General features: G+C 40.6%; 1 protein-coding gene across 1 annotated transcript; it reads left to right on the top strand.

Moving 5' to 3' along the window:
* The first annotated feature begins 35,644 nt into the window (after positions 1-35,644).
* Positions 35,645-109,498, top strand: LOC128690936 (phosphatidate cytidylyltransferase, mitochondrial). Its single transcript, XM_053779726.2, has 7 exons — positions 35,645-36,030; positions 85,868-86,050; positions 90,030-90,141; positions 91,446-91,580; positions 97,555-97,763; positions 108,158-108,263; positions 109,018-109,498. The coding sequence occupies exons 1-7, from the start codon at positions 35,923-35,925 to the stop codon at positions 109,146-109,148; spliced, it is 984 nt and encodes a 327-aa protein (XP_053635701.1). The 5' UTR covers positions 35,645-35,922; the 3' UTR covers positions 109,149-109,498.
* The last annotated feature ends 14,412 nt before the right edge of the window (positions 109,499-123,910 follow it).

Raw genomic sequence — 123,910 nt, 5'->3', positions numbered from 1 at the left:
TTTTATTTTCTTTCCTTCTTTTTTTTCATAAAAACAAAAAGAAAATGAGTGACCTAACCATGGAGTTCCCAATCCATGAACCTGCTCCCCCCGGGCCCTTTCCTGATACCGCACCCTGTTCTGACCCTGCCTCGTTATTTGACCACTCTTTGGACTTTTCTAATGCCCCTGTACCTCCTTCTGGTGCCGTTTCGACACCTGCTCCAGGTACCAAGGTTTTGACTGACTCCTTCGATACATCTGACCTCTACTCTTCTTTGACTATGCTTCCGGCTTCTCCCTCTATGATGTGGCAATTTTTGGATCGCCCGCTCATCCCACGTCGGACTAACTCTGGTCCCACACCTAAACGCCCAAGACCATTACCTGATGATACTTCTTCACTTCCTTCTCATTCTACTTAGAAAAGACCGGCACATCACGCACTCCCTTTACATGCGATGTTTTGAAATACGCAGTGGACTAAGTTTTATACTCTACAACCGACTTCCTCTACTGCCTATCTGACCATAGTATTGGCAAGGCGCTCCTATGCCATATTGGTAGAGATATATCCTTTCCTGATCTCAAGAGCACCACATGCATCATCACTGTCCAGAATGCTAACCAAGCTCACAATGTTTCTCTCCTTACAACTATCGATACTATTCTTCTAACTATGGAAAAACATCATTCCCTCAATTCTTGCAGTGGCACTGTCATTCTGCCCCATACCATTGTCCAAGAGAATTTCCAGACATGTAGCAATGACATTTTGGAACAGCTAGAACTCCAAGACCTTCCAATCCTCAAAGTAGACACTTATGTTGTCCCTGCCTGCAGGCGGAGGCAATACCTTTGCAATGTAGATTGCTTAACTTTTGACTGCTGTGAGCTTCCATCCTCTGTATATATAGCGGGACACCGTTTACAAGTTCAAAAGGTGATCTCTACACCACAACAGTGTAGAAATTGCTGGCTTTTTGGTCATCCACCAAAATATTGCAAGTCCATCACCAACAACCATACCAACGACCATACCAATACATCTTGTAGTCTACCTCCCTCTTGCCTTGATTGTCATGAGGCTCACCCATCTTACTCTTACCGTTGCCAAGTTTACTTAAATGAGCATGAAATCCGTTGTCTCAAAGAGGCAGAAGGCCTCTCATGTGCTATGGCAGTTTCTCATCTACGCCTCCAAGGGAAACTTCCTCGTATTTCTTATTCTTGAGTTACTAAATGTCCCCCCTCCTCTGTGGTCACCCCTGTCTCTAATTCTTTTGCTGTCCTGGACTGAGAGGTCCCTACCTCAGCACATCATTCTGTTCTCACCTCTTCCTCTTCTCACTCACAAGTTTCTGTGTCTATGAGACCTCATGCAACACCACCTCCCCATTACCCCCTCTCCTCCGAAGTCCAAAACATCCCCATTGTTAAAATCTCCTTTCACCCGTCCTTCCCTTCTGCAACCTGCTCATTTTTCCTTTCCAGTCTTTGTACCCGGTTCTTCACCTCTAACTGGCTCTGTTACCCTTTCATCCCCCCCTACTTTGGTACAGTCCATCGTCTCCCCAATCTTTATTCACCCTCCTTCCATCTCCAGTATTGTACCACACACAATGTCCTTGTCCTCAGAAACGCTTGAAGCTATCTCAGAATATATTGAAGAGACTAGACTACTGATGGACACCGATCCACCTCCTGCTCCTCCTCTTCACTCTTCTCCATCTGCACAACTCCTTTCTTCACAGTGTCCCAATCCTGCGCTGCTTAACAGTCTTCCGCTACCTCCACATGTGGATTCTTCTAACCCTATTAGTCTGTAGATACCTCCACCTTCAGCTTTCTTTTATCTTTCTCTTCGCAAATCATGACCTCTTTACAGTGGAATATATGCGGCCTCAGAGGTTACCAGGGTGAGCTCCAGGTGTTGCTCTCCCAGTTTTCCCCTGTTTGCGTTTGTTTACAGGAACCCAAATTACTCTCTGCTGTTCTCATCCCATCTCAGGCTATGATTTATTATATTCATTGGCTCCTTTTCCCAATGGAACCTTTAATGAAAGTGCACTTCTTAATGCACCAGTATTCCATACTGTCAGCTCTTTGTTCATACTTCACTGGATTACACTGCAGCCTGTATCCACTTGAAGAAGTGGTATACAGTCTGTTCTTTGTATCTCTCTCCTTCTTGGGCCTTATCTATCCCGGATGTTGCATTTCTGGTTTCTTCCCTACCGCCACCACTTGTGTTACTTGGAGATTTTAATGCCCACCATTTCCTCTGGGGGTCTCACTGTGACTCCCGCGGCATTCGGTTGGATACTTTTCTCGCTTCTCTCCCCCTCCATGTTTTAAATACGGGTTCTCCCACCCATTTTGATCCTCATACTCATTCTCTCTCGGTCTGCTCTTCCTCCACTGCACTAGACTCCATCTGGTCTCTCCTCCTGGACTTACATGACAGCGATCATTTTCCAAGCATTCTTACTTCTCCTTCATATTCACCACCACCTCATAGCCCACGCTGGCAATTTGACTGAGTAAATTGAGACCTTTACTCACATCTAACTGCTTTTAGTGAGGTTCCTTCTTTGTCCTCCATTGATGAGCTTTTACACCTCTTCTTGACCTCAGTTTTAACCGCAGCTTCACATTCCATACCCCAAACCTCGGCAGGTATTCTCAGAAGTGCATGCCTTGGTGGTCTCCTGCTTGTGCTCGGGCAGTACATTTGAAACGCACTGCGTGGGGCAGGTACCGGTACAATAGAATCACAGAGAGACTCCCTGGTTTTAAGCAGAAGCAAGCGGTCACTCGCCATGTCATCTGTAACGCTAAATGCACTTGCTGGCAAGATTATGTTTCCACCATCACCTCTGCTTCCTCTATGAGTGCAGTCTGGGAAAAAAGTACAGAAACTGAGTGGTAAATACTCTCCCAACCTGGCTCCTGTTCTTCGGGTTGCAGGTGGTGATATCACAAGCCCTCTTAACATTGTCTGTGGAAATTTGTCTGGACTGCCTCTGTGTGAGTTGTCTACCCTAGCAAGCTCTGTTGACACCGAGCCCTGAGGCTGGTACCCCAGCCTCACAAGTGGCTTATATGACACATTTCCATAAATGACTGAAGTTGCAAGGAATCTTGCCTGCATGCACGAATAAAGGACTAACTTACTTGGTGTTGGAGAATATATCCCAGTCTTCAACCTTCCTAAGCTTTAGCCACTCTGGACTTCCCCTTCAAATCCACATGCAGCCGGGAACCTTAATTCCTGCAATATTCAGTCGGTATTATTGACCTGCCTGCACCTCAGAAATTCCTGTTTCCAAGGAGGTGTGTATCCCCTAGTATAACTATGCAGGAAGTGACACTAGCTTCTTCAACAATGAGGGGACGCCGGTACGTACTGGTCTTCGGCCGTCTGACCGCCAAAGACCCCCAGCTCAACTCGCAATTTCCTCCAGAAACTGGTCAGAATACTGAGAAAGAAAGGGAGGTCTTGTCTTACTATATGGGCCTGACGGAGGAGGTTATCTACGGTACTTCGAGGTGCCTCCACCAGATTTCCCCAGGGCCTAGTATGTGTAGACGTGGGGCGCCACCCTGCTGTTCATGGCGGTGTGCCTCGCTTGGAGTTTCGACAAAGAAGGAGGCACTGGTGTCTCAAAACCCCGTGCCTCAACGTTCATACTTGGGCTGCCAGTTCTCACTAGCTAATATAACCTAGTGTTTGCCTATATAAGACCCTATTCCTATCTACATTAAGGTCTTAGGTCTACATTATTATTATCTACAGTTGCCTCAATAATCTTAATATTAGTGTACTAACAGTATAATCTACTTACCTCTTCCTTGAAGAGTAAATCTATCAATTAAAATGTACCTTCCAACCACCTTCGCCTACCCGGGTGTATGTGTGTGTTTTGGGTAAATGTGAGGGTCCGCAAAACTCAGACAGCCCGTCCGGGAAATGTTAGGTCCTTCATAAGACGTATTTGCCTTGTGGAACTTTAGGACCGAATAGTTTCCACATTGTCACCAAAATTGGTAATCATCTTGTCCGTATCTCTCAGGGGCTTCATCTATGCCCCTTGTTTAGTTCCTCAAAGTCTGCCAGAGTTAGAGCCCTTAAACTTTTCTTTTGTCGGAGAAGAACCTTATAATGTGCCTTTTACACTTCTGGAACTGGAGGCAACACTCTCAGCTTGCCAATGATCGGCAGCTGGGCCTGACGGCATTCACATTTGGATGCTACAGCATTTACATCAGTCAGCCCTTGCAATCCTCTTACGACTCTTTAATCTTATTTGGCCACAAGGAGTTCTTCCCCAGCTGTGGAAATCTGCCATTGTACTCCCTTTCCGCAAACCGGGTACTATGGGACATGATGCCTTCAGCTATCCCATTGCTCTTAACAGTGCAGTTTGCAAGGTGATGGAATGTCTGGCAAATAGACGTTTGATGTGGTATTTCGAAACACACAACAGTCTCTCCACTAGTCAATATGGATTTAGCAAGGGCCGTTCTACCATTGACCCCTTACTACGCTTAGATACATATGTCGGTAATGTCTATGCCATTAACCATTCAGTTATCGCCATCTTTTTTGACCTTGAGAAGGCATATGACATAACTTGGAGGTAGAATATCTTGGCCCAGGCCCACTCCTTAGGCCTTCAGGGCAATCTACCATTTTTCCTTAAGAATTTCTTAACTGAAAGACATTTCCGTGTTTGGGCTAATAATATGTTTTCCCTGGACTTTGTCCAAGCTGAAGGTGTCCCCCAGGGGTGTGTTCTGAGCACCACGCTTTTTCTCCTGGCTATTAATGATCTGGCCTCTATTCTTCCATCCAATATTTGGTCATCGCTCTATGATGATGACTTCACTATAGCTTGTGCAGGTGCTGGCTGTCACCTCATTGCAGTTTCTCTCCAGTATGCAGTCAACCATGCTTCCAATTTGGCCACCGCTTACAGGTTTAAATTTTCTAGTATTAAAACTCACTAAATTACTTTCACTAGACATTCTGTCGTCTCTGATCACCCATTGTACCTATATGGCTTGCGTATCCCTGAACGTGATACGGTCAGGTTTCTCAGCCTTCTGTTTGACCGTCAGTTATCCTGGAAACCTCACATTACCTCTCTGAAGGAAACTTGTCATAGCCGGCTGAACCTCCTTAAAACCCTCGCTCATCTTTCATGGGGGCCTGATTGTAGAACTCTCCTTTGGCTACATTCAGCCCTAATTTTATTGAAGCTCGATTATGGCGACCAGATATATGCAGTGGCCTCTCCTACAACTCTCTCTAACCTTAATCTCATCGATCACCAGGGATTACGTTTATGCTTCAGTGCTTTTCGCTCATCACTGGTTGAGAGCCTCTATGCAGAGGCGAATACAGTGGACCCCCACATAACGATCACCTCCCAATGCGACCAATTATGTAAGTGTATTTATGTAAGTGCATTTGTACGTGTATGTTTGGGGGTCTCAAATGGACTAATCTACTTCTCAATATTCCTTATGGGAACAAATTCGGTCAGTACTGGCACCTGAACATACTTCTGGAATGAAAAAATATCGTTAACCGGGGGTCCACTGTATTCCATCCTTGTCTGATCCTCATGATGCTCAATGCCTTCGCTAGTATGTTTGCTCTCATGACCTCCGCAACCCTTCCATTTATAGGATAGTCACTGATGTTAGTAGACGATATTTATTTGTTCATCACTTCTGTTTACTCTATCCCTTTTCTCTTTGCCTACATTCACTCTTGTCTTCTCTTCAGTTACCGCCTCTCTATGTTCATGTTGCATCTCACTTTTCCCTACCCCCTCGGGAAGTTCCGACGGTTCATGTCTGTTCTTTCCCACTGCCATGCGCGAAAGCCCAACTGCCTACAGTGGCTTCTCACTCTCCTTTTTCTTAACCACTTCCAATCTCATTCTCGTGCCATTGCAGTGTACACCGATCGCAGTGTTTCCAGAAAGCGTCGTATGAGGGCATTTATTATTCTCATCTAACATTTTTATGGCTGAATTGTATGCCGTATTGCATCTATACCTGTATCACCACTTGTGATCATTTTAGACTCCTTTAGTGCTTTACAGGCAATCCAACTTTGGTTACACCGTATCTCTAGCAAGCACAAAGATATTGTGTTTTGTTGGGTCCCTTGTCATGTTGACTTAATGAGCAATGAACAGGCATACACTGCTACACGGTCAGCAGTACATGACCTCCCAGTTTCATATAGAGGTGTTCCATTCATGGACTATTTTGCTGTAATTACTATCCACCTTCACACCCACTGGCAACAACGTTGGTCTGATCTTCTCCATAAACTACATTCTATTAAACCGTGTATAGGTTTCTGGCCGTCTTCTTGTCATCAGTGTCGAGGTTGGGAGACTACTCTCTCCTGTCTTCACATTGGCCACACTCGTTTTACTCATGGATATCTCATGAAGAGGCACCCTGTTCCTCTCTGTGAGAATTGTCAGGTTCCAGTTTCTGTTAGCCACATTCTGTTGGACTGCCCCCACTATCAACGAGCCCGCAGAATTTACCTTCAACGTCATCTCCACTCTATTGCCCTTAGTTTACCTTCCCTTTTTGCTGGTGGACCCTCCTTTAACCCAGATTCTCTCATTGACTTTTTGACAACAACTGATTTACTACACAAACTCTGATGATGATACCTCTCGCACTCCACTCAGCCCTTTCTACCTCAATTTCTTGCTATCCCCGCACTATCTACTGCACTGCTGCACTCCATAACCTACTAATCATCCCTCACCCTCTTGCTACCCAATACCCCTGCATCCTTCCCTGCCCTGCTGCGCTGTATGACCCTTGTGGTTTAGCACTTCTTTTTTATTATAATAATGTAAAGCGAAGCACTGTATAGTGGGGCCTGCCTGTACTTTGCTGCATCTTGCATTGACCACTTATTAAATCATGTATGACAATGGTCACACTATTCTCTATATCTTTTTCATTTACGATACCTCTGGATTTATTTCATGCACCTTAAAAGAATAGCATGGATTATACCTGCCATTTCTTAACTCATTTTTTTATTAATAGAAGTCTTTAGACACTTGTATTTTATGTGTTGTACAGTAAAATATACAACTATATCTTCCCATTATCAATAAATAATATTTCAGCACGTTACATATGGTCAATAATGAATCTAAGTTAACCCACTAGTGTCAGCTTAAGCAGTCAATGATGTTCAAAGCCTAAACATTAACTATTGATATTTGGGAAGCAGTTAATTATCGCAAATCTTTGACATGGTCTTTGAGGAACAGCTGTATATGTGTAGAAAAAGAAGTGTGTACCAGGAATCTGGTCCAACCAAATCACTCGGGTTTGTTGCCAGAGTGATGCCAGTTGGAAATTTTGGATTCCTGAATCCTGTTCCATATTTTTGAGATGTAACAAGTTCTGTGTCTAGCTTGAGTACCAGCAGGCTATCAGCAGGATCACATCGTGTCTTGGAATGTTCTGTATTTCTGAAGAGTGCAAGTCAAGTAGCAGGGATGAAGCTGAAATGTGTAAATCACACTCCTGGAGACCCGTTTGTTAATGGCATTATGTTAAACTTAGGTTATGCAAAGGGGCATCAACATCAGAATTGCAGGTCATCCAACAGGTACTATAGATAAGGGTTGCAGTGGTCACCTGTGGTCATACCTGTCCTAAGCTCTCTGGGAGTTAGCGTGGGGTGTTACCAAGCACCATGGCTTGTTGTAGTGTTTTAGAATCTCAGGTTCAGGTGTTGAAGAAGGAGGTTCTACTTCAGGAGGAAAATAGGAGGCTGAAGTTTTGCCTAGATGAGTTTGGGAGTGAGTGTGAGAAGGATCTAGCTGGTAAGGAGGAAATGGTCACCAGCAGTGATAGTGGCAGCTGCTTTAAGTGGCAAGTGGTTCACAGTTCAGGAAGAAGGAAGATAAGGAGGGTTAACAGAAAAGATGTGAAGGTAGGAAATTGATTCTCTGTTCTCCAGGACGAGTGCACTTCAGTGGTTAGTGAGGTTGAAGGTACCACTGATTCCCCGTCTAATCAAGGTAAGAACATTTTAATTGTAGGAGATTCTCAGGTAAGATATATGGATCGTGCTTTTTGTAACAGAGACAGAAAGGTCAGACAGAGGATGTGCCTTCCAGGAGCTGGTGTTGGTGACAGTCAGCAGGTTGGATAATACTATGTCAGGTAATGGGAACAAGCCCATTATCTGTCTTAGTGCTGGGGTAATGACATTGGGAAGGGCAGGAGACAGGAGCTGCTGGATAAGTACAGGTCAGCCATAAAAGTAGTCAGGTCTAAGGGAGGGATCCCAGTCATATGTAGCATCTTGCCTGGAAATGGGGTGGGCAATGAATGGATGTCTAAGGCAATTGGTATAAATTGCTGGCTAGACAGGTACTGCAAGGAACTTGCAATTCCATTCATTGATAACTGGGACCTATTCTATGGCCAACGTGATATGTATGCAAGGGATGGGGTTCATCTCTCTGGGGATGGAGTGGTTGCATTAGCCAATTCGATTGAGAGGGTAATTGATGACTTGTCTAGGAATTTAAACTGATAGATTATAGAGGTATGGGTGTTTGTGGGAAACAATCAGGCTGCAGTAGTTAGTTTAATATGTTTATTATGCACCCCATACCCATCCTGTGGGCGGTAGTCAAACAATTACAGAGGTACATAATGGGTCCAGGGACTGGACCCCAAAGTTATGTAGCTGAACTAGTTACAAAGGTTGTGAACTCCAGGTAGATCTGGTCACAATCATGACAAGTTACAAAGGTAATGAATCAGCCTCACTCCTATACATGGTTACAGTCATGAACAAATTACAAAGTACTGAGCCACTGATACGTCCACACCTGGTCACAATTATAATGAGTTATAAATGCAAATATTAAATGGGTTGTGAAAATTTGTCTGGACTGCCTCCATGTGAGTTGCCTACCCTGGCAAGCTCTGTTGACACCAAGCCCTGAGGCCGGTACCTCAGCCTCAGAAGTGGCTTATAGGACAGATTTCCATAAATGACTGATGTTGCAAGAAATCTCGCCTGCATGCACGTATAAAGGACTAACTTACTTGGTGTTGGAGAATATGTCCCAGTTTTCAACCTCCCTAAGCTTTAACCCCTCTGGACTTCCCCTCAGAACCACGTGCAACCGGGAGCTTTAATTCCTGCAATATTCAGTCGACATTAGTGACCTGCCTGCACCTCAGAAATTCCTGTTTCCAAGGGGGTGTGTATCCCCTAGTATAACTATGCAGAGAGTGACACTAGCTTCTAAGCTGACAAGAGACGCCGGTACATACTGGTCATGAACTGCTGCCTGCACAAAGGCCCACAGCTCAACTCATTCGCAATTTTCCCCAGACACTGGCCAGAATCTTGCAGAAAAAAGGGAAGTCTCTTCTTACTGTATGGGCCTGATGGAGGAGGTCATCTACAGTACATCGAGGTGCCTCCACCAGATTTCCCCAGGTCTAGTATGTGAAGACACGTGAGGGCGCCGCCTGCTGATCACGGCACTTGTTGCTCAGATGGTGTCTGGTCTTAGAAGAAGGGGCACTGCGGTCTCAAACCTGTACCCCAGCATTCAAACTTGGGCTGCCAGTTCTCCCTGGCTAACATAACCTAGTGTTCGACTGGCCTACAGAATTCTCCAAGGCCAATGGTATTGATGACTGCACAGACATTTTTCTTAACAAATTACTTAGACTATACAACAAACATTGTCCTATAAAAACGAAACAGATCACAAACAAACGGCTTGGTTGCCCATGGCTAACCAGTACCATTCTGAAATCCATTGACAAGAAACACCAATATGAAAAGCAATATAGACAGGGCTTAATACACAAAGATATTCTTAAACACTATTCATCAGTTATCACCAAAGAAATAAAGAAAGCCAAACAACTATACTACTCCAGTAGATTCACAGACACTAGAGGAGATATAAAAAAGACCTGGAAAACACTCTCTCAGATTCTAGGGACCCACAAACTGAAAAAAAACAAGAATATTGTCCTAACTAAACCTAATGAAACACCACTACATCCCACTGACACAGCTAACAAGATAAACGACTTCTTCTCAACCATAGGATCTAATCTCGCCAATAAAATCCCACATACAAATGCCCATGCCGGGGACTACCTAGATGGGAATTTCCCAAATTCCTTCTATCTTGCACCAACTGAGCCCTCGGAAGTCACCGAGATTATAAAGTCACTTAAAAACAACTCAGATAATCTGTCTAATGTCCCACCATTACTGTACAAGCGAGCGGCCCATATCCTTTCGCATGTTATTTCATTACTTTTTAACAAGTCACTAGAAACTAGCACCTTCCCGAAACTACTCAAGATGGCAAGGGTTACACCAATACATAAAGGTGGTGACCCTACAGACTTAAACAACTATAGGCCAATATCAAACTTACCATTACTATCCAAAATCTTTGAGAAACTCGTGCACAGGACACTATATTCATTTATAACAACACAAAACATACTCAACCCCTGCCAATTTGGATTCAGGAAAAATAAAAGCACTAATGATGCAATCATAAAAATGCTAGATCTGCTTTACACAGCATTGGAAAATAAGGAATATCCACTAGGAATTTTTATTGACTTAAGAAAAGCTTTTGACACAGTAGACCACGACATCCTACTCCACAAACTTGACCATTACGGTATAAGAGGCCATGCGCTTGCTTATTTCAAATCTTACCTTACTAATAGGTATCAGTATGTCACCATTAAAGACACAGCATCAACAACACGGCCACTTGATACTGGAGTTCCGCAGGGAAGTGTCCTTGGTCCCCTGCTCTTCCTCATATACATCACTGATCTTCCAAACGTATCCCAACACCTGAAACCCATTCTCTTTGCTGACAACACGACTTATGTCATCTCTCACCCTAATCTTGCCACCCTCAACACCATTGTTAACGAGGAGCTGATCAAAATATCGACTTGGATGACAGCCAATAAACTTACGCTTAACACTGACAAAACCTACTATATTATGTTTGGTAGCAGAGCAGGAGATGCACAAATGAACATTAAGATCGACAACACTCTAATTACCAGACATAATGAGGGCAAATTCCTAGGCCTATACCTTGACAACAACCTGAATTTCAGCACCCATATCCAACACATAACCAAAAAAGTATCCAAAACGGTTGGGATCCTCTCCAAGATACGATACTACGTGCCGCAAACTGCCCTTATCACACTATGCCATTCACTTATACAGTGGACCCCCGGTTAACGATTTTAATCCGTGCAAGAGGGATAATTGTTATGCGAAATAATCGTTATGCGAATGAATTTTCCCCATAAGAAATAATGGAAATAAAATTAATCCGTGCAAGACGCCCAAAAGTATGAAAAAATTTTTTTTTTACCACATGAAATGTTAATTTTAATACACACAAACTGAAAAAGGCATGCACAATTACATGACACTTACTTTTATTGAAGATCTGGTGATGATTGATGGGATGGGAGGAGGGGAGAGCATTATCTTCTTACTGTTTAGAAGGGGAATCCCCTTCCATTACGACTTGAGGTAGCAAGTCCTTTTCCGGGGTTACTTCCCTTCTTCTTTTAATGCCACTAGGACCAGCTTGAGAGTCACTGGACCTCTGTCGCACAACAAATCTGTCCATAGAGCTCTGTACCTCCCGTTCCTTTACGATTTGTCTAAAATGGGCCACAACATTGTCATTGAAATAGTCACCAGCACGGCTTGCAACAGCTGTGTCAGGGTGATTTTCATCTATAAAGGTTTGCAGTTCAACCCACTGTGCACACATTTCCTTAATCTTTGAAGTAGGCACAATGGATTCCACAACTGGCATAGGCTTCTCAGGGTTAGCCCCAAACCCTTCAAAATCTTTCTTAATTTCCATACTAATTCTCACCCTTTTTACCACAGGGTTGGCACTAGAAGCTTTCTTGGGGCCCATGGTCACTTATTTTCCAGAAACAGCACCGAAAACACTGTAATAATACGAAATATTCCGAGTGTATGCTTGGATGTTACCGCGGAGGCTGGCTGGTAAACAATGGGACGGCCGGCACATGTGAGGCTGGCTGAGGGCACATTGGACGCGTCTCGGACGAAAATCGGTAAGCGGGTTTTTAATCGGTATGCGCGGCAAAAATTTTGCGATAAAAGTAATCGGTATGCGGAAAAATCGCTATGTGATGCCATCGTTATGCGGGGGTCCACTGTATATCCATACCTCACCTATGCTATTTGTGCTTGGGGATCAACTGCAGCAACACACCTAAAGCCAATAATAACCCAACAAAAAGCTGCAGTAAGAATAATCACTAAATCCCATCCCTGGCAACCCCCCCCCCCCCACTCTTCACAGATCTAAACTTACTCCCTGTTCAGTACATCCACACTTACTACTGTGCAATCTACATCTACAGGACCTTAAACTCCAATATCAACCTTGACCTAAAACGCTTTCTTGATAGTTGTGACAGAACGCACAGGCATAACACCAGACACAAACATCTTTACGACATTCCCCGTGTCCGACTAAACCTTTACAAAAATTCAATGTATGTCAAAGGCCCTAAAATCTGGAACACCCTACCTGAGAACTCTAGAACTGCAGACACATTCATCACCTTCAAAACTACCATTAGAAAACATCTTATCTCCCTGATACACCCCATCAACTAACTACACGAATACCACCTGGTGGTTCACACTTACACTCACTCACCCATTTGACCATAAACAGAAATATTAATCTCAATCTTAAAATAATGAATCCTATGATACTCCAATACTGGAGTTTACCTGGAGAGAGTTCCGGGGGTCAATGCCCCCGCGGCCCGGTCTGTGACCAGGCCTCCTGGTGGATCAGAGCCTGATCAACCAGGCTGTTGCTGCTGGCTGCACGCAAACCAACGTACGAGCCACAGCCCGGCTGATCAGGAACTGACTTTAGGTGCTTGTCCAGTGCCAGCTTGAAGACTGCCAGGGGTCTGTTGGTAATCCCCCTTATGTGTGCTGGGAGGCAGTTGAACAGTCTCGGGCCCCTGACACTTATTGTATGGTCTCTTAACGTGCTAGTGACACCCCTGCTTTTCATTGGGGGGATGGTGCATCATCTGCCAAGTCTTTTGCTTTCGTAGTGAGTGATTTTCGTGTGCAAGTTCGGTACTAGTCCCTCTAGGATTTTCCAGGTGTATATAATCATGTATCTCTCCCTCCTGCATTCCAGGGAATACAGGTTTAGGAACCTCAAGCGCTCCCAGTAATTGAGGTGTTTTATCTCCGTTATGCGCGCCGTGAAAGTTCTCTATACATTTTCTAGGTCGGCAATTTCACCTGCCTTGAAAGGTGCTGTTAGTGTGCAGCAATATTCCAGCCTAGACAGAACAAGTGACCTGAAGAGTGTCATCATGGGCTTGGCCTCCCTAGTTTTGAAGGTTCTCATTATCCATCCTGTCATTTTTCTAGCAGATGCGATTGATACAATGTTATGGTCCTTGAAGGTGAGATCCTCCGACATGATCACTCCCAGGTCTTTGACGTTGGTGTTTCGCTCTATTTTGTGGCCAGAATTTGTTTTGTACTCTGATGAAGATTTAATTTCCTCATGTTTACCATATCTGAGTAATTGAAATTTCTCATCGTTGAACTTCATATTGTTTTCTGCAGCCCACTGAAAGATTTGGTTCATGTCCGCCTGGAGCCTTGCAGTGTCTGCAATGGAAGACACTGTCATGCAGATTTGGGTGTCATCTGCAAAGGAAGACACGGTGCTGTGGCTGACATCCTTGTCTATGTCGGATATGAGGATGAGGAACAAGATGGGAGTGAGTACTGTGCCTTGTGGAACAGAGCTTTTCACCGTAGCTGCCTCGGACTTTACTCTGTTGACGACTACTCTCTGTGCTCTGTTAGTGAGGAAATTATAGATCCATCGACCGACTTTTCCTGTTATTCCTTTAGCACGCATTTTGTGCGCTATTACGCCATGGTCACACTTGTCGAAGGCTTTTGCAAAGTCTGTATATATTACATCTGCATTCTTTTTGTCTTCTAGTGCATTTAGGACCTTGTCGTAGTGATCTAATAGTTGAGACAGACAGGAGCGACCTGTTCTAAACCCATGTTGCCCTGGGTTGTGTAACTGATGGGTTTCTAGATGGGTGGTGATCTTGCTTCTTAGGACCCTTTCAAAGATTTTTATGATATGGGATGTTAGTGCTATTGGTCTGTAGTTCTTTGCTGTTGCTTTACTGCCCCCTTTGTGGAGTGGGGCTATGTCTGTTGTTTTTAGTAACTGTGGGACGACCCCCGTGTCCATGCTCCCTCTCCATATGATGGAAAAGGCTCGTGATAGGGGCTTCTTGCAGTTCTTGATGAACACAGAGTTCCACGAGTCTGGCCCTGGGGCAGAGTGCATGGGCATGTCATTTATCGCCTGTTCGAAGTCATTTGGCGTCAGGATAACATCGGATAGGCTTGTGTTAATCAAATTTTGTGGCTCTCTCATAAAAAATTCATTTTGATCTTCGATTCTCAGTCTGGTTAGCGGCTTGCTAAAAACTGAGTCATACTGGGACTTGAGTAGCTCACTCATTTCCTTGCTGTCATCTGTGTAGGACCCATCTTGTTTAAGTAGGGGCCCAATACTGGACGTTGTTCTCGATTTTGATTTGGCATAGGAGAAGAAATACGTTAGGTTTCTTTCAATTTCATTTATGGCTTTTAGTTCTTCACGCGATTCCTGACTCCTAAAGGATTCTTTTAGCTTAAGTTCAATGCTTGCTATTTCTCTGACCAGTGTCTCCCTACGCATTTCAGATATATTGACCTCTTTTAGCCGCTCTGTTATTCTTTTCCGTCGCCTGTAAAGGGAGCGCCTGTCTCTTTCTATTTTACATCTACTCCTCCTTTTTCTTAGAGGACTAAGCCTTGTGCAAACATCGAGTGCCACCGAGTTAATCTGTTCTAGGCATAAGTTGGGGTCTGTGTTGCTTAGTATATCCTCCCAGCTTATATCGGTTAGGAATTGGTTTACTTGGTCCCACTTTATGTTTTTGTTATTGAAGTTGAATTTGGTGAATACTCCCTCGTGACTAGTCTCATTATGTCGGTCTGGGGCTCCAAGCATACATGTCTGAACCTCAATTATGTTGTGATCTGAGTATACTGTTTTTGATATGGTGACATTTCTTATCAGATCATCATTGTTAGTGAAGATGAGGTCTAGTGTATTCTCCAGTCTAGTAGGCTCTATTATTTGCTGGTTTATATCGAATTTTGTGCAGAGATTTAAAAGCTCGTGTGAGTGTGAGTTTTCATCAGAGCTGCCTCCTAGTGTTATTACTGCAACAATATTATTTGCTATATTCCTCCATTTTAGGTGCCTTAAGTTGAAATCCCCCAGGAGCAAGATGTTGGGTGCAGGAGCTGGAAGATTTTCCAGACAGTGGTCAATTTTTAACAGCTGTTCCTGGAATTGCTGGGATGTTGCATCCGGAGGCTTGTAGACTACCACAATGACTAGGTTTTGGTTCTCGACCTTTACTGCTAAAACTTCCACTACATCATTTGAGGCATTAAGCAGTTCTGTGCAAACAAGTGACTCTGCAATGTACAAGCCAACCCCCCCCTTTTGCCTGTTCACTCTGTCACATCTGTATAGGTTGTAACCTGGGATCCATATTTCGTTGTCCAAGTGATCCTTTATGTGGGTCTCAGTGAAAGCCGCGAACATTGCCTTTGCCTCTGCAAGCAGTCCACGGATGAAAGGTATTTTGTTGTTTGTTGCTGGCTTTAGACCCTGTATATTTGCAAAGAAGAATGTCATCGGACTGGTGGTATTGGTGGTACTGGGGGGGGATTTTTTTTCCGGCATTAGTATCTGTATCTATTGGTTTGGAGTGGAGGCCATCGACTGTGGTTCCACTCCAGGAATGACTGGATTTGGTGTACGATTTCTGCCATTTCCTGCCAGTTTTTTTTCCTTCCTGGCACTAAAAAACCTCTCCCTCTTGAGTGGCTGTGGCTACCCAGGTTTTCCCATGGCCTGGATGTTTTGTATCTTTTTGTCCCCTTTAGATGGTATGCCTGGCAATTTAAGTTATAGCACAGTCTTTCCTGTACTGAAGAGGTACACAGTTTATTTATTTATTTATTTATTTATTATAAATTTGTGCACACATACAGAGGTACAAAAAAATACAGATAAGAGCAGTATGCCAAAGCCACTTATACTATGCATAGCATTACGGGCTGGCTTAAAATTAACTTAAGATTAACTAAGCAATGATGAAGTCAGTGATAAAACATTAATGTAAACAGATTACTATAAAGCACAAGTGAGTATTACAAAGACAGGTCATATGAAGGATTCTGTTAGGTAGTGTATTTAAAAAATAATAAAGTTAGATTGGGTTTTAGGTTTAACATTTATGTGATATAATTGTGAGAAACATTTAAGATATACAATTTATAAGGTTCAGTTATTCAGTATTTATTTGGTTTTGGGTGAGTAAGTGATCTTTGAGTAGAGACTTGAATTTATAAACAGGTAGTGTTTCTTTTATATTTACAGGTAATGAATTCCAGATTTTAGGGCCTTTTATGTGCATTGAGTTTTTGCATAGTGTGAGATGAACACGAGGAACATCAAAGAGTGATCTGTGCCTTGTGTTATGGTCATGTGTTCTGTTGAGGTTGGCAAGGAGATGTTTGAGGGGAGGGTTAATATCAGAGTTAAGTGTTCTATGTATGTAATAGGTGCAGTAATAAGTATGGATGTTTTGTATGGTGAGTAGGTTTAGTGTATTGAATATTGGTGGAGTGTGCTGCCTGTAGTGAGAATTTGTTATCATTCTAACTGCAGCCTTTTGTTGGGTAATTAGTGGTCTGAGATGGTTAACTGTTGTTGAGCCCCATGCACAAATTCCATAGGTGAGATAGGGGTAAATAAGAGAGTGATATAGGGCCAGGAGGGCTGACTGTGGAACATAGTACCGTATCTTCGATAGTATGCCTACAGTCTTGGAAATTTTCTTAGAAATTTGTTGTATATGTGTATGAAATTTGAGTCTATTATCAAGGTGGATTCCTAAGAATTTTCCCTCTGTTAGCTTTGTGATAGGTGATCCGTTTATCATTATGTTAAGAGGGACATCTGTAGCTCTGTTACCAAACTGAATGAAGTAGGTTTTGTCAATGTTTAGTGTAAGTTTGTTAGTCCTCATCCAGGTAGATATTTTCTGTAATTCGGTATTTACAGTATTGGCTAGTGTGACTGGGCTCGGGTGAGAGAAGACGTATGTAGTGTCATCTGCAAATAGTGTGGGTTTGAGTAATTGCGAAGCATTTGGAAGGTCATTTATGTATAGGAGAAAGAGAAGAGGGCCAAGGACACTTCCCTGTGGGACACCAACTGTAATTGGTTGCGCAGAAGAGTTTGCCCCATTTGCGTACACATATTGGCTTCTGTTGCTGAGGTATGACTTGAGGTAATTGAGGGAGTGCCCTCTTATACCATAGTGTGACAATTTTACGTGGAGCAAGTCATGGTCAACTGTATCAAAAGCTTTACGTAAGTCAATGAAGATCCCCAGTGGGACTTCTTTTTTCTCTATTGCAGTGTATATATGTTCTAGCATGTGTATAATAGCATCATTAGTATTTTTATTAGGCCTGAATCCAAATTGGCAGGGGTTGAGTATGTTTTGGGAGATAAGGTAGGAGTAGATTCGTTTATGAATTAGTTTTTCAAAGATTTTTGAGAGAGGGTGTAAGTTGGATATTGGCCTATAGTTATTCAACTCTGTTTGGTCTCCTCCTTTGTGGATCGGGGTGACCCTTGCTATTTTGAGTACTGTAGGGAAGGTGGAGGATTCAATGGATTTGTTAAAGAGTGTTGCAATGATTGGAGATAGCACTTGTGACACTTTTTTATATATAAAGGGTGGTAAGGTACTTAAATCTCCTGCCTTGTTTTTTAGTGCATTGATAATAAGGGAGACTTCGTATGGGTTAGTCGGAGCTAGGAACAGTGTGTTCGGGTAGTTGCCGGTGAGGTAGTTATTTGGTGGGGTATCTGAGCTTGGGATTTTATGGGCAAGGTTTTGTCCTATAGTGGAGAAGAAATCATTGAGTCTGTTTGCTGTTTCTGTTGGTGGGAGTTGGGGTTCATCTGATTTTGCTAATTTTATTTCGCTATTTCGTGATATCTTTTTTGTTCCCAGAATTTCAGATAGTGTTTTCCAGGTCTTTTTTATATCACCTCGTAAGTTGGATAATCTGTTCTCATAATACAATTTTTTTGCCCTTCTTATCAGGCTGGTTAGGATTGACGAGTAACGTTTTGTTTGGTCTCTGGTTATGTGACCCATTCTGTACTGTTTTTCATATTGGTGTTTTGTATTTATGGATTTGAGAATGCTGGGTGTTAGCCAGGGACTGTTCAGTCTCTTTGCTGTCATCTGTTTAGTTTTTTTAGGGCAGTGCTTGTTATAGAGGTATTGGGTCTTTTTTAGAAAATTATTAATACATTCGTTAATATCTGTATAGATTTCTAGCTCAGTGTGCCAATCAATGTTTGCTAATGCTGTTGCGAAGTTATTAATGGCTGCCTCATTGTGAAGTCTGAAGGTGACTTTAGTAGTGTCTTGGGGTAGTTTACCAAGAGTTGTTATGAGGAAAGTAGGGTAGTGGTCTGTGGTATTATCTGTAATTATGCCTGATTTTAAAGGGGATATGGTGTTGGTCCAGATGTGGTCAAGTAGGGAAACACTAGTCTCTGTAACTCTTGTAGGTTTTGTTACTGTTGGTAGTAACATACAGTTACTCATTGTGTTTGTGAATTCAGTAACGTGTGGGTCCTGGTCTTGCAGGAGATTTATATTGAAGTCACCTGAGAGTAGTAAGTGATCTTTGTTCATGCGTGCATCAGTTATCATACTTCCTAGATTTTGACTAAATTGGCTAATGTTTGACTGTGGAACTCTGTAGATGTTTATCAATGTGAGAGGTTTTTGTAGGTATTTGGATTTGAATTTAGCTATTATATATTCCCCATGTTCATCCCTTGTGCAAGTATTAGTGATACATTCTAGTTGGTCTGAGTAGTATATGGCTGTGCCACCCCCTTGTTGGTCTGGCCTACAGTTGTGTATGGCTGTGTAACCAGGAATGGCATAGACATCTGTACTATCAGGCTTTAGCCAGGTTTCAGTTAGTGTAATGATGGACATATTGGCATGTAAGGAATTTAGTAATGCTATGAGGTCATCGTAATGCTTGCTTAAAGATCTGATATTGTAGTTAAAGATAGTTATGTTGTTGTTGGCACTGAGAAGTGCCTTTGATTGTTCTGCAGTGTAGTAATTACAGTAACTGTTTGATTCATTTAAGTCATTAAATAAGAGGTTGGTATCAGGATCAATGCTTGTAATCATAAGATTTGTAGTGAATCTATAGTTAGAATTAAGTATAAAACAAAGTAAATAGTCTTAAGCTAAAAAATAGCACCTGAATTATTTAACAAATGTAAAATAATGAGCTAAGGGACTAATACAAATAAAGTGATGATCATATAATAGTGCTTGGGAATATGATAGTAGGTAGTACTATAAAGGTAATTTTTTAAAGTTATAATTATAGTTTAAAATTATAATAAAAAGGGACTAATATAGGTTGTGAATAAGTGAGCTTTGGAATATAATGGCAAGATTGTGAGCTTATTCTACTTTAGCACCTGAGAATAGCACCTTGATTATTTTAACAGTTGTGGATATATAAACTAGGATAGTTATATAAAGCTAAAATAAAGGAGAAAATATAAAAGGGACTAAAATTAAGTAATGGTAAGCAAAGTTAAATGGACAGATGGTAGGAATTATAATATAAACTTATAATATAAAAATACAATTTGAAATGGTACTTGCAATTGCACTAGAGTCTGGTATGGGTTGTTGACAAGATCAAGGTTATAACTATAGATTTAAATTGACAAAATAAAATTCACAATTAAAGTACCAAAAGAATAATAGTAAAAAATCACAATGGTAATGTCTTGGTTATAATATGATAGTAAGATGGTAGACAGGTACCCAGGTACACAGGTACAAAGGATAATACAAGGTTGGGGTTGAATATAAAAACTTGAAAATTTGGCAACAAAATGTTATGGGAAGTATAAAATAATGTTTAATGTACAAAAGTAAAATTGACTGGTAGTAAATATGGTATTTAATAAAATTTAAGTAAGTAATAATGATTACAAAAAAGTGAAATAGTAATGTTTATTTCATTCAATATTGCACTGGTAGTTATACTTGAGGTTATATGGCAGTACAAGGTAATTAAGAGTAATCTAGGATAGTAAATGTGGTATTAAAACAGGTAAAGGTAATTAGTCAAGTAATGGTTATTAAATGTCAAAAATGTTAAGAGTAAATTGAAATTTTAGTAAAAATGATATTTATTAATTTTAGTAAGTAGTATCAATTGATAGTATTTAAAAAAATATGAGGTAGTAATATGGACAGAGAAAGTATCAATTCAGCTAATGTTCAAGCGAACAATAGTAAATAAGAAAATCACATAAGGTGATTTATGCTTACTAGTAAAATCACAAAATGAGGTAGTTGATTATTTAAATACTAAGAGATTGTACAATGAAATTTGAACAATAATGGAGCAAAACATACACTACACTACGTAGACTTTTAAGTTGGACATTGTTTAGTTATTCTCTGTAAGATTAGTATCCCTGAGAAATCGTGATAGATCATTCTCGTTCGTGATTGTGTACAGTTGACCTACATTTGTTTTCCTAACTAGAATTTTCCCATCCCGTGTGAAGCATTGGTGTATTGTGTCATTATTCTCCCGCTTAAGTTTTCTGACTCTATACAGGAGGTTCTGACGTTTTTTGGTAAGACACTCGTTTATGTATACCTCTTTCTTTACTTTAATAGATGCAATAATTAAGTCTTTTTTCCTATCATGTGAGTTGAATCTAAGCATAACACTTTTTCTACCATGGGATCCTAGTAATCTGGCTTCTTTTATTTCAGACTCTGGTACAATAACACTTGTTTGGTCCTTTATGATCTGCAGAGTAATTTCTTTACTGTTTGTTTGGTTCATATCACTGGGAAAAAGTGGACTGTTAACTATTACTGCGTCCGATAGTTTTTCTTGCTCAGTTTTATCTTCTTGGAGAGCAAAGTTCAGGGTGAAAAAGCTTACAGGAAGGGAGTTTGCATTTTCCTGTTGTCATATGGGCATGGCATTTTCTAGGGTGGTCATAGTTGCACATCCCATCTGTTTTTCCAGATTTCCCATGCCAGCAGATACCAAGTGCATAGTATGTGCACAGGCTTGGTTTCCGTTTGTCTTGGGTTTCTGTGACTGTATTCCCTGTTGGTGCATGTTTCCCTGTCTTACTTCTATCCTCCCTAGCACCAACAATGGAGCTCCCACCAGTTGTTTTTGGTAAATATATCCTCACTATTGCTAGTGGAGTCCTCTTGTTTGCTATTTCCTGCGGTATTTCTAGTTTGCAATATTGGTTTTATCTTATCTTTGACTACACTTGTTTCCCTACTATGGCTCCTGTCCCCTATGAGGTCACTTATATGTATTCCTTCGTGCGTATAATTCCCGACTACCTGGACAAAATCTCCAGCTTCACCATTACTGTCTCCCAGGACAGCATCTCCAGCTTCATCATTACTGTCTCCCAGGACAGCACCTCCAGCTTCACCATTACTGTCTCCCAGGACAGCACCTCCAGCTTCACCATTACTGTCTCCCAGGACAGCACTATCAGCCCCACATTTACTGACTACCAGGACATCACCTCCAGCCTTACAGTTTGTGACTACATGGCCAGTATCAAGGGCAGTACCATTCAGCCCAGACTTTTTATGTTCCCATCTGTTGTAGAAAGCTTCCAGGTTTTCTATGAAAGCAGCTTTGATGTTGTCCTCTTTTAATACCCTTGTGATTTTAGTCCACAGATTTATCTCATTTGGGCATACCCAAAAACATTTCCCTGTTTTAACACTGCTTGTAGCTAGTTCTTGGATATCTGCACAAGGGGCGTGACACCAATTTCCACACAAATGATAATTTACCCAAGTGGAAGCCCGTTTGTTTGACTGACCACAGACTACACACAGCTTCATAATGATTTGAATGGTTGATTTACTGCAATTCTACTAGCAACCTCTTGAATATTCTATTAATAACCTCCTTAAATGAAGCTCTAGCTATTTGTATTTCTGTTTCTAATTGTTTTCGTATATTGGACAGCTTACCGTGCACGTTCCTGATATATTTTTAATGTTTGTGTTTATAAGGGCGCCTACAACCCCATCCGTTTACAGTCTGCTTTATTGTTCAACGAAACCGTTTGAAACCAGTCAAGGGTTCGGACCAGTCAAGGGTTCGGACCAGTCGATCTGATCTGATCAGTGGGTCGCTTATTTAAAACATACTGGTCGGTGATTTGGGCTAACACATGAAGGATCTACTGGAAATTATCTACCCGAGTAATATGTGATTTGATTGATACAAAAGTATAACTTGCGTGTTGAAGAAACCGGTGATTTCTGGCAGCTCCTACAATGACGAACGGTCGACCTCAACCCTTGTTTATCAGTCGCTGTATCTAGCTTTTCTATTTTTTTTTCCGTTTCCACCACGATAAAAGCTATATTATCACTATAGTTGACTGGTGGAAATTTTGGAGGAAGGACGCTTTTTCTGTAGTAATATTTGCTTCTGGTTGTGTATATTGCGACCGCTGGTAACTACAGGTTATATGAAATTCACAGTATACGTCTGGTATTTCAAGAAAAAAGAAACTAATGAAAGTCACTCCACTCCACTAAGTACCATTATAATACTGGTTAGTTGCTACTACAACACTGTATTCTGCTATTCACTGGTATCACTAGATTATATGCGAGTACACTAGCAAGCCAGGAAGATTATTAAAAACAGCTGACCTGACCTTGTGGGAAAGTTTATGGAATCAATAATTGCCGAAGCAATTCGCAGCCATCTTGAAAGGCATAGTGTGATTAATGAATTTCAACACGGTTTTACAAAGAGGCATTCCTGTCTTACATAAGAACATAAGAATGGAGGAACACTGCAGAAGGCCTACTGGCCCATGCAAGGCAAGTCCTTATCAAAACGACCTCTACCCAAAGCTACTCATACCCAATGACATCAACCAAACCCAGCCCCTCCCACTCATATATTTGTTCAATCTCTTTTTAAAGCTACCCAAGGTCCTAGCCTCAATCACCCTACTGGGAAGATTGTTCCACACATCCACAACTCTGTTAGAAAACCAGTACTTACCTATGTCTTTTCTAAGTCTAAATTTTTCCAACTTGAATCCATTATTTCTTGTTCTAACCTGGTTCGACACTCTCAGTAGTTTATTAATATCTCCTCTGTTTATGCCCTTCACCCACTTATACACTTCAATGATATCTCCCCTCATTCTACGTCTTTCCAGAGAGTGGATATTTAAGGCTTTAAGTCTATCTTCATACGGGAGATTCCTTACACAGTAAATCATTTTAGTCATTCTTCTCTGTATGTTCTCCAATGAGTCTATAGCCATCCTGTAATAAGGAGACCAAAACTGAGCAGCATAATCCAAATGAGGCCTCACTAGTACCTGGAGTTTACCTGGAGAGAGTTCCGGGGGTCAACGCCCCCGCGGCCCGGTCTGTGATCAGGCCTCCTGGTGGATCAGAGCCTGATCAACCAGGCTGTTGCTGCTGGCTGCACGCAAACCAACGTACGAGCCACAGCCCGGCTGGTCAGGAACCGACTTTAGGTGCTTGTCCAGTGCCAGCTTGAAGACTGCCAGGGGTCTGTTGGTAATCCCCCTTATGTATGCTGGGAGGCAGTTGAACAGTCTCGGGCCCCTGACACTTATTGTATGGTCTCTTAACGTGCTAGTGACACCCCTGCTTTTCATTGGGGGGATGTTGCATCGTCTGCCAAGTCTTTTGCTTTCGTAGTGAGTGATTTTCGTGTGCAAGTTCGGTACTAGTCCCTCTAGGGACTAGTACTAGTACTAGGGCTGTAAAATAACTTTTGGACTTTCTGTTACTTATACGAGCACCAAGGAAGCATTAGCAGACGTGAGTGAGACATCCCTAGAAACCCCAACGAAGACCATCGAGAACGTCTTGACGAATTCCACAAGTCAAGGTGTAGTGCTACCTAACGAATGTGAGTCGACTACTGGGAACATCACGACGGACGTCGCCAAGGAAGGTAAAAACATTGTTATTGGGGATAGCCAGATTAGGTACATGGATAGGGCATTCTGCTTGAAGGATAGGAGTAGGAGGCAGAGAGTGCGTTTTCCTGGGGCTGGGATGAAGGATATTGTTAGCTGTCTGGATGACATTATGAGAGGTAATGGGAGCAATCCTATTATTTATCTCAGTGCTGGAGGCAACGATGTTGGCAGACGTAGGAGTGAGGACCTGATTAGCAGGTATAGGTCAGCAATAGAGATAATTAGGAGGAAGGGTGGGAACCCTGTCATATGTGGTATTTTGTCAAGGAGAGGAGTTGGAAATGAATGGTTGTCCAGGGCAATTGGTGTCAATTGCTGGCTGGACAAATACTGTAAGGAAAATGCGGTAACATTCATTGACAACTGGGACCTCTTCTATGGTAGAAATGACATGTATGCCAGGGATGGGGTTCACTTATCTAGGTTTGGGGTGGGAGCACTGGCCAACGCAGTGGAGGAAGCTGTTAAGTCTTTAAGTTAGGAACAGTTGGTGGTATGGGTTTTGGCGGGAAATCAGTGAAGTCCCAGTGTAGTAATATGAGCACTAGGAGAACCAGTAATAGGCAAAATGAGGTGGATATTGAAAAGCCAGTGGCACTAGGTGACAAGGACAGTAATAGGTTTAGTGGAATAACAGAAAGGAGCAGGAAGGGTAAAGAGAAAGGAGGGTCCTTAAATATATATTACACAAATAGTCGTAGTGCTAGGAATAAGATGGATGAGTTGAGATTAGTTGCTAGTGCAGGTAACATTGATGTATTTGCCTTAACTGAGATGTGGTTCAATACGAAAAATCGTGACATGCCTGCTGAATGTCACATACAGGGTTTTAAATTGTTCCAAGTAGACAGAAGTATCGGGAAGGGGGGTGGAGTGGCACTGTATGTCCGAGATCGCTTGAACTGTTGCATAAAAACGGGTATTAAGTCTGAAGTAACACATACAGAGTCTGGATAGAATTTTCAGAGGGACATGAAAAATTGATTTTAGGTGTGATATACCCTCACCCAAACTTAGATAGGGACCAAGGGAGACTACTATGGGAGGAAATTGTTAAGGCCACAAGGCACGATAACGTAGTAATTCTAGGAGACTAACTTTAGTCATATTCATTGGAATTTCTTGACTGGGAATTTAGAATCAAACGACTTCTTAGAAGTAGTTCAGGACTGTTTTTGAAGCAGTTTGTGACAGAGCCTACAAGGGGAATAACCTGCTTGACTTGGTTTTGGCAAACAAGGAAACCCTTGTTAATAAATTAGAAATTACAGAGGAACTCGGCACAAGCGATCACAAATCAATTACCTTTAGCATTGAATGGAAGTATGATAGTAGGGATAATTCAGTACTGGTCCCAGATTTTCGCTTAGCAGATTACAATGAGCTTAGAGAACACTTATCTGTGGACTGGGGTAACGAAGAGAGCTATCAGTATGACAGCTTTCTTAACACAATGCTTGCTGCCCAAAGGACATTTGTCCCATATAAGGAAATTAGATCGAATAGAAATAACCCCAAATGGATGAATAATAGGCTCAGATATCTTTTAGGACAGAAATAAAGGAGTTTATAGGCGCATCAAAAGAGGTGAGGGTCATCTTATGAATCGGTATATTGACATTAAGAGGGACGTTAAAAAGGGGATAAGAAAAGCTAAACGGGACTATGAAATTAAAGTTGCTAGGGATTCGAAAACTAACCCAAAAAGTTTTTTCCAGGTTTATAGAACAAAAGTTAGAGATAAGATAGGTCCCCTTAAAAATAACTCGGGGCATCTCACTGACAAGGATAATGAAATGTGCTCTATTCTTAATAATTATTTTCTCTCGGTTTTCGCTCAGGAAGACACTAACAATATCCCAGTAATTAATTTTTATAGTGGGCCTGATGATAAATTATGCACAGTCATGTGCACAGTCACTACCGAATTGGTTATCAAAGAGATAGACCGGTTAAAGCAAAATAAATCACCGGGCCCTGATGAACTTTTTTCAAGGGTTCTTAAAGAGTGTAAAATGGAACTTTGTGAACCATTGACTAATATTTTTAATATTTATCTTCAAACAGGTGTAGTGTCTGATATGTGGAAGATGGCTTATGTAATTCCTATTTTTAAAGAGGGACAAGTCGTTACCGTCAAATTACCGCCCAATAAGCCTAACCTCAATTGTAGGCAAATTACTAGAGTCAATTATAGCTGATAATATAAGCCATCTCGACAAGCACAGCTTGATTAATGATACTCAGCATGGATTCACGAGGGGCCATTCCTGCCTAAGTAATTTATTAACCCTCTTCAGTAATGCTTTTGAGGCCGTTGATCATGGTAAAGAATTCGATATTGTTTATTTAGATTTTGGTAAGGCTTTTGATAGGGTACCGCACCAGAGACTATTAAAAAAAGTGGCAGCTCATGGCATTGGGGAAAAAGTGCTGTCATGGATCGAGTCATGGCTCACTAATAGGAAGCAAAGAGTATGCTTAAATGGGGTTAAATCCGAGTGGGGATTTGTAACAAGTGGCGTACCACAGGGATCAGTCTTGGGCTCGTTGTTGTTTATAATATGTATCAATGACCTTGATGAGGGTATAACTAGTGATATGAGCAAATTCGCCGATGACACAAAGATAGGTAGGATAATTGATTCAAACTGTCAGACACTGCAGCATCATGGGATCTTGTTACAAAGAATTCTTCAACACTTGTCCAACCTTAGGACGAAGACCTACTTCGACTAGTGGATGGTACCGCTATGACCCCGCCTCCTCCTGCTTTGCCTCACCTGACTACAGTATATAAGCCACGTCTATGGCCCTGTGCTGTACATTCTACAAGATTGATAGACTGAACACATCGACTCCAGGCTGAGGGACTGATTACCTCAAACTCCTCCTCTCCTTACACCTTTCTACTTTGTACTGGACTGATGAAGCCACTGTCTGGCGAAACGTTTCCTGAATAAAGATTCCCATATGTTGCACAAGTGTCTCAATCTTCAATATTGCTGTCTTGGTTTAAGGTTGCTGCTCACCATAACCCCCAAGTCCTTTTCGCAATCTGTATGGCTAAGTTCTACATTATTTAACTTATAAGTGCTAGGGTTATGGACACTCCCGAGCTTCAGAACCTTGCATTTATCTACATTGAACTGCATCTGCCACTTTTCTGACCAAGAATGGAGTTTGTCTAAATCCTCCTGAAGTTCCCTGATATCTACGTTTGAATCAATTATCCTACCTATCTTTGTGTCATCGGCGAATTTGCTCATTTCACTAGTAATTTCCCCATCAAGATCATTGATATATATTATAAACAGCAACGGGCCCAAGACTGATCCCTGTGGAACGCCATTTGTTACAGATCCCCACTCGGATTTAACCCCATTTATGGACACTCTTAGCTTCCTGTCTGTGAGCCATGACTCGATCCACGAGAGCACTTTTCCCCCAATGCCATGAGCTGCCACTTTCTTTAACAGTCTTTGGTGCGGAACTCTATCAAAAGCCTTACTAAAATCTAAGTAAATAATATCAAATTCTTTATCGTGATCAACAGCCTCAAAAGCTTTACTGAAGAAAGTTAATAAAATAGTTAGACAAGAATGGCCTCTCGTGAATCCATGCTGAGTATCATTAATCAAGCTATGCTTATCGAGATGGCTTCTTATAATCTCAGCTATAACTGACTCTAGTAATTTGCCTACAATTGAGGTCAGGCTTACTGGGCAGTAATTTGATGGTAACGACTTGTCCCCTGCTTTAAAAATAGGAATTACATTAGCCATCTTCCACATATCATAGTGCATAGTATGTGCACAGGCTTGGTTTCCGTTTGCCTTGGGTTTATGTGACTGTATTCCCTGTTTCCATGCACCAACAGGGAATACAGTCACAGAAACCCAAGGCAAACGGAAACCAAGCCTATGCACATACTATGCACTTGGTATCTGTAGGCATGGGAAATCTGGAAAAACAGATAGGATGAGCAACTTTGACCACACTAGAAAATGCCGTGCCCATATGACAACAGGAAAATGCAAACTCCCTTCCTGTAAGCTTTTTCACCCTGAAATGTGTACCTCTTCAGTACAGGAAAGACTGTGCTATAACTTAAATTGCCAGGCACACCATCTAAAGGGGACAAAGAGATACCATGGGAAAACCTGGGTAGCCACAGCCACTCAAGAGGGAGAGGTTTTTTCGTGCCAGGAAGGAAAAAAAGCTGGCAGGAAATGGTAGAAATTGTACACCAAATCCAGTCATTCCTGGAGTGAAACCACAGTCGATGGCCTCCACTCCAAACCAACAGATACAGATACTAATGCCAGAAAAAAAAGTGACCCCCAGTACCACCAGTCTGATGACATTCTTCTTTGCAAATACACAGGGTCTAAAGCCAGCAACGAACAACAAAATACCTTTCATCCGTGGACTGCTTGCAGAGGCAAATGCAATGTTCGCGGCTTTCACAGAGACCCACATAAAGGATCACTTGGACAACGAAATATGGATCCCAGGTTACAACCTATACAGATGTGACAGAGTGAACAGACAAAAGGGGGGGGGGTTGGCCTGTACATTGCAGAGTCACTTGTTTGCACAGAACTGCTAAATGCCTCAAATGATGTAGTGGAAGTTTTAGCAGTAAAGGTCGAGAACCAAAACCTAGTCATTGTGGTAGTCTACAAGCCTCCGGATGCAACATCCCAGCAATTCCAGGAACAGCTGTTAAAAATTGACCACTGTCTGGAAAATCTTCCAGCTCCTGCACCCAACATCTTGCTCCTGAGGGATTTCAACTTAAGGCACCTAAAATGGAGGAATATAGCAAATAATATTGTTGCAGTAATAACACCAGGAGGCAGCTCTGATGAAAACTCACACTCACACGAGCTTTTAAATCTCTGCACAAAATTCAATTTAAACCAGCAAATAATAGAGCCTACTAGACTGGAGAATACACTAGACCTCATCTTCACTAACAATGATGATCTGATAAGAAATGTCACCATATCAAAAACAATATACTCAGATCACAACATAATTGAGGTTCAGACATGTATGCGTGGAGCCCCAGCCCGACATAATGAGATTAGTCACGAGGGAGCATTCACCAAATTCAACTTTAATAACAAAAACATAAAGTGGGACCAAGTAAACCAAGTCCTAACCGATATAAGCTGGGAAGATATACTAAGCAACACAGACCCCAACTTATGCCTAGAACAGATTAACTTGGTGCCACTCGATGTATGCACAAGGCTTATTCCTCTAAGAAAAAGGAGGAGTAGATGTAAAATAGAAAGAGACAGGCGCTCCCTTTACAGTTTAGTTTAATATGTTTATTATGCACCCCATACCCATCCTGTGGGCGGTAGTCAAAAGATTACAGAGGTACATAATTGGTCCAGGGACTGGACTCCAAAGTTTTGATAGCTGAGCAAGTTACAGAGGTAATGAATTCACAATTTACAAAGGTAATGAACTCACAAATTACAAAGGTAATGAACTCCAGATAGGTCTAGTCACAATCATGACAAGTTACAAAGGTATTTACAGATTACAGAGGTACGTAATGGATCCAGGGACTGGGCCCCAAAGTTTGGATGGCTGAACTAGGTACAAGGTAATGAACTCACAAGTTACAAAGGTAATGAATACTGTAAGAATGGTTACTTACGTTTATACATGGCTTTACAGGCGACGGAAAAGAATAACAGAGCGGCTAAAAGAGGTCAATATATCTGAAATGCGTAGGGAGACACTGGTCAGAGAAATAGCAAGCATCGAACTCAAGCTAAAGGAATCTTATAGGAGTCAGGAATCGCGGGAAGAACTAAAAGCCATAAATGAAATCGAAAGAAACCCAAAGTATTTCTTCTCCTATGCCAAATCAAAGTCGAGAACAACGTCCAGTATTGGGCCCCTACTTAAACAAGATGGGTCCTACACAGATGACAGCAAGAAAATGAGTGAGCTACTCAAGTCCCAGTATGACTCAGTTTTTAGCAAGCCGCTAACCAGACTGAGAGTCGAAGATCAAAATGAATTTTTTATGAGCCACAAAATTTGGTTAACACAAGCCTATCCGATGTTATCCTGACGCCAAATGACTTCGAACAGGCGATAAATGACATGCCCATGCACTCTGCCCCAGGGCCAGACTCATGGAACTCCGTGTTCATCAAGAAGTGCAAGAAGCCCCTATCACGAGCCTTTTCCATCCTATGGAGAGGGAGCATGGACACGGGGTCGTCCCACAGTTACTAAAAACAACAGACATAGCCCCACTCCACAAAGGGGGCAGTAAAGCAACAGCAAAGAACTACAGACCGATAGCACTAACATCCCATATCATAAAAATCTTTGAAAGGGTCCTAAGAAGCAAGATCACCACCCATCTAGTTTACCTGGCGTTTACCTGGAGAGAGTTTCGGGGGTCAACGCCCCCGCGGCCCGGTCTGTGACCAGGCCTCATGGTGGATCAGCGCCTGATCAACCAGGCTGTTGCTGCTGGCTGCACGCAAACCAACGTACGAGCCACAGCCCGGCTGATCAGGAACTGACTTTAGGTGCTTGTCCAGTGCCAGCTTGAAGACTGCCAGGGGTCTGTTGGTAATCCCCCTTATGTGTGCTGGGAGGCAGTTGAACAGTCTCGGGCCCCTGACACTTATTGTATGGTCTCTTAACGTGCTAGTGACACCCCTGGTTTTCATTGGGGGGATGGTGCATCGTCTGCCAAGTCTTTTGCTTTCGTAGTGAGTGATTTTCGTGTGCAAGTTCGGTACTAGTCCCTCTAGGATTTTCCAGGTGTATATAATCATGTATCTCTCCCTCCTGCGTTCCAGGGAATACAGGTTTAGAAACCTCAAGTGCTCCCAGTAATTGAGGTGTTTTATCTCCGTTATGCGCGCTGTGAAAGTTCTCTGTACATTTTCTAGGTCGGCAATTTCACCTGTCTTGAAAGGTGCTGTTAGAGTGCAGCAATATTCCAGCCTAGATAGAACAAGTGACCTGAAGAGTGTCATCATGGGCTTGGCCTCCCTAGTTTTGAAGGTTCTCATTATCCATCCTGTCATTTTTCTAGCAGATGCGATTGATACAATGTTATGGTCCTTGAAGGTGAGATCCTCCGACATAATCACTCCCAGGTCTTTGACGTTGGTGTTTCGCTCTATTTTGTGGCCAGAATTTGTTTTGTACTCTGATGAAGATTTAATTTCCTCATGTTTACCATATCTGAGTAATTGAAATTTCTCATCGTTGAACTTCATATTGTTTTCTGCAGCCCACTGAAAGATTTGGTTGATGTCCGCCTGGAGCCTTGCAGTGTCTGCAATGGAAGACACTGTCATGTAGATTCGGGTGTCATCTGCAAAGGAAGACACGGTGCTGTGGCTGACATCCTTGTCTATGTCGGATATGAGGATGAGGAACAAGATGGGAGCTAGTACTGTGCCTTGTGGAACAGAGCTTTTCACCGTAGCTGCCTCGGACTTTACTCTGTTGACGACTACTCTCTGTGTTCTGTTAGTGAGGAAATTATAGATCCATCGACCGACTTTTCCTGTTATTCCTTTAGCACGCATTTTGTGCGCTATTACGCCATGGTCACACTTGTCGAAGGCTTTTGCAAAGTCTGTATATATTACATCTGCATTCTTTTTGTCTTCTAGTGCATTTAGGACCTTGTCGTAGTGATCCAATAGTTGAGACAGACAGGAGCGACCTGTTCTAAACCCATGTTGCCCTGGGTTGTGTAACTGATGGCCCAGTGGCTAAAGCTCCCGCTTCACACACGGAGGGCCCGGGTTCGATTCCCGGCGGGTGGAAACATTTCGACACGTTTCCTTACACCTGTTGTCCTGTTCACCTAGCAGCAAATAGGTACCTGGGTGTTAGTCGACTGGTGTGGGTCGCATCCTGGGGGACAAGATTAAGGACCCCAATGGAAATAAGTTAGACAGTCCTCGATGACGCACTGACTTTCTTGGGTTATCCTGGGTGGCTAACCCTCCGGGGTTAAAAATCCGAACGAAATCTTATCTTATCTCTCTTATCTTCTAGATGGGTGGTGATCTTGCTTCTTAGGACCCTTTCAAAGATTTTTATGATATGGGATGTTAGTGCTATTGGTCTGTAGTTCTTTGCTGTTGCTTTACTGCCCCCTTTGTGGAGTGGGGCTATGTCTATTGTTTTTAGTAACTGAGGGACGACCCCCGTGTCCATGCTCCCTCTCCATAGGATGGAAAAGGCTCGTGATAGGGGCTTCTTGCAGTTCTTGATGAACACAGAGTTCCATGAGTCTGGCCCTGGGGCAGAGTGCATGGGCATGTCATCAGTTACACAACCCAGGGCAACATGGGTTTAGAACAGGTCGCTCCTGTCTGTCTCAACTATTGGATCACTACGACAAGGTCCTAAATGCACTAGAAGATAAAAAGAATGCAGATGTAATATATACAGACTTTGCAAAAGCCTTCGACAAGTGTGACCATGGCGTAATAGCGCACAAAATGCGTGCTAAAGGAATAACAGGAAAAGTCGGTTGATGGATCTATAATTTCCTCACTAACAGAACACAGAGAGTAGTCGTCAACAGAGTAAAGTCCGAGGCAGCTACGGTGAAAAGCTCTGTTCCACAAGGCACAGTACTCGCTCCCATCTTGTTCCTCATCCTCATATCTGACATAGACAAGGATGTCAGCCACAGCACCGTGTCTTCCTTTGCAGATGGCATCCGAATCTGCATGACAGTGTCTTCCATTGCAGACACTGCAAGGCTTCAGGCGGACATCAACCAAATCTTTAAATGAGCTGCAGAAAATAATATGAAGTTCAACAATGAGAAATTTCAATGACTCCGCTATGGTAAACAAGAGGAAATTAAAACTTCATCAGAGTACAAAACAAATTCCTTCCACAAAATAGAGTGAAAAACCAACGTCAAAGACCTGGGAGTGATCATGTCGGAGGATCTCACCTTCAAGGACCATAACATTGTATCAATCGCAGCTGCTAGAAAAATGACAGGATGGATAATGAGAACCTTCAAAACTAGGGAGGTCAAGCCCATGATGACACTCTTCAGGTCACTTGTTCTATCTAGGCTGGAATATTGCTGCACACTAACAGTACCTTTCAAGGCAGGTGAAATTGCTGACCTAGAAAATGCACAGAGAACCTTCACGGCGCGCATAACGGAGATAAAACACCTCAATTACTGGGGGCGCTTGAGGTTCCTAAAACTGTATTCCCTGGAATGCAGGCGGGAGAGATACATGAATATATACACCTGGAAAATCCTAGAGGGACTAGTACCGAACTTGCACACGAAAATCACTCACTATGAAAGCAAAAGACTTGGCAGATGATGCAACATCCCCCCAATGAAAAGCAGGGGTGTCACTAGCACGTTAAGAGACCATACAATAAGTGTCAGGGGCCCGAGACTGTTCAACTGCCTCCCAGCATACATAAGGGGGATTACCAACAGACCCCTGGCAGTCTTCAAGCTGGCACTGGACAAGCACCTAAAGTCGGTTCCTGACCAGCCGGGCTGTGGCTCGTACGTTGGTTTGAGTGCAGCCAGCAGCAACAGCCTGGTTGATCAGGCTCTGATCCACCAGGAGGCCTGGTCACAGACCGGGCCGCGGGGGCGTTGACCCCCGGAACTCTCTCCAGGTAAACTCATGGGACTCCGTCTTTTCACTAGGGGATGTTGACGGTCAAATGTTCCCTTCACGACTATTTCCATCTTCTTGGCTGTTAACTCAGCGTCTCTCGAGTTCTCATCAACAATTCTTTTCGTTCTTTCTTTGTTGGGTTTATCAGGGCCACTGACAGCATAAGCTGTATCGAGCCCGACTTCTCGATGGTAAGATAAGATTTCGTTCGGATTTTTAACCCCGGAGGGTTAGCCACCCAGGATAACCCAAGAAAGTCAGTGCGTCATCGAGGACTGTCTAACTTATTTCCATTGGGGTTTAATATTGTCCCCCAGGATGCGACCCACACCAGTCGACTAACACCCAGGTACCTATTTGCTGCTAGGTGAACAGGACAACAGGTATAAGGAAACGTGTCGAAATGTTTCCACCCGCCGGGAATCGAACCCGGGCCCTCCGTGTGTGAAGCGGGAGCTTTAGCCACCAGGCCACCGGGCCACCTATGAGGAAAAATTGTTGCCCAAGGCTGGGCGATGCGAGGAAAGGAACAAAAGTTCCTTTGTAAACAGAGACAGAAACTTAAGTTTCCAATTAGATCCGGTGGAGCACCTTGCCCAGCCCCAGCAAAGAGGGGCGCCCACACTCCCACCTGAGTTCAGTAACCGGCTTCCCATCATAGACCGATAAAGAATTATCCGCAGAGCGGAAAAAAAAATGGAGCTGGCTACAAGTAAGCTGATGAACAGGTACCCCTCCTGTAGAGTGCCCGGCGGGCAAAATAGATGAGGACAAGCGTCCAAGTGAGAACGGGGAAAATTTGCCACTGATACTCAGGCGAGAGAGAGACGTCCACACCCGACGAAGGCTGGCGCAGAAGTCCATCAACAATTCGTTTCTTTCGTGTCTGACGTCTTTCAGTCTCAATATTCCATTCTTGACAGAGATCGAGACTTTCTTCGAGTGATTCACTGATCAACACTTCCAGTTCACCATCAAAATGATCTCAGAGGTCTCTAAAATCCAGGGCAGCATCCTGGAAGTTCATACTAGGATTCTGCAGCCTCTTTTGAATACGGTCATTGCGAATGAGTACTGTTCCAAAATCCTAGCAAAGTCAGAAAATCGTATCTCAACATGTTATTATACAGCTGCCTTACATAAAAACCACCTGGTGGTTCACACACTCACTCACCCATTTGACTATACGCACAGAAATACGTATCTTAATCTTAAAATAATGATTCCTAACTAGTCACAAGTTTGCATGTGATACTCCAATATAGAAGCTATGTATTGTGCCAAAACAAAAGCATTCACATTGTTAAACTCACAAACTAATATTTAGTCACGGAGTATTTAGTCAACTTACTCCACAATTTGTAATAATTTAGGGTTACGAATTAATCTAAGTTTGCCCGAAATGCCTAGCCTTGCTAGGTGTTCTAGTGGCCCCCTCTGTAATTAGTATTTTGTTACATGTAAACCGCACAATAACCAAAATCTGTAAACCCCGCATTATAATCCTTATAGAGAACGAACTTTGATTTGCTTTGATTTGATTTCTTGTTTCACTGGTCTCGTTTTCATTGTCTGTCGTGTCCTGGAGAACTTAAAGTATCTCCTCAAGGTACTTGTTGACGGGCTTCGTACCTTAATATCCGATTATTACAATAAAAAAGAAACGCTAAACCTACAAGGGTTATACAGCACCTGTACTTGAATAAACTGACTTATGTATGATTGATGCAGGTCCATGATGTGTGCAAGTCCTTGCACCCAACATGACAGCAGCAGCTGTGTGATGACCATACTCAGTCACCTCAAACCTTAACACACCAACATCAGCTGCAGACGCAGTGACCATGGCCGGTGGATACCTCAGGCTGCTACAGAGGTTTCCTAAAGGTTATTCCCTGGCTTTCGCTTATGGATCTGGAGTCTTCAAACAAGTTGGACACAAGAATACCAAGGTAAGTTGTATACACGTGTCTGGTGAGGTGATCTTATGAAGTCAGTTCGTCAAGAATTATGTTTTTTAATTCTCATACAGAAATTTAAAACAAAAATATTGTTAGAAAAGAACTAGCAAACGCGTTAGAGGAACGTAGGTGGCCCGTGGCCTGGTAGGCAACGCTCACGCTTCACACGCTGAGTGTTCATGGTTCGATCCCCGGCAAGGGTGAAAACATTGGGTGTGTTTCCTTACACCTGTTTTTTGGGTTATCCTGGGTGGCTAACCCTCCGAGGTTAAAAATTCAAATAAAACCTTATCCCTCTCTCATCCTAATATTGCAGACTGGAACCAGGAAATGCACTGCTCCTAATAATGGATTATGGATAAAGATTAAGGAACAGGATCTCACCATAGGGATAACACAAGAAAGGTGCTTCTGTTATGGAAATTTTCAGTTATCAACATATGAGCCATAATAAAAATAATTGCAGTAATGACACGCCTCCTCAGCGGTGGGTTGCTGGAACTAAAATTCACTTGTATCACCCTGCTCTCTTATATAATAATAATCTTAAGTTTTAAAAGTACACAATACATCTGTGATTAATACAAAAGTCACACTTTATGGTGACACCCTAGGGCCCTCATTGGATATAAGTGACTTTGATTTGAGTAACTAACCCTCAAGACTAATAATCTGAATAGTTGTTGTCTTCTACAAAAGGTGAAAGGTGTCATTTTATCTGGGTTCCCATGTTAATCTTGTTGAGACATGTATTCACCTCAAGAAAGGTGCCTTGATGCTGGTAAGGGGCTCATGATCGAAGAAAGTTGACCTATTCATCCTTTCGTTGGATCCAGGCATAATATGACCTCTATGGGCTTAGCACCCTTCATAAGTGTAATAATAATAGACATTTATTTCATAATAAATTTCATAAAATTTGTGATGTGTTAAAAGAATTCTTTTTCATAATACAAAAAGATAAATTTGTGATGTGTTACAAGAATTCTTTTTCATATCTTCACTGCCAACATCGGCAAGTTATGCTTGGAGTCAATTGACATTTGTTTTTTTAGTCAATTATTCCATAAAACCTGACTTAACAGCAATGTCAGTGCATAGTATTTTACAAAAATCAGTGGAATACCACTTACAAGTATTCTTCCCTTGATAATTATGTATTTTATTAAGGAGTAAGGATTTTATTTCTTTTCATAGTTTACAATGTGTAATTACAATTTTGATTTGCTAAGTGTAAAGAAAGCTGCTTTCACGCCAGGGAATTTCAGGCAGACTAAGCTTAATGCTTAACATACTACAGTGGACCCCCACATAACGATATTAATCCGTTCCTGAGAGCTCATTGTTATGCGAAATTATAGTTATGCGAATGAATTTTCCCTATAAGAAATATTGGAAATCAAATTAATCCGTGCAAGACACCCCAAAGTATGAAAAAAAAAATTTTTACCACATGAAATATTAATTTTAATACACACAAACTGAAAAAGGCATGCACAGTTACATGACACTTACCTTTATTGAAGATCTGGTGATGACTGATGGGATGGGAGGAGGAGAGAGTCTTAGTGTTTAGAAGGGGAATCCCCTTCCATTAAGACTTGAGGTGTCAAGTCCTTTTCTGGGGTTACTTCCCTTCTTCTTTTAATGCCATTAGGACCAGCTTCAGAGTCACTGGACTTCTGTCGCACAACATATCTGTCCATAGTGGCCTGTACCTCTCGTTCCTTTATGACTTCCCTAAAGTGTTTCACAACAGTGTCAGTGTAATAGTCACCAGCACGGCTTGCGATAGCTGTGTTAGGGTGATTGTCATCAAAAAAGGTTTGCACTTTAAGCCACATTCCACACATTTCCTTAATCTTTGAAGTAGGCAACTTCTTCAATTTCTCTCTCCCCTCCTCCGAACCAGTTTCCTCAGGTCTGGCCTCTTGCTCTTGAAGTTGATCTAGCAGCTCATCAGTGGTTAGTTCTTCATTGTCCTCCACCAACTCTTCCACATCATCCCCACTAATCTCCAACCCCAAGGACTTTCCCAATGCCACAATGGATTCCTCAGCTGGCATACTCCTCTCAGGGTTTGCCTGAAACCCTTCAAAATCCCTTTGGTCTACACATTCTGGCCACAGTTTCTTCCAAGCAGAGTTCAAGGTCCTCTTAGTCACTCCCTCCCAAGCCTTACCTATAAGGTTTACACAACTGAGGATATTAAAGTGATCTCTCCAAAACTCTCTTAGAGTCAATTGAGTTTCTGAGGTCACTACAAAGCACCTTTCAAACAGAGCTTTTGTGTACAGTTTTTTGAAGTTTGCAATAACCTGCTGGTCCATGGGCTGCAGGAGAGGAGTGGTATTAAGAGGCAAAAACTTCACCTTAATGAAGCTCATGTCCCCATAAAGTCGCTCTGCCACGTCTGTAGGATGACCATGGGCATTGTCTAACACCAGGAGGCACTTAAGGTCTAATTTCTTTTCAGTTAGGTAATCTTTCACATTGGGGGCAAATGCATGGTGTAACCAGTCATAGAAAAAGTCCCTAGTGACCCATGCCTTACTGTTTTCCCTCCACAGCACACACAAATTAGCCTTGAGGATATTCTTTTACCTGAACGCTCTGGGAGTTTCAGAGTGATACACCAATAAAGGCTTCACTTTGCAATCACCACTAGTATTGGCACACATCAACAGAGTAAGCCTGTCTTTCATAGGCTTATGTCCTGGGAGTGCCTTTTCCTCCTGAGTAATGGAGGTCCTGCTTGGCATTTTCTTCCAAAACAGGCCTGTTTCATCACAATTAAACACTTGTTCAGGTTTCAGTCCTTCACTGTCTATGTACTCCTTGAAGTCCAGCACATATTTTTCAGTCGATTTGTTTTCCGAACTGGCAGCCTCGCCATGCCTTATCACACTATGAATGCCACTACGCTTCTTAAATCTCTCAAACCAACCTTTGCTGGCCTTAAATTCACTCACATCACTAGTTGCTGGCATTTTTCTAATTAAATCGTCATGCAACTTCCTAGCCTTTTCACATATGATCGCTTGAGAGATGCTGTCTCCTGCTATCTGTTTCTCGTTTATCCACACCAATAAAAGTCTCTCAACATCTTCTATCACTTGCGATCTCAGTTTCAAAAACATAGTTGCACCTTTGGCAAGAACAGCTTCCTTGATTGCCGTTTTCTTGCCCACAATAGTAGCGATGGTTGATTATTTATTTATTTATTTAGTAATTTGAGCATACATACAGAGGTACAAAAAAATACAGGTAAGAGCAGCATGCCAAAGCCACTTATATGCATAGCATTACGGGCTGGCTTAAAATTAACTTAAGAGTAACTAAGCAATGATGAAATCAGTGATAAAACATTATTGTAAACAGATAACTATAAAGCACAAATGAGTATTACAAAGACAGGTCATATGGTTGCATGCATTGCTGTACATTCAGTCGAATGGAGTATTCTGTTGGGTAGTGTATTTAAAAAATAATAAAGTTAGATTGGGTTTTAGGTTTAACATTTATGTGATATAATTGTGAGAAACATTTAATATATACAATTTGTAAGGTTCAGTTATTCAGTATTTATTTGGTTTTGGGTGAGTAAGTGATCTTTGAGAAAAGACTTGAATTTATAAACAGGTAGTGTTTCTTTTATATTTACAGGTAATGAATTCCAGATTTTAGGGCCTTTTATGTGCATTGAGTTTTTGAATAGCGTGAGATGGACACGAGGAACATCAAAGAGTGATCTGTGCCTTGTGTTATGGTCATGTGTTCTGTTGAGGTTGGCAAGATGTTTGAGGGGAGGGTTAATATCAGAGTTAAGTGTTCTATGTATGTAATAGGTGCAATAATAAGTATGGATGTTTTGTATGGTGAGTAGGTTGAGTGTTTTGAATATTGGTGGAGTGTGCTGCCTGTAGTGAGAATTTATCATTCTAACTGCAGCCTTTTGTTGGGTAATTAGTGGTCTGAGATGGTTAATTGTTGTTGAGCCACATGCACAAATTCCATAGGTGAGATAGGGGTAAATAAGAGAGTGATATAGGGCCAGGAGGGCTGACTGTGGAGCATAGTACCGTATCTTCGATAGTATGCCTACAGTCTTGGAAATTTTCTTAGAAATTTGTTGTATATGTGTATGAAATTTGAGTCTATTATCAAGGTGGATTCCTAAGAATTTTCCCTCTGTTAGCTTTGTGATAGGTGATCCGTTTATCATTATGTTAAGAGGGACATCTGTAGCTCTGTTACCAAACTGAATGAAGTAGGTTTTGTCAATGTTTAGTGTAAGTTTGTTAGTCCTCATCCAGGTAGATATTTTCTGTAATTCGGTATTTACAGTATTGGCTAGCGTGACTGGGCTCGGGTGAGAGAAGACGTATGTAGTGTCATCTGCAAATAGTGTGGGTTTGAGTAATTGCGAAGCATTTGGTAGGTCATTTATGTATAGGAGAAAGAGAAGAGGGCCAAGGACACTTCCCTGTGGGACACCAACTGTAATTGGTTGTGCGGAAGAGCTTGCTCCATTTGCGTACACATATTGGCTTCTATTGCTGAGGTATGACTTGAGGTAGTTGAGGGAGTGCCCTCTTATATCATAGTGTGACAATTTTACGTGGAGCAAGTCATGGTCAACTGTATCAAAAGCTTTACACAAGTCAAGGAAGATCCCCAGTGGGACTTCTTTTTTCTCTATTGCAGTGTATATATGTTCTAGCATGTGTATAATAGCATCATTAGTATTTTTATTAGGCCTGAATCCAAATTGGCAGGGGTTGAGTATGTTTTGGGAGATGAGGTAGGAGTAGATTCTTTTATGAATTAATTTTTCGAAGATTTTTGAGAGAGGGTGTAAATTGGATATTGGCCTATAGTTATTCAACTCTGTTTGGTCTCCTCCTTTATGGATCGGGGTGACCCTTGCTATTTTGAGAACTGTAGGGAAGGTGGAGGATTCAATGGATTTGTTAAAGAGTGTTGCAATGATTGGTGATAGCACTTGTGACACTTTTTTGTATATAAAGGGTGGTAAGGTATTTAAATCTCCTGCCTTGTTTTTTAGTGCGTTGATAATAAGGGAGACTTCGTATGGGTTAGTCGGATCTAGGAACAGTGTGTTCGGGTAGTTGCCAGTGAGGTAGTCATTTGGTGGGGTATCTGAGCTTGGGATTTTATTGGCAAGGTTTTGTCCTATAGTGGAGAAGAAATCATTGAGTCTGTTTGCTGTTTCTGTTGGTGGGAGTTGGGGTTCATCTGATTTTGCTAATTTTATTTCGCTATTTCGTGATATCTTTTTTGTTCCCAGAATTTCCGATAGGGTTTTTCAGGTCTTTTTTATATCACCTCGTAAGTTGGATAATCTGTTCTCATAATACAATTTTTTTGCCCTTCTTATCAGGCTGGTTAGGATTGACGAGTAACGTTTTGTTTGGTCTCTGGTTATGTTATGGGGTTTATTATATAACCTGACCAGCTCAGAGATACGCACTCCACTTTCATATTTATCAATGATCTCTTTCTTCATCTCCATAGTAATTCTCACCCTTTTTGCTGTAGGGTTGGCACTAGAAGCTTTCTTGGGGCCCATGGTGACTTATTTTGCAGGTGCAATCACTAAAAAGGCTGTGATAATATGAAATGTTCCAGTTGTATGTTTGGAAGTGACCGCGGTGGCTGGCTGGCTTGTAAACACTGGCACCAAAGGGACAAGTGAGGCGTGCTCAGGCCAAAGTGGACGCGTATGGTACGGAACGAATAGCACTGGTCGGGTTTTTAAGCACTAGTCGAGGCAAAATTTTTGCGTTAAAATGTATCGCTAGTTAGATTTATCGTTAATCGATGCCATCGTTGGTCGAGGGTCCACTGTAATTGCTTAACAAGTTATGGTACAGTGGACCCCCGAGTTTCGGCGGCATCAACTTTCGTGAAATCCGACTTTCGGCAAGTTTTTTCGGCAAAATTTGGCCTCGCGTTTCGTGATTAGACTCGTGATTCGGCGACCATCCGGTACCTGTCCGCCCGTCACCATGCACACAAAGTCAGTCCCCCACGCCATTCACGCTCAGTGTGCCATTGTTTACCAACACGTGACCATCACCCTGCGGGTTCATACGTAATAATCCATTGTTTTTTGTGATTGCAACTGCTAAATAAGTCACCATGGGCCCAAGGAAAGCTAGTGCAGGCCCTTTGTAAAGAAAGTGAGGAACACAATCGAATTCAAGAAGGAAATCATTGAAAAATATGAGAATGGAGTGCGTGTTACAGAGCTTGCCAGAATGCATGGCAAACCCCATTCAACCATCACTTTGATCGTGGCGAAAGGAAAGGAAATAAAGTGTGTTGTTGTTGCAAAGATTAAGGACATTTGTGCAAAGTGGACTGAAGTGCAAACATTTATGGATGAACTTCACCCTAACAAAGCTGTTGCAGGCCGTATTGGCAACATGTACAATGACAGTGTTGTGTCCCACTTCAGACAAATCTTAAAGAAATGCCAGAAACAGAGCTCTCTGGACAGATATTTTATGCGACAGGGTTCCAGTGACTCTCAAGTTGTTCCCAATGCCAGTGTCTTTAAAAAACAAAGAAGGGAAGTAACCCCAGATAAGGACTTCATACCTGAAGTCCTAATGGAAGGAGATTCTCCTTCCAAACAATAGTGTACACCTTCCTCCTATCCCCTCCTCCCATCTTCCATCCACCCAGAAGTCTTCAGTAAAGGTAAGTGTAATGTTGTTATTTTTTATATGCATGTACTTGATTTCTCATTGTTTTCAGTATGTAAATTTTTATTTAATTTGAAAAAAACATTTATTTTAATATTTTTGGGTGTCTGGAATGGATTAATTTTATTACCATTATTTCTCATGGGGAAAATGGTTTTGCCATTCGGCAATTTCGACTTTCGGCAGGGTCTCTGGAACGGATTAATCACGAAACTCAGGGGTCCACTGTATTATATTTTAGCACATTTTATGTAATGAGATTGAGACCATTTTAGTTTTGAAATAATCTTTGCATTTAAGCACATTTTCATCATGTATAGGAAAAATGAATTTTTGTGATATTTGTGACAATGAAATATTTCCAAAATGGTAATACTATACTGCTTTGGTCAGTGATATTTATTCTCACAGTAATTGGGCAAATACTGTGTGTTAATCCTCTTCCCATTGAGGTGAAAATAGTCAATCCAATTACTGCTTAATATACTGTACAGTATTAACTGGACCTTTTCTTAAGCAAGATGGGACCTACACAGATGACAGCAAAGAAATGAGCGAGATATGTACTAAAATCCCAATACGGCTCAGTGTTCAGCGAGCCGTTAATCAGCCTAAGGGTTGACACTCCGATAATAGTAATATAATAATATCTTTATTTCCACAAGTACATGTATGAGGTATACAGGCCTAGCTGACATCAATGCTGCTTGTTATGCAGAGCATTTCGAGCAAATTAGGTCAGTTTTGCCCCAGGATGCAACCCACACCAGTTGACTAACACCCAGGTACCCATTTTACTGATGGGGAACATAGACATCTGATGTAAGGAAACATGCCCAATGTTTCTACCCTTGCCGGGAATCGAACCTGGACCCTTGCCGTGTGAAATGAGAGCTTTAGTTACCAGGCCACAGGGCACCATAAATGAATAAATAAATTCTAAGACCCAAAATTTGGTCATGTCAAAAATCTCTAATATTATCCTAACACCACAAGACTTCGAAGAGGCAATTAATGACATGCCCATGCACTCTGCCCCATTCCCAGACTCATGGAACTCCATGTTCATCAAGAACTGCAAGAAGCCCATGTCAAATGCCTTCAGCATTCTATGGAGAGAGAACATGGACATGGGTCATCCCACACTCACTTAGAAACAACAGACATAACCCTACTCTACTAAGGTGGCAGTAAAGTATAATTGCAAAGAACTACACACTGATAGTGCTAACATCCCATATCATAAAAATCTTTGAAAGGGTTCTAAAAAGCAAGATCGCCAACCACCTAGATAATCATCAATTACACATCCCAAGGCAACACCAGTTTAGAACAGGTCGTTCTTGCCTGTCCCAGCTACTGGACCACTATGACAAGGTCCTGGATGCTTTAGAGGATAAACAAAATGCAGATGTAGTGTACACAGACTTTGCGAAAGCCTTCGACAGGTGCGACCATGATGTAATAGTGCACAAAATGCATGATAAAGGAATAACAGGAAAAGTTAGTAGATGGATCTATAACTTCCTAACAAATAGAATACAAAGAGTTACAGTAAACAGGGTAAAGTCTGAGGAAGCTGCAGTGAAAAGTTCTGTTCCACAAGGCACAGTACTCATTCCCATCCTATTCCTCATCGTCATATCTGACATAGAGATGTAAGCCATAGCTCTGTGTCTTCCTTTTGCAGGTGGCACCCGAACTGCCATGACAGTGACCCCCATTGAAGACCCTACAAGACTCCAAGCGGACATCAACCAAATCTTCAAATGGGCTACTGAAAACAATATGGAGTTCAATGAAGAGAAATTTCAGCTACTCAGATATGGTAAACTTCAGGAAATTAAAGCTGTATCAGGGTATACAACAAATTCTAGCCACACATTAAAGTGAAAAATTAATGTGAAGGACCTGGGAATGATAATGTCAGAGGATCTTGCCGCCTTCATAGACCACAACACTGTATCTCCCTCATCTGCTTGAAGAATGATAGGATGGATAATGAGAACCTTCAAAACTAGGGATGCCAAGCCCATGATGATTCTCTTCAAATTGCTTGTTCTCTCTAGGCTGAAATACTGCTGTACACTAACTGTCCCCTTCAGGGCAGGCAAAATTGCTGACCTGGAGAGTGTACAGAACTTTCATGGCACACATAAGTACGATAAAGCACCTAAATTACTGGAATTGGTTGAAGTCCCTTGATTTGCATTCCCTGGAATGCAGGTGAAAAAAATACATGATAATATACACTTGGAAAATTCTAGAGGGACTAGTACCAAACTTGCACACAAAAATCACTCCCTGTGAAAGCAAAAAACTTGGCAGGAGATACAACATTCCCCCAATGAAAAGCAGGGGTGCCACAAGTATGCTGAGAGACAACACAATAAGTGTCAGGGGCCCAAGACTGTTCAACTGCCTCCCAGCATACATACCAGTATACCAATAGACCCCTGGCTGTCTTCAAAGTTTTGGACAGGCACCTAAAGTCAGTACCTGACCAGCCGGGCTTTGGCTCTTACATCAGTTTGTGTGCAGCTAGCAGTAACAGCCTGGTTGATCAGACCCTGATCCAACACGAGGCCTGGTCTGAGACCAGGCTGCGAGGGCATTGATCCCCGAAACCCTCTCCAGGTATACTCCAGGTATACAGTTTTATCTGCCTATTACTTAACAGTGCTGCCACTAGGAAGCTGTCAGAGAATTCTCTTGACTGATTAGCGATGTTCAGACAATTATGAGATTTCCTCTATTCATATGGGATATACATTTAATATGTAACAAATTCATCACTGTACATGGCCGGGTCATCATCTGGAAAAGACCCGAGTCAGCAGTACAGGCAAATCAAGAAGAAATACTGTACATTGTCTACCTGGTTGTGCAGTTCCTTCATAAAAATTATGCATTCACTTTTACATATAATATCTGGGTCATAAGTTTCACATTTAACAAATTTAGCACTACGTACTGATTGCCTACTTGTGGTACAACATTACTGTATCAAGAATGCTAATCATCATCCCCTCCTTCCCCTTCCTTTTTTTTTTTTAAAGCATTTCCTGCTTGGTATTCCTTAACCCTTTCATGGTCTGTCTCGTAGATCTACGGCTTTATGTTCAGGGTCCAAACCGTAGCTCTACACTATGAGCTCAGCTCACTCTGATAAGCTGTGAGTGGTAAATTTGGGCCTAGATATGAGAGAATACATCTATGTGGTATGTGTGCACCACACAAAATAAATTCTGCAGCAGTGTATAATGAGAGAAAAAACTGAGACTGTGATTTTCGATTAAAACAGCGACTTTGCAGTGTTTTTTCGTATGTTTTTTATAGTTGTATATGCGATTTCTTGGTCTCATTTGATAGAATGGAAGACATATTACAGAAATGGAGATGATTTTGATTGGTTTTATTACTGGAAATGGCTTGAAACTGAGCTCAGAGTAACAGAAATTTTAAATTTTTGTCGATGTTGAAGAGTAAACAAACGACCTCACACGTCTAATACACACCAGCTGGTGGGTCTAATATACATCCACAAATGTGATGACGATATTTATACAATTATTACAATATTGCATAACAGTAAATCTTCTATTTTTTGGTTTGAATAAAAATTCATTGTGAATAAAAAATCAAAATGGAATTCATTTGTAAAGCCTGAAAACATAACTAATGAGCAGAGGAAATGTTAGTTTAGTGCCAGGAATTGCCTGCATTGTTTATTCTGGACCCTATTTTGAAATTGGAATATTTTGAACATTGTGTTAAATTGGCCAAATTACCAATTACCGATCACTTTATTTTGTAGTTGAAACAGTTGACTGGGCGATTTCTTGTGCTCAGTCGATAGAATAGAAGTAATACTAGTGAAATAGCTAAGAATTTGGTAGACTGGAATAATGTAATTGACCTAAAATGGGAGTCAAAGTCGGCAAAATCGCTGATTCATAAATATCGCTGACACATCAAAATTCGCAAGAGCATAATTTCGTCAAATTTCGTACTTTTTATTTTATCACCTTCAGAAAAAGATTCTCTACCATTTCATAAGAAAAAATAAATTTTTTTTTTTTTTTTTTTTTTTTTTTTGAAAATTCTTGAACACTGGTGCACCACCCTTTGAAATTTGGCTTCTGGACTGTGAAAGTGTTAACTTGAGCCTTGAACTTGTCACTGCCTCTTCTGTACCGATTTTGATATGGTTAGACAATAATAAGAATAATAATAATTTATTCCCATAAAAAAGTGACCAGTGATACAGATTTTGTGAGAAGCCCAAAGTATGTACAGTACATCATTAAAGGGAGGCTTGACCTAAAACTAAAGCTACTTAAATACCATTAAATACTGTGATTGTGGTACTGTATAAACTTGAGTATAAGGTCCAGGTATTGACATAAGGTGGAAATAAAGAAATATGCAGCATAAGGTTACAGCTCACAAGTGAACAAATTGATTGGTAATACAGTGGTACCTTGACTTACGAGTGCCCCAACTTAAGAGTTTTCCAAGTTATGAGCCGTCGCTTGGTCGATTTTTTGCTTTGAGTTGCAAGCCAAAATCCGAGTTACAAGCGATCTTCAGATATGCTGCCATTAGTTGGTGCAGCAAATGCCACAACATCTGCCCAGCATCCCAGCATTTTGTGCTTTTTGTGTAGTTATTTTGCCAAATTTCTTTATTCTAACCATGGGTCCTAAGAAAGTATATGAATGTGCAAAGGACAATGCTGAATAGAAGAGGATGATGTCCACTGAATTAAAGTATGAAATAGAAAAACATGAGAAAATTGCTTTTGTTTCAGTGTTTTCCTTATGAAACTAGTGATCTAGTGCAGTTAGCCTCACAAACACTGTTTTCTTTTATAATAAGATCTCAGAAGGGCAAGACTAGGAAGATATGGCCAGAGTGATAATTATTTTTACCTCGGGAGTGGCTGCCACCACTCGTCACATAATGACATATTTTATTCATGTCTCTGTGTTATTTAGAGTTGATATTAGCGTTATTCTGAAGTATTTTCTGTCTCCCAAGAGCCAGGAATGCCTCTGGAACAGATTAATGGTATTTCAATTAATTTCAATGAGGAAAATTGATTTGATATATGAGCAGATTGAGTTGCAAGCTTGGTCACAACGAATTAAACTCATAAGTCAAGGTACCACTGTATTGTTTAATTTTACCCCATGTAGGTAGGTAGTAGGTTGGTAGACAGCAACCACCCAGGGAAGTACTACCGTCCTGCCAGATGACTGTGAAACAGAAACCTGTAACTGTTTTGCATGATGGTAGGATTGCTGGTTTCTTTTTCTGTCTCATAAACACGCTAGATAACAGGGATATCGTGCTACTCCTACTTACACTTTGGTCACACTTCACAGACATGCACATGCATATATATATATACATACATCTAGGTTTTTCTCCTTTTTCTAAATAGCTCATGTTCTTCTTTATTTCTTCTATTGTCCATGGGGAAGTGGAAAAGAATCTTTCCTCCGTAAGCCATGCGTGTCGTATGAGGCGACTAAAATGCTGGGAGCAATGGGCTAGTAACCCCTTCTCCTGTAGACATTTACTAAAAAAGAGAAGAAGAAAAACTTTATAAAACTGGAATGCTTGAATGTGCGTGGATGTAGTGCGGATGACAAGAAACAGATGATTGCTGATGTTATGAATGAAAAGAAGTTGGATGTCCTGGCCCTAAGCGAAACAAAGCTGAAGGGGGGTAGGGGAGTTTCGGTGGGGGGAAATAAATGGGATTAAATCTGGAGTATCTGAGAGAGTTAGAGCAAAGGAAGGGTAGCAGTAATGTTGAAGGATCAGTTATGGAAGGAGAAAAGAGAATATGAATGTGTAAATTCAAGAATTATGTGGATTAAAGTAAAGGTTGGATGCGAAAAGTGGGTCATAACAAGCGTGTATGCACCTGGAGAAGAGAGGAATGTAGAGGAGAGAGAGATTTTGGGAGATGTTAAGTGAATGTATAGGAGCTTTTGAACCAAGTGAGAGAGTAATTGTGGTAGGGGACCTGAATGCTAAAGTAGGAGAAACTTTTAGAGAGGGTGTGGTAGGTAAGTTTGGGGTGCCAGGTGTAAATGATAATGGGAGCCCTTTGATTGAACTTTGTATAGAAAGGGGTTTAGTTATAGGTAATACATATTTTAAGAAAAAGAGGATAAATAAGTATACAAGATATGATGTAGGGCGAAATGGCAGTAGTTTGTTGGATTATGTATTGGTAGATAAAAGACTGTTGAGTAGACTTCAGGATGTACATGTTTATAGAGGGACCACAGATATATCAGATCACTTTCTAGTTGTAGCTACACTGAGAGTAAAAGGTAGATGGGATACAAGGAGAATAGAAGCATCAGGGAAGAGAGAGGTGAAGGTTTATAAACTAAAAGAGGAGGCAGTTAGGGTAAGATATAAACAGCTATTGGAGGATAGATGGGCTAATGAGAGCATAGGCAATGGGGTCGAAGAGGTATGGGGTAGGTTTAAAAATGTAGTGTTAGTGTTCAGCAGAAGTTTGTGGTTACAGGAAAGTGGGTGCAGGAGGGAAGAGGAGCGATTGGTGGAATGATGATGTAAAGAGAGTAGTAAGGGAGAAAAAGTTAGCATATGAGAAGTTTTTACAAAGTAGAAGTGATGCAAGGAGGGAAGAGTATATGGAGAAAAAGAGAGAGAGGTTAAGAGAGTGGTGAAGCAATGTAAAAAGAGAGCAAATGAGAGAGTGGGTGAGATGTTATCAACAAATTTTGTTGAAAATAAGAAAAAGTTTTGGAGTGAGATTAACAAGTTAAGGAAGCCTAGAGAACAAATGGATTTGTCAGTTAAAAATAGGAGAGGAGAGTTTTTAAATGGAGAGTTAGAGATATTGGGAAGATGGAGGGAATATTTTGAGGAATTGTTAAATGTTGATGAAGATAGGGAAGCTGTGATTTCATGTATAGGGCAAGGAGGAATAACATCTTGTAGGAGTGAGGAAGTGCCAGTTGTGAGTGTGGGGGAAGTTCGTGAGGCAGTAGGTAAAATGAAAGGGGGTAAGGCAGCCGGGATTGATGGGATAAAGATAGAAATGTTAAAAGCAGGTGGGGATATATTTTTGGAGTGGTTGGGGCAATTATTTAATAAATGTATGGAAGAGGGTAAGGTACCTAGGGATTGGCAGAGAGCATGCATAGTTCCTTTGTATAAAAAGTAGGCCTTAGACAGGGATGTGTGATGTCACCGTGGTTGTTTAATATATTTATAGATGGGGTTGTAAGAGAAGTAAATGCGAGGGTCTTGGCAAGATGCGTGGAGTTAAAAGATAAAGAATCACACATAAAGTGGAGTTGTCACAGTTGCTCTTTGCCGATGACACCGTGCTCTTGGGAGATTCTGAAGAGAAGTTGCAGAGATTGGTGGATGAATTTGGTAGGGTGTGCAAAAGAAGAAAATTAAAAGTGAATACAGGAAAGAGTAAGGTTATGAGGATAACAAAAAGATTAGGTGATGAAAGATTGGATATCAGATTGGAGGGAGAGAGTATGGAGGAGGTGAATGTATTCAGATATTTGGGAGTGGATGTGTCAGCGGATGGGTCTATGAAAGATGAGGTGAATCATAGAATTGATGAGGGGAAAAGGGTGAGTGGTGCACTTAGGAGTCTGTGGAGACAAAGAACTTTGTCCTTGGAGGCAAAGAGGGGAATGTATGAGAGTATAGTTTTACCAACGCTCTTATATGGGTGTGAAGCATGGGTGATGAATGTTGCAGCGAGGAGAAGGCTGGAGGCAGTGGAGATGTCATGTCTGAGGGCAATGTGTGGTGTGAATATAATGCAGAGAATTCGTAGTTTGGAAGTTAGGAGGAGGTGCGGGATTACCAAAACTGTTGTCCAGAGGGCTGAGGAAGGGTTGTTGAGGTGGTTCGGACATGTAGAGAGAATGGAGCGAAACAGAGTGACTTCAAGAGTGTATCAGTCTGTAGTGGAAGGAAGGCGGGGTAGGGATCGGCCTAGGAAAGGTTGGAGGGAGGGGGTAAAGGAGGTTTTGTGTGAGAGGGGCTTGGACTTCCAGCAGGCATGCGTGAGCGTGTTTGATAGGAGTGAATGGAGACAAATGGTTTTTAATACTTGACGTGCTGTTGGAGTGTGAGCAAAGTAACATTTATGAAGGGGTTCAGGGAAACCGGCAGGCCAGACTTGAGTCCTGGAGATGGAAAGTACAGTGCCTGCACTCTGAAGGAGGGGTGTTAATGTTGCAGTTTAAAAACTGTAGTGTAAAGCACCCTTCTGGCAAGACAGTGATGGAGTGAATGATGGTGAGAGTTTTTCTTTTTCAGGCCACCCTGCCTTGGTGGGAATCGGCCAGTGTGATAATAAATAAAAATAGTACCAGTGAAAATTAATAGATGAATGTGTGAGATAAAAATTATGATGTAGTGGAATAAAAAGTAATAGAGCCAGTAATAACAATGATATACAGCCTCTCCTCACTTAGCAACATATTTGTTTACCAATGACTCGGACTTACGACAGGCTCTCTGACTAGTATGCACACCTAAATAATGTATATTAGAGCTGATTTCCTCTATCCTGTTTATTACAATATACAGTACACTACTGTATAAACAAAAATATACCATAAATGTTATCAATAGTGCAGATGTGACATTAAAACAATGTCAGAGATGGTTAACAAAACTCATTACTATTATAGTATGCTCCTCGCTTACCGATTAATTCATTTATTGACGTGTCCTTAGGAACAGAATTATGTCGTTAAGTGAGGAGAAGCTGTAATAAAAGTTGATGGTAGATTATAAATCGGGGCCTTTTATTTACATGGAGTTTAAAATCAGGTTGAGTTGAACTCATGAGATAACAGAGAGGTTTGTTTCCTGTGCTTTGCATTCTGTTGCAGCTCTTCAAGATGGGTTTTAGCTTTGGATTAATTTCTCCTTCACCTTGTCTTACAGTGTATGTATTTACCTTTATGTTCACCTGAATATTTTTAGCTTTCGTAGGGAATGATTTTCGTGTGCAAGTTTGGTACTAGTCCCTCTAGGGTTTTCCAGGCGTATATAATCGTGTATCTCTCCCGCCTTCGCTGCAGGGAGTACAGGTTCAGGAACTTCAAGTGCTCCCAGTAATTGAGGTGTTTTATCTCCATTATGCGCACCATGAAGGTTCTCTGTACATTTTCTAGGTCAGCAATTTCACCTGCCTTGAAAGGTGTTAGTGTGCAGCAATATTCCAGCCTAGATAGAACAAGCGACCTGAAGAGTGTCATCATGGGCTTGGCATCCCTAGTTTTGAAGGTTCTCATTATCCATCCTGTCATTTTTCTAGCAGATGCGATTGATAGTGTTATGGTCCTTGAAGGTGAGATCCTCTGATATGATCACTCCCAGGTCTTTGACATTAGGTTTTTGCTCTATTGTGTGGTTGGAATTTGTTTTATACTCTGATGAAGTTTTAATTTCCTCATGTTTACCATATCGGAGTAATTGAAATTTCTCATCGTTGAACTTCATATTGTTTTCTGCAGCCCACTGAAAGATTTGGTTGATGTCCACCTGGAGCCTTGCAGTGTGTGCCATGGAAGACACTGTCGTGCAGATTTGGGTGTCATCTGCAAAGGAAGACATGGTGCTGTGGCTGACATCCTTGTCTATGTCAGATATGAGGACGAGGAACAAGATGGGAGCAAGTACTGTGCCTTGCGGAACAGAGTTTTTCACCGTAGTCACCTCAGACTTTACTCTGTTGACTACTACTCTTTGTGTTCTATTTTTCAGGAAATTATAAATCCATCTACCAACTTTTTCTGTTATTGCTTTAGCACGCATTTTGTGCGCTATTGCGCCATGGTCACACTTCTCGAAGGCTTTTGCAAAGTCTGTGTATATTACATCTGCATTCTTTTTGTGTTCTAGTGCATCTAGGGCCTTGTAGTGATCCAGTAGTTGGGACAGACAGGACCGGCCTGCTCTAAACCCATGTTGCCCTGGGTTGTGTAATTGATGGGTATCTAGATGGGTGGCAATCTTGCTTCTTAGGACCCTTTCAAAGATTTTTATGATATGGGATGTTACCGCTATCAGTCTGTAGTTCTTTGCTATTGCTTTACTGCCCCCTTTGTGGAGTGGGGCTATGTCTGTTGTTTTTAGTAACTGTGGGACGACCCCAGTGTCCATGCTCCCTCTCCATAGGATGTTAAAAGCACGTGATAAGGGCTTCTTGTAGTTCTTGATGAACATACTGCTGAGCATACTGCTCTTATCTGTATTTTTTTTTTGTACCTCTGTATGTGTGCACAAATTTATAATAAATAATAAAAAAAAAAAACATGGAGTTCCATGAGTCTGGCCCTGGGGCAGAGTGCATGGGCATGTCATTTATCGCCTATTCGAAGTCATTTGGTGTCAGGATAACGTCAGATAGGCTTGTGTTTACCACATTCTGTGGCTTTCTCGTAAAAAAATTCATTTAAACCTTCGACTCTCAATCTGGTTAGCGGCTTGCTAAAAACTAAGTCATATTGGGACTTGAGTAGCTCACTTATTTCCTTGCTGTCATCTGTGTAGGACCCATCTTGTTTAAGTAAGGGCCCAATACTGGATGTTGTTCTCAACTTTGATTTGGCATAAGAAAACAAATACTTTGGATTTCTTTCGATTTCATTTATGGCTTTTGGTTCTTCCCACGATTCCTGACTCCTATAAGATTCCTTTAGCTTTGGTTCAATGTTTGCTATTTCTCTGACCAGTGTCTCCCTACGCATGGCATCTTTTAGCTGCTCTGTTATTCTTTTCTGTCACCTGTAAAGTAAGCACCTGTCTCTGTTTTACGTCTACTCCTTCTTTTTCTTGAGCATACATCAAGTGCCGCCGAGTTAATCTGTTCTAGGCATAAGTTGGGGTCTGTGTTGCTTAGTCTATCTTCCCAGCTTATATCATTTAGGACTTGGTTTACTTGGTCTCACTTTTTTATGTTCTTGTTATTGAAGTTGAATTTGGTGAAGGCTTCCTCATGACTGATCCCATTTTGTCGGTCTGGGGCTCCGCACATGCACGTCTGAACCTTGATTATGTTGTGATCTGAGTACAGTGGACCCCCGCATACCGTTGGCATTACATAACGTTAAATCCGCATACCGATACATTTTATCGCTAAGATTTTGCCTTGCATACCGCTAAAAAACCCGCTCAACGCTGTTCGTCCGAGATGCGTCTAATGTGCGGCCTGAGCCAGCCTCACATGTTCTGCCGGTGGCATTGTTTACCAGCCAGCCTCCGCGGTAACATCCAAGCATACAATCGGAACATTTCGTATTATTACAGTGTTTTTGGTTATTTTATCTGCAAAATAAGTGACCATGGGCCCCAAGAAAGCTTCTAGTGCCAACCCTACAGCAATAAGGGTGAGAATTACTATAGAGATGAAGAAAGAGATCATTGCTAAGTATGAAAGTGGAGTGCATGTCTCCGAGCTGGCCAGGTTGTATAATAAACCCCAATCAACCATCGCTACTATTGTGGGCAACAAAACGGCAATCAAGCAAGCTGTTCTTGCCAAAGGTTCAACTGTGTTTTCGAAACAGAGATTGCAAGTGATGGAAGATGTTGAGAGACTCTTATTGGTATGGATAAATGAAAAACAGATAGCAGGAGATAGCATCTCTCAAGTGATCATAAGTGAAAAGGCTAGGAAGTTGCATGAGGATTTAATTAAAAAAATGCCTGCAACTAGTGATGATGTGAGTGAATTTAAGGCCAGCAAAGGTTGGTTTGAGAGATTTAAGAAGTGTAGTGGCATACATAGTGTGATAAGGCATGGTGAGGCTGTGTTACGCAGAGATGCAGTTATAATATAAGTCTTTCATATTTGCTCATCTTTCTAATAGTATTATATTGCGATTACTATCGTTAAATGCTGAAACGAGAGTAATCAGCTTTATAATATTAAATATTCATTTTCACCTTTCCCATTTTTCATTATATGTATATATTTATTCTGCTGTGGAAATGGATAACTACCAATTTGCTTGGCCTCACTTCTACACTACTCGCCTGAAGCGACCTGACGTCAGGTGTGAGTGGGGTAGATTAAACAGTTCAACACTTCTCTCTGTGTAGAGAAGGTCTCCACAGCTTACTCACTTTACTCTGTTAAAGTCACCAGAAATTGTGAAATTTTCCTTAAACAGAAGTTCTCGTCTGTGGAGACTTCAAGTTTGCTAAGCCATTATCCTAATCTCCTTAGAAAATAGGAAATAATGTAACTTTTGTCAACTGTATATGAAAGGTTCATACAACAAAAATTGAAGGTCGTCATCTTTAAGTAATATATAAAGTCTATATATATATTATATATATATTTTGTCTTTAACAATATCTATTCTGTATTAAAGATACATTTTAAAATGTTTGTTTATCTCCCTACAACCTTATTACGATAGGACTGGAGAACAATTCTCTTTCAAAAAGTCCCCTAGACTAACAACGCCCAGGGTTTATAAAGTTTATCGTAATAGGCTGCCAGTTCGGACCACAAAGCAGCTGAAAAATATGTGCAGGAATTCAAGGAGTACATAGACAGTGAAGGACTGAAACCTGAACAAGTGTTTAATTGTGATGAAACAGGCCTGTTTTGGAAGAAAATGCCAAGCAGGACCTACATTACTCAGGAGGAAAAGGCACTCCCAGGACATAAGCCTATGAAAGACAGGCTTACTCTCTTGATGTGTTCCAATGCTAGTGGTGATTGCAAAGTGAAGCCTTTATTAGTGTATCACTCAGAAACTCCCAGAGCGTTCAGGCAAAAGAATATCCTCAAGGCTAATTTGTGTGTGCTGTGGAGGGCAAACAGTAAGGCATGGGTCACTAGGGACTTTTTCTATGACTGGTTACACCATGCATTTGCCCCCAGTGTGAAAGATTACCTAACTGAAAAGAAATTAGACCTTAAGTGCCTCCTGGTGCTAGACAATGCCCCTGGTCATCCTACAGATGTGGCAGAGCGACTTTATGGGGACATGAGCTTCATTAAGGTGAAGTTTTTGCCTCCTAATACCACTCCTCTCCTGCAGCCCATGGACCAGCAGGTTATTGCAAACTTCAAAAAACTGTACACAAAAGCTCTGTTTGAAAGGTGCTTTGTAGTGACCTCAGAAACTCAATTGACTCTAAGAGAGTTTTGGAGAGATCACTTTAATATCCTCAGTTGTGTAAACCTAATAGGTAAGGCTTGGGAGGGAGTGACTAAGAGGACCTTGAATTCTGCTTGGAAGAAACTGTGGCCAGAATGTGTAGACCAAAGGGATTTTGAAGGGCTTCAGGCTAACCCTGAGAGGAGTATGCCAGTTGAGGAATCCATTGTGGCATTGGGAAAGTCATTGGGGTTGGAGGTTAGTGGGGATGATGTGGAAGAGTTGGTGGAGGAGGACAATGAAGAGCTAACCACTGATGAGCTGCTAGATCAACTTCAACAGCAAGAGGCCAGACCTGAGGAAACTGGTTCGGAGGAGGGGGAGAGAGAAATTGAAGAAGTTGCCTACTTCAAAGATTTAGGAAATGTGTGGAATGTGGCTTAAAGTGCAAACCTTTTTTGATGACAGTCACCCTAACACAGCTATTGCAAGCCGTGCTGGTGACTATTACACTTACACTGTTGTGAAACACTTTAGGGAAGTCATAAAGGAACGAGAGGTACAAGCCACTATGGACAGATATGTTGTGCGACAGAAGTCCAGTGACTCTGAAGCTGGTCCTAGTGGCATTAAAAGAAGGGAAGTAACCCCAGAAAAGGACTTGACACCTCAAGTCTTAACCCCTTCAGGGTCTAAGGCCAAAATCTGAAGTGGTGCTCCAGTGTCCAAGAAATTTTGAAAAAAAAAAAAAAAAAATTATTTTTTCTTACAGAATTAAAGAGCATAAGTAGTAGGTTGGTAGACAGCAACCACCCAGGGAGGTACTACCGTCCTGCCAAGTGAGTGTAAAACGAAAGGCTGTGATTGTTTTACATGATGGTAGGATTGCTGATGTCTTTTGTCTGTCTCATAAATATGCAAGATTACAGGCATGTCTTGCTACTTCTACTTGCACTTAGGTCACACTACACATACATGTATACATTTATTTATACACACTCATCTGAGTTTTCTTTGATTTTATCTTAATAGTTCTTGGTCTTATTAATTTTCCTTTTATATCCATGGGGAAGTGGAATAAGAATATTTCCTCCGTAAGCCATACGTGTTGTAAAAGACAACTAAAATGCCGGGAACAATGGGCTAGTAACCCCTTTTCCTGTAAAGATTACTAAAAAGAATAATAAGAAGAAAATTGTCAAAGTGGGAAGTCTGTGCGTGGATGTTGTGCAGATGATAAGAAAGAGATGATTGTGGATGTTATGAATGAGAAGAAGCTGGATGTCCTGGCTTTAAGTGAAACAAAGCTGAAGGGGGTGGGAGAGTTTCAGTGGAGAGGAATAAATGGGATTAGGTCAGGGGTTTCAAATAGAGTTAGAGCTAAAGAAGGAGTAGCAATAATGTTGAAGGATAAGCTATGGCAGGAAAAGAGGGACTATAAATGTATTAATTCAAGGATTATGTGGAGTAAAATAAAGATTGGATGTGAAAAGTGGGTTATAATAAGCGTGTATGCACCTGGAGAAGAGAGAAGTGTAGAGGAGAGAGAGAGATTTTGGGAAATGTTGAGTGAATGCGTGGGGAGTTTTGAATCAAGTGTGAGAGTAATGGTGGTTGGGGATTTCAATGCTAAAGTGGGTAAAAATGTTATGGAGGGAGTAGTAGGTAAATTTGGGGTGCCAGGGGTAAATGTAAATGGGGAGCCTTTAATTGAGCTATGTGTAGAAAGAAATGTGGTAATAAGTAATACATATTTTATGAAAAAGAGGATAAATAAATATACAAGGTATGATGTAGCACATAATGAAAGTAGTTTATTAGATTATGTATTGGTGGATAAAAGGTTGATGGGTAGGCTCCAGGATGTACATGTTTATAGAGGGGCAACTGATATATCGGATCATTATTTAGTTGTAGCTACAGTTAGAGTAAGAGGTAGATGGGAAAAGAGGAAGGTGGCAACAACAAGTAAGAGGGAGGTGAAAGTGTATAAACTAAGGGAGGAGGAAGTTCGGGTGAGATATAAGCGACTATTGGCAGAAAGGTGGGCTAGTGCAAAAATGAGTAGTGGGGGGGTTGAAGAGGGTTGGAATAGTTTTAAAAATGCAGTATTAGAATGTGGGGCAGAAGTTTGTGGTTATAGGAGGGTGGGAGCAGGAGGAAAGAGGAGTGATTGGTGGAATGATGAAGTAAAGGGTGTGATAAAAGAGAAAAAGGTAGCTTATGAGAGGTTTTTACAAAGCAGAAGTGTTATAAGAAGAGCAGAGTATATGGAGAGTAAAAGAAAGGTAAAGAGAGTGGTGAGAGAGTGCAAAAGGAGAGCAGATGATAGAGTGGGAGAGGCACTGTCAAGAAATTTTAATGAAAATAAGAAAAAATTTTGGAGTGAGTTAAACAAGTTAAGAAAGCCTAGGGAAAATATGGATTTGTCAGTTAAAAACAGAGTAGGGGAGTTAGTAGATGGGGAGATGGAGGTATTGGGTAGATGGCGAGAATATTTTGAGGAACTTTTAAATGTTAAGGAAGAAACAGAGGCAGTAATTTCATGCACTGCTCAGGGAGGTATATCATCTTTTAGGAGTGAAGAAGAGCAGAATGTAAGTGTGGGGGAGGTACGTGAGGCATTACGTAAAATGAAAGGGGGTAAAGCAGCTGGAACTGATGGGATCATGACAGAAATGTTAAAAGCAGGGGGGGGATATAGTGTTGGAGTGGTTAGTACTTTTGTTTAATAAATGTATGAAAGAGGGGAAGGTACCTAGGGATTGGCGGAGAGCATGTATAGTCCCTTTATATAAAGGGAAAGGGGACAAAAGAGACTGTAAAAATTATAGAGGAATAAGCTTACTGAGTATACCAGGAAAAGTGTACGGTAGGGTTATAATTGAAAGAATTAGAGGTAAGACAGAATGTAGGATTGCGGATGAGCAAGGAGGTTTCAGAGTGGGTAGGGGATGTGTAGATCAAGTGTTTACATTGAAGCATATATGTGAACAGTATTTAGATAAAGGTAGGGAAGTTTTTATTGCATTTATGGATTTAGAAAAGGCATATGATAGAGTGGATAGAGGAGCAATGTGGCAGATGTTGCAAGTATATGGAATAGGTGGTAAGTTATTAAATGCTGTAAAGAGTTTATGAGGATAGTGAGGCTCAGGTTAGGGTGTGTAGAAGAGAGGGAGACTACTTCCCGGTAAAAGTAGGTCTTAGACAGGGATGTGTAATGTCACCATGGTTGTTTAATATATTTATAGATGGGGTTGTAAAGGAAGTAAATGCTAGGGTGTTCGGGAGAGGGGTGGGATTAAATTTTGGGGAATCAAATTCAAAATGGGAATTGACACAGTTACTTTTTGCTGATGATACTGTGCTTATGGGAGATTCTAAAGAAAAATTGCAAAGGTTAGTGGATGAGTTTGGGAATGTGTGTAAAGGTAGAAAGTTGAAAGTGAACATAGAAAAGAGTAAGGTGATGAGGGTGTCAAATGATTTAGATAAAGAAAAATTGGATATCAAATTGGGGAGGAGGAGTATGGAAGAAGTGAATGTTTTCAGATACTTGGGAGTTGACGTGTCGGCGGATGGATTTATGAAGGATGAGGTTAATCATAGAATTGATGAGGGAAAAAAGGTGAGTGGTGCGTTGAGGTATATGTGGAGTCAAAAAACGTTATCTATGGAGGCAAAGAAGGGAATGTATGAAAGTATAGTAGTACCAACACTCTTATATGGGTGTGAAGCTTGGGTGGTAAATGCAGCAGTGAGGAGACGGTTGGAGGCAGTGGAGATGTCCTGTTTAAGGGCAATGTGTGGTGTAAATATTATGCAGAAAATTCGGAGTGTGGAAATTAGGAGAAGGTGTGGAGTTAATAAAAGTATTAGTCAGAGGGCAGAAGAGGGGTTGTTGAGGTGGTTTGGTCATTTAGAGAGAATGGATCAAAGTAGAATGACATGGAAAGCATATAAATCTATAGGGGAAGGAAGGCGGGGTAGGGGTCGTCCTCGAAAGGGTTGGAGAGAGGGGGTAAAGGAGATTTTGTGGGCAAGGGGCTTGGACTTCCAGCAAGCGTGCGTGAGCGTGTTAGATAGGAGTGAATGGAGACGAATGGTACTTGGGACCTGACGATCTGTTGGATTGTGAGCAGGGTAATATTTAGTGAGGGGATTCAGGGAAACCAGTTATTTTCATATAGTCGGACTTGAGTCCTGGAAATGGGAAGTACAATGCCTGCACTTTAAAGGAGGGGTTTGGGATATTGGCAGTTTGGAGGGATATGTTGTGTATCTTTATATGTGTATGCTTCTAGACTGTTGTATTCTGAGCACCTCTGCAAAAACAGTGATAATGTGCGAGTGTGGTGAAAGTGTTGAATGATGATGAAAGTATTTTCTTTTTGGGGATTTTCTTTCTTTTTTTTTTGGGTCACCCTGCCTCGGTGGGAGACGGCCGACTTGTTGAAAAAAAAAAAAAAAAAAAAATTGTGAAGGTAATAAGACAAAAAAAAAATTCTGATCAGTACTTACCGAGATACAGTGCCAAGAAGTTTGTCAAAAATGATGTGGTGGTGGCAACATCGACGAATTCCACATTCGCGCATTACATTATTTTGCGGTTTTTATTGTTTTTTCTTTTCTTTTCCAATTTTTTTCTATTTCTACTAACATTTGGGGCCTGAGAGACCAAAACTGTATATAATGTATATATATAAACTCACTGTATTGAACACAATAACCGCACTAAAGTTATTATCATATTATTGTTTACCACTGTTGTTTATTACAATAAACATGCACAAATCTTGTATAATACTAATGTTCTATCATATATTTACATATTTACAATCACTGGACATGGTTTTAGAACTGCTGGAGCTTGTGGAACTCCTTGAAACAAGGCATCATGCACAGAGGCACCTTACATTCCTCACACATAAACCGAGTGTCTTTGCGTCTTTATTGCCGTTGTTTTGTTTGTGCACAGACGATGCATCTCTTCTGAGCAAATTTCTTCTGAGTTGAAGGAAGTTGTATTATGAAATGATCACCTTCCCTCCTCAAACGCTTGGGTATATCCTGAGGAATTCGAGGACCATGTTGTATAGCAGGTGTTCTTACCTGGTACTTCATTATGAGTTGTCTGACAACAGACAAACAAAATTCACCATACGGTGGTCTGTTGCCAGTCTTTATTTGGTACATATTATATGCATTGAGCATTGAAATGTCCATGAGATGGAAGAAAAGTTTCATGTACTACTTGTAACTCGTACGAACACAGTCAACAAAACCAATCTGCATGTCACACTTGTCAACCAAGCGCATGTTTTGTATATAATAAATCACTGTCACTGGTTTTCGAATACGTTCATTAGTCACTTGATCAACTTTGCCACTGTCTTGCATTTCATTACGGTGAATGGTTGTCAACAATGTGACATCTCGTTTGTCATGCCACCGTAATGCCATGATGTCATTGGCAGTAAACACCTGCACGTCATCACCACGAGCACCTGCGTTGAGCCTGGGCATATGTTTACGATTAGAACGCACTGTGCCACACACATCTGTCTTGTTCACTCGCATGAAATCACTGAGTAATGGGCTTGTGTACCAGTTATCGGTATATAATGTATGCCCCTTACCAAGATAAGGTACCATCATGTTTCTCACTACGTCACCTGAGATACCCAATAACATCTTGGTATCTTTCAATGTTTTACTACCCGTGTATACAACAATATCCAACACCAGGCCACTGTCACAATCACAGAGTACAGACAGTTTTATACCAAAGCGTTTCCTCTTGCTCGGTATATACTGCTTGAATGACAGTCTACCTTTGAACAAAATCAAGGACTCGTCAGTTACAAGATTCTTGAATGGATAAAAGTATATGCTGAACTTTTGTTTGAGATACATGAAAACATTTCTAATCTTGTATAACCTGTCACTTCTGTCAGGCCTGGTTTTGTCAGAGAAGTGCAGCATACGTAAGAGTAAGATAAACCTGTTCACTGGTATGATTTCACTGAAGACCGGGGATGAAATTAGCCGATCTGTGGACCAGTATGCTTTTATATTATGCTTATAGACGTGAGACATAAGCATTATTGCTGCAAAAAGCAAATACATTTCTGCAACAGTCGTCTCTTTCCACCTGTGTAGTCTTGACTGTGGTGATAAGATCGTATTTGCCATGGTGTACTCAAGATACTTATTACTTTCCCTGACAATAATTTCCATCAATGGCTGGTCAAAGAATAATTCAAAGAATTCCAGTTCATTGGCCGTGGTTCCAAGGGGAGTCATCAAAGTGGTGAGGCTTGGGAACAAAATTGGGATTTTGCTGCCAATCCCACATACAGTTTGCTGGTGGATACTGGACATCATAGGCTGGTTGTGCGGGTGGTTGTGGTTGTGGTGGGCTGGTGGCTGGCGCTCCGCTTTGTCCTTGAACTGACGAGTCAGCAGCGTGGGTCCCAGCGTGGCCTGGTGAGTCACACATGGCGGTGCCACTACCATCACCACTAACACCATCCACTGATGCCTGTGGTCTATCCATGCCAAGTGTAGCCACATCATCCTCACTATCACTACCTAAAACTGGTGTTGGGCCACGGGATGTACTCCGTCCCCTGGGCACAGCATAGGGTACACTACCCGAGCGCATGCGGTGGCGAACATACCGACGCTTCACTGGTGAATATGATTCCTCACTATCACTACTCAAATGATCGTCGAGCGCAATAAAATCACAGTCCACGTCACTATCATCATCATTACTGAAGTCAGAGGCCTGGCCATGCGAAAATATTAGTTTTCTCTTGCGATGAGGAACAACCGACCGTGAGTCACGAGTGCCCACACCAGAGGTAGAAGGTTGAGGATCGTCAGGGTTTTCTGCACTATTATCGATATCCTGGTCATTCTTTTCGGTCACTAACTGATCAAAGCCGTAGAATTCTTCATTTCCACTTCCATCAGTGTCAGAACTATCTGATAGGAAGAGGAGAGTCCCAATTTTCTGGGGAGTGAGAGCTGACTTGCAACGAGGCATGGTGAACAAAGGTAACTGAGCCGGCGTTCCCACAATGCTATGCGGGCGCCTAGATTTTTTGTTTATGGCACACACCCACCACGCAGACCCGTTCTCTCACATGTAGGCCTATGAGCGTTTTCGCGCTAAATTTGATGGCGCTAGAATTTTGGCGTAGATCTATGGTTTGGACACTCAACGTGAAGCCGTAGATCTACGGGACGGACCCTGAAAGGGTTAATGGAAGGGGATTCCCCTTCTAAACACTAAGACTCTCCTCCTCCCATCCCACCAATCATCACCAGATCTTCAATAAAGGTAAGTGTCATGTAACTGTGCATGTCTTTTTCAGTTTGTGTGTATTAAAATTAATATTTCATTTGGTAAAAAATTTTTTTTTCATACTTTGGGGTGTCTTGCACGGATTAATTTGATTTCCATTGTTTCTTATGGGGAAAATTCATTCGCATAACGATAATTTCGCATAACAATGAGCTCTCAGGAACGGGTTAATATCGTTATGCGGGGGTCCACTGTACAGTGGACCCCCGCATAACGATCACCTCCCAATGCGACCAATTATGTAAGTGTACAGTGGACCCCCGCTTAACGATCACCTCCAAATGCGACCAATTATGTAAGTGTATTTATGTAAGTGCGTTTGTACGTGTATGTTTGGGGGTCTGAAATGGACTAATCTACTTCACAATATTCCTTATGGGAAAAAATTCGGTCAGTACTGGCACCTGAACATACTACTGGAATGAAAAAAGTTCGTTAACCGGGGGTCCACTGTATTTATGAAAGTGCATTTGTACGTGTATGTTTGGGGGTCTGAAATGGACTAATCTACTTCACAATATTCCTTATGGGAACAAATTTGGTCAGTACTGGCACCTGAACATACTTCTGGAATGAAAAAATATTGTTAACCGGGGGTCCACTGTATATTGTTTGATATGGTGACATTTTGTATCAGATCATCATTGCTAGTGAAGATGAGGTCCAATGTATTCTCCAGTCTAGTAGGCTCTATTATTTGCTGGTTTAAGGTGAATTTTGTGCAGAGATTTAAAAGCTCGTGTGTGTGTGTGTGTGTGTGTGTGTGTGTGTGTGTGTGTGTGTGTATGTGAGTTCTCATCTGAGCTACCTCCTGGTGTTATCACTGCAACATTATTTGCTATATTCCTCCATTTTAGGTGCCTTAAGTTGAAATCTCTCAGGAGCAAGATGTTGGGGCAGGAGCTGGAAGATTTTCCAGACAATGGTCAATTTTCAACAGCTGTTCCTGGAATTGTTGGGATGTTGCATCCGGAGGCTTGTAAACTACCACAATGACTAGATTTTGGTTCTCAATCTTTACTGCTAAAACTTCAACTACATCATTTGAGGCATTTAGCAATTCTGTGCAAATAAGTGACTGCAGTATACAGGCCAAATCCCCCCTTCCTTTTGCCTGTTCACTCTGTCACATCTGTATAGGTTGTAACCTGGGATCCATATTTCGTTGTCCAAGTGATCCTTTATGTGGGTCTCTGTGAAAGCCATCAACATTGCATTTGCCTCTGCAAGCAGTCCACAGATGAAAGGTATTTTGTTGTTTGTTGCTGGCTTTAGACCCTGTATATTTGCAAAAAAGAATGTCATGGATTGGTGGTATTGGTGGTACTGGGGGGGGGGGACTTTTTTTTCCGGCACTAATATCTGTATCTGTTAGTTTTTAGTGGAGGCCATCGACTGTGATTCCACTCCTGAAATGACTGGTTTTGGTGTACGATTTCTGCCATTTCCTGCCAGGTTTTTTTTTTTTTTCTTCCTGGCACTAAAAAACCTCTCCCTTCTGAGTGGCTGTGGCTACCCAGGTTTTCCCATGGTCTGGGTGTTTTGTATCTTTTTGTCCCCTTTAGATGGTGTGCCTGGCAATTTAAGGGGGACACATTTCAGGGTGAAAAAGGTTACAGGATGGGAGTTTGCATTTTCCTGTTGTCATATGAGCATGGCATTTTCTAGGGTGGTCAAAGTTGCACGTCCCATCTGTTTTTCCAGATATCCCATGCCTGCAGATACCAAGTGCATATTATTTGCACAGGCTTGGTTTCTGTTTGCCTTGGATTTTTGTGACTGTATTCCCTGTTTGTGCATGTCTTCCTGTCTCATTTCTATCCTCACTAGTACTAACAATGGAGCTCTCACAAGTTGTTTCTGGTAATTTATCTTCACTATTACTAGTGGAGTCTCCTTGTTTGCTATCTCCTGTGGTATTACTAGTTTGTAATATTGGTTTTATCTTGTCCTTGACTACACTTGTTTCCCCGCTACAGCTCCTGTCCCCCTCGAGGCCACTGATATGCATTTCTCCATGCATGCAATTACTGTCTACCAGGACAGCACCTCCAGCCTCACAGTAACTGTCTACCAGGACAGCACCTCCAGCCTCTCAGTTACTGTCTACGAGGACAGCACCTCCAGCCTTACAGTTCCTGATTACCTGGCCAGCACCTGCAGTCATACAGTTACTGTCGGCCAGGACAGCATCCGTACTAAGGGCAATAGCACCATCCAGCCCAGACTTTGTATTTTCCCATCTGTTATAGAATGCTTGCAGGTTTTCTATGAAGGCTGCTTTGATGTTATCCTCTTTTAATACCAATGTGATTTTAGTCCACATATTGATCTCATTTGGGCATACCCAAAAACACTTCCCTGATTTAATACCTCTTGTAGATAATTCTTGGATATCTGCACATGGGGCATGAGCCCAATTTTCACAAAGGTTGCATGTAGTCCATGTGGAAGCTTGCTTGTTTGTTTGGCCGCAGACTACACAGGATTTCACAATGTGATTTTAATGGTTGATTTACTGTATTCTACTAATAACCTCTTGAATATCTGGTTATTTGTATTTCTATTTGTATTTGTACTTGTATATTTGGACAAGCTTACCGCTCTAGTAGTTACTGCTTTAGTAGTTACTGTTTGTGTGTTTGATAAGGGCGCCTAAAACCCCGTCTGTTTATAGTCCAGTTTATAATCCTTATTGACTTCATCATTGCTTAGTTAATCTTAAGTTAATTTTAAGCCAGCCCGTAATGCTATGCATAGTATAAGTGGCTTTGGCATGCTGCTCTTATCTGTATTTTTTTTTTTTTGTACCTCTGTAGGTGTGCTCAAATTTAAAATAAATAAATAAATAAATAAATATAGGGCCACTGACGACATATGCAGCCCTGCATATCTTCCACCACCCTAAACCTCTGCTAGCATCTCAATAACCACTTTATTTCTTTATATTCTCCACAGTAACCACTTTATTTCTTTACATTATCTATTGTGTTTTTATACAGTATTTCTTATTTATAAATTACATACATTGTTTCAGTGTGACTAGTGGTGGTGATCACTGCTGCTGCCACCACCACCACCACTATACGGCTTATTCTGTCAGTAGCCCTTATAAACCCAACAACAACAATAATAATCACACCACCACTTGCCACATATGTAATGACATATTTTATTCATTCTAGAGTATATATCATGTTCCTATGTTATTAATGTTGTTTATTATGTCATATCAGATGAATTGTGATAAATAAATAAGCCATAGAGTTCATATTAGCACCAACAAGAGTCTTCAATAAAGGTAAAAGTGTTAAATGTTTATTTATCCATTTCATTAGTCATTTTATTTAGTTCTCATTGTTTTGTGTATGTAAAACTATAGTTAATCTTTAAAAAATGTATTTTTTTTGTTAATATTTTTGGGTATCTGAAACGGATTAATAGTATTTGCATTAATTCTTATGGGAAATATTATTTTGGTTTTCGGCTTTTTCGGATTTAGGCTTACCTTCTGGAACGGATTATGGTCGATAACCGAGGGTCCACTGTACTTTGGAGGTCTTATCAATATTGAATGAGTTTGTTGGTTGTCATACAAGTAGACATCATTACAAGCTCCTTGTTAACAGTATTGTTGAAGACACCCAAATCTGGATTTAAGGTAGAAGTTGTCATCTGGCATCTCTTCTTTTTAGGTTATAGCAGTGGTTTGTTCTCTATCAATCATTTAGGACATCTACTATTCCTTTGGCATTTCTGTTCTTTTTCAGAGAGAAACCATACCACTGCTATTTGTCAGCATTGTAATCCTTATAGAGAATAAACTTGATTTGATTTGACTTGTGGTTGAATACATTTGAACATCTTTTTCATCATTTCCTCATCCATATACAGTATCTAGAGTAGGGATAGTGCAATACCCAGTTTTTTGCTGATATTAATTTTCACTTTTAGGCTGATACCAGTACCATCAAAATTTGATAATACCCACTGATATTAGTGCCAATACATCAAAATTGGCCGATGCCCACCAATGCCAATAGTACTTTATCACATCCCTAATATAGAGTCTATTTTAAATTGTGCCATTGATTTATAAGAGTTTTTCAACTTTTTATTTTTGTGATCCTTGTGACTTTTATTTATCAAAGATTACTCCTAGGCCCATATCCTTGTTTCATGTCTTTAATATATTGCATTACAAAATACTATACTGAATGTAGAATCATTGTTCACTAGTAATATATTTATGCAAGTAAAAAGCTTTAGGTATCATTAAATTGAACTTGAGATAGTGTATACAGGCACTGAGATTGCAGTAATGATACACAAGCAGCAATTGGGAATTTTACTTGGACAATGTTTTGCCTTTGCAGCAGGCTTTATCAAGTCTAATTAATTGCTGTGTTTGTCTTTATAATTACAACTTGCCAGTATTACTATACTATATACTATTACAGGCTCTCAAATGTTGCTTCTGCTTTACAGTTGTGAGAATGTTGCTGATCCAGAGTATAACAAGCCAAGAGCTGCACCATCGACTTGCTTTTTCAATTTATTGCACTAATTCTCAGCTTGTTTATCTTCAGTACTAAGAGTAAATTGAGGATAGATTTCATTTTCCTCCTAAATATAAAAGCACTGTTGAGGATAATTGTAAGTACTACAGTCAATTCATTTCCAGCTGACTTTTGTAAAAGCAAATTTTGTAGAGATCTAAATGTTATTAAAAAACTGCATATAGCATAGTAAGAAATTGACAAGTTCAAGAAATTGAAATCAGGATAATTTGAGGTGAAACTTCATATATTCTGGAAGTTCAGGACAGTACTCTGAGTTATTAGAAACCATGTCACTAAGAAGGAATAGTAGTGGAGGAACACCAGGTGCATCACGGGTCAGACAGGCTTTTAAGAGTCCTTTCAGAGTGGCTGGGTCCACAGACCCAAATGCAAATAACACTTCACCTAATAAGAAAGATTCTGAGGAAATCAGCAGTGTAAATAAAGAGACAAATATTTTTACTATAGGTTGCAGTGATAGAGTGGTGGCAGATAGAATGAACCAAACACCACCTCAGTTACAGTCAAAGCTAATCATTGCAAATAGCTTAACTCCCAAGAGAATTACAATAGGCAGGTCACCATCTCTTTTAAGTTCTTGCCGCAGAAGAGTAGTTCCACAGCATTTTAGTGTTCCTTTCCGGACTCCAAGCAAGAACACACTTTCTCAGAATTTGTTACCTCCAGAAAATCAGTTGGCCCAGCTTTGTGAAAAAGAAAGTGAGTTGGATGAAGAAATAGCTTCTTTGAAAAATTGCGGTTATAAGATTGAAGAACTTCAGTGTCATATAGAAAATCTTCATCAATATAATGAGATAAAAGATGCAGCACAGCTTGTTATGGGCAGACTGGCAGAACTGGAAGGGGTAACAACAAAAGAAATACATGAAAGGTATGGTGTTCCTACTATGGAATAGGAAGGACTGGTTTATAGTCTTCATTAATTATTATTGGAATTGCAATTTGAAGTGCAGGTAATCTGTATTTTTTAGTATTGCACATGCCACAGTAAACGGATTAAAGACTAAATACAGTAGATCACGAATGTTTTTTTTTTCCACTTATTGGGGGGGGGGGGGGTTGATAGGTTTAAAGAGGGTGGAAGGAAGAATTAGTATGTTAATACTAACATCACAGTATCTGTGCTTGAATATACATAGTCCCTTGCTAATGCTAATCATCTGTTCTAGCAAATGAGACAGTTGTACGTATCATACAGATGATTATATTAATTTATTCAAATTGTGTAAACTTGATACAATCATTATTGTGGTTGAGGTATTACAATATAGTGTTGTTAAGCATTTACAATTAATCTCATATTATATTTATTGTTATCTCATTAATTACTCCTATCTCTGTCTTTCTTTAGGCCAATCACTAAAGTTTAATTAATGGACTGTATCTTTAACCTTTAATGCATCATTATTATGCTACTTTCTACTTTCATTCCATTGTATCATGATTTATTATTCCCCTTGCCCAATTATTTATTTTGACTTTCACATTAAATATATTACCAACCAGTTCAATACACTTACAAAATAAATAAAAAAATATATTCCATCTTACCTATCAATACAGTGCATTGTACTAAACTCTCACTCTATGTATTTTTTTTTTAATATAATTTTAGTTCTGGTATCTGCTGAAATGCTGTGCATATAATGAGCATTTCACAAAAATTGTATCTTTCATTTGTCTGCTTTTTTAGATAAAATATCATTATTATTTATATTTATTATTATTGTTTATTATTATTTTTATTATTTTTTCATTATATTAAATTTTTTTGTCATTATTATTTTATATTATTACTTCATTATGTTATTATTACATCATCTCATGTGCGAGCCAGAGTATGTATGAAATCTAGCTAAATATTTTAGTTATTGTATCAAATACTTGTAGATATCAATATTACTTTACCACTTATTCTTATTATATTGTGCCAGTTAACTTGGTACACTTCGATCACTGTAAACACAGCTTGATATACATTTCTACCAGACTATATTATCATAGTAACTTAGAAATCCATTTAAATAAGAGATAAAAGATCTGTATATTATGCTTGTTAATGCTTGTAAACAAGACTACCACCTTACCTTCTTTTCACCATCTATTAATTGTAAGAGAGGCAGAACCAGTGAGATTGCTTCAGTGACTAGAGGGTCCAAGACAAAATAGTCCCTGTAAATAAGTCTTGACTGTATTGTACATTTCCAGTAGAGACACTTCAAACAGATTTATACAATAATTGTACAGTATTTGTCCTTTGAATTTTTTGTCTTCTAATACAACAGTTAAAAGAATACAGTACAGATAAAGTATTTTTAAAAATTTATGGTGAGCTTTTGAGAAATTTTAGGGATCTTGTCCCTCTTCTCTTGACCCTGTGTATTGTCAATAAACAATAACATTACCCTGGTTCAAATTGTTTTATAGAATGCACATGTAAATGGCAGGTAATGTTGAAAGTTTTTGGGATGAATTCAGTTGTCTGTCTCCTAGTTTATATATTTTCTGTACTGTTCTTGGTGTTTTGGGGGATCTAGTTGTGAAAGGTATGTACAGTGGTACACTAAATGTTTGTAACATGTGCAGTATAGAGAAATAACCAAATTAAATTAATTTTAAAATGTATTAATTCATCTTGTTTTTGAATGAACTATTTTCATTACTGTAGTTTTATTTACCTGATGACAGGTTCTTTATGCTCAGTGGAAGAATTATGGTCTTCGCTGTCATGGCCTCAGGATGGCCATGGCATATAGAAGCCATACTGAGTACTGCCCTGTGTGTGTGCTGTACACAGTGACTCGTAAATTCCTTATTTCCTCTTCCCTGGAGGTTGAGTAGGTCAGTGGAGCTATCTGCAGATGGCAATATACTTTGGTAAGAGGATAGAGGTTAGATGGGAGGTTCTATATGGGGCATACATGAATCAGCCTACTGTTCTAGCTTTGCTCTTCCCCCTCTGGTGGGTGATATAGTACAGTATTTGGCTAACAAGCATCAGTGAATGGGCATCACTTTGGTCCAATGGGTGTCATTTAGCTCACTGTTGGTGTGTGTATACCTTGTTGAGCTCAGTGGTGATTGGCAAAATGGAGAGCTGAATATAATTACTAACACAGATAATAATAACCGTGCACACTGTTGATGACCTGAGGGCCCATGGACTCGCCTTGGAACCTAGTACAGTGGTACCTAGAGTTGCAAACTTAATTCGTTCCAGAAGGCTGTTCAAGTGCTGATACCAAACAAATTTGTTCCCATGAGGAATAATGTAAATTAGATTAGTTCGTTTCAGACCCCCAAAAATACACTTACAAAAGCACGTACAAAAATACACTTATGTAATTGTTCAAGTTAGGAGCTGTTCGAAACTCAAGGTACCACTGTACTGCTTTTGGATAATGCTTTGTTGCCTGACTTCAGGATGACTGGCATCTGCCCTGTTCCCTTGATACCTCAGACCTTCACTTTGCTTTGAAATTGATCCTGACTTTTTTCATGATGTACCATCAATTTTCAGTTTCAAGCATCACAAGACAGAATGGCTTGAAACCATACTAGAAGATCCTGACACTTAAGAAACACACTACAGTTGACGACACCTACAGATCACCTCATCAACCATGGAATTAGCAAAGCGTTCATAAGACGTAATGGCCAAAACATATCATTCCATTCCCTCAAGAGTGGGATATGTATTATCACAGTACAAGATGAATAGACTAACAACCTTTTTTTGTTTTTCTTCTTTTTTTTTTTCTTTTTTACCTGTTCTATTAACATTCCTGTCAAAATACACAGTCATTCCTTCCTCAGTTTGAGCTGTAATATTGTCCTCACCCCAAACTCACTATAAACCAGCAGTTGATTTTCACTTCGTTCAGTTTCAAATTATGCACATCTTTCAAAGTTTATTCTCTATAAGGATTACAATGCTGAGTTTACAGAATTTGGTTATTGTGTGGTTTACATGTAGTAAAATACTAATTACAGAGGGGGGCACTAGAACACCTAGCATGGCTAGGCATTTCGGGTAAACTTAGATTAATTCTTAACTTTAAAATATTACAAATTATGAGGTAAGTTGGTATTATGGCTAAGTGACTAAATACTAGTTTGTGAGTTTAGCAATGTGAATGCATTTGTTTTGGCACAATACATAGTTTCAGTATTGGAGTATCACAGGCCAACTTATGACTAGTTAGGATTCATTATTTCAAGATTGAGATTGATATTTCTGTTTATGATCAAATGGGTGAGTGAGTGTAAGTGTGAACCACCAGGTGGTATTCGTGTAATTAGTTGACAGGGTGTATCAGGGAGATAAGATGTTTTCTAATGGTAGTTTTGAAGGTGATGAATGTGTTTGCAGTTCTAGAGTTTTCAGGTAGGGTGTTCCAGATTTTAGGGCCTTTGACATACATTGAATTTTTGTAAAGGTTTAGTCGGACACGGGGACTGTCATAGAGATGTTTGTTTCTGGTGTTATGCCTGTGGGTTCTGTCACAACTATCAAGAAAGCATTTTAGGTCAAGGTTAATATTGGAATTTAAGGTCCTGTAGATGTAGATTGCACAGTAGTAAGTGTGGATGTACTGAACAGGGAGTAAGTTTAGATCTATGAAGAGTGGGGGGGGTGTTGCTAGGGATGGAATTTAGTGATTATTCTTACTGCAGCTTTTTGTTGGGCTATTATTGGCTTTAGGTGTGTTGCTGCAGTTGATTCCCAAGCACAAATAGCATAGGTGAGGTATGGATAAATAAGTGAGTGGTATAGTGTGAGAAGGGCATTTTGTGGTACGTAGTATTGTATCTTGGAGAGGATCTCAACCGTTTTGGATACTTTTTTGGTTATGTGTTGGATATGGGTGCTGAAATTCAGGTTGTTGTTGAGGTATAGGCTGGAATTCATCTACTGTACCATATACATAAAGTCAGGGACATTTAAACAAGGTAAGTATTACTCTTTCTTATAAGTCAAATTTCAGTGCGCTTTATCCCACCAAGGCAGGGTGACCTGAAAAGAAAAAAAACAAATTTTTCTTTTTACAGTTAGTACAGTAATTCATACATGAAAAGGGGTTACTAGCCTCTTGCTCCGGCATTTTATTTGCCTCTTACAGTACGCATGGCTTACAGAGGAAGAATTCTTTTTTCCCATAAAGAACATAATTTTTATAATATAAATTTAGTTTCTGATAAAAAAAGTAGAATATATATACAGTGGACCCCCGCTTTATGATCACCTCCCAATGCGACCAGTTATGTAAGTGTATTTATGTAAGTGCGTTTGTACGTGTATGTTTGGGGGTCTGAAATGGACTAATCTAATTCACAATATTCCTTATGGGAACAAATTCTTTCAGTACTGGCACCTGAACATACTTCTGGAATGAAATAATATCGTAAACCGGGGGTCCAGTGTACAGTGGAACCTCAAATTTCGAAAGTATCACTTATCGAACTCTTCGAAAATCGACCACTTTTTTCGAATCAACTTTGTCCTCATTATCGAACTCGCCCCTTTTTTCAAACCGCCAGGTATCGGACCTGTCTGCCAGCCCGCTCTGTCCGTGTCCCCATGCAGGCGCAGTGAGCCAGTCTGGTTTTGTTGATGCTTGAGTGAACACTAACCTGCGGTCTCATTCAAACATTTTACAATTAATTCATTGTGTTTAGTGCTTGTGGGACTGTGAAATAAGCTACCTTGGGCCCAAAGAAACTTGCTAGTGGTACCCCTGTGGTAAAAAAAGTGAAAAACACCATAGATGTAAAGAAGGAAATAATACAGATGTATGAGAGTGGTGTGAAACTTGTTGAGGTTGCCAGGTTGTATGGGAAAAATAAGTCGACCATTGCTTCTATCCTGGCAAAGAAAGAAATCAAGGAAGCTGATGTTGCAAAAGGTGTTAATATGCTAACCAAAAAAAGACCACAGACAGTCGATCAAGTTGAGAAGTTGTTGCTGGTGTGGATCAAGGATAAAGAGATAGCAGGTGATAGTGTTTCAGAGATGATTATTTGTGAAAAGGCAAGGAAGTTGCATGCCGATTCAAAGATTAAGGAGATTTGCGCTAAGTGGAATGACGTCCAAATGTTTGTGAAGAAGTACCACCCTCAGCAAGCTGAAACAAGCCATCTCTGCAACAAGTTCAGTGACAGAACCATGTCCTAATTTAGGGAAATGTTATAGGTGCCAGAAACAGAGGACTGTGGACAGTTATTTTGTGAGACAGGGGTCCAGTGACTCTCAAGCTGGTCCTAGTGGCATTAAAAGACAGAGAAGGGAAGTAACCCCAGAGAGGGCTTTGATACCTAAAGTCGTCCTTATGGAAGGGGGATTCCCCTTCCAAACACTAACCCCAACTCCCTCTCTCCTCCCTATCTTCCAGATGCCCTCACCAGTCTTTAATAAAGGTAAGTAAAAAGTTATTTTATGTGTTTATTTAAATTTATTAATGCATAATTGTATATATTTGTTGTGTGCATGTAAAACTACAATTAATCTCTATAAATTTTTTTTTTTATTTTGTGAATATTTTGGGGTTTCTGGAACGGATTAACTGTACAGTATTTCCATTGTTTCTTATGGGAAATATTGCTTCGCTTTTCAAGCTTTTCGAATTTAGAACTAGCTCCTGGAACAGATTAAGCTCAAAATTTGAGGTTCCACTGTATGTGTATATACAGTATATATTTTTAACATGTCGGCCGTTTCCCACTGAAGCAGGGTGACCCGAAAAGAAAGAAAAAACTCAAAAAGAAAGAAAAAGCTTTCATCATCATTCAACACTTTCACCATCATTCTTATATCACTGTCTTTGCAGAGGCACTCAGATATGACAGTTTAGATGTCCCTCCAAACTGCCAATATCCCAAACACCTCCTTTAAAGTGCAGGCATTGTATTTCCCATTTCTAGGACTTAAGTCCAGCTAACCAGTTTCCCTGAATCTCTCCACAAAATATTACTCTGCTCACACTCCAATAGTTTGTCAGATCCCAGAAACCATTCATCTCCATTCATCTCCATTCACTCCTATATCACACGCTCAACCACGCTTGCTGGAAGTCCAAGCCCTTAGCCTACAAAACCTCCTTTACCCCCTCCCTCCAACCTTTTTAAGGAAGACCCTTACCCTGCCTTCCTTTCTGTACAGATTTATATGCTCTCCAAGTCATTCTACTTTGTTTCATTCTCTAAATGATCAAACCACCTCAACAACCCCTCTTTAGCCCTCTGACTAATACTTTCAGTAACTCCACACCACCTAATTTCCTCACTACGAATTCTCTGTATAATATTTACACCACATATTGCCCTGAGACATGATATCTCCACTGCTTCCAGCCTCCTCACTGCAGCATTTGAAATCCATATTAACACCCATATAAGAGTGTTGTTACTGTACTACTATACCCTCTTACATTTCCCTCTTTGCCTCCATGGATAACTTTTTTTGTCTCCATAGATACCACAATGCACCACTCACCTTTTTTCCTTCATCAATTCTATGCTTAACCTCATCCTTCATAAATCCTGCTGCTGACAAGTCGACTCCCAAATATCTGAAAAAATTCACTTCTTCCGTACTCCCTCTCTCTAAGTCATTTGATACCCTCATCACCTTACTCTTATCCATGTTCACTTTCAATTTTAAACTTTTACACACCCTCCCAAACTTGTCCACTAAGCTTTGCAACTTTTCTTTAGAATCTCCCAAAAGCACAGTATCATCAGCAAAAAGTAACTATGTCAACTTCCATTTTATATTTGATTGGCCATAATTTAATCCCACCCCTCTCCCAAACACCCTAGCATTTACTTCTTTTACAACCCCATCTATAAATATGTTAAACAATCATGGTGACATTACACATCCCTAAGACCTACTTTTACTGGGAAGTAATCTCCCTCTCTCCTACACACCCTGACCTGAGCCTCACTTTCCTCATAAAAACACTTCACAACATTTAGTAACTACTTATTTCATACACTTGCAACATCTGCAACATTACTCACCTATCCACTCTGTCATATGTCTTTTCTGAATCCATAAATGCAATGAAAACTTCCCTACCTTTTTCTAAATATTGTTGACATTCATGCTTCAATGTAAACACTTGATCTACACATCTCCTACCCATTCTAAAGCCTCCTTTTTCATTTGCAATCCTGCTCTGTCTTACCTCTAATTCTTTCAATAATAACCATACCATACACTTTACCTGGTATACTCAGTAAACTTATTCCCCTATAATTTTTACAATCTCTTTGTCTCCCTTCCCTTTATATAAAGGAACTATACACACACTGCCAATCTCTAAGTACCTTTCCTGCTTTCATACATTTATTAAACAATAATACCAACCACTCCAACACTATATCTATATACCCCCGCTGCTTTTAACATTTCTGTCATGATCCCATCAGTTCCAGCTGCTTTACCCCCTTTCGTTCTACGTAATGCCTCATACACCTCTCCCACATTCACATCCTGCTCTTCTTCACACCTAAAAGATGTTTTACCTCCCTGGCCAGTGCATGAAATTACTGCCTTCCTTCATCAACATTTAAAAGTTCCTCAAAATATTTACTGCCATCTACCTAATAACTCCAGGTCTCCATCTACTAACTCCCCTACTCTGTTTTTTAAGTGACAAACTCATTCATTCCCTAGGCTTTCTTAACCTGTTTATCTCGCTCCAAAATTTTTCTTATTCTCAGGAAATTTTGTTGAGAGTGCCTCTCCCACTCTATCATTTGCTCTCCTTTTGCACTCTCTCACCACTCTCTTCACCTTTCTTTTACTTTCTATATATGTATACTCTTCATGCCTCGTTGGGAGACAGCCGACTTGTTGAAAAAAAAAAAATATATATACTCTTCCCTTCTTATATCACTTCTGCTTTGTAAAAACCTCTCATAAGCTCATCATTCCACCAACTGCTCCTCTTTCCTCCTGCACCCACCCTACTATAGCCACAAACTTCTGCCTCACTGGGGGTTCTGCATCTTGCATCACTTGTTTGCTGTTTTTTGGGAAAATAAATAATTATTATATACAGTGGACCCTCGCCTAACGATATTAATCTGTTCCTGAGAGCTCAACGTTAGGCGAAATTATCGTTAGCCGAATTAATTTTCCCCATAAGAAATAATGGAAATCAAATTAATCCATTCCTGACAGCCAAAAGTATGAAAAAAACAAAATTTTTAGCACATGAAATATTAATTTTAATACACACAAACTGAAGAAGACATGTACAATTACATGACACTTACCTTTATTGAAGATCTGGTGATGATTGATGGGATGGGAGGAGGGGAGAGTGTGGATGGTGTTAATGTTTAGAAGGGGAATCCCCTTCCATTAGGACTTGAGGTGTCAAGTCCTTTTCCGGGGTTACTTCCCTTCTTCTTTTAATGCCACTAGGACCAGCTTGAGAGTCACTGGACCTCTGTCGCACAACATATCTGTCCATAGAGGTCTGTACCTCGCGTTTCTTTACGATTTGTCTAAAATGGGCCATAACATTGTCATTGTAATAGTCACCAGCACGGCTTGCAATAGCTGTTAGGGTGATTTTCATCCATAAAGGTTTGCAGTTCAACCCACTTTGCACACATTTCCTTAATCTTTGAAGTAGGCACAATGGATTCCACAACTGGCATAGGCATCTCAGGGTTAGCCCCAAACCCTTCAAAATCTTTCTTAATTTCCATACTAATTCTCACCCTTTTTATCACAGGGTTGGCACTAGAAGCTTTCTTGGGGCCCATGGTGACTTATTTTGCAGGTGCAGTCACTAAAAACACTGTGATAATATGAAATATTCCGATTGTATGTTTGGATGCGACCGCGGTGGCTGGCTTGTAAACACTGGCACCCACGGGACAAGTGAGGAGCGCTCAGGCCACACGTGGACGCGTCTCTAACGGAACGAATCGCGTTGGGTGAGTTTTTTAGCGCTAGCCAAAGCAAAATTTTTACGTTAAAATGTATCGCTAGGCGGATTTAACATTATGCGATGCGTTCGTTAGGCGAGGGTCCACTGTATATATATACATATATGTATGTATGTATGTATCTATATATATATATATATTTTTTTTTTTTTTCAACAAGTCGGTCGTCTCCCACCGAGGCAGGGTGACCCAAAAAAGAAAGAAAATCCCCAAAAAGAAAATACTTTCATCATCATTCAACACTTTCACCACACTCACACATTATCACTGCTTTTGCAGAGGTGCTCAGAATACAACAGCTTAGAAGCATATACATATAAAGATACACAACACATCCCTCCAAACTGCCAATATCCCAAACCCCTCCTTTAAAGTGCAGGCATTGTACTTCCCATTTCCAGGACTCAAGTCCGACTATATGAAAATAACCGGTTTCCCTGAATCCCTTCACTAAATATTACCCTGCTCACACTCCAACAGATCGTCAGGTCCCAAGTATCATTCGTCTCCATTCACTCCTATCTAACACGCTCATGCACGCTTGCTGGAAGTCCAAGCCCCTCGCCCACAAAACCTCCTTTACCCCCTCTTTCCAACCCTTTCGAGGACGACCCCTACCCCTCTTTCCTTCCCCTATAGATTTATATGCTTTCCATGTCATTCTACTTTGATCCATTCTCTCTAAATGACCAAACCACCTCAACAACCCCTCTTCTGCCCTCTGACTAATGCTTTTATTAACTCCACACCTTCTCCTAATTTCCACACTCCGAATTTTCTGCATAATATTTACACCACACATTGCCCTTAGACAGGACATCTCCACTGCCTCCAACCGTCTCCTCGCTGCTGCATTTACCACCCAAGCTTCACATCCATATAAGAGTGTTGGTACTACTATACTTTCATACATTCCCTTCTTTGCCTCCATAGATAACATATACCTCAACGCACCACTCACCTTTTTTCCCTCATCAATTCTATGATTAACCTCGTCCTTCATAAATCCATCCGCCGACACGTCAACTCCCAAGTATCTGAAAACATTCACTTCTTCCATACTCCTCCTCCCCAATTTGATATCCAATTTTTCTTTATCTAAATCATTTGATACCCTCATCACCTTACTCTTTTCTATGTTCACTTTCAACTTTCTACCTTTACACACATTCTCAAACTCATCCACTAACCTTTGCAATTTTTCTTTAGAATCTCCCATAAGCACAGTATCATCAGCAAAAAGTAACTGTGTCAATTCCCATTTTGAATTTGATTCCCCATAATTTAATCCCACCCCTCTCCCGAACACCCTAGCATTTACTTCTTTTACAACCCCATCTATAAATATATTAAACAACCATGGTGACATTACACATCCCTGTCTAAGACCTACTTTTACCAGGAAGTATTCTCCCTCTCTTCTACACACCCTAACCTGAGCCTCACTATCCTCATAAAAGCTCTTTACAGCATTTAGTAACTTACCACCTATTCCATATACTTGCAACATCTGCCACATTGCTCCTCTATCCACTCTATCATATGCCTTTTCTAAATCCATAAATGCAATAAAAACTTCCCTACCTTTATCTAAATACTGTTCACATATATGCTTCAATGTAAATACTTGATCTACACATCCCCTACCCACTCTGAAGCCTCCTTGCTCGTCCGCAATTCTACATTCTGTCTTACCTCTAATTCTTTCAATTATAACTCTACCGTATACTTTTCCTGGTATACTCAGTAAACTTATTCCTCTATAATTTTTACCATCTCTTTTGTCCCCTTTCCCTTTATATAAAGGGACTATACACGCTCTCCGCCAATCCCTAGGTACCTTCCCCTCTTTCATACATTTATTAAACAAAAGTACTAACCACTCCAACACTATATCCCCCCCTGCTTTTAACATTTCTGTCATGATCCCATCAGTTCCAGCTGCTTTACCCCCTTTCATTCTACGTAATGCCTCACGTACCTCCACCACACTTACATTCTGCTCTTCTTCACTCCTAAAAGATGGTATACCTCCCTGGCCAGTGCATGAAATTACCGCCTCCCTTTCTTCCTCAACATTTAAAAGTTCCTCAAAATATTCTCGCCATCTACCTAATACCTCCCTCTCCCCATCTACTAACGCCCCTACTCTGTTTTTAACGGACAAATCCATACTTTCCCTAGGCTTTCTTAACTTGTTTAACTCACTCCGAAATTTTTTCTTATTTTCAATAAAATTTCTTGACAGTACCTCTCCCACTCTTTCATCTGCTCTCCTTTTGCACTCTCTCACCACTCTCTTCACCTTTCTTTTACTCTCCATATACTCTGCTCTTCTTATAACACTTCTGCTTTGTAAAAACCTCTTGTAAGCTACCTTTTTCTCTTTTATCACACCCTTTACTTCATCATTCCACCAATCACTTCTCTTTCCTCCTGCCCCCACCCTCCTATAACCACAAACTTCTGCCCCACATTCTAATACTGCATTTTTAAAACTATTCCAACCCTCTTCAACCCCCCCACTACTCATCTTTGCACTAGCCCACCTTTCTGCCAATAGTCGCTTATATCTCGCCCGAACTTCCTCCTCCCTTAGTTTATACACTTTCACCTCCCTCTTACTTGTTGTTGCCACCTTCCTCTTTTCCCATCTACCTCTTACTCTAACTGTAGCTACAACTAAATAATGATCTGATATATCAGTTGCCCCTCTATAAACATGTACATCCTGGAGCCTACCCATCAACCTTTTATCCACCAATACATAATCTAACAAACTACTTTCATTACGTGCTACATCATACCTTGTATATTTATTTATCCTCTTTTTCATAAAATATGTATTACTTATTACCAAATTTCTTTCTACACATAGCTCAATTAAAGGCTCCCCATTTACATTTACCCCTGGCACCCCAAATTTACCTACTACTCCCTCCATAACATTTTTACCCACTTTAGCATTGAAATCCCCAACCACCATTACTCTCACACTTGATGCAAAACTCCCCACGCATTCACTCAACATTTCCCAGAATCTCTCTCTCTCCTCTACACTTCTCTCTTCTCCAGGTGCATACACGCTTACTATAACCCACTTTTCACATCCAATCTTTATTTTACTCCACATAATCCTTGAATTTATGCATTTGTAGTCCCTCTTTTCCTGCCATAGCTTATCCTTCAACATTATTGCTACTCCTTCTTTAGCTCTAACTCTATTTGAAACCCCTGACCTAATCCCATTTATTCCTCTCCATTGAAACTCTCCCACCCCCTTCAGCTTTGTTTCACTTAAATCCAGGACATCCAGCTTCTTCTCATTCATAACATCCACAATCATCTCTTTCTTATCATCTGCACAACATCCACGCACAGACTTCCCACTTTGACAATTTTCTTCTTCTTATTCTTTTTAGTAATCTTTACAGGAAAAGGGGTTACTAGCCCATTGTTCCCGGCATTTTAGTTGACTTTTACAACACGCATGGCTTACGGAGGAAAGATTCTTATTCCACTTCCCCATGGATATAAAAGGAAAAGTAATAAGACCAAGAACTATTAAGATAAAATCAAAGAAAACTCAGATGAGTATGTATAAATAAACATGTACATGTATGTGTAGTGTGACCTAAGTGTAAGTAGAAGTAGCAAGACGTACCTGTAATCTTGCATATTTATGAGACAGACAAAAGACACCAGCAATCCTACCATCATGTAAAACAATTACAGGCTTTCGTTTTACACTCACTTTGCAGGACGGTAGTACCACCCTGGGTGGTTGCTGTCTACCAACCTACTACTATATATATATATATATATATATATATATATATATATATATATATATATATATATATATATATATATATATATATATATATATATATATATATATATATATATATGCAATAAGATCACAGTATACAGGTGATTTCAAAATATGCAAAACAACCACTCTGAAAGAATAGAGAAATTCCAAGCGCTTTCGTGACTACTCACATTATCAAGGAACTATGAAAGTGAAGCATCCAAGGAAGCAATATAAGGGGTCCGGCCAGCACCTCAATATCAGATCCACGCGTCACGTGTTTAACCGTTGTGGGATCTGATAGTGAGGTGCTGGCCGGACCCCTTATATAGCTTCCTTGGATGCTTCACTTTCATAGTTCCTTGATAATGTGAGTAGTCACGAAAGCGCTTGGAATTTCTCTATTCTTTCAGAGTGGTTGTTTTGCATATATATTATATATATATATATATATTATATATATATATATTATATATATATTATATATATATTATATATATATATATTATATATATATATATATATATATATATATATATATATATATATATATATATATATATATATATATATATATATATATGCATGCATATATATATATATATATATATATATATATATATATATATATATATATATATATATATATATATATATATATATATGCATGCATATATATATATATATATATATATATATGCATGCATGCATGCATATGCGCAATAAGATCACAGTAAACAGGTGATTTCAAAATATGCAAAACAACCACTCTGAAAGAATAGAGAAATTCCAAGCGCTTTTGTGACTACTCACATTATCAAGGAACTATGAAAGTAAAGCATCCAAGGAAGCTATATAAGGGGTCTGGCCAGCACCTCACTATCAGATCCCACAACGGTTAAACACGTGATGCGCGGCTTTGTGGGCGAGGGGCTTGGACTTCCAGCAAGCCTGGATGAGCGTGTTAGATAGTGAATGGAGACGAATGATACTTGGGACCTGACGATCTGTTGGAGTGTGAGCAGGGTAATATTTAGTGAAGGGATTCAGGGAAACCGGTTATTTTCATATAGTCGGACTTGAGTCCTGGAAATGGGAAGTACAGTGCCTGCACTTTAAAGGAGGGGTTTGGGATATTGGCAGTTTGGAGGGATATGTTGTGTATCTTTATACGTATATGCTTCTAAACTGTTGTATTCTGAGCACCTCTGCAAAAGCAGTGATAATGTGTGAGTGTGGTGAAAGTGTTGAATGATGATGAAAGTATTTTCTTTTTGGGGATTTTCTTTCTTTTTTGGGTCACCCTGCCTCGGTGGGAGACGACCGACTTGTTGAAAAAAAAAAAAAAATATATAATATATATATATATATATATATATATATATATATATATATATTTTGCTTTCAACGTACCAGCCGTATCCCACTGAGGTGGGGTGGCCCAAAAGAAAAAACTGAAGTTTCTCCTTTTAAATTTAGTAATATATACAGGAGAAGGGGTTACTAGCCCCTTGCTCCCGGCATTTAAGTCGCCTCTTACGACACGCATGGCTTACAGAGGAAGAATTCTGTTCCACTTCCCCATGGAGATGAGGAAATAAACAAGAACAAGAATTAGAAAGAAAATAGAAGAAAACCCAGAGGGGTGTGTATATATATGCTTGTACATGTATGTGTAGTGTGACCTAAGTGTAAGTAGAAGTAGCAAGACATACCTGTAATCTTGCATATTTATGAGACAGACAAAAGACACCAGCAATCCTACCATCATGTAAAACAATCACAGGCTTTCGTTTTACACTCACTTGGCAGGACGGTAGTACCTCCCTGGGTGGTTCCTGTCTACCAACCTACTACCTACTATATGTATATATATATATATGTATATATATATATGTATATATATATATATGTATATATATATATATATATATATATATATATATATATATATTGCAAAACAACCATGGGGGGAGTAGTATATATTTTTAACAAATTGGCCGTCTCCCACTGAGGCAGGGTGACCCAAAAAGAAAGAAAAAATCCCCCCAAAGAAAAATACTTTCATCATCATTCAACAATTTCAGCTCACTCATACATAATCACTGTTTTTGCAGAGGTGCCCAGAACACAAGTTTAGAAGCATATACGTACATATAAAAATACACAACATATCCCTCCAAACTGCCAATATCCCAAATCCCTCCTTTAAAGTGCAGGCCTTGTACTTCCCATTTCCAGTACTCAAGTCTGGCTATATAAAAATCACCGGTTTCCCTGAATCCCTTCACTAAATATTACCCTGCTCACACTCCAACAACTCGTCAGGTCCCAAATACCATTCGTCTTCATTCACTCCTATCTAACACACTCACGCATGCTTGCTGAAAGTCCAAACCCCTCGCCCACAAAACCTCCTTTACCTCCCCCTCCAACCTTTTCGAGAATGACCCCTACCCCACCTTCCTTACCCTACAGATTTATATGCTCTCCATGTCATTCTACTTTGATTCATTCTACTTTGACCAAACCACCTCAACGATCCCTCTTCAGCCCTCTGACTAATACTTTTATTAACTCCACACCTCCTAATTTCCACACACTGAATTCTCTGCTTAATATTTACACCACACATTGCCCTTAGACAGGACATCTCCACTGCCTCCAACTGCCTCCTCAGTGCAGCATTTACAAACCAAGCTTCACACTCATATAAGAGTGTTGGTACCACTATACTTTCATACATTCCCTTCTTTTCCTCCATAGGTAATGTTTTTTTGTTCTCCACATGTACCTCAGTGCACCACTCACCTTTTTTCCTTCATCAGTTCTGTGGTTAACCTCATCCTTCATACATCCATCCGCTGACACATCAACTCCCAAATATCTGGAAACATTCACTTCTTCCATACTCCTCCTCTTCAACTTGTTATCCAATTTTTCTTTATCTAAATCATTTGATACCCTCATCAGCTTACTCTTTTCTATGTTCACTTTCAACTTTTTACCTTTACACACACTCCCAAACTCGTCCTCTGACTTTTGCAAAAAGTAACTGTATCAATTCCCATTTTGTATTTGATTCCCTATAATTTAATCCCACCCCTCTCCCCAACACCCTGGTATTTACTTCTTTTACAACCCCATCTATAAATATATTAAACAACCATGGTGACATTACACATCCCTGTCTAAGACCCACCTTTACCGGGAAGTAGTCTCCCTCTCTTCTACACACCTTAACCTGAGCCTCACTATCCTCATAAAAACTCTTTACAGCATTTAGTAACTTACCACCTATTCCATATACACCTACCATCCGACTTATGATGGAGTTTGGTTCCGAGAAACTGGTCGTGAGTCGAAATGGACGTAAGTCGAACTTTACTACTGAATATCAATATTACATTTTTGTAATGACTTTATTTTATTGTTTTATTTTGGTATTTCATGTTTTACTTTACTTTTTATGCTGTTAGTACTGTATTTCATACTGTAAGGTTTATGATAAACACTGTGTACAACACAAACACTTGTTTATTTCCCAGAAATTTGGCATAAAAAACACGGTCGTAAGTCGAGTGGTCGTATGTCGAGCAGGTCGTAAGTCGGATGGTAGGTGTATTTGCAACATCTGCCACATTGCTCCCCCATCCACTCTATCATATATCTTTTCTAAATCCATAAATGCAATGAAAACTTCCCGACCTTTATCTAAATGGTCTAAATACTGTTCACATATATATACACACATATACGTACATACACATGTACATACATACATACATACATATACAGTGGTACCTCGAGTTACAAACTTAATTCATTCCAGAAGGCTGTTCGAGTGCTAATACCTAATGAATTAATTCCGATAAGGAATATTGTAAATTAGATTAGTTCTTTTTCAGACCCCAAAAATACACTTACAAAAGCACTTACAAAAATACACTTACATAATTTTTTCGAGTTGGGAGCTGTTCAAAACTTGAGGTACCACTTTTTTTTTTTTTTTTTTTTTTTCTTACTCGGCTGTTTCCCACTGAGGCAGGGCAATCCAAAAAAAAAGAGAAAGAGATAAAATATAGCTCATAATCTTGGTAAAAGAAATTATAAGACTTTCTTCTTTTGTATAATGTATATATAAATTATTTCTATTGCAGGATATGTAATTGATACATAAATTATTTTTATTGCAGGATAACATGATAGACTTAATTTTGGCAGTCCGAGATCCTGTTGAATGGCACAAGACAAATCTGGCTCTTAACCCAAAACACTACTCTTCTCTTCGGTTTGGTGGACCTCATTTCATAGCCAGTGTCCAGGAAAATTGGGGTGCTAAAATATATTTTAATACATTAATCCCAACACATGAAGGGGTAAGTTTTGTTATTTACTACAGGGTAATGTATGAGGGGAAAAATACATAAATCATAGTCTCTTTCTGCTGCATGTATAGTATTAGTGATTCTCAAAAAAAAAAAAAAAGGATTAAAGATTAAGGATTTTATTTCTTTGCAGAATTGACGTGTAATTACAATTCTGAGTTGAGTACAAAGAAAGCCACCATCATGCCAGGGCATTTTGGGCAAACTAATCCTAGTACATAATAACTACTTAAGTCTAGACAAGATAAGAATGGTTAACTTTTTTTTATAAATCTTTATTTGATCTTAATACTAATGCAAGGTAGTCAGGTTGAAGGTTTATATGAATAATAATCTTGAAGTTGCACATAATAAAAACAGTATTACAATTAATGGCTCAAAGTAATATTTTATGGATTGGCAGATGTTTTAATAGACTAGAGGTCATATAATATTTGGGAGAGTTGCTTCAAACTGATTAGAAGTTATTTTGGTATTATGTAGATACTATACATTTTGATCCTGTATTCTGTAGTTTTCTGTTTACTAGTAAGCAGTACATTACTATACATGGTCTTTCTAATTTGGAGTTCTGCCAAATTCAGATTCTTGAAAATACTACAGTTGAACCTTGATTTAATAGACCTCAGTTTATAATTTTTTGGATTTAATGGCCAAAATTCATCATTTGATTAAAGTCCAGAAACAATGGACAAAGTTCTTTAAATCCAGAATTGTGTGCTATTATGATCATGGAAATTGGACTGTTGGCATTACCAGTCACTCTCTCCTCCCTTTTATCCCATTAATTCATGGGTTCACAGCAGTATAATCCTACGCGTTTAGCACTCCCCCATGATTATAATACGTAATTATAATCATGGGTTCACTATACAGAAAGATATGTATACGGTGGAACCTCGACTTAAGAGTTTAATCCGTTCCGTGACCGAACTCGTAACTCAGTTTGCTCGTATATCATATCAATTTTCCTCATTTAAATTAATTGAAATGCTATTAATCTGTTCCTGTGGAATTCCTGCTCTTGGAAGCAGGACAAAATACTTCAATATAAAGCTAATATCAACTCTTCGGCTTATTTATCTATCACAGTTCATCTAATATGACATAATAAACAATATAAATAACAGAGAAACATGATATATACTCTAGAATGAATAAAATGTGTCATTATGTGATGAGTTGATGAGTGGTGGTGGTGGCCATTGCTGCTCTTGCATTGACCATATCTTCCCATTCTGAAATTCGCTCATTATTTTTATTATTATTCATGTTAATTTAGGGAACTGGAGCACAGATTCAATTCCCTAAATTAATATTAATAATAATAATAATAATAATAAATAATTGTAGGAGGGGTGTTAATGTTGCAGTTTAAAAACTGTAGTGTAAAGCACCCTTCTGGCAAGACAGTGATGGAGTGAATGATGGTGAAAGTTTTTCTTTTTCGGGCCACCCTGCCTTGGTGGGAATCGGCCAGTGTGATAATAAAAAAATAATAATATAATAATTGTAATAATAATAATGAGGACTGTCAGAACACCACTAGTTCGCGCAACGCACTGTTTACCTCGCTGTGGAAGCATTTTTGTCATGCTTTGCTTTCATTTTGTAGTTATTTGGCCGAATTTCTTTTTCTACCCATGGGTCCTAAGAAGGCATCAAATCAAATCAAAGTTTATTCTCTATAAGGATTATAATGCGGGGTTTACAGATTTTGGTTATTGTGTACTTTACATGTAATAAAATACTAATTACAGAGGGGGCCACTAGAACACCTAGCAAGGCTAGGCATTTCGGGCAAACTTAGAATAATTCTTAACCCTAAATTATTATAAATTGTGGAGTAAGTTGACTAAATACTAAGTGACTAAATACTAGTTTGTGAGTTTAGCAATGTGAATGCTTTTGTTTTGGCACAATACATAGTTTCTATATTGGAGTATCACAGGCAAACTTATGACTAGTTAGGAATCATTATTATAAGATTAAGATACGTATTTCTGTGCTTATAGTCAAATGGGTGAGTGAGTGAGTGTAAGTGTGAACCGCCAGGTAGTTTTTATGTAGTTATCAGGGGGATAAGATGTTTTCTGACGGTGGTTTTGAAGGTGATGAATGTGTCTGAAGTTCTAGAGTTTTCAGGTAGGGTGTTCCAGATTTTAGGTCCTTTGACATACATTGAATTTTTGTAAAGGCTTAGTCTGACACGGGGAATGTCGTAGAGATGTTTGTGTCTGGTGTTATGCCCGTGGGTCCTGTCACAACTATCAAGAAAGCATTTTAGGTCAAGGTTAATATTGGAATTTAGGCTCCTGTATATGTAGATTGCACAGTAGTAAGTGTGGATGTTCTGAACAGGGAGTAAGTGTAGATCTATGAAGAGTGGGGGTGGGGGAGGTGTTGCCAGGGATGGGATTTAGTGATTATTCTTACTGCGGCTTTTTGTTGAGTTATTATTGGCTTTAGGTGTGTTGCTGCAGTTGATCCTCAAGCACAAATAGCATAGGTGAGGTATGGATAAATGAGTGAATGGTATAGTGTGAGAAGGGCATTTTGCGGCACGTAGTATTGTATCTTGGAGAGGATCCCAACTGTTTTGGATACTTTTTTTGATATGTGTTGGATATGGGTGCTGAAATTCTGGTTGTTGTCGAGGTATAGGCCTAGGAATTTGCCCTCATTTTGTCTGACCATTAGAGTGCTGTCAATCTTAATGTTAAGTTGTGCAGCACCTGCTCTGCTACCAAACATAATATGTATAGTAGGTTTTGTCAGTGTTAAGTGTAAGTTTATTGGCTGTCATCCAAGTTGATATTTTGAGCAGCTCCTCATTAACAATGGTGTTGAGGGTGGCAAGATTAAGGTGAGAGATGACATAAGTCGTGTTGTCAGCAAAGAGAGTGGGTTTCAGGTGTTGGGATACGTTTGGAAGATCATTGATGTAAATGAGGAAGAGCAGGGGTCCAAGGACACTTCCCTGCAGAACTCCAGTATCAAGTGGCCATGTTGATGATGCTGTGTATTTAATGGTGACATACTGATACCTATTAGTAAGGTAGGATTTGAAATATGCAAGCGCATGGCCTCTTATACCATAATGATCAAGTTTGTGGAGTAGGATGCTGTGGTCTACTGTGTCAAAAGCTTTTCTTAGGTCAATAAAAATTCCTAGCAGATGATTTCCATGGAATGAAAGCATGAAATCATAGATAAGCAAGCAAGGTGTGTGAGTTGTGGGTTGAGGGGGAAGCTCACTCATAACTCGGATGTTGGCTCGTAACTCAGAACAAAAATTCAACCGAGTGACAGCTCTTACCTTGAAAAACTTGTATGTTGGGACACTTGTAAGTCGAGGATCCATTGTATTATAGGTATTTTAATTTGGAAAATCTTTAATTCTGACTTTTTCAGATAGAGAATATTTTTATACATTTTGAATTTTAAATTTTTTCCTTGATTTGGAACACTTTGAAATTGTTTGTGATTTCTGAATGAGTAAGAAAATTCTAAATGTGAAGAAAGATTCTGTATACATAAAGAAAAACTTAGTTTGAACATTTTCTGATTTTGAATGAATTTTATATATAAAAAAAAAAGTAAGGATTTTAGAAGACTCAGTGTTGAAATTTGATAAAGAAGTTGTTTATGATGATTTTTTCACCAAAAATCCGCACTTAGGAGAGGAACATCAGGATGACATTTTGGTCATTCCTGGACTATTATCCACCTTGGACAATGATCCAAGATGAGCTGAAACATCATCCTAACGTTCCTCTCCTAAGTTCGTATTTTTGACGAATTGTTCCAGCCACTTTACTGTGACTTTATATTCTTTATAATAATCTTTTTTTTTATATATAAGTTTATAAATTTTATAAATTTATAAATTTTATGAATGTTATAAATTTATAAATTTTATAAATTCCAATAAGATCATAGTTACCTCACACCTTTGTACACATTACAGATGATAAAGTATGGGGTGATATCTCATACAAGCCTAATAACTGATCTGCTGGACTGGGATACCCTATATGTAGCTGGTCGCCTACACAAGCCTGTCCTCATGTTGTACCGTGGTATGTGCTACATTCATAACAAAGATCACCATCGCTGTTTCAGCTAATCAGCAGGATAAAAGCTTTTACAGTGCACACAATTATTTAATGTAGCTACAGAAACTAATCGATACAAATTCAGAAATTATGAAGTTGGTCACATTACTGTACTCTATTTTCTGCAGCTGCATACCAGTGTATGGAAGTGGTTCAACTGTAATAAAAAACAGCTCGTATAAGTAAGTCGATTGTAGAGTATTATATTTTTTTGTTGTAGCATTCTAGGTTAAGTACAGTACTATACATTGTAAAAGTTCTACTGTATTATGCTGTTCATGTAACGTGAATTGTTTGGTACCCCATATGGTTGGCAATATTGCTTAACATTAATGAATTGATAATTAGTTAGCAGATATAGAGATTTGTTTTGGCCATGGCATGGGTTTTGATTTCGTCAGTAGTGCTGTGTCCCCACAACATCTTAAGCTCACTGTTTTAAGAAAGTTTCCAATTGATCTGTTTCTTGTCTTCATCTTAAACTAAGTAATATATGAGAAAGGTAGCAAGTAGGTATGTACAGAGATACTGGTGGGGTTTTATTGACACTTTTTCCCAAAAATAGTGTTGTCAACAATAAGGCTCCAAATGTGAACAGAACTAGGACCTCAGAATATTGATTGAGGGTATTGATGTATGATTAGATTGTGTTGAAGCTGTCCCTGCAACGTGTCATTGAAAGTGATAACGAAACTCCTAAATTATTTTTGGAAAAGTGTTAGAATGGTTTAGAAGTTCTTATTAATTTCATGGCATCCAGAAAGGTGTAAACTCAACATCTCATTGAACAGTATCTGTTGCTTTAAAAAAAATCAGCTATATATGTTTTAAATTCTTCTAAAAATTACCCAACCCCTTAGTCTTTTCTTGGGTAGCCATCAAGGGCACAAACACTTTACTGTACCTGATGTACATCAAAGTCCTGTTGCAACCACTGCACCTCATTTTAATGTGCATAAAGTTTTAAAAAATAATGTGTAAACTGTAATTTAAACTCAAATTCTGTAATGAACTATATACATGTAGTAGTAAAATAATATGTTAATCATATCCTGCAGGGTCTTGACCTCATTGTTTCATGATAAACAAATTTCTCTTTATATTCATTGTGGATAGGGCATTGACATGTCCAGTATTCACAAATTATGAAGACCTGGAGACTCCTTAATTCCCAGCTTCAACAAGACATGAAAACGTAAACGGACAACAAATATGCACAGTTCAATACTGTACCTAGCATTAAATCCTAACTTTTTTTCTACTTACAGCCTCTGAAGATGATGAACTACATAGTGCGCTGAAAATTAACCTGTATGCAGCCATTCACACAGCTCTTCTTTTATTGCCTGAGTCATTTAGTGAGGATCAGCTTTATTTGGCACTAGCTGGCCTCTCATATACAGGTCAGTTGAGCAATATAAGTTTTAGTGTGTAAACATGTTAGATTAACAGATATCACATTTTCACTAAATTTATGTATGTTTTGACCTGTAAAATGAGAATTATTCTTGAAATGCTTGAGATAAGGATGATTATATGACACCAACTTTATTTCTAACAAACCAGCAATTTTTGCTGAGAATAACAAGTTTGAAAATGAGATTAATAAGTTAAAAAGCCTTAGGAATGAATGGATTTGGCAGTTAAAAATAGGAGAGGAGAGTTATTAGATGGAGAGTTGGAAGTATTGGGAAGATGGAGGGAATATTTTGAGAAACTTAAATGTTGAAGAAGATAGAGAAGCTGTGATTTTGTGCATTGGGCAGAGAGGTATAACATCTTGTAGGAGTGAGGAAGAGCCAGTTGTGAGTGTGAGGAAGGTGCATGAGGCAGTGGGTAGAATAAAAGTGGGTAAAGCAGCTGGGATTGATGGGATAAAGACAAATGCTAATAAAAGGTGGTGATACAGTTTTGGAATGGTTGGTGCTTTTGTTTAATAAATGTATGGAAGAGGGGAAGGTACCTAGGGATTTGCAGAGAGCATGAAGGGTAGGGGATGTGTAGACCAAGTGTTTACAGTGAAGCATATAGGTGAACAGTATTTAGATAAGGGTAAAGAGGTTTTCATTGCATTTATGGATTTTGAAAAGGCATATGATAGGGCGGATAGGAGAGCAGTGTGGCAGATGTTGCAAATGTATGGGCTTTATGGTAGGTTACCGAAAGCAGTGAAAAGTTTTTATGAGGATAGTGAGGCTCAGTATGTAGGAGAGAGGGAGATTGTTCCCAGGTAAAAGTAGGCCTAAGACAGGGATGTGTAATGTCACCATGGTTATTCAATATATTTATAGATTGCTCGGGTCTTGGAAAGCGGCGTGGGATTAAGAGATAAAGAATCTAACATACAGTGGGAGTTGTCACAGTTGCTTTTTGCTGATCATGCTATACTTTTGGGAAATTCTGAAGAGAAGTTGCAGAGGTTGATGAATGAATTTGGAAGGATATGTAAAAGAAGAAAATTAAAAGTGAATGTAGAAAGAGCAAAATGATGTGGATAACAAAAAATTTAGGTACTGAAAGATTGGATATCAGATTAGAGGGAGGATGTGAATGTATTCAGATACTTGGGAGTGGACTTGGCAGCAGATGGGTTTGTGAAAGACAAAGTGAATCATAGAACTGATGAGGGTAGAAAGGTGAGTGGAACACTGAGGAGTCTGTGGAGACAAAGAACATTATGCATGGAAGCAAAAAGGGGAATGTATGAGAGTATAGTGGTACCAACACTTTTATTTTTTTTTTCAGCAAACTGGCCGTATCCCACCAAGGCAGGGTGGCCCAAAAAGAAAAACGAAAGTTTCTCTTTTTTTTTTTTTTCAACAAACCGGCCATATCCCACCAAGGCAGGGTGGCCCAAAAAGAAAAGCTAAAGTTTCTCTTTTTAAATTTAGTAATTTATACAAGAGAAGGGGTTACTAGCCCCTTGCTCCCGGCATTTTAGTCGCCTCTTACAACACACATGGCTTACGGAGGAAGAATTCTGTTCCACTTCCCCATGGAGATAAGAGGAAATAAACAAGAACTAGAAAGAAAATAGCAGAAAACCCAGAGGGGTGTGTATGTATATGTTTGTATATGTATGCGTAGTGTGACCTAAGTGTAAGTAGAAGTAGCAAGACGTACCTGAAATCTTGCATGTTTATGAGACAGAAAAAAGGACACCAGTAATCCTACCATCATGTAAAACAATTACAGGCTTTCGTTTTACACTCGCCGCTTTTATATGAGTATGAAAAATGGGTGGTGAATGTTGCAACAAGGAGAAGGCTGGAGGCAGTGGAGATGTCGTGTCTGAGGCAATGTGGGGTGTAAATATAATGCAGAGAATCCGTAGCTTGGAGATTAGAAGGATATGCGAGGTTTCTAAAAGTATTATCCAGAGAACAGAGGAAGGGTTGTTGAGGTGATTTGGACACTTGGAGAGGATGGAACAAAATAGAGGAGGTAGTAGGTTGGTAGACAGCAATCACCCAGAGAGGTACTACTGTCCTGCCAAATGAGTGTAAAATGGAAGCCTTTAATTGTTTTACATGATGGTACGATTGCTGGTGTCTTTTTTCTGTTTCATAAACATGCAAGATTTCAGGTACGTCTTGCTACTTTTTCTTACACTTAGGTCACACTACACATACATGTACAAGCATATACAGGTCTCCCTCAACATTCGCATTTTCAGCTTTCGCGGGCTTCACACATTCACGAATTCCCAACCGCCAAATTCCCAGCCACCAAATTCCCAGCCGCTAAATCATATTCAAGTTTCCCGCTGCCTGCGAGTCCCTACTACCCTCCCACCGACCCCCGCAACTGGCAGCCAGCCCTCCCACCACTCAGTGTGGTGAGTGTTTTGTTTGTTCATTATTTGCTATTAAACTACAGTATAAATAATGTAAACCCATTCATGACTGCATATTGGAATGGCTATTCGGACAGGTATTAGACGGTGACATCATGTGTTTACTCTTGAACACAGCAAAGAATCAAACATTTCTGCTACTGCTAATAATAACAATAGTAATAATAATAATAATAAAAATAATAATAATAATAATAATAAATACGATATAATTGAAGAAGGAAGTTGTACAAAAATACGAGGGAGTGGTTGACACATCGTCAGTGTGGCTTTGTTTATGCTGGAGTGAGCATTAGTCTCCCTGCTCCTCCAAACATTTCACAATAATTCATTGTGTTTGGTGCTTGTAGATTGAGTGTGACTGGAGTGGTAGAGGCAGTGGTTGAGGCAGCGATTGAGGCAGCGATTGAGGCAGTGGGTGAGGCAGCTGTTGAGGCTGCTGTTGAGGCAGCGATTGAGGCAGTGGGTGAGGCAGCTGTTGAGGCAGTGGTTGAGGCAGCGATTGAGGCAGTGGGTGAGGCAGCTGTTGAGGCAGCGATTGAGGCAGTGGGTGAGGCAGCGATTGAGGCAGCTGTTGAGGCAGCGATTGAGGCAGTGGGTGAGGCAGCTGTTGAGGCAGCAATTGAGGCAGTGGGTGAGGCAGCTGTTGAGACAGCAATTGAGGCAGTGGTTGAGGCAGCTGTTGAGGCAGCAATTGAGGCAGTGGGTGAGGCAGCTGTTGAGGCAGCGATTGAGGCAGTGGTTGAGGCAGCTGTTGAGGCAGCAATTGAGGCAGTGGGTGAAGCAGCTGTTGAGGCAGCGATTGAGGCAGTGGGTGAGGCAGCTGTTGAGGCAGCGATTGAGGCAGTGGGTGAGGCAGCTGTTGAGGCAGCGATTGAGGCAGTGGGTGAGGCAGCTGTTGAGGCAGCGATTGAGGCAGTGGGTGAGGCAGCTGTTGAGGCAGCGATTGAGGCAGTGGTTGAGGCAGCTGTTGAGGCAGCGATTGAGGCAGTGGTTGAGGCAGCTGTTGAGGCAGTGGTATTTAATAACATACATGTTATTAATAATAATAATACATGTTGTTAATAATATGTACTATTATTATTTATAACATATATATTATTAAATACCACTGCCTCAACTGCTGAATTATTGTGAAATGTTTGGAAGAGCAGGGAGACTAATGCTCACTCCAGCATAAACAAAGCCACACTGACCATGTGTCAACCATTCCCGCATATTTTTGTACAATTTCCTTCTTCAATTATATCGTATTATTATTATTATTATTATTATTATTATTATTATTATTATTATTCTTGTTATTGTTATTGTTATTGTTATTATTAGCAGAAGCAGAAATGTTTGATTCTTTGCTGTGTTCAAGAGTAAACACATGATGTCACCGTCCAATACCTGGCCGAATAGCCATTCCAATATGCGGTCATGAATGGGTTTACATTATTTATACTGTAGTTTAATAGCAAATAATGAACAAACAAAACACTCACCACACTGAGTGGTGGGAGGGCTGACTGCCAGTTGCGGGGGTCGGAGGGAGGGTAGTAGGGACTCGCAGTGGTGGAGGCATTGGTGGAGGCAGTGGTGGAGTCTGTGGTATTTAATAACATACATGTTAGTAAAGCATAACATGTATATATTTAGTACAATTTACGATGTTTTCATGTATTTTATGATTGTTCATGGCTCAACAAGTTAAGGAAGCAGTATTGTATTATATTTCCCTACAATATATTGGGGCACCAAACATTCACGGTTTTTCAACATTCGCGAGGCTCTTGATCCCCTAACCCTCGCGAATGTTGAGGGAGACCTGTATATACACACCCCTCTGGGTTTTCTTCTATTTTCTTTCTAGTTCTTGTTCTTGTTTATTTTCTCTTATCTCCATGGGGATGTGGAACAGAATTCTTCCCCCGTAAGCCATGCATGTTGCAAGAGGCGACTAAAATGCCGGGAGCAAGGCGCTAGTAACCCCTTCTCCTGTATATATTACTGAATTTAAAAGGCGAAATTTTCATTTTTCCTTTTGGGCCACCCTGCCTCGGTGGGATGCAGCTGGTGCGTTGAAAGAAGAAGAATAACATATATATATCTGACCAGTATTCATACTGAAATAATGTACAGTGGACCCCCGCCTTACGATGGCATCGCGTTACGTTAAATCCGCCATACGATACATTTGAACGCAAAAATTTTTCCTCGCCTCATGAGATTTGTCCCGGACGCATCCCACGTGTGGCCTCAGCGCCAGTGTTTACAAGCCGGCCAGGGCGGTCGCATCCATGCATACATTCGGTACATTTCACCTTATCCCTGTGTTTTTTGTACTTGTAACTGCAAAATAAGTCACCATAGGCCCCAAGAAAGCTTCTAGTGCCAACCCTGTGGTAAAAAGGGTGAGAATTAGTATGGAAATTAAGAAAGATTTTGAAGGGTTTTGGGCTAACCCTGAGAAGCCTATGCCAGTTGTGGAATCCATTGTGCCTACTTCAAAGATTAAGGAAATGTGTGCAAAGTGGGTTGAACTGCAAACCTTTATGGATGAAAAGCACCCTAACACAGCTATTGCATGCCGTGCTGGTGACTATTACAAAGACAATGTTGTGGCCCATTTTAGGCAAATCTTAAAGGAATGGGAGGTACAGACCTCTATGGACAGATTTGTTGTGCGACAGAGGTCCAGTGGCTCAAGCTGGTTCTAGTGGCATTAAAAGAAGGGAAGTAACCCCAGAAAAGGACTTGCTACCTCAGGCCCTAATGGAAGGGGCTTCCCCTTCTAAACAATAACTTCCACACTCTCCCCTCCTCCCATCCCATCAATCATCATCAGATCTTCAATAAAGGTAAGTGTCATGTATTCTATTCTTAGTAGAGTAGTAATTGTGCATGTCTTCTTTAGTTTGTGTGTATTAAAATTAATATTTCATGTGGTAAAATTTTTTTTTTTTTCATACTTTGGGGTGTCTTGCATGGATTAATTTGATTTCCATTATTTCTTATGGGGAAAATTAATTCGCCTTACGATAATTTTGGCTTACGATGAGCTCTCAGGAACGGATTAATATCGTAAGGCGGGGTCCACTGTATACTATTAGAGCTGATTTCCTCTATTCTGTTTTTCAATATACAGTACAATACTGTATAAACATTTAAAAATATACCAGAAATGTTATAAATGGTGCAAAGTTGACATTAAAACACTATCAAAGATGGTTGACACAAACTCATTACTATTATAGTATGCTCCTCACTTAACGACGAATTCATTTAACTACGTGGTCTTGCGAACGTATCTCCATCGTTAAGTGAGGAGAGGCTGTATTTGATAGTCTTAATTTTTAATTACTAGCAGCATGTTGCATTATTATTTCATTCCAGGCTGGACTGAAATGTCATTGTAAGTGCCTCTCTCCTATGTGTGGGCTATTTGTGTATTGTTCCAGTCATTGTATTGTGCCTTTTTGTTATTTATTCCATTTATTGCAAAAAAAAAAATCACTAATATTTTTATATATCAGGTGATTTTCGTATGCACGTAGGAGAAGACCAGAACAAGGTGAGAAATATAGTTCGAGCGCAAACACAGGAGTTTCGGAATCTCTATCTACCAGTTTTTAAGGAATTGGAAGAATATGTCTTGGTGGATCAATATAAGGGAATGGGAGAACAAGATACCTCACCACCAGCTCGACTCTATCACCTTTCAATGTTGCCTAAAACACTACAGGTAATAAAACACTTCAGATGGTCATTCAGTAGTATGGAAATCTGAATAAATTATTTTCAGTATTGATTCTGTTTTAGACAGCCTCTGAAAATGAAAAACCTAAAGGATTTGGGATGGACTGAATAATAGAAGACATTGCATTGATTGTTAGAAAATATTAAGTATAGAAATTCAGAAGAAATGTAGATCACAAGCTGAAACTTCTATTGAGTACTGTAAAAGATTTATATAATAAGCTTTATTTTTGTTCCAGTAACAAAATAAAAATATAATTAGATTTAAGTTGGCATTGTCCTTCAGATTTGTTTGCACTGTAATACAACACGATAATCTTAGGCATTCATTGTAATATATATATATATATATATATATATCTTTCTTTCTTTCTTTCAACACACCAGCCGTATCCCACCGAGGCAGGGTGGCCCAAAAGGAAAAACAAAAGTTTCTCCTTTTACATTTAGTAATATATACTAGCCTCTTGGTCCTGGCATTTTAGTCGCCTCTTACAACACGCATGGCTTACGGAGGAAGAATTCTGTTCCACTTCCCCATGGAGGTAAGAGGAAATAAACAAGAACAAGAACTAGAAAGAAAATAGAAGAAAACCCAAAGGGGTGTGTGTATATATATGCTTGTACATGTATGTGTAGTGTGACCTAAGTGTAAGTAGAAGTAGCAAGACATACCTGAAATCTTGCATGTGTATGAGACAGAAAAAAAAAAAAGACACCAGCAATCCTACCATCATGTAAAACAATTACAGGCTTCAGTTTTACACTCACTTGGCAGGACGGTAGTACCTCCCTGGGCGGTTGCTGTCTACCAACCTACTACCTAGGATATATATATATTCTAGGTAGTAGGTTTTCTTCTGTGGTCACTGTGCAGCATATAAAAAAAAATCCTGCAGCACACAGTGCATAATGAGAAAAAAAAACTCCGACCTTTTTTTTTTTTTAATTAAAATGCCGACTTTGTGGTCTACTTTTGTATAGAATTTACAGTTGTATTCTTGTTCTCATTAGATAGAATGGAAAACATATTATTGAAATAGAGGTATTTTGATTGGTTTTACTATAAAAAGAACCTTGAAATGGAGCTCAAAGTAGGGGAAATGTTTGATTTTTGCCAATGTTCAAAAGTAAACAAATGATGTCATTTTCCAATAAATGTCCAAGTAGCCATTCTGACATGCAGTCATGAATGGGTTGACATTATTTATACAATTATTACAGTATTGCAGTAGTCTGCATAACAGTAAATCATACCTTATATATTTATTTATCCTCTTTTTCATAAAATATGTATCACTTGTCACCAAACCTCTTTCTACACATAGCTCAATTAAAGGCTCCCCATTTTCATTTACCCCTGGTACCCCGGATTTACCTACTACTCTCTCCACAACATTTTTACCCACTTTAGCATTGAAATCCCCAGCCACAAGTACTCTCACACTTGGTTCAAAACTCCCCACACATTCACTCAACATTTCCCAAAATCTCTCTCTCTCCTCTACACTTCTCTCTTCTCCAGGTGCATATATGTTTATTATAACCCACTTTTCACATCCAATCTTTGTTTTACTCCACATAATCCTTGAATTAATGTATTTATATATACAGTGGAACCTCTACTTACTAGTGCTAGTTTTTCCAGATACGAGCAGCTGCTCGGTCAGTTTTTTGCTTCCAGACGCGAGCAAAATTTCCAGATGTGAGCGGGCCTCAAGGGAGGTTAATCGACACTGGTGAGGGGGCTCTTGCTCTTGATCTAGGGAATTGGATCTCGTTGTTTGTTGGACTATCTTATTGAAACTTGGGCAATGTATGATGAAAAGATGCTTCTTAACGTACACCAAAAATGAAAGAAATTGGACCATAAATAATGGAGTTCACTTCTCAGCCATTAGCCTCCCCTTAGCGTATTTTCGTATGGTTTTTATGGTTGTATTTTCATTTTATTTGGTCTCATGTGATAGAATGGAAGATATACTACAAAAATAAATATGAATTTAATTTGTTTCACGATGAAAAGTACCTTGAAATTGAGCTCAAAATAGCAGAAATGTTCAATTCTTTGGCGACATCAGTGGTAGACATCATGAGGTAGCAGTGGCAGACAACATGAAGCAGCAGTGGCAGATGACATGAAGCAACAGTGGCAGAGATTTTGAGGTAGCAGTGGCAGACAACATGAAGCAGCAGTGGCAGATATCATGAGGTAGCAGTGGCAGACAACATGAAACAGCAGTGGCAGACAACATGAAGCAGCAGTGGCAGACAACATGAGGTAGCAGTGGTAGACATCATGAGGTAGCAGTGGCAGACAGCATGAAGCAGCAGTGGTAGACAATGTGAAGCAACAGTGGCAGACATCATGAGGTAGCAGTGGCAGACAACATGAAGCAGCAGTGGCAGACATCATTAGGTAGCAGTGGCAGACAACATGAAGCAGCAGTGGCAGACAACATGAGGTAGCAGTGGCAGACAACATGAAGCAGCAGTGGCAGACAACATGAAGCAGCAGTGGCAGACATCATTAGGTAGCAGTGGCAGACAACATGAAACAGCAGTGGCAAAGTGTAGCATTAAGCGTGTAGCAATTAAATGTAGCATTAAGAGTGTAGCAATTAAGTGAAGCATTAAGAATGTAGCACTTATAAGTCACTCTGTCTGACTTTTTTGGGTTATCCTAGGTTCTCTACACATGTAGTCAGGAGCAGGAATGGCCGCTGTGGTGGCCTTATAAACCCCAATAACAATGGCTGCTGTTACCACCACTAGCCACATACCTAATGACATGTATTTTATTCATTCTAGTGTATATATGTTTCTATGTTATTAATATTGTTTATTATGTCATATTACATGAATTGTGATAGATAAATAAGCTGTAGAGTTGATATTAGGGAAATTATTAAAGTATTTTCTCGTGCCTGGAATTCCACTGGAAGGAATTAATTACATTTCAATTAATTTAAATGAGGAAAATTGACTCTGCAAACGAGCAAGGTCATGGAATGGATTAAACTCGTAAGTAGAGGTTCCACTGTGTGTGTATATATAAATTTAGTAATTTATACAAGAGAAAGGATTACTAGCCCCTAGCCCCCGGCATTTTAGTCGCCTCTTACAACACGCATAGCTTACGGAGGAAGAATTCTGTTCCACTTCCCCATGGAGGTAAGAGGAAATAAACAAGAACAAGAACTAGTAAGAAAATGGAAGAAAACCCAGAGGGGTGTGTATATATATGCTTGTACATGTATGTGTAGTGTGACCTAAGTGTAAGTAGAAGTAGCAAGATGTACCTGAAACCTTGCATGTTCATGAGACAGAAAAATGGACACCAGCAATCCTACCATCATGTAAAACAATTGCAGGCTTTCGTTTTACACTCACTTGGCAGGATGGTAGTACCTCCCTGGGCAGTTGCTGTCTACCAACCTACTACCTATAATGTATATATATATATTTTTTTTTTTCAGTGAACTGGCCATATTCCACAGAGGCAGAATGATCTAAAAATAAAAATAAAAGTTACTCTTTTTAAATTTAGTAATGTATACAGAAGGTGTTACTAGCCTCTTGCTCCCACTGTATGTATACAGTAAACCGTCATTTAACACGGTAATTACGTGCCTGAAAATGCCGTGTTAGGTAAAACTGTGTTAGATGAACTGAAAAACTTATGGGAAAAATAGGGTTACATTCCTCCGAACCCAAAAAAAGCCAAACAACTTTTTTTTTTTTTAGGTCTATCATCTTACAAAATGTGAATATGTAATTGTAATTCATTGTTGTGATGTATTATGCTATTTTTACTGCTTAAAACTACAAATGTAACAGAAATAATAGTATTTCTTACCTTAAATTGTGGGTGCTCGTATTTATGGACGATTGTGAAGAGAGTGGAGAGTTATGTTGTGGTCCTACTGGGCTGAGATGGATGGTAGAGGTTCTGGTACTGAAGTGGATGGTTGTACTGGAGTGTCTAACTTTAAGTCATTCAGTCAGTCAGTCAGTCAAGTCATTCAGTCCATCAAGTCAGTAAGTCAAGTCATTCAGTCAGTCAAGTCATTTAGTCAAGTCAGTCAAGTCGGTAAGTCAGTCAAGTCATTCAGTAAGTCAGTCAAGTCATTCTGTAAGTCAGTCAATTCATTCAGTCAGTAAGTCAGTCAGTCAAGTCAGTAAATCAATCAAGTCATTCAGTCAGTTAACCCTTTGACTGTCGCAACCGCAAATCCTGAGGTGTCTCCTGGTGTCGAAAAATTAAAAAAAAAAAATCTTGTGAAATGATAGAGAATCTTTTCCCGATGGTGATGACATCAAAAGAATGAAATTTGATGGAAAACTTATGGAATTACACTCTTGTGAAGTTAGTGACCTCTGCTATATTTATGAATCGGCGATTTTGCCCACTTTGAGCCCTATTTTCAGTTAATTCTATTGTTCCAGTCAACCAAACTCATAGCTATTTCTTTAGAACTCCATTTGTTCTATCGATTGAGTACAAGAAACTGCCCATTCTCCAATTTTAACTACCCAATAACGTGGTCAGAAATTTGCAATATGGCCAATTTCACGCAAATTTAAAAATATGCCAATTTCAAAATAGGGTCCAGAATGAACACTGCAGACATTCTTGGCTCTAAAATAACATTTTCTTTGTTCATCAGTTATGTATCCAGGCCTCTCTGATATTACTCTTACTTTCTATTTTGAATTTTTATTCAAACAAAAAATAGAAGATTTACTGTTATGCAGACTACTGCAATATTGTAAAAATTGTATAAATAATGTCAAACCATTCATGACTGCATATTAGAATGGCTAGTTGGACATTTATTGGACAACGGCATCACTTGTTTACTTTTGAACATCAGCAAAAATCAAACATTTCCCCTACTTTGAGCTCCATTTCAAGGTTCTTTTCATAGTAAAACCAATCAAAATCACCTCTATTTCTATAAAATGTTTTCCATTCTATCAAATGAGACCAAGAAAACGAGAATACAACCATAAATACTATACGAAAATACACCACAAAGTCGGCGTTTTAATCCAAAAACACGGTCGGAGTTTTTTTCCTCGTGCACTGCGTGCTGCAGAATTTTTTTTATATGGTGCGCACTGACCACACAGACCCATTCTCTCACATGTGGGACTACCAGCTTTCTCCTGCTTGATTTGAAGCCGCTAGAATTTTTGAGTATACAGTGGTCCCTCGATAATCATCAGGCTCGATAGTCGTCCTTTTCAGAAATCGTCGCATTATTTTCGTCCAAACATTGGCTCGCAAATGGTCGGTTGACTCGCTAATCGTCGTTCGTCCTGGACGCGTACTCACAGCTCTGAGCTGCCTCAGCCTTCCTTCCCAGCCAGTGTGCCATTGTTTACCAGTGAGCGACTGTCCCCTCACTTGTTCATACAAAATATTTCATAATATTCCATTCATTTTAGTGCTTGCAAGTGCTAAATAAGCTACCATGGCTCCAAAGAAAGCTCCCAGCACCAAGCCTTTGGTAAAGAAGGCGAGAAATACGATTGAATTTAAGAAAAACATCATTGAACAATATGAAAGTGGCATACGTGTGGCTGAACTGGCCAGGAGGTATAACAAAGTCCATACAACCATATCTTCCATCGTGGCAAAGAAAAAGGAAATCAAGGAAGCTGTTGTTGCTTGGAGAAAATTGTGGCCAGATTGTGTCCACAAGAGGGATTTTGAAGGGTTTGTGGCCGACCCTGATGAACCTATGTCAGTTGTGAAATCTATTGTGGCATTGGGGAGTTCCATGGGATTGGATGTGAGTTTGGAGGATGTGGAAGAGTTGGTGGAGGACCACAACAAAGAGCTAACCACTGAGGAGCTGCAAGAGTTTCAGCAGGAAGAGCAACAGATCGCAGCTCAGAATCTTGCTGCAGAGGAGGAGAAAGAGAGATGGAAGAAGGTGCCTTCTTCAGAAATTAAGGAGATTTTTGAAATGTGGGGTAGGATGGAAAGATTTATGGAGAAGCATCGCCCTGAGAAGGATGTTGCAAGCCATATCGGCAACTTGTACAGTGACAGAGTCTTGGCCCATTTTAGGGAAGTTTTAAAGAGACGCCAGAAACAGAGCTCTCGGGACATTTTTTTTGCGAGACAGGACTCCAGTGACTCCCAAGCTGGTCCTAGTGACATTAAGAAACAGATAAGAGAAGTACAGTGGACCCCCGCATACCGTTGGCATCACATAACGTTAAATCCGCCTACCGATGCATTTTATCGCTAAGATTTTGCCTCGCATACCGCTAAAAAACCCGCTCAACGCTATTCGTCCGAGACGCGTCTAATGTGCGGCCTGAGCCAGCCTCACATGTTCCGCCAGTGGCATTGTTTACAAGCCAGCCTCCGCGGTAACATCCAAGCATACAATCAGAACATTTCGTATTATTACAGCGTTTTTGGTGATTTTATCTGCAAAATAAGTGACCATGGGCTCCAAGAAAGCTTCTAGTGCCAACCCTGTGGTAAAAAGGGTGAGAAATATTATCGAAATACTGTGGTACCATGGTCAACTGCTGATGCTGCTGCTGCTGTAGCACTGTCAGCTGCTGCTGCTGCTGTAGCACCATCAGCTGCTGCTGCTGCTGCTGTAGCACTGTCAGCTGCTGCTGTAGCACTGTCAGCTGCTGCTGCTGTAGCACTGTCAGCTGCTGCTGCTGTAGCACTGTCAGCTGCTGCTGCTGCTGCACTGTCAGCTGCTGCTGCTGCTGTAGCACCGTCAGCTGCTGCTGTACCACCATCAGCTGCTGCTGCTGCTGTAGTACCGTCTGCTGCTGCTGTAGCACCGTCTGCTCCTGCTGCACTGTCAGCTGCTGCTGCTGCTGTAGCACTGTCAGCTGCTACTGCTGTACCACCGTCAGCTGCTGCTGCTGCTGTAGCACTGTCTGCTGCTGCTGTAGCACTGTCAGCTGCTGCTGCTGCTGCTGCACTGTCAGCTGCTGCTGCTGTAGCACCGTCAGCTGCTGCTGCTGCTGTTCCACCGTCAGCTGCTGCTGCTGCTGTAGTACCGTCTGCTGCTGCTGTAGCACCGTCTGCTGCTGCTGTAGCACTGTCAGCTGCTGCTGCTGTAGCACTGTCTGCTGCTGCTGTAGCACTGTCAGCTGCTGCTGCTGCTGCTGTAGCACCGTTGTTGGTGTGGCTTATTGAGAATACCAAGAAACAATTAACCCCAGAGGGTTAGCCACCCAGGAAAACACAAAAAAGTCAGTGTCATCGAAGACTGTCTAACTTATTTCCATTGGGGTCCTTAATCTTGTCTCCCAGGATGCAACCCACACCAGTCGACTAACACCCAGGTGAACAGGGAAAAATGCCTGGAACTTGTGCTCATATTGGTGAATTTAAAGCCAGCAAAGGTTGGTTTGAGAGATTTAAGAATCGTAGTGGCATACACAGTGTGATAAGGCCTGTTCTGGAAGAAAATGCCAAACAGGACCTACAGTACTCAGGAGGAAAAGGCACTCCCAGGACACAGTGTCTCATCAGTCATTGCTGCATCTTCAATAAAGGTAAGTGTCATTTATTCTTCATTTAGTAGAGTAGTACATGCACAATATATACTGTGCATATACTACTCTACTATTGTGCATGTATCCTTCTCTTTGTGTGTAGGAAAATGTATATTTCATGTGGTAAAAAAAAATTTTTCATACTTTTGGGTGTCTTGCACGGATTAATTTGATTTCCATTATTTCTTATGGGGAAAATTCATTCGCATAACGATAATTTTGCATAACAATGAGCTCTCAGGAACGGATTAATATCGTTATGCGGGAGTCCACTGTATGTAACCCCAGAAAAGGACTTGGTACCTGAGGTGTTGATGGAAGGGGATTCTCCTTCCAAACAGTAACTAATCCAATCTCTCTCCTCCTCCAGTCTTCCATACACTAAGAAGAATTGCCAATAAAGGTAAGTGTTATGCTGTTTAATGTTTCATTCATCATGTCCCATTGTATTGTTTATGTACTACATCTATATTTCATGTAAAAAAAATTTTTGTTTTAATACTTTTGGGTGTCAGGAACGGATTAATTGTATTTACATTATTTCTTATGGGGAAAATTAATTCGAAAATCAGCTATTTCGATAATCGTCGCACTTCCAGGAACAGATTAATGACGATAAACGAGGGACCACTGTATAAATGTCAAACACGGTGGCTCGTAAGACGTATATGCAGTGGACCCCTGGTTAACGATATTTTTTCATTCCAGAAGTATGTTCAGGTGCCAGTACTGACCGAATTTGTTCCCATAAGGAATATTGTGAAGTAGATTAGTCCATTTCAAACCCCCAAACATACACGTACAAACGCACTTACATAAATACACTTACATAATTGGTCGCATTGGGAGGTGATCGTTAAGCGGGGGTCCACTGTATACTACTGAAACTGTCAAAGGGTTAAGTCATTCAGTCAGTCAAGTCATTCAGTCATTCAGTAAGCCAGTCAGTCACACAAACTTATGTTTACCTCTTTTTATGTGTACAAAGTAACATTTCATTACAGCCACAGGTTATATCTTATCTAATACTGTATCTTTGTTTTCTTCGTTAATTCTAAGACCTAAATACTTACACCTTTTCTTGCCACTTTCAGCAACACTGGTATGCCTACTGGGTGTCATGATTGCTTGGCATATACAAGATACAGTAATTAAAAGATCAAAACACAATTTACAAACACAGCTAGCCTGTAACAGAGAAGAAGGACTGGACACGTATGAAATACGAGTGCTGGGATGTTGGGGGGTGGCAGGGGGTGGTGGGAGGTCTCCTGGTCTCCCCCGCTGATCCAAACAAGGCAGCTGCTTGAGGAAAAGTGATTTTTTTTTTTCCTTCCCACAAACTGAACAGAGTTAAATTAATTTTACGTGTTACATAAAATTGTGCCACAATTCTTCAGTCGTGCTATACCCAAATTGTGCCAACTAAACTCGTGCTAAATAATGGTCTACTGTATATTTTTTTTTAATACATCAGCCATTTCCCACTGAGGCAGGGTGACCCCAAAAAAAAAATAAGAAAAAACTTTCAGCATCATTTAACACTTTAACCATCATTCATACATAATCACTGTCTTTGCAGAGGCACTCAGAGACGACAGTCTAGATGTCACTCCAAACAGCCAATATTCCAAACCCATCCTTTAAAGTGCAGGCATTGTGCTTCCCACTTTCAGGACACAAGTTTGGCTAGCCGATTTCCCTGAATCCCTTCACAAAATATTACCCTACTTGACTCGCGAAATCGTAATGACACGATTGCAAACAAACCATACCACGGGCGGGGATAGAACCCGTTAACAGGGATAGAACCCGTTAGCTACTGGACCAGCTAGCTGGTCCAGTGGCTAATGCCATGGTCTGGAGTTTTGAGACTCTCTGATCGCGGGTTCTATCCCCACCCATGGTATGGTTTGATTACCCTACTCATACTCCAACAGCACGTCAGATCCCAAAAACCACTTGTCTCCACTCCTATCTAACATGCTCATGCATGCTTGCCGGAAGTCCAGGCCCCTCACCCAGAAACCCTCTATTACCCCCTCCCTCCAACCTTCCCCTACAGATTTATATGCTCTCCAAGTCATTCTATTTGTTCCATTCTCTGTAAATGACCAAACCACCTCAACAACCCATCTTCAACCCTCTGGCTAATAATTTTAGTAACTCCACACCCCATAATTTCCACACTGAATTCTCTGCATAATATTTACACTGCACATTGCTCTTAGATATGACATCTCTGCCTGCAGCCTTTTCCTTGCTGTGGCATTTACAACCCATACTTCACGCCCTTATAAGAGTGTTGATACCACTGTACTCTCGTACATTCCCTTCTTTGCCTCAGATAATGTTTTTTGTCTTCACAGATATCTCAAAGTACCACTCACACTTTTTCTTTCATTAATTCTATGGTTAACCTCATCTTTCATAAACTGATCTGCTGACAAGTCAACTCTCAAATATCTGAACACATTCACTTCTTCCATACTCCCTCCCTCCAATGTGATATCCAATTTTTCTTTATCTAAATCGTTTGATGCCCTCATCACCTTCTTCTTGTATATGTTCACTTTCAACTTTCTACCTTTACACACCCTCCCAAACTCCTCCACTAACCTTTGCAACTTTTCTTTAGTCTCCCAAAAGCACAGTATCACCAGCAAAAAGTAACTGTGTGAACTCCCATTTTGTATTTGATTCCCCATAATTTAATCCTATCCCTTTCCCCAACACCCTAACATTTACTTCTTTTACAACCCCATCTATAAATATGTTAAACAACCATTGTGACATTACACATCCCTATCTAATATCTAATTTCCTTTCCAGTTTAAATTAATTAAAGAATTCAATAAGGATAGAAGCAATAGAGACTTAGAAGATGTGCTTCATGCTGCTGCTCATGACAGTGATAGTGCTGATGTAATAGTTCAAGGTAAGCATACTTGTTAATATTTTCTATACAGGCTTTTTACTTTGATTAATTTCTAGCTTAAAATACTCAGATCTAAATCTTTTTTTACCAGTTTTCAGAAGGAAAGCAGCAATACTAATGAAATGGTATAAATAAGTACCGTAATGAATAACTGTATCTAAAAATATTAATCTACCTTAGTTGCATCACCATCGATGTAATCAATGTACAGGCATCTTAAATCCTCTTTGCGCCCATCAGTACTTCATATTTGCTTGCTTCAGTCTGTAGGAATCTATGAACCTAGAGATAGCCACATACTAAACAGTGTATTACACAGATAATTCATATCTGGAAAACTTCTTATGCTTCTATGTAATACAGCATCCAAAAAATAAATCACACTCAAAACACACAATTCTTTCTTGTGCTAGACAGCCTGTGAGCTATGTTATGGATGCTGAGTGTATGTCCAGTAGTTTATATATGCTAGCAGCTCACCCATTTCTTGCCCTCAGTCACCTCATTGTAATTGTCATTGGTGACTATATTTTTGTGTATTATATAATTGAAGTATGACATGAAAACTTCTGGAAATGTATTCTCTGTTTACGAAATATATGAAGTAACTTTTGCAGGTGCCTTCACTGTTTATCTCCTACCATTAGCAATATATGTTATTATACTATCCTTGTTAATTTAGTCTTATTAATAAAAATTGTATGCTATGGATTGAAAAAGCACTAATCTGTATTTACTATTAATTTCTTGTCAGGTATTAGAGATATAGTGAAGATTCCTAGTCTGACTCAGAGTATAAAAGGAATATTGACTGCTGGAGTAATCAAGTCCATCAAGTATTCATGGTCTAAGCTGAACAAAATGTGGAAGAGTTTACAAAGATGACTCATCAATTACAATGTTCTGTACATTTATTCCTGGCACTTTTTAAAACACTTTCTATATTTATAAGTAATTACAATTCTGCAAATGTTCAGTTATTTTTGTATTTGTATTATTTTATGTAAATGCTATTATATTTTGCTTGTTATATTTAATTTAATGTTGAAATTATATGTGAAGCTTGCACTGAATTATAAGACATTTTAATTACATATGCATATAGGAGGATCCATAGGGATACATATTTAAAATGTGATTTCATATGCTGTTACTGACTGATATTCAGTATGTACTTTTAATCTTATATTGCATTGATTTGGGGAGAAAAATATGTAAAATCTGTGCTATTTGAATTTGTTTGATTTCATGCTACTAAGGATGACCTCTTCAAGGGGGGCTACTTGGCGTGGTGAAGAGGCTCTTGGTCTGATGAATTAGACCTGTCGGTCTCCTTCCTCAGACCGAACCTAATTACCCACCAGTCCCCCCTTCCCTCTCCCATCCTCCCCTTTTTCCTTTCCTCCTCCTCCCCACCCCTCCCTTTTGCCCTTCCTTTTTGGCCTTTGGGATTTTTTCCCACAGGCGCGTTAGTTCCTAGGTAGGGGAAAGGGTACCGGGGTCCATCCCATTCCATTGAGGTTCTTGGCGGTGGCGTAGTTTGCCATGGAATCTGGATTGCCTGGAGATGTCCCGATCCCTCTCCGGTATCCCGAAGGGTGGCTTTGGGTGTCTTTCGGGTGACGGGTGTATCTCTGGAAGCCACCTTTCGGATTCCAGGGGTGGTGGCCGAAGGAGGTATGCTTTGTGGAGGATATCCGGCCGCCCTCTCTTTTGTCCACCGAGGTAGTTCGGCAGATGAGAGGTTGCTATCCCGGATTGCTGGTTTACTGGCATGATGGGTAGGGTATGGCATGGGTTCCATGCTGCATCTGCGCTACTTGCAGTGCTGAGGTCCTCTTGGGCGCGGAGGGAGGTTTCTGGCCCTTTCATTCCTCCTAGGAACTATCCCTCCCTGGTCCCCCATTTTTTTCTTCTTTTTTTTTTCTTCTTTCTTTTTTTTTCTTAAAAACAAAAAGAAAGAAGTAACCTAACCATGGAGTACCCGATCCATGACCCCGCTACCCCCAGGCCCCTTATTGTTACCGCACCCCGTTCTGACCTCGCCACATCTTTTGACCACTCTTTGGGCATTCCTAAGGCCCCTGTACCTCTTGCTGGTGCTGTTTCCTCACCTGCTTCAGGTACCGGGGCTTCCACTGACTCCTTCGATTTGTCTGACCTCCGCTCTCCTTTGACCATGCTTCCGGCTTCTCCCTCTATGGTGCGGCGATTTTCGAATTGCCAGCCCGTCCCACGTCAGACCGACTCTGGTCCCACTTCTAAACGTCAACGACAATCTCCTAATGATGTTACTTCATTACTCGGAAAAGACTGACACGTCATGCACTCCCTCTCCACACTCAGTTTCAGACCACACAGTGGATTAAATTCTTTACATTAAGACCGACTTCTTCTACTGCCTATCTTTCCTACCATAGTATTGGCAAAGCGCTCCTACACCACGTTGGTAGAGATATTTCCTTTCATGCTCTTAAGAGTGGTATGCGCATCATCACAGTCCAGAATTCTACCCAAGCTCATGACCTTTCTCTTCTTTCACATATCGATACTATTCCTATCACTATCGAAAAACATCATTCCCTCAATTCTTGTAGTGGTACTGTTATTCTGCCCATACCATAGTCCAACAGAATTTCCAGACATGTGGCACTGACATTCCCGAACAGCTGGAACTCCAAGATCTCCCAATTCTCAAGGTAGACACTTATGTTCTTCCTGCCCGCGGGCGAAGACGATACCCTTGCAATGTGGCTCGTTTAACTTTTGACAGCCGTGAACTCCCATCCTCTGTTTATGTAGCAGGACATCGGTTACAAGTTCGGAAGGTGATCCCTACACTGCAACAGTGTAGGAATTGCTGGCAATTTGGCCACCCAGCAAAATATTGCAGATCTATAGCCGAATGCCCAGTCTGTGGTGCCGATGACCATTCTAATACGTCTTGCAGTCGAACTCCCTCTTGCCTTAATTGTCATGAGGCTCACCCTTCGTATTCTCGCCGTTGCCAAGTCTACTTAAATGAGCAGGAAATTCGTTGCCTCAAAGAGGCAGAAGGTCTCCCTTATGCTATGGCAGTTTCTCATCTCCACCTCCAAGGGAGACTGCCCCGTGTTTCTTATTCTTGTGTTTCAAAGCGTCCCCCCACTTCTGGGGTCACATCTTCTGCAGCCTCCTCTGCGGTTGCCAGTCCCATAGTCACTCCTGTATCTAATTCTTTTGCTGTCCTGGGCTCAGATGTCCCTACTTCAACTCCTCAGTCTGTCCTCACTTCTTCGTGTCCTCCCTCTCAAACCCCGGTATTGACAAGACCTCGTACAACACCTCCCAATCGTCTCTCTACTTCTCAGAGGCCAAGAAAATCTCCTTTAACCCCTCCTCCCCTTCATCCACCTCCAAATTTTACCTTCCCGGTCTCTGTACCTGGGTCTTCCCCTTTCACTGGCTCTGTTACAAGTGTGGAGGTTCATCCTCCTCCTCGTACTGTGCCTTCCTCCCCTGTCCCCTCCCAAGTTTCTTCCTCTTCTGCCACCTCCCAGGTTTCTGCCTCTTCTGTCCCCTCCTACACTTCTCCAGTTCCCTCCACCCTTTCGCCCCCCCTACCTTGGTACAGTCCATTACAGCTCTGATCTTTACTCAAACTCCTCCTCCTTCCATCTCCAATATTGTCTCCCATATGACATCTCTGAACTCCAAAACACTTGAAGCAATCTCTGTATATATTGCAGAGACCAAACCATCAATGGACACTGATCCACCCTCTGTTCCTTCTCTTTCCTCTTCTCCATCTGCGCAACTCCTTTCTTCACAACGCACCATTCCTTCGCTACTTGAATGTTTTCCTTTGTCACCGCATGTGGACTTTTCTAACCCCTCTAGTCCGTAGGTACCCTTACCTGCGGATTTCAGGTATTTTTATCGTTGCCAATCATGGCCTATTTACAGTGGAATATTCGCGGCCTCAGGGGTAATCGGGGTGAGCTTCAGATGTTGCTCTCCCAGTTTTCCCCTGTTGGTGTTTGCTTACAGGAACCAAAATTACACTCTGCCGTTATCTATCCTATCTCAGGCTATAATTTATTGTATTCTTCAGATCCTTTTCCTGATGGGACCTTTAATGAAAGTGCCCTTCTTCTACGCACTGTCTATCCCAGATATTGCCATTCTTGTTTCGTCATTACCGCCACCACTTCTGTTACTTGGCGATTTTAATGCCCATCATTTCCTCTGGGGGGGTCTCACTGTGATTCCTGTGGCATTCAGTTAGAGGCTTTTCTTGCTACCCACCCCCTCCATGTTTTAAATACAGGTACTCACACCCATTTTGATCCTCGGACTCGTACTCTCTTTTGCATCGATCTCTCAGTCTGCTCTTCCTCTGCCGCATTAGACTTCACCTGGTCTGTTCTCCCGGATTTACATGACAGCGATCATTTCCCAGTCATTCTTACTTCCCCTTCATATTCGCCACCTCTTCATAACCCCCACTGGCAATTTGATCAGGCAAATTGGAACCTTTGCTCACAACTAACTGTTTTTAGTGAGGTTCCTTCTTCGTCCTCCATTGATGAGCTTTTACACCTCTTCTCGTCCTCCGTTTTAACCGCAGCTTCTCATTCTATACCCCAAACTTCAGGCAGGCATTCTCAGAAATGCGTGCCTTGGTGGTCTCCTGCTTGTGCTCGTGCAGTACGTTTGAAACGCGCTGCGTGGGGCAGGTACCGGTACAATAGAACCACAGAGAGACTTCTTGATTTTAAGCAGAAGCGTGCAATCGCTTGCCGTGTCATCCGTGATGCTAAACGCACTTGCTGGCGAGATTGTCTCCACCATCACCTCTGCTTCCTCTATGAGTGCAGTCTGGAAAAAAGTATGAAAACTGAGTGGTAAATATTCTCCTGACCCGGCTCCTGTTCTGTGGGTTGCCGGTGTTGATATAGCAAACCCACTAGATGTTGCCAATGAAATTGGCAATCATCTGGTCCATATTTCTCAGGGGCTCCATCTATGCCCCTCGTTTCTTTCCTCAAAGTCTGCCAGAGAGTTAGTACCCTTGGACTTTTCTTCTCTCAGACAAGAACAGTGTAATGTGCCATTTACACTTCAGGAACTGGAAGCAACACTCTCAGCTTGCCGATCATCGGCAGCTGGGCCCGACAACATTCATATTTGTATGCTACAACATTTACATCAGTCAGCCCTTGCAGTCCTATTATGCCTTTTCAATCTTATTTGGTCACAGGGAGTTCTTCCACAGCTGTGGAAATCTGCCATTGTTCTCCCTTTCCACAAACCGGGTACTACGGGACATGAAGCCTCCCACTATCGTCCCATTGCTCTTACCAGTGCAGTTTGCAAAGTAATGGAATGCCTGGTAAATAGACGTTTAGTGTGGTATTTAGAGACACACAACAGTCTCTCCACTCGTCAATATGGCTTTTGTAATGGCTGTTCTGCCATAGACCCCTTACTACACTTGGATACGTATGTTCGTAATGCCTTTGCGAATAACCACTCAGTTATTGCCATATTTTTTGACCTTGAGAAGGCATATGACACAACTTGGAGGTATAATATTTTGGCCCAAGCCCACTCCTTAGGCCTTCGAGGCAATCTACCATCCTTCCTTAAGAACTTTTTAACTGACAGACATTTCCGTGTTCGTGTTAATAATGTGCTCTCCCCGGACTTTATCCAAGCTGAAGGTGTCCCCCAGGGATGTGTTCTGAGCACAACACTTTTTCTCCTTGCTATAAATGATTTGGCCTCTAGTCTTCCATCCAATATTTGGTCATCCCTCTATGTTGATGACTTCGCTGTTGCACGTGCAGGCGCTGACTGTCACCTCATTACAGTTTCTCTCCAACATGCGGTCGACCGTGTTTCCACTTGGGCCACCACACATGGGTTTAAATTTTCCAGTGCCAAAACTCGTCAAATTACTTTCACTAGACGCTCTGTCATCTCCGATCATCCTTTGTACCTCTGTGGCTCCCGTATCCCTGAACGTGATAGTCAGGTTTCTAGGCCTCCTCTTTGACCGTAGGTTATCCTGGAAACCTCACATTACCTCTCTGTAGGCAACTTGTCACAGCCGGCTGAACCTTCTTAAAACCCTTGCTCATCTTTCATGGGGAGCTGATCGTTGAACTTTCCTTCGCCTACATTCCGCCCTCATTTTATCGAAACTTGATTTTGGTGACCAGATCTATTCAGCGGCCTCTCCTGCTACTCTCTCTAGCCTTAACCCCATTCATCACCAAGGATTACGTTTATGACTTGGTGATTTTCGCTCTTCCCCTGTTGAGAGCCTCTATGCAGAAGCGAATGTTCCATCCTTATCCGATCACCGTGATGGCCATTGCCTTCGCTACTATGTATGCTCTCATGATCTCCGCAATCCTTCCATTTATAGAATGGTCACTGATATTAGTAGACATTCTTTATTTGTTTGCAGCCCCTGTCTGCTCCGTCCCTTCTCCCTTCACCTACATTCGCTCTTGTCTTCTCTTCAATTACCACCTCTCTATGTTCATGTAGCATCTCACTTTTCCCTACCCCCCTGGGAAGTTCCAGCTGTTCGAGTCTATTCTTTCTCACTCCCTTGCTCGAAAGCCCAACTGTCTACAGTAGCTTCCCACTCTCTTTTTCTTGACCACTTCCACTCTCATTCTCATGCCTTTGCAGTGTACACAGATGGCTCTAAGTCTTCTGACGGCGTAGGATTCACAGCAGTGTTTCCAGACAGCATCGTACGAGGGCATTTACTATCTTCGGCTAGTATCTTTACTGCTGAATTGTATGCCATTCTTGCAGCACTTATCCATATTGCATCTGTGCCTATGTCATCATTTGTGGTTGTCTCAGACTCCCTTAGTGCTTTACAGGCTATACAGAAATTTGATACACCTCACCCCTTAGTCCTCCGTATCCAACTTTGGCTACGCCGCATCTCTTCCAAGCATAAAGATATTGTTTTTTGTTGGGTCCCTGGTCATGTTGACGGACAGGGCAATGAACAGGCAGACACTGCTGCGCGGTCAGCAGTACATGACCTACCAGTTTCTTATAGAGGTGTTCCATTTACGGACTATTTTGCTGCAATAGCTACCCACCTTCACACCCGTTGGCAACAACGTTGGTCTACTCTGCTCGGTAACAAACTTCAATCTATTAAACTGAGTATAGGTTACTGGCCATCTTCTTGTCACGAGTGTCGAGGTTGGGAGACTACTCTCTCTCCCTTCTTCACATTGGCCATACTTGTCTTACTCATGGTTATCTCATGGAGAGGCGCCCTGCTCCTCTCTGTGAGAATTGTCAGGTTCCATTATCGGTTAGCCACATTCTATTAGACTGCCCACTTTATCAACGAGCACGCAGAATATACCTCCAACGTCATCTTCGCTCCGCTGCTCTTTCTTTACCTTCCCTTCTCGCTGATGGACCCACCTTTCATCCGGACACTCTCATTGACTTTTTGACAACAACTGACTTGCTTCACAAACTCTGATGATACCTTCAGCCCTTTCTACCTCAGTCTCTTGCTGCCCTCTACCCCCGCACTATCCCCTGCCCCGCTGTTTTCTGTAACCTATTGATCATCCCTCCCCCCTTCTACCACCCAATACCCTCGCTTCCTTCCTTACCCTGCAGCGCTGTATAGCCCTTGTAGCTTAGCGCTTCTTTTTGATTATAAGAATAATAATAATACTAAGGATGAAGGAAACTAACTCATAAATATGATCATATACATACCCAGCATGACAGTGATGGAGTGAGTAATGGTGAAAGTGTTTACTGTATTCTGTTTTGGGTCACCTGCTTCAGTTGGAGATAGTCAGCATGTTAAAACATAAATTCCCCTTCTAAACAGAGGGTTAGCATTACAATATTTTTTGGATCATAGCAGGTGAGGCCAATTTGGCAAATGCATTACTGGCATTAATAATCATTCCCAACATGTGAGGTCAGAGATAATGTCATTTGTAAAAGATCTTATTTTACTGTTAAATTAGGTAAATCCTGGCAGCAGTGCATATTCTGTGTTGTGGACAAACCAAGTCACCAAGGAATTTATTGGCTTTGCACACATTAACCCTTTGAGGGTTTCGGCTGTACTAGTACGGCTTACGACCCAGGGTTTTTGACGTACTAGTACGCCTAAATTCTAGCACCCTCAAATCTAGTGGGAGAAAGCTGGTGGTCAGTGTGCACAGTATAAAAAAAATCCTGCAGCACACAGTGCATAATGAGAAAAAAAAACACAGATCGTTTTTTTGGAATAAAACAGCGACTTTGCACTGTATTTTTGTATGGTATTTATTGTTGTATTCTAGTTTTATTGGTCTCATTTTATAGAATGGAAGACATATTACAGAAATTGAGATGATTTTGACTGGTTTTACAATGAAAAGTACCTTGAAATTGAGCTCAAAGTAGCAGAAATGTTCGATTTTTACCAAAGTTCAAAAGTAAACAAATCATGCCAAGGTTCCAATACACATCAACTGGTGAGTCTAATATACTTTTGCAAGTGCGCCAATATTATTTATACCATTTTTTACACTAATGCAGTAGTCTGCATAACAGTAAATCTTCTATTTTTTGTGAGAATAAAAATTCAAAGTGGAAAGCAAAAGAATATAAGAGGGGCCTTGAGACGTGACTAATGAACAGAGGAAATGTCATTTTAGTGCCAGGAATGTCTGTCTTGTTTATTCTGGACCCTATTCGGAAATTGGTATCTTTTGAAATTTGTATGAAATTGGCAAAATTGCTAAATTCTGACCACTGTACTGGATTGTTGAAATTGATAAATGGGTGGTTTCTTGCACTCATTTGATAGAAAAAATGGAGTTCTAGCGAAATATTCATGTTTTTTGTTGACTAGTACAGTGAAATTGGCCGAAAATGGGGCTCAAAGTGGACAAAATCGCCTATGCGTAAACATCGCCGAGACCGCTAACTTCGCGAAAGCATAATTCTGTAAGTTTTCCATCAAATTTCAAACTTTTGGTGTCATATGATCGGGAAAATATTCTCTCTTTTCGTAAGAGAAAATTTTTTTTTTTTTTTTTTTAATTTGGCCGGTCCTGAGAACAAGTCTCGGAGAGGGCCTGTCGACCCTCAAAGGGTTAAGGAAACCAGAAATTATATAGGTCTCAGTGATGGTTTGGACTGTCTGGTGTCTGCTGGCAGATTTTGTCTGTCTCCACTGATTCTTAAGGTTCTTTTCTTCCAGTTAATCAAGAAATGTAGGGAATTTTAGAGTAAATAAACAATCATTATTTTATACAGTACTACTGTAATCTTCTTCAAGAAACAAAGGGCTAGAAATCAGTGAGAAAACCAGCCACAGAGAGAGAGTGAGAGAGAAAGCATGTGACTGTGTATGTGTGTGTGTGTGTGTGTGTGTGAAAGAGCATATGACTGTGTGTGAGAGAGAGAGAGCATGTGACTGTGTGTGTGTGTGTGAGAAAGAGAGAAAGTGTGTGTGAGAGAGAGATAGATTGTGCACGTTCACACTTGCTTATGCACTATATAATCCCTACGGGTTTAGCACTCTTCGTGAGTGAATGGATAATAGTTCAGTATATGGGGCTGTATTAAAAACATGGCTTTGGTGCATGAGTGTGAATATAAGACTGCAATAATAATAATAATAATAATAATATATTGTTTGTATTGGGTATGCCTCAAGGAGGGAGCTCATGATCTAAAAGATTTAACCTAAGCTTACCTTCATTGGATCAAATCTGATTGCTTCCTATTTCCATGGGCACTGAATGACCCTCTAGGTTTAGTGCTCCCCCATGGGTGGTCTAAGCTGTTGATATGCTACCTAGGGCAGACAAATAATGTGGGACTCACAACTCATTGGTAATATCTTTGAACCCCAGTTGAAGAACCCAGGTTTGATTGTGAAGCGGGTGACAATGGGCATGTTTCCTTGCACCTTTTACACTTGTTCACTTAGTAGTATGTAGGTACCTAGGTGTTTGCATACTGTTGTGGACTCTCACAAGGAAGGTTCCTTGATGCTAGTGAGAGGCTTTTGATCCAAGGAATTGAACCTGCCCCTCCTCGGATGAAACCTGAATGCCTCTCATTCCCCCCAGGAGCTGTATGACCTCCTGTGAGTTTAGTGCACTATGAATGCAATAATGATAATGGGGAAAGGGCTAAACGGGAGTGTTTCCCTTTGGAAATAAACCAGACTGAATGGTTTCCTAGGGTTACTTATCCTCCAGATTCCATCAAGGAAAAGGCTTGATGCCAGTGAAGTGCTCTTAATCCAAGGCAGTTAACCTATCCTTCCCTTGGGTCAGATCTGACTGACTCCCATTTCCCATGCATGTATGACCCCTATGGGTTTAGCATTTCCCTTGATTATAGTCATGAACGAATGTCCACTCCAAGTACTGAGAGTTGGGCAGAATATTAGTTAAGGAACCATTGATTCTAGAAGAGTAGTTGTTTTGTTCTAGTTTTTAATATAAACCCCTCAATGAGGCAGCTTGATGCCAGTGAAGGGGAGATCTTGATTCGAAGATGGACCTATTCTCTCCTGTCTTGGATCAAACCTGACCCTAGTGGGTTTAATGCTTGGTTTTGATTATAATAATAATTGAATCAAACCTGATTGCCTCCTGTCTCTCCATGTGCTGTCCTCTTCAAGGGGGGCTCCTTGACGTGGCGAAGAGGCTCCTGGTCTCGGGAGTCAAGTACCCCACAATCCTCCTTTCTCTATCCCTTCCTCCCCATACTCCCCCTTTTATTCCCTTCCCTCCCCTTTTTTTGCCATCCTGTTTGTAGCCTCTGGGGTCCTTCCCTCTGGCATTACGGTTTCTAGGTGGGGGTGGCATGCTGGGGTTCATTCCCCTGTGAGGTCCCTCAGGGGGTGGTGTAGTTTACCGTGGAATCTGAATCGTTTCAGGATGCCCTGCTCCCTTCCCGGATTTCCGGGTTGTGGGTAGGGTACCCTTAGATGATGGGTGTATCTCTGGAAACTGCCTGTCGGTTCTGGGAGGTACGCTTTGTGGCGGGTTTCTGACCTTCCTTTCTTTTGTCCACTGAGGTAGTTTGGTGGATGTGAGGCTGCTATTCCGGAGCGCTGGTTTACTAGCGTGAAGGGTTCCACGCTGCATCTTCACTGCCAGTGGGCTCGAGGCCCTCTTGGATGAGGGGAAGGGCTTTTGACACCTCTATACCTCCTAGCAATTGTCCCTCCACTGTCCCTCTTTTTTTTTTCTTTCCTTCTTTCTTTTTTTCTTTAAATAACAGGAAAGATACATATTACAGAAGGTGCACTTATTATTATGGAGTCTTCATTCTGTGAAACCCTTCTTCCTCCCAGGCCCCATTCTGATTCCACACCCTGTTCTGACCTGGCTTAATTATCGGACCATTCTCTTGAATCTCCTCATACCCCTCTACCTTCTGCCGGTGATGCCTCATCACCTGCTTCAGGTGCTGCAGCATCACCCATTTCTGTTCATGCCACAGCTTCTAGCACGCCTTTCACAATGCATCCGGCTTCCCCCGAATATGGTGCGACGGTTCTCGGATCTCCCACCTCCCTCGGGTCAGACTGCCCATGGTTCTACTCCTAAGTGTCCAAGACAGCCTACTGACGACAGTTCATCGATGACCACTCAAAAACGACCTGCACGACACTCGCTGCCTTTGCATACCGTACTAACGAGTATGCAATGGACAGAATTCTTTTCTTTACAAACGACGTTGGCTTAGCGCTTCTTTTTGATTATAATAATAATAATAATACAAACAACATCTCAAACGGATTATCTTTCTGAACACAGAATTGGTAAAACTCTCTTATGGCATGTTGGCCAAAATATATCATTCCACAATCTTCTAAGTGGTGTGCATGTCATAACAGTGCAGAATTCAGAGCAAGCTCATGCTCTCTCCTGCATCACTTCCATAGATAACATACCAGTCACCATTTGTAAGCATGCTACTCTTAATTCTTGCAGTGGTACTGTGGTCTTGCCACGTACCATTGTACAGAGTGATTTTTTTTTTTGTCCTCCGATGAGGATATTTTAAAACAATTAACCCTTCAGATCCTCCCTATTCTCAAGGTAGATATATGCATCCTGCCTGCTCATGGGTGAAGGCATTTTCCTAGTAACATCGCTCTTTTAACCTTCGACTGCTGTGAATCTCCGTCCTCTGTCTATATTGTGGGACAGCCTAGAGGTCTGTTAAGTAGTTCCCACTCCCCAACAGTGTCATAATTGCTGGCGTTTTGGACACCCCTGCAGATCTGTGGCAGAATGCCCAGTCTGCAGTGCAGCAGATCATTCTAGTACGTCTTGTAGTCTTCCCCCCCCCTCCTGTCTCAATTGCAGGGAACCTCATCCTTCCTTTTCACTCCGTTGCCAGGTTTATTGTAATGAACAAGAGATCTGTTATCTACATGTACAAGGTATACAGTCCTAGCTGACAACAATGACAAACTACTATATAGAAAGTCTCTTGTTATGCTCCGCATTTCGGGCAAATTAGGTCAGTGTCCCAGGATGCGACCCACACCAGTCGACTAACACCCAGGTAACCATTTTACTGATGGGGAACATAGACAACAGGTGAAAAGAAACACGTCCAATGTTTCTTACTCTGGCTGGGAATCGAACCCAGGCCCTCGCCATGTGAAGCGAGAGCGTTAACCACCAGGCCACCAGAGCTTCACCTCTGTCAATCATTTCCTCTTCAAGGGGGGCTCCTTGTTGTGGTGAAGAGGCTCTTGGTCTGAGGAATCAGACCTGTTGGTCTCCTTCCTCAGACCGAACCTAATTACCCCCCAATCCCCCCCTCCCTATCCCATCCTCCCCTTTTTCCTTTCCTCCTCCTTCCCACCCCTCCCTTTTGCCCTTCCTCTTTTTGGCCTTTGGGATTTCTCCCACAGGCGCGCTAGTTCCTAGGTAGAGGAAAGGATACCGGGGTCCATCCCATTCCATTGAGGTTCTTGGCTGTGGCGTAGTTTGCCGTGGAATCTGGATCGCCTGGGGATGTCCCGATCCCTCTCCAGTATCCAGGAGTAGCTTTGGGTGTCTCTTGGGCGACGGGTGTATCTCTGGAAGCCACCTTTCGGATTCCAGGGGTGGTGGCCGAAGGAGGTATGCTTTGTGGTGGATATCCGGCCGCCCTCTCTTTTGTCCACCGAGGTAGCTCAGCAGATGTGAGGTTGCTATCCCGGATTGCTGGTTTACTGGCATGAAGGGTAGGGTGTGAAGGCTTACTCAGCCCTGTAATAACTTCAGACAGTATTACTCAGGCTGGCTCCTCCTCAGGAAAATTGATGAATAGAAAAAAGAAATAATAACAAACATAAACACTTCATTATATAGAAAATATAAAATATAAAACACTTAAATATGAACTATTAATCCTACATTAAAGAAAATGAAAAATATAAATAACTGAATTCAACGCTAATATATATAGGGGTGTCTGGTGTTGGTGACACTGTTGTTGAAATCGTAGCCATTGCTGATGATGGGGGGGGGTCGCAGGTGTTGGTTACGACCCACTGGCTAGTTCTTCACAGTATAGCTGTATTATATCCCGATGACAGGAAAGCAGGTTCTTTACCACTGCAATGATGTGGGGTTACGTCCTGCAATTTCATACAGGTGCACAGGTAATTAAATCCAAAATGGGACATCTCCAGGACGTTAGTCCGTCTCCATCAGTTCTTCTCGTTGATTGACAGGTGACCCTCTCTGTCATCCAAGCTGAAAAGATAGACAGGTTACCCACTGCTTAAATAATCACTCTCCATGATAAGTACAATACCTAAAAGACGTGGTGATTATTACAACAGTCAACTTAGAGCAAGGCTGAAAAGACTAATTTTATTATTGGTCAAAAGTGAAGCTTTCAACCAATAAATCCACTAGAATACAAGGCAGGCATGTGCTTACAGTAGTGTTGGGAGCTGTGAGTCGAGTGATTTACTGTTTGACCAGAGCCCCACACGTCACCTTTCGGGGGGGGGGAAGGGATAGTGGGAGCTAGACTGACCCTACGTTAACAAGCAGCCGGCAATCAAACTATCACTTTAGAGGTGGGGGAGAAAAGGCGGGAATAGCGGGAGCTGGACTTACCCTACCTTAACAAGCAGCCGGCAATGAAACTATTGTTACTATATACTCCCTCGCTACTCCTATCTACTGAACTTTTCCCTCACACTCCCCCATACCAAGACTTATAGTCAAGGAGTATAAGAAGAATAGGCGAGGAAAAAGTTCTAACATATGGAAGTCGCGTAAGGCAAGAAATCTTCTACTGACTGTCATGACTTAACCAGTCAGAGAAATAATTGGATGAACCATTGATATACACAATATGGAACTTAAAAGCCTGGAGTGCCAATGTCCACCTCAAGAGGCGACTGTTGGTTCCCTTAAAAGTTTCTAGGTATATCAAAGGTTTGTGGTCCGTTTCTAAAATGAATTCTTTTCCCAGCAAATAAAATTTAAGTTTGGAGATTCCCCACACAAGGGCCAAACATTCCTTTTCTATGGTGGAGTATCTCGTTTCTGCGGGAAGGAGTTTCCGGCTTAGGAAGCATACAGGGAAGGGAGTACCATCATGGTATTGTAGTAACACTGCACCTAAGCCAGTATTGGAGGCATCAGTTCTTAAGCAAAATGTTTTATTAATATCTGGAATCTTAAGTATAGGGTCTTTCGAAAAGATACTTTTAATCTCATTAAACTTTTCCCGAGCTACGTCGGAAAGTTCAAGAGGTTCCTTCACAGACTTTTTAAGGAAGTCGGATAAGATGCCTGTAAGATCAGTAAGGTTCGGGATAAACCGTGCATAAAAATTTACAGAACCAAGAAAGCTACGCATGAGCTTCTTGGTTTTGGGGAATTTAAATTCTAATAAAGCTTTGATCTTACTGGGGAGAGGCTGCAGAGAGTTATTAGAAAGTATCAGTCCAAGATATCTAATCTTGTTATACCCAAGGAAGCATTTCTTCGGCTTGGCAGTGAGGCCATGTGAGCGTAACCTATGCAAAACTGATGTTAATGTTTGGATATGTTCGCCCCACGTGGATGTCATTACGTAAATGTTATCAAAATAAACTGAAACATTTGGCATATTACCCAAGACCTTTCTCATCAGTCTCACGTAGGTAGCACAGGCAGTTACCAAACCGAAGGGCATAGTTCTATATTGCATCAGTCCTTGGTGTGTAGGAAAAGCGGTGTACTGCTTAGAAGAAGGATCTAACATTACTTGATGATATGCCTGCGCAATATCAATCTCTGAAAAGAAGGAAGCGTCATAAAATTTGTGTAGATCGCTATCTATCAAGGGCATAGGTTCAGCATCCCACCGAGTTATAGCATTAAGGCCTCTGAAGTCAATAGCAAGTCTATATGAATTATCCTCCTTCTTAACCATGACTACTGGTGAACAATATGAAGATACTGAAGGTTCAATGATCTTTAGTTTTAATAATTTGTCTACCTCTCGGTCAAATGCATCCCTAAGGTGAACTGGAACTGGGTATAATTTTCGTTTGATAGGATTGTCCGTCACTAAGTCAATCTTATGGACTACCGTGGAGGTAACACCTGGAATATCAGTAAAGACGTCTGAAA

The sequence above is a fragment of the Cherax quadricarinatus genome, chromosome 24, assembly GCF_038502225.1.
Source record: "Cherax quadricarinatus isolate ZL_2023a chromosome 24, ASM3850222v1, whole genome shotgun sequence".
Classification (NCBI taxonomy): Eukaryota; Metazoa; Arthropoda; class Malacostraca; order Decapoda; family Parastacidae; genus Cherax; species Cherax quadricarinatus.
The sequence above is the reverse complement of the archived record's forward strand: the minus strand, read 5'-3'. Positions and strand labels throughout refer to the sequence as shown.

Bases quoted from the DNA above. Each gene is read 5' to 3' on its own strand.
- LOC128690936 (XM_053779726.2), top strand. From the start codon at position 35,923: ATGGCCGGTGGATACCTCAGGCTGCTACAGAGGTTTCCTAAAGGTTAT. The intron at 36,031-85,867 runs GTAAGTTGTATA...TTTTTATTGCAG, and splicing joins TTGGACACAAGAATACCAAG to GATAACATGATAGACTTAAT. The intron at 108,264-109,017 runs GTAAGCATACTT...ATTTCTTGTCAG, and splicing joins TGCTGATGTAATAGTTCAAG to GTATTAGAGATATAGTGAAG.